Source organism: Salmo salar, chromosome ssa19, assembly GCF_905237065.1.
Source record: "Salmo salar chromosome ssa19, Ssal_v3.1, whole genome shotgun sequence".
Lineage (NCBI taxonomy): Eukaryota > Metazoa > Chordata > Actinopteri > Salmoniformes > Salmonidae > Salmo > Salmo salar.
The window spans coordinates 56858487-56960112 of NC_059460.1; the positions used below are offsets into that span (position 1 = coordinate 56858487).

Below are 101626 nucleotides of genomic sequence, written 5' to 3' on the forward strand. Positions count from 1 at the left end.
ATATCTCAGATAGGGGGGAGTGAGGCCTAAGTGGGTTTTATAAATACGCATCAACCAGTGGGTCTTGCGACGGGTATACAGAGATGACCAGTTTACAGAGGAGTATAGAGTACAGTGATGTGTCCTATAAGGAGCATTGGTGGCAAATATGATGGCCGAATGGTAAAGAACTTCTAGCCGCTCGAGAGCACCCTTACCTGCCAATCTATAAATCGTGTCTCCGTAATCTAGCCAGGGTAGGATAGTCATCTGAATCAGGGTTAGTTTGGCAGCTGGGGTGAAAGAGGAAGGATTACGATAGAGGAAACCAAGTCTAGATTTAACTTTAGCCTTCAGCTTTGATATGTGCTGAGAGAAGGACAGTGCACCGTCTAGCCATATTCCCAAGTACTTGTATGAGGTGACTACCTCAAGCTCTAAACCCTCAGAGATAGTAATAACACCTGTGGGAGGAGGGGCATTCTTCTTACCAAACCACATTACATTTGTTTTGAAGGTGTTGAGAACAAGATTAAGGGTAGAGAAAGCTTGTTGGACACTAAGAAATCTTTGTTGTAGCGCATTTAACATAAAATCCAGGGAGGGGCCAGCTGAGTATAAGACTGTATCATCAGCATATAAATGGATGAGAGAGCTTCCTACTGCCTGAGCTATGTTGTTGATGCAAATTGAGAAAAGCGTGGGGCCTAGGATCGAGCCTTGGGGTACTCCCTTGGTTACAGGCGGTGGCTGACAGCAGATTTTCTGACTTTATACACTGCACTCTTTGAGAGAGGTAGTTAGCAAACCAGCCCAAAGATACCTCAGAGACACCAATACTCCTTAGCCGGCCCACAAGAATGGAATGGTCTACCGTATCAAAGTTTTGGCCAAGTCAACAAAAATAGCAGAACAACATTGCTTAGAATCAAGGGCAATGGTGACATCATTGAGGACCTTTAAGGTTGCAGTGACACATCCATAACCTGAGCGGAAACCAGATTGCATACCCGAGAGAATACTATAGACATCAAGAAAGCCAGTCAGTTGATTATTGACAGGGTTTTCCAACACCTTTGATAAAAGGGGCAAAATAGAAATAGGCCTATAACAGTTAGAATCAGCTTGATCTCCCCCTTTAAATAAAGGACGAACCGTCGCTGCCTTCCAAGCAATGGGAACCTACCCAGAAAGAAGAAACAGGTTAAAAAGGTTGGAGATAGGCTTGGCGATGATAGGGGCAGCAACCTTAAAGAAGAAAAGGTCTAAACCGTCTGACCCAGATGTTTTTTGGGGGTCTAGTTTAAGCAGCTCCTTTAGCACCTCAGACTCAGTGACTGCCTGCAGGGACAAACTTTGTAGCGGGGCAGGGGATAAAGAGGGAGAAGCATCGGGGATAGTCGCATTAGAAGGGGTGGGAGATGAGGAAATGTTGGACGGCTGAATCAAATAGGAATCCTGACTTAATGAAGTGGTGATTAAAGAGCTCAGCCATGTGCTTCTTGTCAGTAACAACCACATCATCAACATTAACGGACATGGGTAGCTGTGAGGAGGAGGATTTATTCTCCAGGTCTTTAACCGTTTTCCAGTACTTCTTGGGGTTAGACCCACAGAGCGAGAACTGCTCCTTAAAGTAACTAACTTTGGCCTTCCAGATAGCCTGAGTGCACTTATTTCTTATTTTCCTGAATGAAAGCCAGTCAGCCTGAGTATGCATGTGCCGAGCCTTTCGCCAAATGCAATTCTTGAGGTGGAGTAACTCTGCAAGATCATGGTTGAACCAGGGGCTGAACCTGTTTTTAATTCTCATTTTCTTTATGGGGGCGTTTTTGTTAACAATACCACTGAAAATATCAAAAAAGAAGGTCCAAGCGTCTTCGACATAGGGGATCAAGCTGATTCTATACCATTTTCCAGAGGCCAGTTCATGAAGGAAGGCTTGCTCATTAAAGTTTTTAGCAAGCGTCTATGACAAATCAGGACAGGTCGTTTCACTGAGCAGCCATTACAAACACAGGCTGTAATACAGGGATCACTTAGGTCATTATAGAAAACACCAGACTGATACCTATCAGGATTATTTGTGAGGATAACATCGAGGAGAGTAGCCTTTTCTGGGTGTTTGCAGTCATACCTAGGATTGGTAATAATCTGAGAAGGATTTAGGGAGTCCCATTGCTTTAGTACTTGGCCAGGTGGTTTAAGCATGTCACAGTTTTTGTCACCAAGCAGGACAAATTCAGACTTAGTGTAAGGGGCCAGGAGAGAGCTAAGGGCAGGTAGGGTACAGGCCGGTGCTGATGGAGGACGATAGTACCCAGCAACTATCAACAAAGAGCTATTTGAAAGTTTAATGCTTAAAACCAGCGAATCAAATTGTTTGGGGACAGACTTGATGGAGACAGCCAAGCACTGAAGGTGATCCTTGGTAAAGATTGCCACTCCCCCACCTTTGGAAGATCTGTCTTGCCGAAAAAGGTTATAACCAGAAAGGTTAACATCAGCATTCAAAACACTCTTCCTTAATCACGTCTCAGTAATGACCAACACATCTGGATTGGAGTTGTGAACCCACACTTTCAATTGATCCATTTTAGGTAATAAGCTTCTAGTGTTAACGTGCAGAAAACCCAGGCTTTTACGAGAACAGAAATCAGTGAAGCAGATATCAGAGTACAAGTCAGAATTGGGGCTAGCACAGTAGATGGGCCAGGGTGTACATGCACATTTCCAGATATCATCAACAGTAATACAATCAAGGCACGGCAGAGGACAGGGAGAGCTCTACAGTGCTGATTTATGACATCTGAATGTGCATCAGATGGCAACAAGATCATATTGTACAGCAATTTCATCAGGTAACATGAATACAAAAAAAGTCTGTGTAACCAATAGAGAGTCAGAGTCCCGAGTGTGGGAACAAACATAGTCTGTCCCACGGTTGGGTAAAGAATGTTTGTAGTCAACAAAGTATGCAGGAGTCATGAGGCAAATAGCAACATAGCAAAATGCACAAGAAAAAAATAAGTGTTCTCCTGGCATCCGCCAAACTCAGATTTGTCTGTCGGATTGCCAGATGGGGAAGCGTGATTCATCATTCTAGAGAACAAGATTCCTCTGCTCCAGAGTCCAATGGAGGCGAGCTTTACACCACTCCAGCCAACGCTTGGCATTGCGCATGGTGATCTTAGGCTTGTGTGCAGCTGCTCGGCCATGGAAACCCATTTCATGAAGCTCCCGACGAACAGTTATTGTACTGACGTTGCTTCCAGAGGCAGTTTGGAACTTGGTAGTGAGCAGTGCTTAATTTGAGCCGAATCCTGCCGGAACAGGATCCGGTACCTCTCCGTTTTGGACTGTTTTGTTCCGGAACCTATTTGGCCGGATCCGGTACCTCTCGTTGCATGCAAAATAATTGTCACTTTTTGCTATGTAAAAATTCGAACAAAACCGATCAAAGTTCATTCCAGTTGCCTTTTCGTTAATTATCCTGCCCCAACAAAAAAGTGTAATGTGAAAAAGTTGATGTTATTGGTGTCCTTTAGTACTGGTTTCTTTGCAGCAATTTGACCACGAAGGCTGGATTCACGCAGTCTCCTCTGACCAGTTGATGTTGAGATGTGTCAGTTACTTATTTGGGCTGCAATTTCTGAGGCTGGTAACTCTAATGAACTTATCTTCTGCAGCAGAGGTATAACTCTGGGTCTTCCTTTCCTGTGGCAGTCCTCATGAGAGCCAGTTTCATTATAGCGCTTGATGGTTTTTGCGACTGCACTTGAAGAAACTTTCTAAAATTCTTGACATGTTCTGTATTGACTGACCTTCATGTCTTAAAGTAACGATGGACTGTTGTTTCTCTTTGCTTATTTGAGCTGTTCTTGCCATAATATGGACTTGGTCTTTTACCAAATAGGGCTATCTTCTGTATATAACCCCTACCTTGTCACAACACAACTGATTGGCTCAAACACATTAAGAAGGAAATAAATTCCACAAATGAACTTTTAACAAGGCACACCTGTTCATTGAAATGCATTCCAGGTGACTACCTTGTGAAGCTGGTTGAGTGAATGCCAAGATTGTGCAAAGCTGTAATCAAGGCGGCTACTTTGAAGAATCTCAAATATAAAATATATTTTTAACACTTTTTTGGTTACTACATGATTCCATATGTGTTTTTTCATAGTTTTGATGTCTTCATTATTATTCTACAATGGAGAAAATACAAAAAATTAAGAAAAACCCTGGAATGAGGTGTCCAAACTTTTGATTGGTGCTGTATGTGTTGTGTCAATGTTCAAACCTGTCTGATCTGTGCTGATTCCCTCCCTGAACATAAACTTTTACAAACATGAATATTCACAAGGTGGAACAACACAATGTCCACTGCAATCTCTACACTGACTGTGCACAGTGCTGTGTGTGTGTTTGTTTCCATTCCATGTTACATTATGTATACACTCCATTGGACAAACTTGTTAAACAGGTTTTTTTTACATTATAATAGAGAATGAGTGATGTCATCACTCACTCACTCCTAACACTTCAGACTGGGATTAACTCAAGTTTGAACCGTCACTGTTCACAAGGCTTTGCATACGTAAGTAAGACTCATTTGTATGACGGAGTAAGCTCTCATTGAATGCAATGTCAATGTATCTTATCCTGTACTTGACCATTCTTTCCACAGAGCTGTGTTAACATTAGTTACTGTGTTACACAGTAATTACCAATATATCTTCTGGAGCTTGACTGGTACTACTACATGGACAGTGATAGCATTGTCAGGGACTGAAGTCCATAATCCTATGGGTGTGTTTGCATCAGTGTTGTAATCTAATTGTAAATTGTTTGCACCGGATGCAATAAATTAAGACTTATTCAAGATCACAATGACATACAAAGGCTTAGAAATAAGAGTTTGACAATGTGATAGAAGTGTCTACATCCTGGTGACTGGTTTGATGTGTTTTAATGTCCATGTTCTTACCTTAGGTTAGGAACCCCAACTGGCGGCCCGGTGGCCAAATTTGGCCCGCTATGATTTTATTTGGCACCCCAAGTTTTCTGTATATATAGTACCTTCAGAAAGTATTAACACCTTTTCACTTTTCCCACATTTTGTTGTGTTACAGCCTGAATTTAAAATGGATTAAATTGAGATATTTTGTCACTGGCTTACACACAATACACCATAATGTTAAAGCGGAATTATGTTTTTCAAGAGTTTTACAAATTAATAAAAAAAATGAAAAGCTGAAAGATCTTGAGTCAATAAGTATTCAACCACTTTGTTATGGCAAGCCTAAATAAGTTCAGGAGTAAAAAATTGATTAACAAGTCATATAATAAGTTGCATGGACTCATTCTGTGTGCATTAAGAGTAAAAACGTTTTTTTTACTTTTACCCCTTTTTCTCCTCAATTTCATGACATCCAATTGGTAGTTACAGTCTTGTCCCATCGCTGCAACTCCCCTACGGACTCGGGAGAGACAAAGGTCAAGGGCCATGCGTCCTCCGAAACTCGACCCTGCCACTCCTTCTTGACACACTGCTCACTTAACCTGGAAACCAGCCACACCAATGTGTCAGAGGAAACACCATCCAGCTGGTGACCGGATTCAGCTTGCAGGCGCCCGGTCTGCCACAAGGATTTGCTAGAGCGCAATGGGACGAAGAAATCCTGGCCGTCCAAACCCTCCCCTTGTGCGACACTTCATGGGTCTCCCGGTCATGGCCTGCTGTGACACACCCTGGGATCGAACCCGGGTCTGTAGTGACACCTCTGCAATGCACTGCAATGCAGTGCCTTAGACCGCTGCGTCACTCGGGAGGCAATAATAGAGTTCAACATGATTTTTTAATGACTACCTCATCCCTGTACCCCACACATACAATTATCTGTAAGGTCCGTCAGTCGAGCATTGAACTTCAAACACAGATTCAACAACAAAAACCAAGGCATGGTAAAGTTATTCATTACACTTTGGATGGTGTATCAATAAAACCAGTCGCTATAAAGATACAGGCGTCCTTCCTAACTCAGTTGCCAGAGAGGAAGGAAACCGCCAATGGTGACTTTAAAACAGTTACACAGTTTAATGGCTGTGATAGGAGAAATCTGAGGATGGATCAACATTGTAGTTACTCCACAATAGTAACCTAATTGACAGAGTGAAAAAAAGGAAGCCTGTACTGAATAAAAAATATTCCAAAATGTGCATCCTGTTTGCAATTAGGCGCTAAAGTAAAACTACAAAATATGTGGCAAAGAAATTAACTTTATGTCCTGAATACAAAGCATTATGTTTGGGACAAATCCAACACAACACATCACTGAGTACCACTCTTCATATTTTCTAGCATGGCCGTGGCTGCATCATTTTAAGAGTATGCTTGTCATTGGCAAGGACTAGGGAGTTTTTGGGATAAAAATAAACGGAATAGAGCTAAGCACAGGAAAAATCCTAGAGGAAAACCTGGTTCAGTCTGCTTTCCAACAGACACAGGGAGACAAATTCACCTTTCAGCAGGACAATAACCTAAAACACAAGGCCAAATATATACTGGAGTTTCATACCAAGATGACATTGAATGTTCTTGAGTGGCCGAGTTATAGTTTTGACTTAAATCGTCTCAAAATCTTTGGCAAGACTTGAAAAGAGTTGTCTAGCAACGATCGATAATCAACTCGACAGAACATGAATAATTTTTTTAATAACATTGTGCAAATATTGTGCAATCCAGGTGTGCAGAGCTCTTAGAGACTTACCCAGAAATACTTACAGCTGTAATTGCTGCCAAAGACATCAAAACTATGAAATAACACATATGGAATCATGATATTACCAAATAAGTGTTGAACAAATCAAAATGTATTTTATATTTGAGATTCTTCAAAGTAGCCACCCTTTGCCTTGATGACAGCTTTGCACACTCTTGGCATTCTCTCAACCAGCTTCATAAGGAATGCTTTTCCAACAGTCTTGAAGGAGTTCCCACATAGGCTGAGCACTTACTGGCTGCTTTTCCTTCACTCTGTGGTCCAACTCATCTGAATTCAGTTGATGTCAGGTGATTGTGCAGGCCAGATCATCTGATGCAGCACTCCATCGCTCTCCTTCTTGGTCAAATAGCCCTTACACAGCCTGGAGGTGTGTTTTGGGTCATTGTCCTGTTGAAAAACAAGTTATAGTCCCACTAATCGCAAACCAGATGGGATGGTGTATCGCTACAGAATGATGTGGTAGCCATGCTGGTTAAGTGTCCCTTGAATTCTAAATAAATCCCAACATTGTCACCAGCAAAGCACCCACACACCATCACACCTCCTCCTCCATGCTTCATTGTGGGAACCACACATGCGCAGATCATCCGTTCACCTAGTTAACTCTAATGAACTTATCCTCTGCAGCAGAAGTAACTCTGGGTGTTCCTTTCCTGTGGCAGTCCTCATGAGAGCCAGTTTCATCATAGTGCTTGATAATTTTTGCAACTGCACTTGAAGAAACTGACTGACCTACATGTCTTGAAGTAATGACGGACTGTCGTTTCTCTTTGCTTATTTGAGCTGTTCTTGCCATAATAGGGACTTAACAAATAGTGCTGTATACCACCCCATACCTTGTCACAACACAACTGATTGGCTCAAATGCATTAAGAAGGAAATAAATTACACAAATGAACTTTTAACAAGGCACACCTGTTAATTGAAATGCATTCCAGGTGACTACCTTATGAAACTGGTTGAGAGAATGCCAAGAGTGTGCAAAGTAGGGGGGAAAAGTGAAGTGAAAGTGTTTTTTGTGTGTTTTGGTTTGTTTTTTATTGATGGCTATATTTTGATTTGTTTTAGACTTTTTTGATTACTACATGATTCCATATGTGTTATTTTATAGTTTTGATGTCTTCACTATTATTCTACAATGGAGAAAAACCCTTGAATGACTAGGTGTGTCCAAAGTTTTGACTGGTACTGTATATATGTATATCTCAGTGAAGGCTGCTGAGGGGATTTTTGTTATTGTTGGACATAAAAGACTGTAAAAACACCAGCAAATCAGCTCCAAGTTCCAAAGTTTTTACACGCATAATAGAGATGTATGTGATCATATACAAATGTAAGTAAGGTTTGAAATTATTATGTTTTAGTCAAATATCATATCTGTTTGGTCTTCTTGCAGTCAATTTACAGTGTACAAATTATTTGTAATTATGTTCCTGCATCCTGATCATTGGCCTGTGGCTGAATCTAGTTGATTATCCCTGCTTAGGTGGTAGGACCACCAATGGAGTTTGCCTGTGGGTTTGTTTATGTCCCTCCATCAACCTATCAGAAGGAAGTCCAAACGAAACCCCCAATTGCAGTTAAACGTTCAGGTGAGTTATAATTTTTCAGACACACTTCAAATGAAATCTTGCTAACATTGTCCGAATGCCCGTTCTGCTCAAACACCGTCCTGTCAGTGAATGTCCTGTTAGTGAATGTCCTGTCAGTGAATGTCCTGTCAGTGAATGTCCTGTCAGTGAATGCCCTGTCAGTGAATGCCCTGTCAGTGAATGCCCTGTCAGTGAATGTCCTGTCAGTGAATGCCCTGTCAGTGAATGTCCTGTCAGTGAATGCCCTGTCAGTGAATGTCCCGTCCTGTCCGAATGCCCGTTGCTGCCCAAACACTGTCCTGCCAGTTCATTAATGAATCTTGTGTAGTAGACATTAACATTAACAATGTTCTGTCTCTCATCTCTCCCAGCTCTCCTTCCTCCCCCAAACAGAATCCGTCCCCGCAGTCCTCCCCCTCCCCCTCCAGCACCCTCCCCAGAACTACAAAAACAACACCACTCTCCAGAACAGAGAATCACTGAGAAATGTTTTAAAAATGGTGAGGTGAAGACAGCTCCCAACCCCTTGCCATTGTATGAGAATTCAGCCTTCCATCTTAGACAAGGAGGGGATGTTCCAGGCTTGCCCCAACAGCTCACATCTCAAACAGCTCAATGGACAGGTTTGCCTAGCATCAGTGTACTGGGGAATTCAATGTATAATGTCATTTTTAGGATATACAGTTCAATTTCAGTGTCTCAAAAGTCACGAATGAACTCTTGAGATTGTGGCTAACATTGTGTCCATTTCCACCTTCCCCAGCTCTGCTCCCCCCATTCATGCGATCTCAATCGCCTGCTTGCCTCCAGCCAATCCCAGGCCCACCTTCCCTTCTCCCTTCCAATAGCCAGAGGCTGACCTATGACATTCCAAAGGAGGAACCAGACATTGGGAGTTATCCATGGGATCCAGACTACTCATACAATATCCCAGAAGGCAGTGGGGAAGAGATGAAGCATCCAAACACCACCAGCAGCAGTGGATCTGCACAGAAGTCAGGTGACTGGTTAATGTCCTGTCAAGAGACATTCATTGTTAGGCTCAAAGCTAGTATTGTCAGACCATACCACCATTCATGCAATTCACATCTTAAGATGCCAACAAAACAAGCAGTCTTGCATGTGATGATAAAGATGTGATGAAGATTATGACTACAACCAGAGTTGAAAAACATGATTCTCTCTACTTCTAGCTCCAGCCTTGCCACCAAGACCTTCCTTTATGAGGTCCTGTCCAGAATACCTAGTTCTGTTGCCTGATTCTTTCTCCTCCTCGAAGTCTTCCTTTTCATCCTCCAGTAAATCCTGTTTCATTATGGACATCCATTAGTATACAGTATCTTCACAGTTCATCAGATAATTCTTCATTGAAAAGCAAAAATGAGGCGTCATAAATAAAGATACAAAACACAATTGCAACTACTAATGACCATTTACTACACAGGATCAAGGGAACCATTGGTGGGGAATCCAAATGTGATCCTAGTCAGTTTGGGGAAGCTGATATCAGAGGAAAACGGTTAGTGGACTATTCCTGCTATCGTTCTGAGATAATGTTTGGTATATGATACTCAATGTCTTTGACCTGACTTTTCACTGTCTCTCTGTGTGATACTCCTGACTTTTATACTGTCTCTCGGTATGTCACAGTCTAACTCGCTTGTCTGTGTTGACCAACGTGTGTCCAATCACAGTGTTCACCATAGAGGGAGAGCCCACCTGCTGCTCCCAGTGTGGCTCTGTGCTGGACTCCTTGTATGACAATGTGGTAGTTTGACCTTTTACACTCTCTTGAACATGAATCCTACGCAATATGATAAAAAATAATCACAGTAGTCAAGCGGTAATCACTATTATGATTCTAACTTCATGCCTTCCAAATGATTCAACAATAGTGGTAGCCCTACACTCAATCTCAATGAAGCTATACCTACTACTTATTGTAATTAATGACTACTGAAGGTACAATTTCTTTCAAACAACTGCATTTCCATCATCCCTCTGTTGCTCTACAGGTGAATGTCTGTTATTTTTGCCAGTCATCATTGGAACCACCTACCTCCTCATCTGCCACCTGTCTCGGTTGCCAGGACAGTGTCTTTCTGTTGACCCCTGGTGACAAGGCCCTGACCCTTACAGACACACTGCTCCTGTTCTGTATCGACATCTCAGCGTCCATGAGTATCACCTCCCAGGTTTGAACACAAGACCATTAGTGTTATTTGTTAGTGTTTTCCCCAGGCTCTGTACGGTTAGATTAGAATAAATGTGATAGGGATACCTCTACAATCAATTTTGTTCCGTAAAATCCATATTTTTCTGTTTTAAGTAGTTTCACATTCAGTGCTGGTTGAAGCTGTATTTCTGACCATTATACTGGCCACAGTATATACTGACTACAACCCTCTTTGGGAGATTGAGATGAGCAGTGAAATTCTCTCTTTTTCGTTGTGCCAGGTGTTGGAAGGAAAACAGCCAATCTACAGGTCACGTCTTCAGGTCAACCATCTTTGATTATTTAAATGAGCATAAGTGGCTACATTTGTGAGATATTGTGATGATCGTAGTAACTACCAGTTAATGAAATATGCAGTGGCAGATTCACAATCATTTGCTTTGCTAGAATTGATCGTGGTTTGTGGTTGTGTACATGCTGGTAATGATAACACCAATGCGGATTTTAAACCAGTTTGTTCAGGAAGCAATGTTACAGAGTGTTCGGAAGCTGAGTGAAACACAACCACACATGCGAGTAGGACTCATCACGTTCAACAATCAGGTTCAATATTACACCCATTTCTCATATCTAATGAAAGTGTGTTTTCATGCTCTTTTCCCTAAACTTTTTTTTTGGGGGGGGCGCTGTAGGTATCAAATCTATGTTTTGTGTGTGACATTCCAAATTCACTGATTTGGATTCAATATTTGGATGCATTCGTCCAATAGTTGGGTGTAAATCTGAAGTTGTTTTGATCTGCATCTTAAGATCATCCACTGATGTTTGTCTTGACAGGTGACTCTGCATGGATATGACGAGTTCACCTCACGTTTTTTGCTGGGTGCGGAGTTGATTGACGGTGAATACCTTAAGGAAGCAGCATTCAGCTTTCCCAGCCCACCACCCCTCTCCAGGACCAGGGACTGTCTACAGAGAGAGATTCTAGGGTGATGTTGAAAGGGGCAATAAAAACAAACTCTACATTTTAATTCAAGGGCCCATGTGGTCCAAGAGCAAATAAGCCATGGACTCATTCAAACTGGTCCAATGAAGTAATAATTTAATTAAATAACGGTATGTTGTCACTTCCTCTTTTCATTAAAAGATTGTCTGAGAGTGGTGCCACGGCTTTAGGTCCGGCTTCTCTTGTAGCCATAGCGATGGCTTCTCGGCAACCAGGGTCAAAGGTCAGTCAGTCCCATACTTCCAGTGCTCTGAATACATACTGTATCTGTTTTGTTTATGATGTAGTACCAATAGAATGTATTGCCCTCTTCCCAGGTGATCATCTGCACAGATGGAAAGGCCAACACAGACCTGGGGAATCTGGAGGTGGAGGGCACTGATGCTCGACCTTGCCTCTCCTCCACTATCTTCTACCACGACCTGGGGGAGTACGCTGCTAGCCAGGGGTCGGTGCAACTCTGTACTGTCTTCACTAGCTACATGTTCACTTCTATTTGAGCATCACAGTGGAGAACCTATTTTACCTTGAAATAGCTCATTTTCCTACAGACCATGTTGATAGCCTTTTAGGTGTTAACATAAGTGATTTTCAGTTATTGAATATTATAAGCAAGCGCTTACAGTATGTAACCCTTTCTCTCCTAGGGTGACAGTATCAGTGTTGGCTATCGAGGGGACAGACTGCAGACTCGATGAGCTGGGGAGACTAGCAGACCGCACAAGAGGAAAGGTATATGATACAATAAATAATATTGCATTACTCTCCTTTGTGCTGTGTGTGTCATTGAGCTACAATCCTATTTGGCCCGTATGTGATCATAGTCCATTGTTCAATATGTGTCTTTTAATATGGTACTGTACGTGTCATCCTTTCCCCCTAGGTGGTGATAGCAAGTCCACATGAACTATACACTGAATTTGAGGAGATTATAGAGAACACGACGATAGCGACACACTGTAGTGTCACTTTGCTGCTCCCCCCAACTCTGTAAGTATTGAATTAAACATCTGTATATTCATGTGTATTTTCAAATATAGTATATGTGTGTGGGTAGATGTTTGTATATGTATAATGCATTCATAATGTGTATGTACGTCACCATCAGTATTTAACATTAAGTGGTGTAAATGCTTAGGAACCCCAGTTGCATGCTCATCCTCAATCATTTTTTGGGGTGAATTGACAATCCTGAATTGTAAATGGCAAATCTAGCACTGTCACACCAGCGACACATTTGAACAGAGATCCCTGATTTGACTGGAAAAGGGCTTCATCTCTCGCCTTCATTCGCTCTTCCACCAGGTGTGTGAAAGGAGAGAGAGAGGCTGGGAACAGGGTGACCAGAGAGGTGGGCAATGTGGCATCAGACACAGAAATCACCTTTCAGTTTGGAGCGAGGCAACACGGCTCACAGGGAGAGGGTGAGAACAGAGGCATGAGGACCAGTCAAAGATTTAAGGATTGGGGACCAAGTTCACAGAGGAATACATTTGTAATCTTTTTTTCTTTCCCTGACGTTTAGTGTCAGCCCCAGTGGCAGGTGGCCGTGTGTCTGTTCAGCTGCAGCTGAGATACAGACAGAAGGATGGACACAGTATGCTCAGAGTACTGACTGCTGATAAAGAGGTGACGGATGACAGGTAATGGGACACGTCCAAAACTCACTCAAGCGGTTTCCAGCATTCATGACATGTGAATTCAGAAATGCCTTTTGTTAACAGTTTATCTACCAGAAAGACTAGTTAAAGTAAAAAAATTATAGAAATGTGTTTAGACATCACAATCCACTCCATTTGCAAAACAATTTGATAGGAGAATAATGATGATGACAACCATGTTAGGAGTCATGATAGTAACCTAACACTGTAACCCTCTCTCCTCTCTCTCTCTCAGCTCAGTGGTTCTCTCCTCTCTGTTTCTAGCCATCATTCAGCTCAACTCATCCCAGGCCAGCGCCGCTCTAGCTGTCAGGGGCCGCTTCCAAGACGCAAAGAGTGAGGGGGAGACACAGAGGGAACTGATGGAGAGAGCCCTGTGAGTGAATGATTTAGTGAGAAGGTTGACGGACAGCAAAACGTGTGTGTGTGTGTGTGTGTGTGAGGCAGAGCCTCAGAATGGGCGCTAATTAGTGAGTGAGACTGACAGCCGGATTCACATGAGTGAACAAGGCCTGTTTTTGTGTGTGTGGGTGAGCGAGCGTGCGAATGTGTGTATGAGCATGCGCACGTTTGTGCTTGTGTGTTGGCTGGTCAATTCTGCTGTTCATAGGCATTTGTCAACTTGTATTCATGTATACGTGACAACATGCTTGTCTTTTGTTACCTTTTCAGAGAGTATGATAGAAGTGCAGAAGACAAAATGATTTATTCAAAATGGCTTAAAACCATGGACCCTATACACAACAGCCTACAAAACTACACAAGGGTAGGTCTGTGTGTGCAGTATTGAGACGATTGTGAAAGAGAAACTGTGTAAGATGCTGGTGCAAACCTCTATGGGCTAGGTGGGACGCTAGCGTGCCACCTGTGGTGCACTCCATCAACAACAGGTGCATTTCAAGAGCGGCAAATTTGAATCCAAATAAATGTCAAAATTCACATTTTTCAAACATACAACTATTTTACACCCTTTGAAAGATAAACATCTCCTTAATCTAACCACGTTTTACGATTTCAAAAAGGTTTTACGGCGAAAGCATACATTTAGAGTATGTTAGGACAGTACATTTACAAGAGTTGTGTGTAATGTTTTGTCAATTCAAAGACAGGGTCACCAAAACCATAAAACCAGCTAAAATGATGCACTAACCTTTTACAATCTCCATCAGATGACACTCCTAGGACATTATGTTAGACAATGCATGCATTTTTAGTTCTATCAAGTTCATATTTATATCCAAAAACAGCGTTTTACTATGGCATTGATGTTGAGGAAATCGTTTCCCTCCAATAACCGGCAGTCAAGTCAGCGTCACAAATTAAATAATTAAAGTTAGAAAACATTGGTAAAATATTATATTGTCATTTAAAGAATTATAGATTTACATCTCTTGAACGCAATCAACTTGCCAGATTTAAAAATAACCTTACTGGGAAATCACACTTGGCAATAATCTGAGCACTGCGCCCAGAAAAATACGCGTTGCGATACAGACTAGACGTCATGTTGGGGAGATCTAAAATCGAAAATACTATGTAAATAATCCATTACCTTTGATTCTCTTCATCAGATGTCACTTCCAGGTATCACAGGTCCATAACGAATGTAGTTTTGTTCAAAAAAGCTCATCATTTATGTCCAAAAATCTCCGTCTTGTTAGCACATGATCTAAGCCAGCCGGACTTCTCGTCATGAACGAGGGGAAAAATATATTTCCGTTCGTTCAAACATGTCAAACGTTGTATAGCATAAATCATTAGGGCCTTTTTTAACCAGAACATGAATAATATTCAAGGTGGACGAATGCATACTCTTTTATAACGTATTGGAACGAGGGTACCCAACATGAACTCGCGCCAGGTGTCTAATGGGCCATCATCGTTCCATGGCTCTTGTTCGGTCAGATCTCCCTCCAGAAGACTCAAAACACTTTGTAAAGGCTGGTGACATCTAGTGGAAGCAATAGGAAGTGCCAAAATATTCCTCAGCCCCTGTGTTTTTCAATGGGATAGGTTTAAAGGTAATACAACACATCAGGTATCCACTTCCTGTCAGAAAATGTCTCAGGGTTTTGCCTGCCAAATGAGTTCTGTTATACTCACAGACACCATTCAAACAGTTTTAGAAAATTTAGGGTGTTTTCTATCCACATGTAATAAGTATATGCATATTCTAGTTACTGGGTAGGAGTGGTAACCAGATTAAATCGGGTATGTTTTTTTATCCAGCCGTGTCAATACTGCCCCCTAGCCCTAACAGGTTAATGCATTCTGTTTAGTAATTGAAGACTAATTGTCAATGTTTTTTTTTCCATCTTAGAGACAATCCATATGTTCTGATACACTGCAGGTAATGTAAAACATATCCATCGATATAGAACCCTGATATGAACATTACAACATATTTTCACCCAGACTACAATTGCCTCTATGGTAATATCTAGCGTACAATTCAGATACACAAATCATGCTATTTTACCTTCGCAATCTCAAGCTCCTATCCAAATATGCCCCCTAACTTCCACTGGTCTCCCCTGCTAATCTCCCTCCTTCATATCTCTCTTCGCTTCAGTCTCTAACGGACATGGGTGCTGCACTGCTGTACAGCATGAAGAACAGCAACAGGAGGCCTATTTCACTGAAGGAAAAGCACCAACACTGATTGGTAGCTACTGGCTATGCCTGATATCCTTGGAAGTTGTTCAAGTTCTACTGACTTCTGGGGAGGCCTATTTATGCACAAGTCTGACTAATTAATGTATCTAACAAAAATGCTACATCTGGAGATATATTATTTAAAATAGCATTAACTGTCAATATTGTACTTGTTCATTCTATTTGTAAAAACAACTTTTCCAAATAAATAATAAAAGCTTGCTCCTGTTCTTATCTATGCACACTGTCAGAACGTCATGTCAGAACTGCGATGGCACGTAGCAAGTGAAATGGGTTTGTACCAACAGTGCCTTCAGAATGTAGTTGACTTATCCCCTTGACTTATCCCACAATTTGTTGTGTTACACTCAAAATGTATTCATTCGATATTACCCATCTACGCACAATACCCCATAATGACAAACTGAAAACATGTTCTTAGAAAATGTTGCAGATGTCTTGAAAATGAAACAAATACATATCTAATTTACATAAGTATTCACACCCCTGAGTCAATACTTTGCCGAAGCTCCTTTGGCAGCGATTACAGCTGTGAATCTTTCTGGGTAACTCTAAGAGCTTTCCATACCTGGATTGTGCAACATTTGCCCATTATTCTTTTCAAAATTCTTCAAGCTCTGTCAAATTGGTCGTTGATGATTGTTAGACAACCATTTTCAGGTCTTGTCATAGAAGGAACATTCACTTTCTTCTTGGTAAACAACTCCAGTGTAGATTTGGTGTTGTGTTTCAGGTTATTGTCCTGCTGAAAGGTGAATTCATCTCCCAGTGTCTGGTGGAAAGCAGACCCTTTACTTAGTACTTTGTTGAAGCACCTTTTGCAGCAATTACAGCCTTGAGTCTTCTTGTGTAGGACGCTACAAGCTTGGCACACCTGTATTTAGGGAGTTTCTCCCATTCTTCTCTACAGATCCTCTCAAGCTATCAGGTTGGATGGGGAGCGTTGCTGCACAGCTATTTTCAGGTCTTTCCAGAGATGTTTGATCGGGTTCCAAGTCCAGGCTCTGGCTGGGCCACTCAAGGACATTCAGAGACTTGTCCCGAAGCCACTCCTACGTTGTCTTGGCTGTGTGCTTAGGGTCGTTGTCCTGTTGGAAGGTGAACCTTCGCCCCAGTCTGAGTTCCTGAGCGCTCGGGAACAGGTTTTCATCAAGGATCTCTCTGTACTTTGCTCCGTTCATCTTTCCCTCAAGCCTGACTAGTCTTCCAGTTCCTGCCCCTGAAAAACATCCCCACAGCATGATGCTGCCACCACCATGCTTCACTGTAGGGATGGTGGCAGGTTTCCTCCAGACATGACAATTGGCATTTAGGCGAAAGAGTTCAATCTTGGTTTCATCAGACCAGAGAATCTCGTTTCTCATGGTCAGAGAGTCATTTAGGTGCCTTTTGGCAAACTCTAAGCGGGCTGTCATCTGCCTTTTACAGAGGAATGGTTTCTGCCTGGCCTCTCTAACATAAAGGCCTGATTGGTGGAGTGCTGCAGAGATGGTTGTCCTTCTGGAAAGTTCTCCTATCTCCACAAAGGAACTCTGGAGCTCTGTCAGAGTGACCATCAGGTTCTTGGTCACCTCCCTGACCAAGGCCCTCCTCCCTCTTCTTCCATTTAAGAATGATGGAAGCCATTGTGTTCTTGGGGACCTTCAATGCTAGAGAAATGTTTTGGTACCCTTCCCCAGATCTGTGCCTCAACACAATCTTGTCTCGGAGCTCTACGGACAATTCCTTCAACCTTATGGCTTGTTTTTTGCTCTGACATGCACTGTCAACTGTGAGACCTTGTATAGACAGGTGTGTGCCTTTCCAAATCATGTTCAATCAATTGAATTTACCACAGGTGGACTCCAATCAAGTTGTAGAAACAGCTCAAGGATGATCAATGGAAACAGGATGCACCTGAGTTCAATGTTGAGTGGGTCTAAATACTTATGAAATAAGGTATTTCTGTTTTTTGTTTTTTTACATTTGTTAAATATTCAAAAAGCCTGTTTTCGCTTTGTCATTATGGGGTATTGTGTGTAGATTGATGAGAAAATGTTTTATTTAATCAATTTCAGAATAAGGCTGTAAGGAAACAAAATATAGAGAAAGTCAAGGGGTCTGAATATGAATGCACTCTAACACTTTGTATTTAGGACAAAAAGTGAATGGCTTTGCCAATCTCTTTTGCTGTATTACGTTAGTGCCTTGTTGCAAACAGGATGCATGTTTTTGAATATTTGTACTCTGTACAGGCTTCCTTCCTTCTTCCTTATTTTCCCTCTGTCAATTAGGGTAGTATTGTGGAGTAACTACAACGTTGTTGATCCATCCTCAGTTTTCTCCGATCACAGCAATTCAATCTGTAACTGTTTTAAAGTCACCTTTGGCCTCATGGTGATATCCCTGAGCGGTTTCCTTCCTCTCCGGCAACTGAGTTAGGAAGGATGCCTGGATCTTTGTAGTGACTGGGTGTATTGACACCATCCAAAGTGTAATTAATAACTTCATGCTCAAAGAGATATTCATTGTCTGCTTTTTTTATTTTGACCCATCTACCAATAAGTGCCCTTCTTTGCGAGGCATTGGAAAACATCCCTGGTCTTTGTGGTTGAATCTGTGTTTGAAATTCACTGCTCGACTGAGGGACATTACAGATAATTGAATGTGTGGGGTACAGAGATGAGGTGGTCATTGAAAAATTATGTTAAACACTATTATTGCACACAAAGTGAGTCCATGCAACTTATGTGACTTGCCAATCAAAATTTTACGCCTGCACATATTTAGACTTGCCCTAACAAGGGGGTTGAGTACAAATTGACTCAAGACATTTCAGCTTTTAATATTTAATTCATTTGTCAAATTTTAAAAACATAATTTCACTTCGATATTATGAGGTATTGTGTTTAGGCCAGTGACAAAAAAAATCTAAATTTAATCCATTTCAAATTCAGGCTGTAACACAACAAAACGTGGAAAAAGTCAAGTGGTGTGAATACTTTCTGAAGGCACTGTAACACTCCCTCTCTAGCTTAGCATGTATTTTCACCCTGACCAGAAAGCACTACAAATGCCTGACTCAGACACACCATCAGATAGGTGTTTCTACACCCATAAGCATCGTTTGAACAGTAAAAACTGAGGACAGATTATTTAGCATTATTAGCCTTTTAAGCTGGCACAAACATGACCCATGATTAAAAAAAAGAAAACCGTAAATCCAATGTTACACCTACACATTAGACATTTATAGTTAAAAAGGTCCAGTGTGGGTTCCCTGCAGTCTCAAAATTTACAGAGGTAGTGGAAAATAGAGTACAAACAGAACAAGACGGAAGTTACAATGACCAGGCCTGAAACAGAGGCTAAAGCATAGATAGACATACGTTTCTCTGGTGCCGCCCTCACCAAGCAAATATGTATCTCTGGGCAGATAGCTGACTTACACTTGAATGGTCCTTCATCTACTTTAGGTAGGTTCCAGGACAGAAGCACATAGACAAACCAGACCTCCACCATAATACGCAGCACGGTGCTGAGCAGGTAGAAGCCCACAGTGCCACTGTCTTTGTGGAGGTCAATCACCATCTTCCCTGGGGGTTCAGATTCACCCACACTGACACTCTTCCCCTGGGCCTCCAACTCCCCCGTAGTATTCCTCTGCCGGGAGCTCCTCTTCTGGGCAGCGGAGCGGAGGTGGGAGGCAAAGAGCTCCATGAGGAGAACAGACATGACGAGGAGGATGAAGAAGAAGTTCCAGGCCACCATGACAGGCTTGTCAAAGTGTTGATTGAAGCAGCCTCGGGTGCACAAGTCCTGGGTGGTGTTACAGCTGAAGTCCGCGTCCAGCTTGAACCAGGGCATCTCGGCCACAAACAGAACCACCAAGCGCATGCAGAGGAAGCCAAACCACAGCGAGCGGCACTTATAGGTGGTAGTGGTGTCCACTGCCGTGCGGAGGATTGGGATGAGCCCTGTTACGATGGCTGCCATTATTTCTGCTCGTCTTTGTTATGAAACTACTGTAGCAGTGATCTAGCAAGAGAAGAAAGGTACCACATCGGGCAATGTGGATACATGTTCACATATTTGCATTGCAGAGCAATAAACATTTGTTTTGTCAACAATAATATTCAACGTTATAAGAAATGTTGTAAGATTACCGTAAATATTAAAATATGCTTACAACTATAATTTAATTTCAACACTTTTCCCTGGTGTATTTGACATAACACTGCTGTAATAATAGGAGATGCCAACTTACCGTTAAGTCATTTCCATGAACTTCATAGTATGTCTGTTGAAAACCTTTTATTAGGTTGTAAAATGGCATTGTCATCAACATCAGTGTTACCATGTCTCACCTTTTATTCTGCTGACTCAACCCAATGGTAGTTCTCTTTTTCCCTCAGTGACCCTCCCTTTTTAAACTATTGTTTGTATAAGTCTGTACGTAAGGTGTTTTGGTTGAAAATATGGTTCTCTGTTATCATCATGCTTTTGATGATACAATAGGCAACTATTATATGTATTTGAGTCTAACTGTAATATGATGTTATCATATACCCTGAACCTATGTCATATGTAATTGCATATTATTAGGCATAAGGCATGATGATTCTTCTCCGACAGGTCAATTTAGGCATTCAGGTTTTTCTTAAAAACAGCCATTTCACAAGAAAGCAACTTCAGTCCATGAATGCTATTAAGTAAATTGTTTACTTACATATTCCATCGCAATAATTATGAGAACTGAATAGAAATCAAAATACCCAACAGTCCATGGAGAAAAAAAAAACATGACTTAATATCATGAGTCGAACAATGTTATAGCCTGTTTAGACATAAATGACCTAACCGTGGAATTAAGATTAGTAGCTTAGCCTACACACTAATCAATATACACTGAGTTCACAAAACATTAAGAACACCTGCACTTTCCATGACAGACTGACCAAGTGGATCTAGGTGAAACCTATGATCCCTTATTGATGTCACTTGCTAAATCCACTTTAAATCAGTGAAGATGAAGGGGAGGAGACATGTTAAAGAATGATTTTTAAGCCTTGAGACATGGATTGTGTATGTGTGCCATTCAGAGGGTGAATGGGCAAGACAAAATATTTAAGTTGCCTTTGAACAGAGTAGTAGGTGTGAGGTGTACCGGTTTGTCAACTGAAAAAACTGCTGGGTTTTTCACTCTCCACAGTTTCTCGTTTCTATCAAGAATGGTCCACCACCCAAAGTTCATCCAGCCAACTTGACACAACTGTGGAAAGCATTGGAGTCATCATGGACCAGCATACCCTGTGAAACGCTTTCGACACCTTGTAGAGTCCATGGCTGACAAATTGAGACTGTTCTGAGGGCAAACGGGGTGGTGCAACTCAATATTAGGAAGGTGTTCCTAATATTTGGTATACTCAGTGTATAGCCTATGACACAAAACAATACATTCTTATGAACAAATCATGATAATGAAATTTGAAATAAGTTGATGACAGATGTCAGGTTTTGTATAGTATAAAACATAATGTACATTATATAGCATAAATAGCACATTTTAAATCACAAATACATGTCATCCTACACACAAGACAGTTGAGGGCAATTTAAAGTGAAAAGTCTCATTATTTCAAATTGTTATCAATAAGCTATCAATAACCTTTGTTTAAGGATGGGAATTAAGCCATTTTTTAACCATACTATTGTTAAAAATATTCAAGGCATCTGGCTGTTGAGTCATAATTCATTCAACACAAACAGTTATGGTCTTTTCAGAGTCGGTCTTCCTTATCGATATACATGGGCGTGGTCTGAAAGGTCACAGGAACAGTCACTGGAATCGTCACCGGTATAGTCAGACAAATTGCACCAGGTTCAAGAGTAGACGAGGAAACTTCAATGGGTGGAGGTGGCGAGGGAAGAGGCTCTGTGTGTGCAATGTGTGTGTCAGAGAGGGGGAAGGTGGGCAGTGGGTCGCGGTGGGTGCGTAAGTGCTTGCGGAGGTAGGCGGCAAACAGAAAGGCTTTGCTACAGTGGGGGCAGACGTGGTTGCGGTTGGTCGAGTGGATCCGCTGGTGTTTCCGCAACCCGGCTTTGTTGAGGAAACCTTTGCCGCAGCTGTCGCAGACGTGGGGTCGCGGTTTGGGGTGCATCTTCTCGTGGGCTTGCAGGTCAGACAGCAGTACAAACTCCTCCCGGCAGGTGGCGCATACGTGTGGGCCCATGGGTAGGGGGGCCACGGTGGTGGAAAGAGGGGAGACAGTGTGAAGAGCCTCATGGGCCTGAACCTCCTCCCAGGTCCCAAAGGTGACGTCACAGTGTGAACAGGAGAACTGGGGGAGGGAGGTGTGAGCGAGGAAGACTGCTGCAACTGTCTCAGGTACCGCCTGCTGCGGTAGCAGCGCAGGCCTCTCAGCCAGGTGAGTGCGCTCGTGCTTCCGTAGGCTGGAGGAGACCACGAACGACTTGAAGCACAGGTCACATTTGAATGGGCGCTCGCCGGAGTGCACCCTGCGGTGCTTGTTGAGACTGGAGCGCTCGGCAAAGGACTTGCCGCACTCCGTGCAGGAGAAGGGCCGCAGCCCTGTGTGCACCAGCATGTGACGCCGCAGGTCCCAGGATGCCACAAACGCCTTGTCGCAGCTCTGACACTTGTAGGGCCGCTGCCCGGAGTGCACCCGCTGATGCACGGCCAGGTCAGCAGGCTGCCGGAATCTCTTGGCACACTTGTCACAGGGGTAGGGCTTGAACCCTGAATGGGCCCTCTGGTGCCGGCGGAAACTGGAAGGGTCTGAAAACATCTTCCCACACTGCGGGCAGAGGAATGGCTTCTCACCCGAGTGAGTGCGCAGGTGAGACTGATAGGAGGAGAGCTGAGTGAAGCCTTTGCCACACTGCTCACACTGGTAGGGTTTGCTCTGGGAGTGAATGCGGAGGTGACAAGCCAGGGAGGAGGAACGGGAGAAAGCCTTGCCGCAGTCTGAACACAGGTAGGGCTTCTCTCCTGTGTGAGACCGTTCATGGTTCTTCAGGTCTTTCAGCTCAGTGTACGTCTTCCCACACTTATCACAGGAGTAGGGCCGGTGGCCCTGGTGGTTGCGCCTGTGCTTCCGGTAAACAGAGGGGTCGGCAAAGCTCTTCCCGCACTCGGCACAAAAATAGGGCTTCTCCCCCGTGTGAGAGCGCAGGTGCACCTTCAGCTTGGACAGAGTGGGGTAGCTCTTGGAGCAATGGGGGCAGGAATATGGCCGCTCGCCGCTGTGCTGCGTCATGTGAATACGCAGGCATATGGCCTGCATGAAGGTCTTGCCGCATTCGGTGCAGACAAAAGGCTTCTCCCCTGTATGGGAGCGGCTGTGGTTGCGTAGCTCCGTTGGGGTCTTGTAAGCCTTGTGACACTGATCGCACTGAAAGGGGCGCTGAGCAGAGTGAGAGACCTGATGCTTGGAGAGCTGGGCTCTGCTGTGGAACGTTTTGCTGCACTGAGAGCATGTGTGCTGCTTTTGCTCCTGCTGCTCCTTACTGTGGGCAGACAGCTTATGGCTCCGGAGAGCCAAGGGGCTACTGAAAGCCTCCTGGCAGGCAGAGCACTTGAAAGAATGCTTGGATTTCTTTGGAGGTCTGCCTTTGCCTCTCTTTTTTACAGGGGGCTCCTCTACCTCCAGCTCTTTGCTCTCCTCACTCGGTTCAGCAAGGAGGGTGTCTTGCTCTGTAGGTGGTGGGCTGCCAGGCTGTGGAGAGGCCATCCTTTAAGTTATATGCTTGTGATGCTAAGGAAATTAGAATATAAGAAAAAGACATAAGTAAATCTGAAGATGACACATTCAGTCATGCATTTCTTAATCAAGCTTGGGAAATGTTCAGTAGGCAGTAATGATTTTACAATCATATAAAATAGTGAGCAGATTGAAAACTCGATCCAAGATCATTTATATCATGTTTTCAAATATAATTTGTACTGGCTGAGAGGACATGACAAAGACACTTAGGTAGCAGAGGGAAACTAGTGAAGCAACGTTTCATTAATAATGTGGAGGGGTAAATCTCAAAATGGCTGGCATTAGGACCTCAGGGACAATTCAACTAAACGCTTGTTATAAAGGAAGTTGGCATGAAAAACACGAATCTCAAATAAATCTAATTTCTTTGAAAAAATAACGTGCGTTTTCCATGTTAAATTATTACTGGGGTGCATATATCATGAGACAATAATTCAACAAAAATTGGCAATTGAAGCGATTTTAGCGTACTTGTGCTAAACTCAAAATGGCTGGCTTTAGGACCGGCTGAACAAGCTCATTCGCCCTCTGGGGTCATCCTCGCATAAGATGGCTCCGCATCTGTATTTGGAATAAATGTGTATTATAATATTAAAACGATTGCTTACCTTTTTATCTTCGTTCGGGCATTAAGGATCAGTTAAAGTGTCCAGATATGAAGCCCCAATAACTGCGTTTACAGTGAAGCCCTATGATTGGTGCTGGTGGAGGAGGACGGCTTTAGGACCATGACGAGAGTGCTATTCTCGAGCGTGCAACAGTGCAGCACTTGCGTGGGTCACAATTTCTTGTAAATATTAAACGTTGGCTTTATGGATTTTCTCATATTTGACCAACGGTAGTGTATTTTACACTTAGCAAGATGTCGGAGAACCGCATGAATGGCTTTATTTTGAAGAACTGCAGGTAAGAGGTGTTCTATTGAGAGGGGAAGTAATTAAATAGCACGCTCCTGTTTTGCCAAATGTTTCCATCGTTTGCATGGATGGTTGATGTCGCGCAGATGGGTTAATTTTTGAATGAGCTAGTGCCTAATTGGGATGGAAAACGTTTTAGTCACCTAAGAAGGGTTTTAAATTTCAGTTTACGTACCAGTCCATCATATAATTTTACATGACAAATCCACAAATAGTTTTGTAGACAACGCACAGTTATGTGCGTATGACAGAACGACGAAGGGGGACTTATTTTAGTGGTACACATATCCTGTTTCCTAGCAACAAGAGTAGGAAGAATGTGTAATGGAACGGAATGAAGGAGGAAAAAAAGACAATTGAAGAAGACTTGTCCATTATCAATAACATTTTAGCTTTGTGGTGAGGAAAAACATTGACCTGGATTAAAATGCCATAGGTTACATCAGAAACTACAGAATATATTTGACAGGACGCACGAATCAAATGGATGGTAAAACAGAGAATCGCTTTTTGCTGCAATGTTTGTTTAGCTAGCTAAGCATGATGATGCTACTTGCTAACGTTACCTAGCAGCTATTGTATCCAGCATTGGATTGCTCGCAAAACAACAACTTTTCCATAGCAGTGCGTGTGTTGACCTAACACATGAAATGTAGCTACTGGAATTCAACCATTTGACATTTTAAGTTGTTTTGACCAAGGTGGTGTTTTCCCACATTATTGACATAGCTATGCGGCTGGCTGTCGCGCTAGTCAGGGTATTGCTGTATGTGCTAGCTAGCTAGCCACTTTCAACTTGAATCGGACAAAATCTTTTTGGGATAGTTTGAGACCGAGCTAGCCAACAAGTAACAAACTAGTTAAATTCCTAAATTTAGTCAATTCTGATATATACATTTAAATTGCATGTCAATAAGTAAGACAATTGGTAATTCGGTTCACGGTAACGTTAACGACATTTTATGTCGCTAGGCCAAACAGGAAAAGTATTGCTACTGTACACTGTATGAAGCTGCATATGATGAATGGAGAGTTTATTAACACGATATTTGAGCGGAGTTAAATATATTAGGCCTTGTTTATTAGCCATATTTCAATCTGTGATAAACTACCCTATGGTTCTTCAAAATTCGTAATAATTTGAAGTGTTTGTTTCAAACCACAACTGTCCAGTTTACAGCAATATGGTCTACTTCATCTCTAATGTATCATTGCCTGCTTGAATTGTATACTTCCAGATGAGACAACCCTTGTTTCAATAGTAAGTCTCACACCAAGCCTTTAACATTTTAGTCATTTAGCAGATGCTCTTGTCCAGAGCGACTTACAGGAGCAATTAGAGTTAAGTTCCTTGCTCAAAGGGCACATCGACAGATGTTTCACCTAATCGGCACAAGGTTTCGTACCGCTCTTAACCGCTAAGCTACCCGCTGACCCCTATAACATGTTCATGAAAAATAATACAGGTGTTGCATCAGTAAAGTACATTTTGAATAAAAGTTTGTGCCAATTGCATTAGTAGGCCATGATTATCCCATAGTTAAATAAATAATACATTGACTGCAAATTATGCCAAATGACCAGATCTGTTTTACATTTTTCCCACAGCCCTCATGATGTACCTGCAGCCTTTCTACCCCAGAAATTAAATTCATATTCAATGGAGTGGTACTAAATTATCCAATCGCATTCTTGTGTTGCCTTCCTATTTGGACAATACAATAGATACGCTCTTGTTATACAGAGGAGCTGGGAATCTGATGTATTTTCCCCTCAATTATCTTGCTCAAATATGTGCAGTACTATCCTGTAATGGCTATGCAAGAGCCTGGCAGGACCAAAGGCTTCCCTTGCAAACACTGTGGCATAGTGTGTTCCAACATGCCAAGCCTTCTGGAACACATGGATAGTCACTCCCAGCAAGAGGAAGATCGCAAGTTCAAGTGCGATGAATGTGGGCGGGGTTACAGGCATGCAGGTAGCCTCGCTAACCATAAGAAAACACACGAGTTGGGTTCTTTTCAATGTCCAGTATGTGCTAGGAAGCTCTCAAACCCTCTGGCCCTGAAGAGCCATCTGCGAATCCACACATCGCAGAAGAAGTACTCCTGCATGGATTGTGGGAAGGCCTTTAGGTTAGCTACTCAGCTGGCCACCCATCAAAAGGTCCATCTATCCAGGCAGTCAAAGAGGAGAGCCGGTAGGAGGGCAGCTGCAGAATATTCTCCAATTGAGAATAGAGATGAAATTGATGATAATGAAGACCTTCATGAGCAGTTGGTCTTGGTGGCTGACCAGCAAGACACAAGGATGGAAATTATATCTGATGATGGCCTTAGTCAGGAGGAGGCAGAGATTATCCCCATCTCAGCAAATTACAGTGAAAACCTAGGCTCTGACGAAGCAGGGGATCGACCTTTCAAATGTGATCAGTGTGAAAAGTCATATAGACACCATGGAAGCCTGATCAATCATAAAAAGTCTCACCAAGTAGGGATGTTTGAGTGCCCTATCTGTTTCAAACAGTTCAATAATCTTGCTGCCCTCCATAGTCACCAGAGAACCCATAACAAGTCCAGAAGTGGGCCAGACACCCGTTCCACGGAAGTCACTTACGCAGGCACAGCACAAGAGCAGTTTTCCCCCTCAAACAGGGAGGCTGCTGTACATTTCTGCCACCTGTGTCAAGTGATGTTTCCTAATGATGATGAGTTCCAGGAACACATCCAAATGCATAATTCTTCCTCTATGTCATTTGGGCACATTCAAGGTTCATCTGAGGGTTATCATGGCACTTATGACCATAGTGTCACTCATTCTCCTGACTCAAACTTTCATTCACCCCCTCTAAACAATACTCCATCGATGGATAATCAGGGGGAGCAGATCAACGATGTTCAAATATACTCTGACCACTCCAGTAACGAATCCACCTTGAACACTCAGCAAGAGCCCACAATCTTGGATTCAGAGATTTCTGCTGACGCTCTAGGGAAGGCAGAACAGTCCTCAGTTACAGAAAATGTTGAGCGCCGCTTCAAGTGCCAGGTCTGTGGCAAAAGCTACCGGCACGCAGGGAGCCTCATCAACCACAAGCGGTCTCATCAGACTGGCATTTACCAGTGTTCCATCTGCCGCAAGACTTACCCACACATGGCTGCCCTCCGCAGCCACATCCGCATCCACAGGGCCCATCCGTCCTCCTTCAACCTCAGCTCTGAAGGAGACTGGCTGTCTCCCGAGCCCCTGACACTGGAGAACCAGCAGGCCTGCTTTTCCTCTCAGGATGGTGATGCTAGCAGTATGATGGCGCTCGCTCAGGAGAACAAGGGTGAACACGACAATGGAGGATCATCCCACGAGAAGTTTGACTCCACCTTTCCTCAGGAAAGAACTGTGCACCTACCTCACGACGAACACCTGATGGAGAGGCACATGTGCGCCGACTGTGGCGAAACATTTGCGGACATCGCAGGGATCAAGTCGCACATATGCCCCCAGCTACAACAGCAGCAGGAGGCCATGTCAAATGACAGTAACCTAACCTTCCAGGACACTAATGGCCAATGCTCCATGGGAAATCCAGGGGATCATATAAAATTCCAGGGACTGAATGGCAGCCCTGGGCAAAGGTACTTTGGTGAACACAACTTCCATGAAGTCATGAATGGGGAGCAGTTAAATGGTGGTGATGGCGAGGAGGAGGATGATGACGGAGAGCTCTATCAATGCTCAGTGTGTGGGAACCGCTACACAAGCATGAGGGCTCTGAGGAGTCATCTTCGTGGCCACACTCAATCCCACGATACTCCTACAAGCTCTGGCCCTTCCTCCATGTCCTCCCTCGAGGCTGAAAAAGAAGAGGACCCCGGAGAGAGACAGCAAGTGGATGGGGGTCTGATGATCTGCAGTACTTGCGGAGAGAGTTTTGCCAAGAAGCAGGACATGCTTGCTCATCAGCTCTCGCACCATAAAGCACAAGCAGATGACGCTAAACACGTACATATGGACAATAGTAATGGAGCTAGACACAAAGAGGAAGTTGACAGCATCATCTGTGGAAATTGTGGTACATTTTGCACCAGTTACCATCATCTTGAGACTCATCAATGTACAGCAAATGGGCAAAGTGAATCTGGTGATGAGAGAACTGAAATGGGCAACTCTGCCAACGGTAAAGAATTAGGACCAATGAAAGCAGATTTGGACAATGGTGATCGCCAGTACAAGTGTGATCAGTGTGGAAGAGCATACAGACATGCTGGCTCCCTTCTCAACCATAAAAAGTCCCACAAAATGGGAGTATTCCGCTGCATGGTTTGCCAGAAGCGCTTCTACAATCTACTGGCCCTTAAGAACCATCAAAGGACCCACTTTGACGTTAAGAGGTAATTGCTCAACGTAATTGCTAACGCAGAAAAAAGTTGTCTTCTACTGATATGTCCATGTTATTTGACATCATGTATGTAACCAGAGAAGCTACATTGTAGACATGCGGTAGACCCAATTAATTTGTACTGCTACATACCAAGGTTTAGTTATTACATTGTTATAGTTGAATTTGCTGTTGATTGGACCCTGCCCTAACAGCAAGCATTTTTTACAAGTACTTATGTACTTGTAAAAGAATCCAAGGATATATTGCCTATAAAATTGCTATTGCCATAGATGTATTTTGTGTCTTGTCATAACTTCATTCATGCTCAAATGTTCTGTGCTTTGTAAACAGGATTATCCTCTCTCTTTGTCCCCTCGTCTAGGCATACATGCAATGAATGTGGGAAGGCATTCAAGATACAGAAGCAGCTATTGAACCACCTAAGAATTCACAAGGAGAACAAGGCCAAAATACAGGAGCTCAACAATCAGATTCAGGCCCTCATGCAAATGAATGGGACCGGGTCAGAGGGAGGAATGCACTCGTTAAATGCACCTGCCAATCAAGCCGCCACCACCACCCGCAGAAGGCGTAGGCCAACCCTCAACCTAAAGAAACCCAGTGTGGGGGAAGGGGCTCTGACAGCGTCTCAGACTGAGGTCAAATCAGAGGGGGCAGGCGACCCTCGCCCCTACTCCTGTGACCAATGTGGGCGAACGTATCGGCACGCAGGAAGTCTGGTCAACCACAAGAACTCTCACAAGACGGGTGAATACTACTGCTCTGTTTGTAACAACACCTACTCCAACCAACTGGCTATGAAGAACCACCTGCGCATCCACTTCTCAGTTAAAAAGCACAGTTGCCAACACTGTGGTAAGGCCTTTAGGGGAAAGAAGCAGTTGTCTAACCATATTTGCGCACACCTCCGAAAGGATATGCCTGGAGGGGTCAGGGGAAGTGGTCGCAGACGCGCTAGAAACATTAAATGTAAGCAGTGCAGACTGACATTTGTATCTGCAGACCAGCTCACAGCCCATACCTGCGGGTCACTGGCAAACTCATCAGAGGGCAGTGATGGACAAACGAGCACGTCCTTGAAAAAAGAGGAGCGACCGTTCACCTGCAACATCTGCAATCGCAGCTACCGCCACGCAGGCAGTCTCCTGAATCATAAAAACACCCATAAGTCCGGCCACTTCAGCTGCACGTTCTGCTCCAAGCCCTTCTCTAACCCCATGGCGTTACGCAACCACACACGAATTCACACACAGAAGAAGAAGCATGTCTGCCTGACCTGCGGGAAGGCGTTTCGGCTGGCCAGTATTCTCCATAACCACCAGAAGGTCCACACCAGGGTGGCCAGCCACTTCAGCTGCCCAGAATGTGGCAAGAGCTTCCAGGGCAAGTCTGGGCTTAAGAGGCACCGCTGCCAGAGCAGGGGTCAGGATGACTCGGCTAAAGCTGGTGACAGCTATCACAGAGATGGTGGTGGAGACAAGTGCTTCATGTGAGTTACTGTCTCATAATCAACTCCTTATGTAAGTCCTAATTCTTCCTGGATGTTATTAGAATGATTCTCCCTTCTGTTTTCATGGTTTTAATGGCTATTTTTTTAATGTTTAGTTTTAGGGTAAATCTGTCATTATTTCCTCAGTTTATATTCTATTAGTAAAAGCATGGTTTTCTTTGCCAATTAATGCCCAACGTAAATTATTTTCATGAACAGGGATTTTAATGTCTCTACTGCAGGTGTGACCTGTGTGGACGCTCGTACCGCCACTCTGGCTCCCTGCTCAACCATAAAAAGACACACTCCGAAAACCTCCACCACTGTACCTTGTGCCTCCAGACTTTCCCAGATCCCATCGCCCTCCAGGTCCACTCCCAGATGAAGCGCCACTGCTGCCCAGACTGTGGCAAGACCTTCTGTCTCGTCTCCCACCTGCAGAGCCACATGGAGGTGCACTCCAAGGAACGCACCCTGGTCTGCAGCCCCTGCCATCAGAGCTTCCCCAACCCGGCCAGCTACCAGCAACATCAGGACCTGCACCACCGGGCCCAGGGGCATTACCAACAACACAGCATGCAATTAAAGGACAACCTAGGCTGGGGCTCGGGACTGGACCAACCCGTGGGGATCCAGGGCATGCCCAAGCTGGTACCGGCGTTTGCCCACATGCACGGCGGCATGCCCGACTCTCAGGACCAGCAGGAGAGCAACGAGGCTCACTGCACAGGGTTGAAGAGCCACGTGTGCGAGCACTGCGGCCGCACCTACCGTCACGCCGGCTCCCTCCTCAACCACAAGAACAGCCACAAAACGGGCTCCTTCTTCTGCTCCGTGTGCCAGAAGGAGTTCACTAACCTGATGGCCCTGAAGAACCACAGGCGCATCCACACGGAGCCCAAGCGCTACCAGTGCCTGGAGTGCGGCAAGGCCTTCCGCGTGTCCACCCAGCTCATCTGCCACCGGAGGATGCACACCAAAGAGAAGCCTTTCTCCTGCCTGCTGTGCGACAAGAGCTTCTCCAGCAAGTCAAATCTGCGCCACCACCAAAAGATGCACCAGAGCGGTGCCCAGGTTTATGAGTCCTCCTTCAACATGGATGCTAACAGTTTCATGGACTTGGACATGGGCTCTTTTCTCTGAGTCGAGTCGGGATTCAAAAGGTGAGGGTTTTGTTCAACCCCTCAGACCATTGTAGAGTCGAATACTTCTTATATTAGTCTCCCATGGGCCCCTATCAGTAATTGTAAAGTGACGGGTGTTCCTCAAATCCCCAGTAGAGACAGCGTTTAGTCTTGATGCTGAGCTCTTCAAAGCTGCCTCACAAACATTTTGTTTTGTTTTGGTCGTACACTTTTGGACTCGTGGAAGGAATTCCGATCTTACCTCTAGTAGGGATTGTGACACAAAGTCCCAGATTGGATTGAATGTTTGCACAAAGCCATTGAATCGTTTAGTGCTATAGGAGTGAAGACTATAGGTCATGATTTATTTCCTCTTGCTATCTATTACTGTGTTTTGTGCCTCCGTAGGTTAATTTCTCTGCTGTGCTCATCAAAAGTGTGGGCTGTATATATGCCCTTGAATCCTGTTCAGTGTTGCCATAGGTTAGAGAGAAGTGGTCAATTGACCTTTTGTGATGTGGTTTCAATAAGGACAACCCTGTCGCTGTAAGGGAGATGACCTCTAGTCCTACCCAGAGGATGATATCAAAGGTATTTACTGAAATCATGAAATCAAGTAAATGGTTTTAATAATGCTAATAGTATTTGGGTTCATGTTTGAGGCATTGTATGCTAAATGGACGTATTTAATAATTTATTCCTGTTCTTTTGATTTATTTTTCTGTGTATACTTTGATAGATCGCAGTTTTCAATGAATGTTAACATGTGAAGAGAACCTCCTTTTTTTTAAAGAAATATCCTATGTAGCGTCTATGGAAATTCCTCAATCTATAATTCCATTATTCTCAATTGGTGCAACTCCAATACAGGTAGGAATGCGTAAGCCCAGGATAATGGTCTTGCTAGCACTCAGGTTTTTCATCTTTAAAAGGAAAATATCTGATGTGCAAAGCATTGTAGATAATCATCGGTGTCTGGGTTGTTTCTTTTTTACATGTCATTTCTCACCCATGTCTTGTTGAAATAAGAATTGTAGCCTTTTGTCCATAATCCCCCCCCCCCTTTTAAAAATTGCATGAATGTTGCAATACCATACGCATGCTTTTGACTTCTCAAACTTCTAAAAACACGTTTGAGTGCTAGTCCTTAAAATAAGTCAAAAGTGTAGAATTATCGTGCCGTGAAATCCTAGTCTCCTATTTCTCTCATTTTAATGGTTATTTTATTTATGTTGAAATGTATTATGGATTCTTTTAGAACTTTGAAAAGGTGGAGATGAATCTACGAAATCTTGTTCTAAATACTCAACCTAACACGAGCTTCAGTGTTAGAAAAGTCAATATCGTTGGTTGCTGACCTTAACCATGTTGACCGCTACGTTTATCAAGAAGCAGGTGTTGATCACCACTATTTGTGAAATGGTTTGGTGTCTGGTCATAACTTAACCTTTACATAATTACACGTTTATCTTTGGTTTACTATTCCTACCAGAAAGTGTAGAAAACAATAAGGTGCCTATCATACACAAAACAGTTATTTTTCAGTCACACTGTAATGTCAAATGTTTTGGAAAACACAAGTAGGAAGCAGAGGCCCTTTTTAGGTTTAAAACAGCAGAGGGCCTTTGTTTGAGGGTGTTGTATCAGTACACCACAAGGTGTTTTTCTTTGCTTTCTTTATGCCTTTGTATTTCATATATTATGAATTGTAAATATTTCTGGGACCGGTAAGATGTATAAAATACCTCATCAAAGAGCCTTGCCAATTCCTGAAACTGATATTTAAAGCTTTCACAGTTTATTTAAGAGAAATTATAGCATATAGCTACAATACACTGTAATAATTACAACTTTTATAGTTCTCTAGGCCTGTATCATGAGCACATTGTTAATAAGGCGTCAGCTTCAAACACCTCAAATTCTAATTGCATGTGAGCAGTCGAGATGCATGCAAGTTGTTCTCCCCATTCTACCAATATTGTAAGCAATAGGTTGCCATTTTAGAAACGTTTAGTGCTCATTTTGCCAATACATGTTATTTTAGTAAGTTCCCATTTTGTGGATAACATTTTTTCTCATTATTGTATCCGACATGCTTGTCCACTGGGTTAAATTGTATTACTTGATTCAGAAGACAAACCACATGGCCATCCTGACAGAGATTCTACAACTCACACAAAAGGTTACTGCAGAAGTCAGAACTACTGTACACTTAGAATAGCTTGCATGGTGATGGCAGACTTACCAACATCTAAACGGAGACAGTCTTTTTTTATTTGTTTTTGGATTGGCAATAAATGCATTATGGTTCATTTCTGTAATTCGGCTCTCGTACCCCAATTACATGAAATTGCAACATGTATTTTAAGCCATGAACGTTTTAAATGGTCCGCGTGTAGAGAATGTTACCAGTTGATCTCCGTTTAAACCTTGCAAGTGGGAAGGTGTCAGATTTACTATGATCTCTTCTGGCACTTGTTAATATACGCCTCATTGTTTTGACATGACTACCCCGGTTCTGTACATGTGTCATGTGCATCTCCCACAGTTATGTCAATATTTTAAATAAAACATTAGCTGGGTTCTCTACATTCATAGCAAGAATTTCCTTTACATGAAGTTACTGTTAAATTGGCTATAGTATAATAAAAAGCATATGCCACATTTGATTTGAATTTAGTGTTTGAAAACTCAAGTCTGAAATATTTTATTTATATAACCTTGTATATATTTTGTCACTTTGAAATGTAGATTTTTACTTGTTAGTACTATGAACTTAGCTAATTAGAAACTTAACAAATCAGTTATTAAAATTAAATGACTTAAAATACATTGTGTTGGTAATTTGAGTTCATGTCCTTTTCAAACTTGGTTTAAATTATTAATTTTTTTAAACATGAAGAACCTGGTTCCAAACCAACACCTGTCTCCTACACACAATAGTACCTGGTTCCAAACCAACACCTGTCTCCTACACACAATAGTACCTGGTTCCAAACCAACACCTGTCTCCTACACACAATAGTACCTGGTTCCAAACCAACACCTGTCTCCTACACACAATAGTACCTGGTTCCAAACCAACACCTGTCTCCTACACACAATAGTACCTGGTTCCAAAACGTACTGCTTCCTACACACAATAGTACCTGGTTCCAAACCAAAGCCTGTATCCATGCAACACAGTACATGGTTGTAGTGAGTGCAAAATGTGTGCATTTGGACAGTTGTTGAACAACTTTGCTAGATTCAATCCGTAGAGCGGAAGGTTTGTGTTGTAGCACAAACGACCGCGGGATTATTGCCTTCAAATTTCAATCGTGCTATAGCATGGCTCTGTGCTACGAATTGAATCTAGGCCATAAAGTTTATACATCAATAAATCTACGGGATTCATAATTTTATTCTATATAACACACAAAAGTCAGTTCATTTGTAACAATGCTTATTACTACACTAACCCATGTACATAACCCAAACAGACGACAAAAGTACATTCACTAGGGCAATATTCAATCCAAATATGGAAGTTTAGCGTTACGGCGTCATTGAAATTTAAAGGCTATGTTTCCGCGTTAGCGGAGACTGCATTCGTGGTAAATGCTGCTTATGACGGCTCAATCTGAAATTACTTTTACACTGCTATTGCACAATCTGTACCACTTCACCGATACAGATTGAATAGAGCCCTAAATGATTTCTCAGTAACAAATCTAATTGGTCAGCTGGTGTCAGAGGTTTTACAAACAACTTTACAGGGGTCCCTTCGTCAGTATTTATTCATACATTTAGCTGTTACCACATGTAACTATAAACATTAGAAAATATATCATTCAAAATAAATAGATATGAAAACAGTATCTGTATAAAAATTGTCCAATTACCCTTTTCTTGCTGCTGGTATACATATCCACTTAATATTGATAAGAAAGTAATATTGTCAGTAATATGAATTAAGTCATATTCAGCCACCCACATTATCCTGACACACAAGCCCTAAAATTGTGCTCTGAGTTAGTTTGAAGATGAGTACACAGTTATACCATGGTTATACATTTCAATAGGGTTCAGTTTGTTTTTCCCTAAACTGCAATGTTCCTTCCTGGGTTGGCAGTCAGTGTCTAATAGTGTTTAAAAACAAAAATGTCCCACAAGCATTGACTCATCTCCATTGTTTCAACTGTGGAGAGCAGAACGCTAAGGTTTCCCTATGTGTCCATCGGGGATGGATTTAATTGTAAAAAGAAGAAAGAAACGATATAAACTATACCAGGGATTGGCAACTGGCGGAAGGGCTTAGTCAGGGCCTCAATTTACTGTTGCGAGTTAGAATAGTAGAATACACAAGGTGCGATTTAGAAATTTGGTTGTGCATCAGCAGTTTTTCTTGTTCCTCAACTAGCCCATGTCAGCTAACAACTTTTAGATTGGTAAATTAGCCTAGCGCCCAGCTATCTAAACTTGTAGTAATCGTGGTCAAATTTCCACCCGGGGGGCCCCCATTGATTTTGTTAGTCAGTCTCAGTAAGATATCATAATTAAAATTGCAAACATTTTTCTCCACCATATTGCGAAATGTGTAGAATTGGGTGGCGGCACAACTGCGGCCCCTCATGATGTGTTCAGATTTTTTGTGGCCCCCACCCCCATCAAAGTTGCCCATCCCTGAACTATACAAACACATTCCCACGGAATTCTGGACCACCTTGAACTTTTCCATCACGACAGTTTGCCTGTGTTATGCTACTTATCCTGCATACACACATATTACAGTATAATGGTAAAATGACCTGTGTAAGAATGTCCAATGCCCAGTTTCATAATCAGTTAACTTATTTTCCCCTTTGCCTCTTTTGATTGGAAGATCCTAGAGAGTACAGTGCACAATACTGTTAAAAGAATTCTACTCCTTTAAAAATGATGAGTTAAAAACAACAAGCTCTAAGTGCATATAGTTCCTACATGGAAACACAGACTGGATTAATTGCCCTCAAAGTACATTCAAATTGCCAAAATGTGCCCAACATGAATTTATAATCTAACATTTCCCTTTTACTTTTCATTACCATGAGGATGTTAAATAGAAACCTTTTACTGTTATAGAAGTACAGTATGTGAAACCTGGCCCAGGAAGCACAATTGTGCTGTATTCACTTTTATCCTGCTGATGATGGCAAGTCAAGGCAGTTCGGTAGTTGGTATTCATCCTAATAAGCTACAATAAAACAATAGGTGTTCAAGCACTGACAGTAATGGTTAGACATCCACATCATTCAAGATGTCTCATGTTCACTACTGTTTTTTAAACTACTTATTGATTGAACAACTTACTTATCGATAGATAGATTATTGAATATCTACACAAGCTCAACCTGGCATCACTACTCAAAGGCCATCATTTCAAAAAGAGCTGTGAGAGGTACTCTTTACTAACTACATTGTCTTCCTCAGAGTACAGTCTGACTGCAGACAAGATAGGGGATTGACAGCGCTAGTTAACACAGTTCTATGTGAGAGCTTCGTTCCGTAACACACTGAGTGTATGTGAACACATCTTTACTAACAGTATAATAAATTAAATGGTCAAACTCCACTCAAATAATACCCTGTGGTCAGAGTACAATCCATTGTACAAAAATGATTCTTTTTCGGTTGGTCATCCAAAGATGTTCCCTTGGTTCTGTCACATCAATGTCAGAAGGAAGATGAGGCTGAGGCAGAGAGATTTGTTAAGTTAATTCCCTCTTAACATCCCCGTTATTTCAAAACATAATTACAACTCGTACAGAAATATTTACGTATACTTATGTAGGCTACTTACATATGTAATTGTGTATAATAATTGACAGCCGTTATCATCAACTGGTCACACATCAACAAATGTGAGGAACGCACACTTACTGAAATGTTTACGCTTGGTAAAGAGGTCCCGTTGTCTCTTCAATGGGTTCTGCAGAACAAGAAGATGATGCCGATTTTCTTTTATGTATTTTCACCAGAACCCAAAGAGGTCAATGTGTCTTAATGCTACAAACATATGTGTGCCTCTATCATCGTGCAACAATACGTTTCATGACTGACAATGTTAGTTTATCATGAGATGGTAGCCTTGAGCCCTACCACGAAGGGGCCTCTTCTGTGCCTTGCGTCGATGCACCATGACTCCAATGATCAATACTGCAGCGACCAGAATAACTGCCAGCACAGAGAAGCTGGAAATGGCTGCCAGTCTCCAGACATCAGATCTTTCCTTGGTAAATGTGCCTGAAAGGGGACATATTGGTCGAAGGCATACAATTAAGCATTGGTTATTTCCATGATTTAGTTGGAAGATATAAAGGTTGAATGTTCCTTAGCTAAGGATTTGACTTACAAGTGTTACACGAAGGGGTCTTTGGATACTGCTTGCATGATGAGCAGGATACGCATTGGTCTATGTCCGAACTCCAGAACTCTGAACTACTGCATTGGTCTGTGAGAAAAACATAAAATGGAGAGACAATGCTTAATTCTCTTACAGCTTTTACCCATCTGAATGACAACAATTTGTGACTCAATTTGCTCATTGGGTAATGTTCTTCTACCTCACCAAAACAGATGAACTATTGGAAGAGAGAGAGTATATATTATTTTCCTTCAACATTGGTCAATGAGAACAACAGATCTGCCTGAATAGTCTTTAGACAGCAACCGACAGTGGGGGAAAAAAAGTATTTGATCCCCTGCTGATTTTGTACGTTTGCCCACTGACAAAGAAATTATCAGTCTATAATTTTAATGGTAGGTTTATTTGAACAGTGAGAGACAGAATAACAACAACAAAAATCCAGAAAAACGCATGTCAAAAATGTTATAAAATGATTAGCATTTTAATGAGGGAAATAAGTATTTGACCCCCTCTCAATCGGAAAGATTTCTGGCTCCCAGGTGTCTTTTATACAGGTAACGAGCTGAGATTAGGAGCATACTCTTAAAGGGAGTGCTCCTAACCACAGCTTGTTACCTGTAAAAAAGACACCTGTCCACAGAAGCAATCAATCAATCAGATTCCAAACTCTCCACCATGGCCAAGACCAAAGGATGTCAGGGACAAGATTGTAGACCTACACAAGGCTGGAATGGGCTATAAGACCATCGCCAAGCAGCTTGGTGAGAAGGTGACAACATTTGGTGCGATTATTCGCAAATGGAAGAAACACAAAAGAACTGTCAATATCCCTCGGCCTGGGGCTCCATGCAAGATCTCACCTCGTGGGGTTGCAATGATCATGAGAACGGTGAGGAATCAGCCCAGAACTACACGGGAGGATCTTGTCAATGATCTCAAGGCAGCTGGGACCATAGTCACCAAGAAAACAATTGGTAACACATTACGCCGTGAAGGACTGAAATCCTGCAGCACCCGCAAGGTCCCCCTGCTCAAGAATACATATACATGCCCATCTAAAGTTTGCCAATGAACATCTGAATGATTCAGAGGACAACTGGTGAAAGTGTTGTGGTCAGATGAGACCAAAATGGAGCTCTTTGGCATCAACTCAACTCGCCGTGTTTGGAGGAGGAGGAATGCTGCCTATGACCCCAAGAACACCATCTCCACAGTCAAACATGGAGGTGGAAACATTATGCTTTGGGGGTGTTTTTCTGCTAAGGGGACAGGACAACTTCACCGCATCATTTGACGGGGCCATGTACTGTCAAATCTTGGGTGAGAACCTCCTTCCCTCAGCCAGGGCATTGAAAATGGGTCGTGGATGGGTATTCCAGCATGACAATGGCCCAAAACACACGGCCAAGGCAACAAAGGAGTGGCTCAAGAAGAAGCACATTAAGGTCCTGGAGTGGCCTAGCCAGTCTCCAGACCTTAATCCCATAGAAAATCTGTGGAGGGAGCTGAAGGTTTGAGTTGCCAAACGTCAGCCTCGAAACCTTAATGACTTGGAGAAGATCTGTAAAGAGGAGTGGGACAAAATCCCTCCTGAGATGTGTGCAAACCTGGTGGCCCACTACAAGAAACGTCTGACCTCTGTGATTGCCAACAAGGGTTTTGCCACCAAGTACTAAGTCATGTTTTGCAGAGGGGTCAAATAATTATTTCCCTCATTAAAATGCAAATCATTTTATAACATTTTTGACATGCGTTTTTCTGGATTTTTTTGTTGTTATTCTGTCTCTCACTGTTCAAATAAACCTACCGTTAAAATTATAGACTGATCATTTCTTTGTAAGTGGGCAAATGTACAAAATCAGCAGGGGATCAAAAACTTTTTTCCCCCACTGTAAGTATGATTTATCTTATTGTAGATGTTTTTAAAACCTGCCAATAAAAAGGTATGCACTTAGTCCGCGGTCTGAGAAAGGAATTGTTTTGCCCAATGATAAAGAAATCGTATGACATCAAGTCCAAAGAAATAGAGAAGATCCGAGAAACTGTGTGTTTCCTCTTCTTATGAAATGAGTTGGGGAATTCCTTTGATTTTCTCGTACTGATGCACTTAATATGCAAATGAACATTACTCATTGGCTTTGCGTGCACAAGCATGGTGAGACGCTGTGTGTGAATGGCAGGATGTGTCAAGATGAGGTTCTGAAATTGTTTTGGTGTGTTTGACTTCTAGAGAAGGTGTGGTGAGACTGGGAGTAAACATTACCATAACAGCAGTGAACTGACATGACATAGACTAGATAGAAAATGTCTACAGTATGTCCCTTGAGAGACACTACACCGGAAACCTCATATCCTTTTAGAGAACCCACAGACAGCAGTACCAGACTCATTTCGAAGAGGCATGTGTCAATTTATATCTAAGATGATTAAGTATGGAAGAAAGGGTCTGCAATGTTAATTCAACCCGGTAAAGAATAAAGCCTGATGGTAAATTCAATGTAGTGATCACAGCACGTAGCATAGATAATGTGATGAAAAACCTGTTACTTTACAGAGTTAGGGTTACTCTGACACTGCTTGTCAGGTTTGACATTTCCACGTCAATAGCTTCACTCATTGAAGGGATGTAAAGTATCAATGAGATAAAGCCTACAGTTTCCTCTTCCTTGAGCTCGAAGGCCACACAAGTGGTTAGAGGTCTAGCCAGTGATTTGTGACTTTGTAATTCAGCATATAAACCACATGGACAATGTACTTTGAGAAAATGGTTTGTTACCAGACCAAATCTGAACCAATCATAGATGTTTATGTTTCACAAGTTTGGACAGTACAGTACAGTACAATAGAGTACAGAGAAGTACAGTACAGTACAGCAAAGATAAGTAGAGTATAGTTAAGCACAGTAGATTACAGTACAGTAAAGAGAAGTAGAGTAAAGCACAGTGGATTACAGTAAAGAGAAGTATAGTACAGTAGAGCACACTAGAGTAGAGGACAGTATAATGTACTGTACTGAACTATACTTTACTGTACTGTATTCTACTGTACTTTACTGTGCTGTGATGTCCAAACTTGTGAAACATGAACGTCTATGATTGGTTCAGATTTGGTCTGGTCCGGACCAACCAAATTGGGTCTTGTTTGGGGGCGGATCTTTTTAGAATAATAGCTAGTGTGTAGAATATTACCCATATATGCAAAGGATGATATTGCGTATTTCTACCTTTGTGTTCCTTTTTCAGGATACATCAACATGAACAGAATGCAGAATTCTGCATTTCTGTGTAGTATAGACCCATGATATAATACCATTACCATAATTCTGTTAACTGGTGTAAATCCACTTCACTTACTAAAGTATAATAACCAAAATAGTTTTTTTCTAACTTAAGGTGTCATGTAATAGCTGATACCCCATTCGTTCTGAAGACATCTTTGAATCTTAATTCAGAGCAGATATTTAACAGTTTTTTGAAAATTAGGTCGCATAAAAAATGGAAGGAAAGTTTGCCGTAATTCTGTTACCAAACTTTGCATCTGCACAGTTCTTCCAGTAAATGTGTTTTTGTGAAATGTTGTATGTAAATTGTTCAATGTAGTCCTTGTGCATCAATGGCTTTTGTTTGGCATACATTTTAAAGTGAAAAATCAGAGTCTGAGTGGTGTTCCGTGGAATTGCCCATCAGCTGCTTCTAAATGAAACAATACCATAAAGGTCAGAACTGAGTGACACAATGATGTAAGACAAAGGTGTGCAGGAAATTGGAGACAAGTCAACGCTTGCATTAAATCTGCTGTATCAAACAATCAGTTGGAGTTTCCATGGTAAGATACTATTCATGAAGAAGCAGATTATGCATGTTATCAGGAAGTGTTGTGGATTCTCATCTGTGTCTGACTTCCAGGACTGGTAATGTTAAAATTGATGTGTGAACATAAGCAATCAACACATTTTGGGTAGTGACAGCATCACCACCTGCAAAATCCTAAATTCACCCTTGGGGCCTGGATGAAACAACATTTCAGCATTAGCTATATTGTTGCCCTGGTCAATAATGAAACAGTCTCACATGCATTTAAGACATAATACAGTTTTGTCTGATGTCCACTCAGCAATAAGAGCCACCCTAGAAAATAACCCCAATAAATGAATTCTTCTTGTGCTGGGAATGGGAAGAATTATATTGTCAAGTTCAAAGTCACCATAAAAAATATACATATTTTTGGAGTCCACAATTTTAGTTTACTTTTACCTCTCAAGAAAGGAAAGAAATTATAATGATTTGCCAACTATAAGTGTCCCATCAATCAGGTCTGTCCTTTTCACCCATGGGCATGGATGGAGTGAAATAAGGCGATTGGAATGCGGAACCGGTGAGAAGGCAGCTGGTAGAGGAAGCAACTCCATAAGCAACCCTTTCTTTTATCAGACTCCATTTGAGTAGCCATGCGATGATTCCATGATGGTCAATGAAACACGAATTCCCATGCGATTAAAAGTTTGATAAAATAACGTTTCTTCGCATTTAAAATATAGTATTGAGATCGAAAATTATATAAACATGTGTCTTTGCCTTACATAGATCAAAGGATAATATTTAATATGATTCAAGTTTATCTATATCCATACAAGTTCAATTAAAATGATTGTACTTACGTTGTTGCCCGTTCACGCCGTTTAAGTTCGCTACAGTCGCAATGACAAGTCCACAAAGCGCACAGATAATGTTTGAAGCCATGGTTCTTGTTTAAACGAAATTCCCGAAAGTTCATCTGATGAAAAGCCCGTTTTGTTTTTCACCATGGAAAAGCTAGCCTCACAATGAGTCACCCGGAGTAGTCTGAGCCTTGTTTTAATAGAGTACACACCCACGCTAACAGTTCAACTCCTATGAGTCATTTCCTATGTACTGTACTCACATTCTGAGTACTGCGCGCAGAGCACAGCCGTCCGGACAGGCAGAAAACTTTAGAATGATAGAACATTTTACTTTCGTTTATTGTAGTAAAGCGAAAAATGTCAATGATCATTCACAATATGTATATTTGAACCAGCAGAACTAAAATACCATGACCGCACCCTTTTTGATTTTCCCTTAGACAACTTCGGAGTGCAAAGTCTGTAAAGATCTGGAATTAATTGTGTTCTCATTGTTATTACCACGCCTGTCACGTCATTCACTGAGCACTGCCAAAAAATACAAGTATCTGGCCGTAGCATATGGATCCCATAAGCAGTGAAGAAAAGCACTTTACACTGGGGTTGAATACGTTCAGGGTTGTTTAAAACTTCACAGAAGAGGAACTTTTGTGATGCAAAGTTGTATTTTTCTGAGAAAGACTACAGGGAAATTAATACAATTACAGAAGAGGATCCTCATCTTGGTTCACATGAGTTCTGTAACTGTTGCAGTTGTTTCTTCTTTTTTCTCGCTCTCTCATATTTGTTGTATACATGTATGGTATATATTATTTTGTATGGTCATATGGTTGTATGCATATGTAACACTTTGACTGTCAAAGGAGCTTGTTTTTTTTACCATCCTCAGGAAGGAGCAACATCTGTAAAAACACAACGCAAAACCCCTCCTCCTATATACAGTATTGGGCAACCAAATATTAGGTGCACAAGTGGGAACTGCAACACTCACAGACTCGTGTACATTTGATACTTCTGCTTATTTTTTTAGCAAGATCAAATGCTTTCCCATTCATTATTGACCCCCAAAATGTTTAGAAGAGGTCAGAAAACCCTAAGATGAGGACATGTATTCAACTCAACTCATGATGCACAAGTTCAAGTTTTTACTAGGAAAACACTAGACTGTGAAATACAAAATGATCACTAGTATGATCCAAATGACATGTATGCTCATAACATCACACAATCAGAGCCCACACTCTCTACTCATTTATACCAATCCAAATACCCAGACACAACATTACATCAAAATATTATAGAGGTCTTATTTTGAACCGATACATAACATGTTTTTTTGCCATTGACTTTAGATCACCAGAGTCTCACTGTGTTTTTTTGAGGCCAGTTATGATTTTAGTTCTCACAGGAGCTAACTTCAAACGCATTACCAAGCTCTCATTATACTGTTAAAATCATCAGAACAGAGGAAAATGGTGTTCAGAGGTTCCATTAAAAGGCAGAGTAACAGATGTTTTGAGACTAATGTGCGAGTAACATTTAAACAAAGTAGTCATGGAGGACTTGGATGGGACAGCCCACTTAGTATGACACTCATGAGCTGACTATTCCACTGAAATGTCATCAGTAATGAGGCACTAAAACCTGCAGATGTTGTGTGTGACTGAGTCACTAAGTGGTAGCAACAGGATTGGTCATAACTGGCTTAACGCACGAAGATCTAGCCCAAGGTGATCCTTAACACTCCTTTTTGCGCTGATTCTGAGACAAACTAAAAACTGCCAACTTTGTGTCGAATGATTCCTATTGACAATCATAATGCTCGACTTTCAGATTGTCCGGGGCAAGTAAACAAATAAGTGTCAGACAAGCAGAAGATGAATCTATGTTAAAAAATAAATGTAAAAATAATAATCACAATATCAAAAAAGTTATTTGAATGTGCTTTTGAGCAGATCTATCTGTAGCCACATGTGCACATTTGTTGATATTGCTTGCTGGTTAGTGAGTTATTTGCCCAGTTATAGCTAATTGTTGGTCAGCAAACAGGGTTCATACGGTCATGAAAATCCTGGAAATGTAATGTTGTGCGCATCAATCACCTGCATGTGGGCCAATGTGCTTGGGCCGGAGGAGAGAAAGAAAAACATTGAAGCGTTTGTAATTAACTACGCTTAACCAAAAAGCAGCATTTTCTAATCATCCTACAGGTTCATGCAGGACATTTTTTATCTATATTATCTATCAGAATGTCCTTTATTTGCCAAATAACTGAGATGAGCTCTATTTCAAAATATAACTTTTCCCAACCAAAGACGCTGTTCCATGCACTCCACACAGAGTACTGGCGGCAGCATAGCCGAGGCTACAAAGCAACAACTTCTAGTAAAAAAAAATAAAACAGAAAATATCTTACTCTGTTCTTTTGAAATACATTTTTTTTAGTCACATTTTTTCTTAAAAAGGTCCAGTGCAGCAATTTTTATATCAATATCAAATCATTTCTGGGTAACAAGTACCTCACTGTAATACTTTTCCATTAAAAAATGAACAAAAATATTTTTTGGAAGAAACTTTCTCAAGCAAGATTTTTTGTTAAGACTGTCTGGGAGTGGTCTAAGTGGGGAGGGAAAAAACGTGCTGTTATTAGCAGAGAGGTTTGGAACTCTTTGTTATTGGTTTATTAACCAATTTCCCACCTGGTGATGTCACCAGGCAAGCAGAAACTCCAACTCATGCAAACAGGCTGATTTGAAGGTCTTGTGTATATTGTATTTTCAACCAGGAACTATCAGAAAATAACACTTATCAATTTTGTTCACACTTTCACAGTGTTTGTTTCATCAGCTGTTGTACAATCATACAAAACACAGGAAAAACACAATTTGGACTGCACCGGGCCGTATAAGACCTGCCAAAACGTAATTATAATGGATTTCTGTGTGATGAAGTAACACTTCAATTGTGGTGCTTTGTGTTTTTTCCCCTCATTTTTACAGATAGCCTACAGCAAAATAAATGAATGAAAATGCTACTGTGTTCTTAGAAGAAAAAAAAATCTCAGTCTAATGTTAGCCAAGACCTTCATAAACACAACCTAATGATTATTTTGGGGATAGCATATCTGAAATGTATTTATTATTGGAAGTTGAGGAATAAATCTAACACCATTGGAAAGCTGGTATTCCCCTCTATTCAACATTGGCCATGTCATTCTGACGTTAAAATCTTAGAATAGCTTCACAGTAGCCTCCGCTGAACCCCCAACAACCGGATGTTCGGGTTTCAGGTGAAATGGAAAGAGCCTGGGAAGTGACTTGCGCTTTTGGACGTTAACAAGGTGACATTCCATCTTAACTCTTCCTACACATTTATTGGATTGGTTGAACAGTGCGGTCAATAAATCTCCACTGAAACGTGAATATTTCAGCCTTACAACGTTATAAACACGCCTTCGTTAGTTACCGTTCTTTTAAGAAACCTACTGTAGCCATTTGATCCCTGATTCATTACATTTGTCAATTATTTAAAGACAAAAAGTATTTGGTTGGAATTGTAACTAATATTTTTGGGGGATATTTAAGAATTGCCAATCATCCTCCAGGTGCATCTAAAAGGGGCAGTGTTCTATTTTGAGACAGGCTTGAATATGCAAAGAAGCCTATAGGCGGAGGGTAGCCTACATTTGTCTGATTCTCTATACGGTAGCAATAATGGTCATTTTTATATTGTAAAGTGGTTCCTTGAATCATACAACAATTTTAAGTATCACCCTTTGGTGACTTGAGCTTTCTGACCAAAAAAACAAATCTGTCCTACTTGTCTGAAGGACAAGTGGCAAAAAAAGTTCATGTCAAGCCCTGCAGTATTATCTGGTGAAATCTCTGCACAGGAACATAACGTGATCGTTCCGATAATGAAAGAAAGTAAATTTTTACTGAATTGAGTCGCATTTGTACACAACTCAACTAGATTTGCATCCAGCGATTGAATCTCAGTTGAGTGGTCTTTTCTTAGAATACCTGAAACAAGCACATACAGGTGTTCTCAAGGAGGATTCTGGGGAAGTCAATGTACACTACCGTTCAAAAGTTTGGGGTCACTTTGAAATGTTCTTGTTGTTTTAAGGAAAATCACATTTTTTGTCCATTAAAATAACATCAAATTGATCAGAAATACAGTATAGACATTGTTAATTACTATTGTAGCTGGACGCATTAGAGTGTCTTGTTTGAGAAACAGACTTCTTTAAATAGTACCAGCAAAACACTAGTCTCAACGTCAACAGTGAAGAGGCGACTCCGGGATGCTGGCCTTCTAGGCAGATTCTCTGTCCAGTGTGTGTTCTTTTGCCATCTTAATATTTTATTGGCCAGTCTGAGATATGGCTTTTTCTTTGCAACTCTGCCTAGAAGGCCAGCATTCCGGAGTCGCCTCGTCACTGTTGACATTGAGACTGGTGTTTTGCAGGTACTATTTAATGAAGCTGCCAGTTGAGGACTTGTGAGGCATCTGTTTCTCAAACTAGACACTCTAATGTACTTGTCCTCTTGCTCAGTTGTGCACCGGGGCCTCCCACTCTTTCTATTCTTGTTAGAGCCAGTTTGCGCTGCTCTGTGAAGGGAGTAGTACACAGCGTTGTACGAGATCTTCAGTTTCTTGGCAATTTCTCGCATGGAATAGCCTTCATTTCTCAGAACTATAGACTGATGAGTTTCAGAAGAAAGTGCTTTGTTTCTGGCCAGTTTGAGCCTGTAATCGAACCCACAAATGCTGTTGCTCCAGATACTCAACTAGTCTAAAGAAGGCCAGTTTTATTGCTTCTTTAAGCAGACAGTTTTCAGCTGTGCTAACATAATTGCAAAAGGGTTTTCTAATGATCAATTAGCATTTTAAAAATTATAAACTTGGATTAGCTAACACAACATGCCATTGGAGCACAGGAGTGATGGTTGCTGATAATGGGCCTCTGTATGCCTATGTAGATATTCCATAATAATATATATATTTTTTAAGTCAGCCGTTTCCAGCTACAATAGTTATTTACAACATTAACAATATGTACACTATTTCTGATCAATTTGATGTTATTTTAAAAATGGAAGGAAAAAAAATGCTTTTCTTTCAAAAACAAAGACATTTCTAAGTGACCCCCAACTTTTAACGGTAGTGTATACAAATCATACAGCGCCACGACAACATCCTAGTTAAAAGTGAATTACCACATGGGCAAAACCTGATCAAAAACAAAAATGTGACAGAAACACAAAACAGAGTATCCAGATGAAAGAATACCTTGGTATGTGCACTTCGGTTTTTAGACTCTCACTCAGTCACAACTATCTGTTTGGTCACTAGCACCAACCGGCAATGATGCAATATAAGAAAGTCTTTCGAAAAGCAAAGACAAAACTAAACTCTCCAACCACACTCACTTCCATCCATTTATTTTTTTCCTCCCCTCCCTTATCCCGGTTCTCTTCTTTTCCTCAGCAGTTAGGTGATGTAGATGCGGTGGAAGTCGTTGGCACCGAAGGCACAGTTGCACTTGGGGCACTTCCTTTGTCGGGTGTCGTAGCGCGTCTTCAGACACTCGTAGCAGAAAACGTGGAAACACTTGGTGAGCACCGTCTCCTTGTCGCGGGTGTTGCAGCACGGACAACGCAGCTTCGCCTGCCAGGTGTGGAGTACAGAAAATGTACAGTTAACGCTGTAAAATAAAGTGTCACCCATGTACCGCAACATGTGAACCTTCTCACATGTAATTGATCGAACAAAAGCAAGGCCATTCCACCAGGATGTGTGTATTTTTTTTATTACCTTGTACTGGTTGATCTCCTCCTGCAGGATCTCATCAGCATCAGTGTACACCTCCACTTTCTTCTGTTTCTCCAGCTTTCGTCGTAGCCTGGACAGGTCCTCCTATAAGTCAGCCAGACACAGTCGAATACTTTAGTAGCCTAGATTAAACCTACAGTTAACATTCACACTCAAAATGACCCTTCCCACTGTATTCCCCCAAGGCTTTTAGGGGTTTGACAAATTAACATCAGGGCTCCCTCGGGGGAAAAATATATATTCACGTTTAAAAATGAGACTCACCTGGTTAAATAAAGGATACATATCTAGGAAGGACAGACTTGTCAGTAGTTGTGTGTACCTGCGCTCTTTTGAGGTTGCCCAACTCCCTCTCTCTGGCGTTGCGGTTCTCAGACACAGATACCTGGATCTCCCTCAGCTTGGACTGTGTGTGTTCCAGCTGCACCTTAAGGTCCTCAGCCAGCTGGGCTGCCTCCACCGCCTGAGATGGAGGGGCAAGAGACACTCAGATACTATTGTCCTTAATATCAGTGGTATTGTTATTCCTTTTTGTGTTATTATTACAATATCAATAGTAAAAGTAGTAGTACTATGAGTAGTAGTACTGGTAAGGTAACTGTGGAAGAAGGAGAGTTTAAAATTGTAAGTAGTATTGTTTTGCTACCTTCCTCTTGTTGAGTTCTAGTGCTTGTATGCGAACTCCTAACTCTTTCTCCAGATTGGTCAGTGAGCTCTGGAGGATGCCCTCTTTCTCCTCCAGCTTCTGTACAACCAATAACTGGGCTTCCACCTGTGACAGACAGCAAGGGGAACCAATCAATCAGACCTGTTTCCTCATTAGCTCAGAAACACAAGCATTATCAGGACTACTATCAAATGTTTTTTTTATTTCAATAGCCATCAGGGATGCACAACATGCAGCCCAAGATATGCTATTTTTTGACCCACGGGTCTCTTAATAAATAAAACAGTCTCCCTTGCCAAATGAGTTATGCACCTGTTTTACATCCACTGCTTTGTAAGATAAAATAAACACACACGATGGTGACAGTTCATCCTCCACAGTCTCTCTCACCTGGGTCTTGAAGGTGAGCACCTGGTCGGCCAGCTCCTCCTTCTCCTCCCTCAGCAGCTTGTAGATCTGGTTGGACTTGATGCGTTCCGACATCAGCTTGAAGTTGGCGTCGTCCTTCTCCCTCAGCTGCTGCATCAGCCGGCTGTTCTGCTCCTGCATGTCCTCAAAGGCCTGGCCCGTCACGTCCATCTCACTCAGTAGGGCCTCCTCCTCCTGGACACAATGGAGCGGTACGGAGGGGGGGAAGAGGTTGGAATAGAGTTGGATATTTTCTTTTTACTGTTAGTTATGTAGTTTCATTTAATTGAGGTCAAATCTCAGAGAGAGAACTGGTACAATATGGCAGATGAAAACACATTAGGTCACACAGTGTTACCTTGCAATGTATCCCGAATGGATCGCACAATGTAATTGTAACTAACGTGTATCAACTGACTTCACAATGACATCTAATGTAATTCAAATACCCCTGAATCGTAACACCTCACTTATCGGCGTCGAGATTCCTTAAGAAAAATCAAATTCCATTGAAATCCCTGGTCAAAAAAAAAAGCAATGGCAAAGCCAAGGAAAACCCACTGCAATTGTGATATTTAACATATTCAACACCTCTGCAACAGTTTTGAATGTGTAGTGGATATACAGTACCTGTTTGGTGGCAGTGAGCTTCTTCTGTAGGTGGTCGATCGTCTCCTCTGCCACACGGATCTTCCTGAGAGCGTCCTCATCAGCCAGCTTCTTGCTCTCCTTTCTCTCTCTCTCCTCCAGCTCTCGAACGCGCACCCGCAACTCATCCACCTGGGACGCGGGAGGATTTAGATGTAACACATGGACTGAAACATAGGCACATGAATTGACTTCTTTTTATGACCAAGATTTTATAGGCAATTCCAATTTTTTTATACAGAATACAAGAAATACAAAGTAACAGGACCCAACAAATACCATTTAACTTTACATGTGAGATTTTAGATTTTTTTAATATAACCTCAGCTTTAGACTTGCGCTCTGCTGCCATAAGCTGCACTTTGTCCCTCTGCTCTTTGGGGGCTGATTTGTACATGTCCAAAAGTAGTTTCATCTCCTTCTGAGACTCCTGGGCTTTCCTGAGGGGAAAGGAGAATGAACAGTAGAAGAGTTAGCACTACCTAACTTTAGAATAAGACAATGTGTTAAGGTCTTCTACTATATGAGAGTATATTTTATTCTAGGGGTGTGCCGAGTAATCGGACAAAACGAGTATCTTAACAGATATGGTGAATTTTCTGAATATGATGAGTATTTTTTGTAATTATCAGTGATTGGGGAAAAAGTCATTGTCAGCTGCCAGCACACAACTCTCAAACAGTGTGAATGAAGCATTGTGTACTATAAATAGTACTACTCAATTGGCTAGTTTGGCTGTCTGTCAAGAAACAGGCGGGGTGTGGGTTGCGCCTGCTGCCATAACTGGATGAGAACAAGTCGCCGCTCCCGCTGTCTGTGTCGTTATGTCGCGAGCTAAGCCCATGCTTGCTTTTATAATTTTTTCCTCGCCCAGACATTTCCACATTTGAAAATGACAAATGCAGATAGTTCATTTTCATTGTACAAATGTTATGGCATAAGTGTAGGGAGAGAACATTTTTGCTCCTTTTGAATTTTTTTATTTATTTTTTTAAATTTACATTTACATTTTAGTCATTTAGCAGACGCTCTTATCCAGAGCGACTTACAGTAGTGAATGCATACATTTCATAGATTATTTTTTTCTGTGCTGGCCCCCCTGGGAATCGAACCCACAACCCTGGTGTTGCAAACACCATGCTCTACCAACTGAGCTACAGGGAAGGCTATATTTTAAAAATTTAAAATATGAGGCAAACAAATGACCGTTAACTAAATCTGGGTCTGGAATAAATGCAGGCAGCAGTAGCCAGCCATGCATTATATATTAGCCTATTTTGTTGATAATTGAATAGGACTAAGTCAGTCAATCATATGCATTTTCAGCTGTCAGGATAATTTCTTAACTTTGAACAATGTGTGAAGGAACATAACGATGTGCTCTGAGATGCACTCTGAGTGATAGTGCAGTGATGCGCACTTCCGGTATAGGCTTTACCGGCATTTAAAGGTCACTTCCAGGTTTTCCGATCACAAGTAAATCTGATAACGAGTATCAAGTGTGATAAAACGGATCGAATTACAAATACGAGTATGAACAGATCTGCACACCCCTACTTTATTCAGTATAATAAGAAAAGGGGAGTTGTGGGTTCTATAACCAAAAACAAAACATACTTAAGTTCCGCCCTCAGCATCTTCAGGGTGTCCGAATCTTTCCTCTTCAACTCCTCGCTGCGCTGTCGCTCTCTTTCTCGCTCCCTCTCTCGTTCCCTCTCAGTCTCCCTCTCTCTCTCCCGGGCACGCTGTCTCTCCAGCTCCCTCCTCCTCTCCTCCTCCTCCTCTTGGTCTTCATCCTCCTCTTTCTTCACCTCCAGGCTGTCGCTCACCGGCTCCTCCAATGACAGAAGCCCGGTGTCACCACTCTGACACCGCAGCTGACAAAGGGACAGGGATAGAAAATGGTTTTGGGACATCAATCGCGTTGATCACTGATTTTCATAGCAAATATCATGATTCAAATAAGTCACGTTGATACTCATCTATTAACCAAGTATTGTGCAACTCAAGTTTTGTTGAACCACATGACCGAACCGCCTCACCAGGGCAAACTCAAGGTTCTAGTTAGCCTATAATAAGGATCCAGAGTAGAGCCCCGCAGGGGGATTAATTTTAAGCGAGCACTACCCATGCCCACGACATTCAGGCCCTACCCAGGTCGATTGGGTCTGGCAAATTCAAGGCCCTGGCCGAAACCAGAAATAACTTCCTCCATTAGTAAATCCATTAGCTGCTCCTCTCCATCGGTCACTTGCTCCCTGCACTCAGCTCACTCTGTTCATTGAAGCTCTGAGTCTAAGTATCCATAACAACGGATCCGCTTGGGTTGCTCTGCTCAACGAAGAGACACGAGAGAGCAGTTAGCGGTATGCTACTTTTCGTCACTCTAAACTCCGACACAACTCAAGGACCATTAGTTCCTGTGAAATAATCTCTCCCATCTTATATTTGACGAGGTTGAAGTACTTCTGACGCCATGTTATTATCTTAGTCAGATATGACTATACTGCGCTGCAGAGCACACGCAAGTGGCTCAGCTTCAAAATGTTAGTGATAGCCAAGCGCCATCCGTACCCTAGTTACTGATGAAAACAAACTGGCCCTACCCGGCCCTAACCCGATGTATAATGTCGGGGCCTGTCGGGCTCAGGTCGGGTAGCAGCACTCTTGTCCAGAGTTTATCCTGACCTGGTCATATATTGATTAAATATGCAGAATTTAATTTAATATAAAAATAAATATATATTCAGAAGAAAGTCTATTGGTCTCAAGTAGAGGATCCGCCGCCCTACCTTGTTGATCTCCATCTGGGTTTCTCGGAGCTTCCGCTTGTAACGCTGCACGTCACCTTTCAGCTGGTGGTTGTGGTTCTGGAGGCTGCTGATGAGGTGGCGCATCTCTCTGTTGATTGGGCCTGTGGGAAAGATCAAAAGGTGGACAGAAGGGTTGATAAGGAAACAATGACCGTGCGTTTCAGTCAGAGCCGCTGTCTTGTCTGACTGTAGTCTGCGTGTGCTAAACTTGTGAAGTATCGCCAAACTAGTGAGCAATATGATAGTGATAACAGGATAGGACATTCATCCCAAACACAATCAACATCCTTGGTTAGAGGGGAGGGGAAAAAGGATTAAGACTGACAATCATCCATTCAAGATTCTCACGGAGAAACTTTTGCTTTCTATGGGAAACTTAATGATAGAAACAAGCCTCGGAAGTGAGAGGTGTTGTGGAGATGAGACGTTACCTGCTTGCTCGTTGGCCGCCAGGTTCTGCTCAAACTCGATGCGCAGCATCTCGTACTCCTTGCGCACCTGGGCCAGCGTGTCTTCCAGCTGGATGACCTCTGTGCGGAGCTTCTTCTGTAGGGACAGCTCGTCACTCTGAACAGATGACAAACGCCACAGCTTTTGTTGGCGGCAGTCCAACGGCAACGTCACACCAATCCTCTGACGTCCTAACTAGTTTTGGCCAGTTTTTACTGAGTGTGACACAATCCACTTTCCAAGCATATAAAGAGAGCCTGTCTGTTTCTGCTTACGCCAAATTGGTCATGTTTTGCCCAAACACAAGGCACTGTAGCCATGGCAATGACATACCCTTGTGGAATGCAGAGCTAGTCAGCTCCCCGGGCCGCTGTAATCCGGGCTGTACAAAATACCTTTCTAACCACATATATTCCTAGTGTATTCATGATATACATGCCAGACCTGGGTTCAAATAGTATTTGTTTTCTTTCAAATACTTTAGCTGCACTTGATTGAGTTTCCCTGGCATACTGGAAACAATGGAATAGTCCCAAAATTGCGAAACATCTGGTACCCCAAGCAGGGGTGGGGGGATACTATTTGAACCCAGATCTGATATGCTGAAATGTTTGTTACTTTAAAATCAGTGGCTCCCTCCTACACTTTAGTAATTTGTCAGATTATTTTATGCAGAGCGACAATCAGTCCATTCAACTAAGGGAGGTAAATTAACCATGGATCATAATCATTGCAAGTAAAACCTAAATAGCCGCTCTCTGCAAAATCAGTGCTCCTGACCTCCATGTGCTCTATCTGTCTGAGGTGGGCGTTCTTTGCGGTGAGGAGCAGGGCCCGGGCCTCATCCAGCTGGGTCTTCACCCCCAAAGACTCATTGTAGAGCAGGGAGAACTGGGACTGCAAGCACTTGTAGTCCGCGGTCTCCTTCACCACATCCTCCGGAATATTTTTCAGGTCCAACTGAAAAGGGAGTTAAGTGAGTGAATTACCCCCCCCATACACTGTAAGACACCTTGGGACATAGTGAAAAACTAAATGACTGCAATTCATTTGGGATAGAGCAAACAGACAAAGGAACATTGGCCAAGAAATTACATACAGAGTATACATTCAGTGATCATAACATAAAATCTTAGTGTTTATAATTGTTTTAAGTGTTTAGTGCCTTATGAAAGTATTCATACCCCATGACTTATTCCCCATTGTTGTGTTACAACCCAAATTCAAAATGGATTACATTTATATTTTTTCTCACCGATCTACACACAATACCCCATAATGACAAAGTAAAAACACATTTTTCAAAAATGTTGCTAATTTCTTGAGAATGAAATAAAGAAATCTGTAATTTACACCGGAGTCAATGATTTGTAGAACCACCTTTGGCAGCGATTACAGCTTTGAGTCATCTGTATGTCTGTATCAGCTTTGCACATCTGGATTTGGGGATTTCCTCCCATTGTTCCTTGCAAATTTTCACAAGATCTGTTAAGTTAGATGGGGAGCGGCGGTGAACAGCAATCTTCAAGTCTTTCCACAAATGTTCAATGGGATTCAAGTCTGGGCTTAAGCTGTTCCACCTGTTAGATTCTGGGTTAAACTTGGAACATTGTTTAGAACCAAACACACCCAACAATTTCCACATTTTGTTCTGAAGCCATTGCAGCATTGCTTTGGCTTTATGCTTGGGGTCATTGTCCTGTTGGAACATAAATCTTCGCCCCAGTCTAAGGTCGTTTGCACTCTGAAGCAGGTTGTCATCAAGGATTTGCCAGTATTTGGCTCAATTCATTGTTCCCTCTATCCTTACCAGTCTCCCAGTCCCTGCCAATGAAAAGCATCCCCATAGCATGATGCTGCCACCACCATGCTTCACGGTAGGGATGGTGTTAGACGGGTGATGAGTTGTGCTTGGTTTTCTCCAGACATAGCGCTTTGCATTCAGGCCAAAGAGTTCCATTTTTGTCTTATCAGACCAAAGAATAGTTTGCCTTATGTTCTCAGAGTCTTTCACATGCCTTTTTGCAAATTCCAGGCGTGCTGTCATGTGCCTTTTTATCAAAGCCCAGATTGGTGAAGCGCTGTAGAGTCTGTTGTCCTTCTGACAAGAAAGGAACGCGGTAGTTCTGTCAGAGTGGTCACTGGGTTCTTGGTCGCCTCCATTGCGGTTGCGCAGTTTGATCGAACGATCATATATTCCCAATGATGGAGACCACAGCGCTTTTGGAAACTTTCAACACTGTCGAAATTGTTTTAAACCCTTCCCCAGATATATGCCTCATCACAATTCTCTCAGAGATCTATGGGCAGTTCCTTGGACTTCATGGTATAGCTTCTGCTCTGACATGCTTTGTCAACTGTGAGACCTTATATAGACAGGTGTGTTTCTTACTAAATCATGTCCAAACAATTGAATTTGCCACAGGTGAAATCCAATCAAGGTGTAGTGACAGCTAAAGGATGATCAAAGGAAATTGGATGCACCGTAGCTTAATTTGGAGTGTCAATGAATTTTGAATAAATTTGAAAACATGTTTTCACTTTGTCATTATGGGATAGTGTGTAGATAGATGGGTGATATTTATGTTTTAATCAATGTTGAATTTAGGCTGTAACAACATCATTTGGAAAAAGTCAAGGGGTATGAATATTTTCTGAAGCCACTGTGTCTATTCTACAATTATAATCATCCTTGACATGACATCTGACTCATGACTGTCTGAATAGTGAGCATCTCCTTTGTTAAGCTGACATAACAGAATGCACAGCGTATTGTCTTGTATTCCCTCAGAGGGGGATGCTGTTGTACCTTGAGTTTCTCGCTCTCCCTGACAGCCTCCTGGAGCTCCTGCTGTAGTTTCTCCAGGTCTGCCATGCGGTTGTTGGCCAGCTCCTGGTTCTGCTCCAACTCTGCATTCAGGCTCTCAAACTAACAGATATAATAATTACAATATGGAGTTCATTTGTATCACTTTGGGCACTAGGTCGTCATTGTAAATAAGAATTAGTTCTTAACTGACTTGCCTAGTTAAATAAAGGTTAATAAATAAAATAAAAATGACAGGGTTGGAAACAACAATGTATCAAAACAAGATGGAAGGGAAGCTCAAGGATGGTTGGACAATAGGATGGTCGGACAATAGTCTGCACTCACCTTCTGTATATTGAGGGTGATCTGGCCACCGGGTAGCCCCCCTGAGCTGCCAGTGGTGTAGTAGCCCGAGGTCAACTGGACAGAACAATCAGAAATGGTTTAGCGAACTTGGCCCATACATTAGTACACTAACCCAGACATATTACAATAGCTATATAGATGTGGTTACATTATTTTAGCCATGTACATACAGCAGGACATCAATAAACACCCCCCCCCCCCCCCACAGCTGCAATTCAATGGACAGCATGCTCTGCTGCTTCAGCCTTATCGCTGGCCATCAATGCATAACGGAGTGACATCAGCGATGACAAGACACTAGAACTACACACACACCTGCTCCATTGCCTCAGCCAGATGCTTGTTGAGCTTCTGTTCCCTCTTACGAAGCTTCTCGATGTCCCACTGCAGATCCTCCACAGCAGTCTCCATCTCAGACACCTTGGTCTCCGAGCTTGTCACCTTATCCACAAGCTCGTTGTACTGTTAAAGAGGAGTAGAGATGAGAGCAAAAATGTGATTCTGAAATTGGCTGGATGAGAACTAGCAGACATTCACATTGAGGAGGATACAAAAGCTTGAAAGACGACACTATGGAGATGTGGGCATTCCCAATATGTACCTCCATAGACATCTTGTGGTGTCTACCCTGCAGGGAGGAGGCCAGGTCTTGCAGTCTGCCATTCTCCTCTAGCAGAGTACGATTCAGATGGAGCATCTCTTCCTGGCTGTCATCCTCACACGCTGACAAAAGACAACACAGTCACTATGGTTACTCAACTAGTGATTACATATGCCACGTAGCAGATGCTTCCATCCAAAGCAACTTACAGGAATTTAACACAAGATCAAAGTGAATGTCACACTAGGCACCAGAGTGAATGTCACACTAGGCACCAGAGTGAATGTCATAGTTGGGAACCCCTCTACATAATTATGCCAAATGAAGAACCCACATGTTGCTACAAACAGAAAGTGAAAAACTCCCGAGTCATGATAAGCGTGTCTGAGTAGTTACCTGCGGACAGGATCTGGGCGCATAGGCCGTCGATGCGGCTGTGCAGCCTGTCGAAGACGCAGACCATGCAGGCAGCGGCCTCCTTGCTGAACTGCATCCTGTCCCGCAACTGCAGGCTGAGCTCCTCCTCACTGCTGTTGTCCAAAGTGGAGAGGAAGGCTTTGGTACTCTCACTGAGGGTAGTAGTGGGTGGCGGGGCTACACAGTCAGGATGAGAAGACTTAGGATGTGGGGTTTTTATTTAACTAGACAAGTCAGTTGAGAACAAATTCTTATTTACAAAGACGGCCTACAACGCATTGACAATATAAATGTGGCGTAAGTGATAGAAAGGTTAAGTGCTTGATGTTGCCATACCTCACACCAGTTATTATCGGCGGCAACGCAATGGACTCAGAGGTATCATTACTTCTGAGCAGAGGCTAGATATGCGTAGATAAAAAAGGTTGAGAGAGAGCAGGAATCATCTTTACCGGTTGTCGAGTCCTGCTGTGGTTCACGAGCTATCTCCATACCGTCGGGTGGTGGAGGCTGTTGCTCCACGTGTTCTGGCGCTGGGAGTGGGGCTGAAGGAGGGGGTGGTGGGATCACCATGCTATCCGCGTCCATTGGGGTAGGGGCAGAAACAGGAGTAGCGGGCGGTGCGTCGACCACCGTGGGGTCAATGCGTTGGCGCAGGACGTGAACATTTTCTTCCAACTGGAAGTTAGAGAAAGAGGGTAATTGAGTATATGTGCGGGTGGGTTTACACTTTAAGTTAAGAATATGTCTATGTTCCTTCACGGCAGCAAATGATTGTAGGACGTACGTACCTGGGACCAGTAGCGATTCACAATGAGCAGTGTGGTATCGTCAGTAGCTTGTCGCTTTTCCAGCTTCTCGATCTTCTCCCGCAGCTCATCCTCCATGGTCTGCCTCTGCTCCAGACGCTCACTCAGCTTTTTGTTCTTAAACTGGATCACCTTCATGTCCATCTCCTCCTGCAGATGTCACGTGATAATGAATTAGATCAATTAAATCATCCCTCCTGTATGGTTAAGCACAGACAAGACCCAGTTGTGGGGGACAAAAAGATGACGACTAACCGTAGAGGACACTCCCCCAATGCGTATGGGCTCAATGAGAGTGGTGGTGGTCTTTTCCTCTTTTTTACACTTCTTCTCAGGTGGACCAGGGGAGCTGTCCCCACCTGAGGCTCGCTTCCCTCCCCCGGTGCCAGACATGGTTGTTGCTTCTGCAACAAAAGCGTGACAGCTGTTTCAGGACACAAAGCCGATGAAAAGGAGGCATTTCGTTTGGACAACTTCATTTGTCAGCTGCCTATGGACTCTACGAAGAGATATTTATGATGACAAGACTAATAATTTTTTTACATTTACATTTTAGTCATTTAGCAGACTCTCTTATCCAGAGCGACTTACAGTAGTGAATGCATACATTTCATTAAAAAAATTAAAAAATCCCCCCGTACTGGTCCCCCGTGGGAATCGAACCCACAACCCTGGCGTTGCAAACACCATGCTCTACCAACTGAGCCACATCATCTCCCTGTGTCAACACCAGGGTTTTGTCATTGTGTCACCAACTTGTGAAGTTAAATTTAGAAAATGTTACTGAAGCTAACTACTATCTGGTATACAACTACAAATAATTGATGTGGATTGTTTACAATTGCTTAAGTTGGCAAATTAATTCAGATTTGTATATGCCAATTCAATGAAGGCCAGAATGTCCCGCTAGCTAACTTGCTAGCTATTCCATTTCTGAAGTGTGGAATATGTAAACTTGCAAAGTGGGCATTGAAAACTTGGCAGAGTAGCTATCCATGTTAGCTACCTAAATAGCGATAGTTGCATACTTAACGTACACTACATGACCAAAAGTATGTGGACACATGCTCATCGAACATCTCATTCCAAAAGCATGTGCATTAGTATGGAGTTGATCCCCCCCGTTTGCTGCCATAACAGCCTCCATTCCTCTGGGAAGGCTTTCCACTAGATATTGGAACATTGCGGCTGGGACTTGCTTCCATTCAGCCACAAGAGCATTAGTGAGGTCGGGCAATTAGGCCTGGCTCGCAGTCTGCGTTCCAATTCATCCCAAAGGTGTTCGATGGGGTTGAGGTCAGGGCTCTGTGCAGACCAGTCAAGTTCTTCCACACCGATCTCAACAAACCATTTCTGAAAGGAACTCGATTTGTGCACGGGGCCATTGTCATGCTGAAACAGGAAAGGGCCTTCCCCAAACTGTTGCCACAAAGTTGGAAGCACAGAATCATCTAGAATGTCATTGTATGCTGTAGAGTAGATTTCCCGTCACTGGAACTAAGGGGCCTAGCCCGAACCATGAAAAACAGCCCCAGACCATTATTCATCCTCCACCAGACTTTACAGTTAGCATTCTTCTGGCATCCGCCAAACCCAGATGGTGAAGCATGATTCATCACTCCAGAGAACGTTTCCACTGCTCCAGAGTCCAATGGCTGCAAGCTTTACACCACTCCAGCCGACGCATTGAGCATGGTGATCTTAGGATTGGGTGCAGCTTCTCAGCCATGGAAACCCATTCCATGAAGCTCCCGAGGAACAGTTCTTGTGCTGACATTGCTTCCAGAGGCAATGATTTTTACGCACTACAGCATTCGGCGGTCCTGTTCTGTGAGCTTGTGTGGCCTACCAATTCAAGGCTGAACCACTGTTTCCCTTAAGTCATTATCATTTTACAGTAACAGCACTTACAGTTGACCAGGGTAGTTCTAGCAGTGCAGAAATGTTGACTAACGGACTTGAAGGAAAGGTGGGATCCTATGACGGTGCCACATCGAAAGTCACTGAGCTCTTCAGTAAGGCCATTCTACTGCCAATGTTTATCTATGAAGATTGCATGGCTATGTGCTCGATTTTATACACCGGTGTGGCTGAATTAGCCGAATTAGCAACGGGTGTGGCTGAAATATCCAAACCCACTAATTTGAAGGGGTGTCCTCATACGTTTTTATACAGTGTATATTGTACTAGCTAGTATAGCTAACGTTTGAAAGAATCTAGCTAGCTAATGCTAATTGTAATGAATGCTAACGTTAGCCGGCAAGCAAATTAGAGTTATACGGCCTATGTACTCGAATCACCTTGAAATGTTTACTACATGCAATCACACGTTTTTATTTCAAGATCACTACGAAATATCACAAACCTTCACCAGATAAAAAAATAATTTGTAAAACATAGTCACTAACCGGAGATGACGACAGCAATCATTTAAGCAGCTTCCTGTACGGCACGGTAAGTGTACCGATGAGATAGTCGTTTAATCCAAATCAAAGGTCCTGTAGTCAGTTTCTCGCCGGTTTTTTTTTTACTGTATAGTTACCTAAATGCTTAAAAGAATGCATGCTGTACACATTTTGCCATTATTCAATAAATATCCAAACGTTGTGTTATACGATTAATTATGTGAACTACGGTTTAGTCCATGCCACGCCTCACTCCGTCTTCATAATGGCACTACGGTCTACAGCCCCTTCATATGCATTGTTGTATATAAATAATTGTTCGCGGAGAAGAAGTCTAAGAAAAGTTTAATCATTGTGAATGCAGCTGGACGTTTTTTGATAGTTGGCGTGCCTAATTTGGTATTTTGTATGATGTCGTTTTCCCGCAATGTTTTTGTATTTTCTCATTCAATATTCCGTCCAAGTGGTGGCGGTAATGCACCATTAACATTGGATGCCAACAGTGGTTAAACCCCATTGAAGAAGAACCATTTTTGTTCATGTGTTAAGGTAAGGAGGTAAGAATGTAAACAATCAAGATGGTAGCTTAACGTTAGAAACCCTGGAAATATTTGCAATGACATAGTTGCCCTTCAGTTTGGTATTATTGTCAGTCGGATGCTCGACACTATTTGTCTTCTATCAATCGTGTAGTTTGATCGCATTTGGTAAGTAACGTTACCGCGTGAACCAATTTAAACGTGTGCAGCTAGTTAGACATGTCTAGTTAAGCTAACGTTAGCTGTTAGTTAACCTTGCTGTGATCAAATCGGTCAACATGAAAAGGTGTTGTCTTCTTATGTGTAGCTAGCTACAGTGGGTAGCTATGTCAATTGCTGGTGGTGCATTGCCATACATGTTTTGCCAGGTTTCTGCACTCGCCGGCTAGCTACATCATCCGGCTTGAGGTAACTACAGTAAGTGGCAACCTAGCTGAGTTTACCAAACTCTACATACGATAGAGTTGTGTGGGCTGGCTGGAGTCCGACAACATCGAGTCGCTGTCAGTCGATACTTGTAAAAATGTCCATTCTTTAATGCTTTCCTTGTACCTATGTTTGTCTTTTTGTAAATGCAAACTTTTCTTTGGGTGTTGTAGCCGACTAAACACAACTCCACGATTTATGATGAGGTTGAACTGCGACTAGTAGTGTGGACGGACAGGATCTCCGGCATCACATTAAAACCAGCTTCACCTTGAATGCTTTTCCAACAGTCTTGGAGTTCCCACATATGCTGAGCACTTGTTGGCTGCTTTTCTTTCACTCTGCGGTCCAACTCATCCCAAACCTTCTCAATTTGGTTGAGGTCGGGTGATTGTGGAGGCCAGGTCATCTGATGCAGCACTCCATCACTCTCCTTCTTGGTCTTACACAGCCTGGATGTATGTTGGGTCATTGTCTTGTTGGGGGAAAAAATGATATTCCCACTAAGCGCAAACCAGATGGGATGGCGTATCGGTGCAGAATGCTGTGGTAGGCATGCTGGTTAAGTATGCCTTGAATTCTAAATAAATCACTGACTGTCACCAGAAAAACACATCCTCCATGCTTTACAGTGAGAACCACACATGCAGAGATCATGCATTCACCTACTCTGCGTCTCACAAAGACACGGCGGTTAGAACCAAAAATCACAAATTTGTACTAATCATACCAAAGGACAGATTTCCACCGGTCTAATGTCCATTGCTTGTGTTTTTTGGCCCAAGCAAGTCTCTTCTTCTTATTGGTGTCCTTTAGTAGTGTTTTTTTGCAGCAATTTGACCATGAAGGCCTGATTCACGCAGTCCTCTGAACAGTTGATATTGAGATGTGTCAGTTACTTGAACTCTGTGAAGCATTTATTTGGGCTGCAATCTGAGGCTGGTAACTCTAATGAACGTACCCTCTGCAGCAGAGGTAACTCCGGGTCTTCCTTTCCTATGGCGGTCCTCATGAGAGCCAGTTTCATCATAGCACTTGATTGTTTTTGCGACTGCACTTCAAGAAACAAAGTTCTTGAAATTTTCCACATTGACTGACCATCATGTCTTAAAGTAATGATGGACTGTCGTTTCTCTTTGCTTATTTGATCTGTTCTTGCCATAATATAAACTTGGTCTTTTACCAAATAGGGCTATCTACTGTATACCACCCCTACCTTGTCACAAGACAACTGATTGGCTCAAACGCATTAAGATGGAAAGAAATTGCACAAATTAACTTTTTAACAAAGCACACCTGTTAATTGAAAACCATTCCAGGTGACTACTTCTTGAAGCTGGTTGAGAGAATACCAAGAGTGTGCAAAGCTGTCATCAAGGCAAAGGGTAGCTACTTTGAAGAATCTGAAATATAAAATATATTTTCAGTTGTTTAACACCTTTTTTTGGTTACTAGATGATTCCACATGTGTTATTTCATAGTTTTTATGTCTTCACTATTATTCTACAATGGAGAAAATAGTAACATTAAAGAAAAACCCTGGAATGATTAGGTGTGTCCAAACTTTTGACTGGTACGTTATATAGCCTGATACATTTTGTGTGCAAAATCATGTAAATGTTCTTTACAAGCCAAACTTACTCTACCGGTTGTTTGTCCTTCTGCTGCTTGAAATTTGAGACAAAATATCCACAGGAAAGTATGGTTACCCAACTTTCTATAGCGCCAGTAGGTATATGTGTTAGGCAGCTAGGTAAAATGTGTTTTATATTGGATATTCAGATTTAAATCTTGAAACGTGTGGATTGTTCTCCATTCCCACCTGATTCATAATATAAAATGTTCATTGTCATGGCATGCTTGGTTCAATAGCTATTGATGAGAGAACTGAATATCCAATATAAAACTAACTTTACCTGGGTGCCAAAAGAACCATATACTTACCTGCTCTCTAAAAAGTTGGGTAAACCATACTTTCCTGTGAATATTTTGTCTCAAATTTTAAGTAGCAGAAGGCCAAACAGCACAGACAACCGGTAGAGTACGTTTAAATGTAATTTTATTCAACATTCTGGTTTGTAAGGAACATTTACACGAGTTTGCACACAATTGTCTTAGGCAGTATAAAATATACCAATTCGTTGAGTATTAGATCAATTCAAGCTAAATGTAGCCTGTCACCCTTGATACATTTGATTATCTTGTCAAAGCTCTCAGAGCATCCTGTCCAAGTAGCAATACTACAGTAATGTTCTTATCATGTTATAGATTAAGCTGTCACCATGACTCGAGATATAGTGATTGGAGATGAACTACCTGACTGGGTGGGAGCCAAGGAGTTCTACCAGAAGTATGACCCGAAAGAGGTGATTGGCAGGTAAGTTACTAAGTCACACTTCACACAAGAATAGATCCTAAGCACATTATAGTCCAGCGGCTAAGTGTCACATTTTAGGGGGACACGACCTAAGACGTGTTCTTGGCTATAGTGCCATCGCAGATTTTTTTTATTTGACCCCCTGGGGGTCAACCAGCTCCATGGGGCCAGGAGTCACATGGCCATATCTCCATAAGTTTAAAAAAAAATTATTTTAATTTTATTTCACCTTTATTTAACCAGGTAAGCTAGTTGAGAACAAGTTCTCATCTACAACTGCGACCTGGCCAAGATAAAGCAAAGCAGTGCGACACAAACAACAACACAGAGTTACACATGGAATAAACAAGCGTACAGTCAATAACACAATAGAAAAAAAAGAAAGTCTATATACAGTGTGTGCAAATGGCGTGAGGAGGTAAGGCAATAAATAGGCCATAGTAGCGAAGTAATTACAATTTAGCAGCAGTAATAGGTAGACACAGCTCAGTGATGGCTTAAAATGTTTGAGATGGTGTTGAGAACACAATAAAAGCCTTGCGGTTCTTGAAGCACGCAAACGGATGTGCCTGGCACCTACTACCATACACTATTTTAAAGGCATTTATATATTTTGTCTTGCCCATGCACCCTTTGAATGGCACACACATACAATCCATGTTTTAATTGTCTCAATGTTTAAAAATTATTCTTTAACCTGTCTCCTCCCCTTCATCTACACTGATTGAAGTGGATTTAACAAGTTACATTAATAAGGGATCATAGCTTTCACTTGGATTCACCTGGTCAGTCTGTCATGGGAAGAGCAGGTGTTGTGTAACCAATGATTATGGATGAGGACTGTGAATAAAATAACCACAACAATTGTAATGCATACATTTTAGAAAATATTACATAAATATACCCAATAGCAGTAGTGTAAATTAATTATTAACAATTGCGTTTCTACCTTAATCCGTAGTATGCACAGTGCTCTGGCTCAGTGACATCATTTCAGATAAGCCTAGGGTATGGCAAAGTGACACCCTGCAAGGAATTTGTATAAAATTGATGCTTATTTACTGCACTGCAAAAACAAGCAGAATTGACTCCAGCCATTATCACCTTGCTGTAGCTTAATTCACCTCATTCTACAAATACGTCATACAAGAATTAGCTGCTATGCACTAGCTCAGCACTGGGATTAACACTCTAGTTTGGTTTAATGTCAAGTCAAACAGCCGTCTACTATAGCCATCTCTGCACTGTTTTGAGAAAAATTTGCGCTGATCCCTGCAGTTGCGTAGATGCGCTCCCATAATGCCAGCCAGCCATACAAACAGCCTTCCCTTCCACTCCCAGGCGTCCACATGGTCCTAAAGTCAGCTTTACTGCATTTGCCCTTTAATTGGGATAGGAATGATTTTAGTAGCCTGTTTTAAAGTGTTGGTGTTGAGCTAGGGTATGGCGATGCTCTGGCTATACATTTTATCCGGTTTGTAAAGATGAAAAAACGATGCTAAAAGCCACCATCTCTGCTGAAATCAACAACCAAATTCTTGATGAGTGTGGACATCTAAAGTGAATGTGAAATCGAGACAAAGTGATGGAAAGCGAATTTGAGATCCATGCTAGGCTTGCGAACTCAAGCATGTGTAGATGCATTGCAACAGCATGACCACTGCATTATAGTTGTTCCCTGCGGTTGCTAGGCAACAGAACACAATGTGCTACTACTGCTGCAAAGCAAGCGCAGCAGCAGAGAGAGTAGAGGATAAAATCGGCACAACTTAATTTTGTTATTTGAACGGTTATTTGTCTTGCCTAGTTAAATAAAAAAAACTGTGAAGGGGAAATTTGCCTGACAAATAACCATTAACCCAAATTCCATAACCGTCACCCCCCCCCCACTCTATTTTGACATCTCACATCGTGCTTTTCATTCGCTGAAGCCTTATTCAATTACACCTAACATGCCAATCAGAGCTTTGTGGGTGTAAGCACCACATGCAGTGCATTCGTAAAGTATTGAGCCCCCTTGACTTTTTCCACATTTTGTTACATCACAGCCTTATTTCAAAATGTATTAAATATAATTGTTTTCTCATCAATCTACACTAAGTACCACATAATAACAAAGCAAAAACAGGTTTTTATAAATTTTAGCAAATTGATAAATATGTTTATCAGATGTTTATAAAGATGTTTCTACAATTTGATTGGAGACCACCTGTAGTAAATTCAATGAATTGGACATGATTTGGAAAGGCACACACCTGTCTATATAAATTCCCACAGTTGACGGTGCATGTCAGAGCAAAAACCAAGCCATGAGGTCGAAGGAATTGTCCGTAGAACTCAGAGACAGGATTGTGTCGAGGCAGAGATCTGGGGAAGGGTACCACAACATTTCTGCAGCATTGAAAGTCCCCAAGAACACGGTGGCCTCCATCATTCTTATACAGAAAAGGTTTGGAACCACCAAGACTTCCTAGAGCTGGCCGACCGGCCAAACGGCAATCGGCGGATCAGGCCTTTATGGTAGAGTGGCCAGACGGAAGCCACTCTTCAGTAAAAGGCACATGACAGCCTGCTTGGAGTTTGTCAAAAGGCACCTAAAGGACTCTGACCATGAGAAACAAGATTCTCTGGTCTGATGAACTCAAGATTGAACGCTTTCGCCTGAATGCCAAGTGTCACGTCTGGAGGAAACCTGGCACCAACCCTACGGTGAAGCATGGCGGTCGCTGCATCATGCTGTGGGGATGTTTTTCAGCGGCAGGGACTGGGAGACTAGTCAGGATCGATGGAAAGATGAACAGAGTAAAGTACAGAGAGATCCTTGATGAAAACCTACTCCAGGGCACTCAGGACCTCCGACTGGGGCGAAGGTTCACCTTCCAACAGGACAACAACCCTAAGCACACAGCCAAGACAACGCAGGACTGGCTTTGGGACAAGTCTCTGAATGTCCTTGAGTGGCCCGGACTTGAGCCCGATTTAAATCATCAGAGACATTTGTATGTGTTCTGGAAAACAACCTGGTTTTACCTGCATTCAATACTAATTTCAGTTCAATTAAGGTTTTCTGTAAAACATGAAGACAGACTGCAGTTCAGAAAGAGCCTGGTCAACCATGGGGGCAATAGCATACACGACACTATCGTCAGCATACAAGCGTAGGTTATTTTTTTACAGACATACCAATATTGTTAATGTAAATAGTACTGGACCAAGAATCGCCCCTGTGGGACACCTCTTTGTTATGTCCAGAAAACCTGATTTAACACCCTCAGTAGATACACACTGAGTTCAATTTGTTACACACAGCCAAGTTACATGCAGCCTGGTCTAGGCCAATTGATGAAAGCCTCTAAATTTGCAGTGAGAGATCAACAGTAACGATGGCCTTCGGCAGGTCAAAGAAGAGGGCAGCACAATGTTGCCTTTTATCCATACAATTAAGCACATAATGTATGACCATGGATACAGCAGAGATTGTGCTATGACCTGGTCTCAAACCTGACTGATGTACATTTATAATACGTTTCATAGATAATAAAGATCTTAGTTGAGATTGAATCAAGTATTCTAATATTTCAGCTTGGCAAGAATGTTTTTAATAGGGTGAGTTATTAAGGTCACAAGGGTCACCACCTTTTATATGAGCTGCCTTCCAGACCCTGGGGATAGCACCAGATATAATCATCAGATAAAAATGTGTCAATGATTCCGCAATCGAGGGCCCAAAAACTGCAGCAAAAAAGGATTAAGCATGTCCGCCTCAGTGGAATAAAAAAAAAAAAAGATTTATGTCAATAAAGCCTTGTGACATTTGAACACACAATGTCTCACAGAATTGACTTATCAAGCATACATTAAAATGTTAATGTGTATTTTTGTGTAAACACAAAATTACAATGTTCTAAGTAATACTACTTTGAAGTAACGGAACAACAAAACTTGCAATGGACAGGCATTTTTGGAAGAACAGACACATTGGCAAGTCTGTGAATCTGAAAGTCTTAGGGTAAAATATTAACAGACAAAGGAAGGCTTGGCTACTCACAAAAACAATAATGAAAATATTAACATTTTCATATATACTTTAGAAAATGTACCTTTATGGCTGTGACGCTCTGCGAAATGAGTAGTTATATATTAAAGATTTCTTCGCCAAACTTCATCATAATACTTTTGTATTCATCTGAAAATGCATTGTACCTCAAAGAGCCAAGAAATCACCATTTTCTTAAAGTTATTGATTAGGCTATCAAAGTGCACTCGTGGGTCCCGTGTTAACCAACCAAAAATGCACAAATGTGATGGACCGTCTCGATTCGGTCTTATGTAGCAAAATTTGAAATTGTGTTTTTTACATTTAGATAAAAGTAGAGACTCAGAGCTAGAAAATTGTATATCATACACTACAGTTGAGGAACAATGGGAAAGTAATTCTGCGTTGAAAGTTGATAAACTTGTAACTGCACTTTTGAGAAAATGGTCCTTGAATGTTTTGGTACACCTTCAGGAGAGCTCTTCAATGTCTATACCCATTCAACATTGTTCACACCCCCTTAAGCCTTAGCCCCACCCATCTCTTTAAGGATTCACATATGAGGCCATGTACTAAACAACCAAAGATTTTAAAGACTAAATGCTGGTTTATACTATGAGTGTGTTTGTAAATTCAATCTGCGCTTTGGGAGTTCGTAAACTCAGAGCGTTGTCAGACTGTCTGTAAATTCAGAGCGCACACTGGACACTCTGGTTGAGGAGTAGGGTTGATCCGAGCATTCTGATCTAACAGCAGTCAAGCACCCAAGCTAAGTGTCTAACGTTGGCTAGCTTGCTAACTACTTCCAGACACAAATGAGAGAACAGCTCACTCTGACCATTTTACTCGCCCTAGCAGAGCTGGTTACGCTATTTTTATGTTATCCAGAGCGTTGGTGACTGTAACTGTGCTGCTGGCAACAATTTAATTACGCTTTTTTGCCAACGTTTACTGACAGGTATTGATTGTTTGTAAATTTGTCCGTTATTCTGCGCTCTGAATCTGAAATTGGAGTAGATAGCCAGAGTGAATTTACCAGCTATGTCTATCGACAGTTGTCGCAGTGACATCGTGAACATTCTATTGAAATGGTTACTTGCGTAGTGGAGTCTTTTCTTTAGACATGTAGCTAGCTAGTTAGTTAAACAATGAACCATAGTCCCAACTCATAAGGTCACTACCCTGCATGAATCTGCAGGTAACTAGGTACAGTGCCTTGCGAAAGTATTCGGCCCCCTTGAACTTTTCGACCTTTTGCCACATTTCAGGCTTCAAACATAAAGATATAAAACTGTAATTTTTTGTGAAGAATCAACAACAACTGGGACAAAATCATGAAGTGGAACGAAATTTATTGGATATTTCAAACTTTCAAAAAAATTGGGCGTGCTAAATTATTCTTGGTGGACTTCAAGTTGTAGAAACATGTCAAGGATGATCAATGGAAACAGGATGCACCTGAGGTCAATTTCGAGTCTCATAACAAAGGGTCTGAATACTTATGTAAATAAGGTATCTTTTTATATATATATATATATATATATATATATATATATATGCAAACACTTCTAAAAACCTGTTTTCGCTTTGTCGTTATGGGGTATTGTGTGTAGATTGAGGATTTATTATTGTTTTAATCTATTTTGGAATAAGGTTGTAACGTAACAAAATGTGGGAAAAGGGAAGGGGTCTGAATACTTTCCGAATGCACTGTATATACTCCACAGGAGCGGAATAAGTGGAATGGTATTAAATACATCAAACACGTTTCTGTGATATACTCCTAACCCTAAATTTGGCAATTGATACTTTCATTTCCATGCTTATTTGAGCTATCTGCACTTATTCCTCACTCATCTCTACTATATCTTGACATTTCTCATTATGTTGATGTCTTTCGTATGAAGTGTTAAACTATTTTTAATTATGTGAAAGGGTAAAAAAAAGTTTTATAATCTACCAATGGCACAGGGTTCGCACTTTCGTAAATTTCTTGTCAGATCGTAAATCACCACAGGCTTGACAGCTGCAGTTCTAAAGTGCCACACAGATACAGACCAATATTGTCACTGGGAGGTACCCGTATTTACTCAGGAAGTAAATAAACTCAGAGACCTGAAAATAGCTCTGCACCAATGCTCCCCATCCAACCTGACAGAGCTTGAGGGGATCTGCAGAGAAGAATTAGAGAAATTCCACAAATACAGGTAGCTTGTAGCGTCATACCCAAGAAGACTCGAGGCTGTATTCGTTGCCAAAGGTGCTTCCGCAAAGTACTGAGTAAAGGTTCTGAATACTTATGTAAATGTGATATTTCCATTCAATTTGTTTTATACATTTGCAAAAATTTCACTCAGGTGATGATAGCCAGCTAATTAGCTAGTACCCCTGTTAACGCTACTTTCATTAACCTGTAAGTATAAAGACTGTCTTTATTCCCTACTCCCCTAGCAAATAAAGCTTTCTGTTTCTGCTTACTTGGCTTCCAGCTATCGATACCTCGTGTCTTGCCCGACTTCCCCATCGAGTTAGCATCGTGTTCCATCCGCTTTTGTCCGTCCGAATGCACAGAACAATGGGGAGAGAAAGAAGCACAAGCCTAGCAAAGCTTTTCCTGGCAATTACAGCCATTATATGTCCCAGAATGATTCCCATCAGTTCTGTGCTACCTGCCTCTGTATGGACCAAGCTTTGGCGGCTCTCGTTAACCTCATTAGCTGTACGCATTGTGCTAGAGCAAAGTACGTGGATAGCATTGCCCAGGCCTCGTTCTTGCTCAAATCCCAGAGGAAGGTGAAGCTGTCCAGGCTTCCCCTCTGCTCGAGCTCCAGGCAAATTTGGAAGTCGCCCATCTTTCCCAGGGGGTGGACCTTTCTGACAAATCCGTAAATGAGGATGACTGCATGTCTCTTGCTGCATTAGGCAGCTCCCTCTTTGACCAGGAGTTGGATTACGCCCCTGAGGAAGAAAAAAGTTTAAGTAGGGCAGAACTCTATGGCTGACCTCCCCTTCTTCGAGGCAATCGGACGTGCTGCCACGAAACTTGATGTCGAGTATCCTATGCCTCCCCCACCTTGCAAGAATACTAGGATGGATTAATGGAGTCTCCTCTCTGGGTAATTCCACATCAGCCTGACAATGCAGACTGTGTTGTCAGCCTACCTAGACTGTGTGAAATTGTTGGAGTCTTCCTAGGCGAATCCATTTAAGTCACCTTCTCCGGTGACTGTCTACCCCCACTTGGATATGCATAGCATGGAGTCATCGGGATGTTTCAGCCCGCCTCCAGTGGAGCCTTCCCTGGCTGAGCACCTGCTTCATGCTCCTCTTCCTTTTCCCACAAGCTCACTCAATGCAATTAAAAAAAAAAAAAAAAGTTTTTGCACTCAAATTACAAAAAGTTAGCTCGAGTTAACTGATTCTCTGATGGCACACACACACACAAGTATGTGGACACCCCTTAAAATTATTTCAGCCACACCCGTAGCTGACAGGTGTATAAAATCGAGCACTCAGTCATGCAATCTCCATAGACAAACATTGGCAGTAGAATGGCCCATACTGAAGAGCACAGTGACTTTCAATGTGGCACCGTCATAGGATCCCACCTTTCCAACAAGTCTGTTCGTAAAATTTCTGCACTGCTAGAACTGCCCTGGTCAACTGTAAGTGCTGTTATTGTGAAGTGGAGATTACTAAGAGCAACAACGGCTCAGCCGCGAAGTGGTAGGCAACACAAGCTTACAGAACGCAACCGCCGAGTGCTGAAGCGCGTAAAAATTGTCTGTCCTCGGTCGCATCACTCATTACTGAGTTCCAAACTGCCTCTGGAAGCAGTGTCAGCACAAGAACTGTTTGTTGGGAGCTTTATGAAATCGGTTTCCATGGCCGAGCAGCTGCACACAAGCCTAAGATCACCATGCACAATGCCAAGTGTCGGCTGGAGTGGTGTAAAGTTCGCCGCCATTGGACTCTGGAGCAGTGAAAACGTGTTTTCTGGAGTGATGAGTCATGCTTCACCATCTGGCAGTCAGACGGACGATTCTGGGTTTGGCGGATGCCAGGAGAACGCTACCTGTCTGAATGCATAGTGCCAACTGTAAAGTTTGGTGGAGGAGGAATAATGGTCTGGGGCTGTTTTTCATGGTTCGGGCTAGGCCCCTTAGTTCCAGTGAAGGGAAATCTTAGTGCTACAGCATACAATGACATTCTAGACAATTCTGTGCCTCAAACTTTGTGGCAAGTTTGGGGAAGGCCCTTTCCTGTTTCAGCATGATAATGCCCATGTGCACAAAGCGAGATCCATACAGAAATTTTGTTGAGATCGGCGTGGAAGAATTAATGCCATATTAATGCCCATGATTTTGGAATTCATTTTCAACGAGCAGGTGTCCACATACTTTTGTAGTATGTAATCCTTCCACAACCATAAGACTCACTAATAAATATATTATTTTATAAAACTAGTTTAACCTGCTTTTTTGCAATAATTACTGATCTGGCTTTTAAGTCTGTCTATGAAAATGCCCTTTTTGTTACAAATTTAACCAGAGCCATGCAAAATGCACATTCACTAATAATGACTAACATCTTGTAGCAGGCATTATAGAAAATGTACACAGGTCTCATAAACAATCTCTCAAGCAGAAGGATGTTGAAATCAAGTGGCCTACATTATTTCTCAGAATGAGAATGAGTTGCCAATTCCTTATATAATTGTGTATTATGCTTATTGCACATTTATAAAACACAGACTAGACAGCTTGTATAACAGTCTTTGTGGGCCTCCCGAGTGGTGCAGTGGTCTAAGGCACTGCATCAAACATTGTTGTGGCTGGCTTCTGGGTTAAGTGGGCATTGTGTCAAGAAGCAGTGCGGCTTGGTTGGGGTGTGTTTCTGAGGATGCATGACTCTCGACCTTCGCCTCTCCCGAGTCCATACGGGAGTTGCAGCGATGAGACAAGACTGTAACTACCAATTTGGATACCACGAAATTTGAGATAAAAAATAAAAATAACAGTCTGCTACCGGTACGTGGTACTGCAATGCCATGCCAAAAAAACTGAGTTTTAATTTTCTGTTTTACTAGTGTCTGCTCTGTGTTTTGGTGGCCATATGACCGATTCTGTTAGACCAAACTTCAAATGCAAATAACGAGTTAAAATCTCTTGTCAGAGAGGAAGAAGGGATCATTCTGTGTGTGTGTGTGTGTGTGTGTGTGTGTGTGTGTGTGTGTGTGTGTGTGTGTGTGTGTGTGTGTGTGTGTGTGTGTGTGTGGAAGAGGAAAAGCGAGAGGTTTCACTCTCGCCAAAATCTGTCCAAAATAAGCCCAATACGTTTCTATTGGCTTATTAAGCTTGTCGCCTGCCTTCATGCCTTTGGGACAACAACTCCCATTGTTAGGGTGGATACATGAGAATCTCATCATTATATACAGGTCTCTGGAAATTGTATTGTGTGTATATTTATTTATTTTTAGGATATTACATTTGAATGAAATATATGTTTAATGCACGAATTGAATTCATGAACTTGTATTTCATGATTTGAAACTGAGATGAATATTGTATTCAATTTATACATTAAAATGTCAATTTCATATTCAAATTCTATATTTATACAGTACCAGTCAAAAGTTTGGACACACCAACTCATTCAAGGGTTTTTAATTATTTTTACTATTTTCTACATTGTAGAATAATTGTTAAGACATTAAAATTATGAAATGACACATGGAATCATGTAGTAACCAATAAAGTCTTTAAAAAATCAAAATATATTTGAGATTCTTCAAAGTAGCCACCCTTTGCCTTGATGACAGCTTTGCACAGGAAAAGAAGACCCAGAGTTACCTCTGCTGCAGAGGATAAGTTCATTACAGTTACCAGCCTCAGAAATTGCAGCCCAAAAAAATGCTTCACAGAGTTTAAGTGACAGACACATCTCAACATCAACTGTTCAGAGGAGACTGCATGAATCAGGCCTTCGTGGTTGAATTGCTGCAAAGAAACAACTACTAAAGGACATCAATGAGAAGAAGAGACTTGCTTGGGCCAAGAAACACAAGCAATGGACATTAGACCTGTGGAAATGTGTCCTTTGGTCTGATGAGTCCACATTTTTGGTTCCAACCGCCATGTCTTTGTGAGATGCAGAGTAGGTGAAGCATGATCTCCATATGTGTGGTTCCAACCGTGAAGCATGGAGGAGGAGATGTGATGGTGTTGGGGTGCTTTGCTGGTGACCATGTCAGTGATTTATTTAGAATTCAAAGCACACTTAACCAGCATGGCTACCACAGCACTCTGCAGCAATACGCCATCCCATTTGTTTTGGGTTATGTGGGACTATCATTTGTTTTTCAACAGGACAATGACCCAACACGTCTCCAGGCTGTGCAAGAGCTATTTGACCAAGAAGGAGAGTGATGGAGTGCTGCATCACATGACCTGGCCTCCACAATTACCTGAACTCAACCCAATTTGGGATGAGTTGGGCCGCAGAGTGAAGGAAAAGCAGCCAACAAGTGCTCAGCATATGTGGGAACTCCTTCAAGACTGTTGGAAAAGCATTCCAGGTGAAGCTGGTTGAGAGAATGCCAAGAGTGTGCAAAGCTGTCAAGGCTTTTGTTACTACATGATTTCATATGTGTTATTTCATAGTTTTGATGGCTTCACTATTATTTTACAATGTCAAAAATAGTCAAAAATAAAGTAAACCCCTTGAATGAGTAGGTATGTCCAAACCTTGGACCGGTACTGTATATTCAGTTTCAATATGGTAGATATTGCATTTATTGTCTGTGTATCAAGTTTACAAATCATAATTTCAGGTGATTCAAAGTTTCACATATTCAACTTCTCAGATGCATTCAGATTCAGTTTTCAACATCCTGATACTTTGCCAGCCAGGAAAGGTAGAGGAGAACGGATATAATCAAATGCTTTCTGTGGTAAACAGAAGCTTCTGGCGGTTTCTGAAGCCAATGTGGCATGAAGCTATTATTTTATTCAACCTTATATATACAGGTTTTTCTCATTTGAGATAAAATCTATTTTTAAGAGGGACCTGGTCCAAGAGCAGCAGGGCGAACAAAGTTTTAGACAAAACAACTTACATACATTGAACAAAATTATAGACACACATACAGTACAACAATTACATATTATGTAAAAAATAATAATAATAATTGAAAAATTGAAACACGTCATAAATAAAATAAAACAGCGGTCCTAAAGACAATTAATTTCCCAGCGGTGTCCCCCTTGTGTGGCCTTAATGCACCCTAAAAAAATCCATGCCTTTTGCGGTTAAAGTGGTCGTTGATCAGAACGTTTAGCTAAAAATGATAAACTATTAGGCTATTTTTTTCATATTAGCGCAGCAATGCGCACATGACCGTAGACTAAGTGCGAATGTTACAAAATGCAATCAATTAGCGGGGAAAACGCCATTCTCCAAACGGACCGCAAATGAAATTATGCATTTAATGTTTTATTATAAAGATGCATTTTTATGATAAAATTATCTTCCCCAAACTTGAAACTCGCGCACAACCTATGTATGCCAGTTAGGCTCTACACCGGTTGTAAAGTACTCCATTTTAAGAAGTTATTTGGCCACTTTAGTTGTGATACAAACCGTATCAACATATAGGCCTATGGGCTAGGCTACATGAGGTGTGTTACTATGATTTGAAAAAGTTGTAAATAGATAAATATACTAGGCCTAGTCTATAGAAAGCTGATGGGATCCTGCTCTTTTTAGTAGAGGACAACTTTTTTTCTCACGCAATTGCATAGCCTATAGAAATGTTGCGCAACATGAGCTGATGGGCTCTCATGAAGTGTTTGATTAGATTTTCGAAAACATTTGCATTGACGTCAGAGTGATTAGACGGACAATAGAGTGCTGAGTACCAGGCAGTTAGCACGTTTGGTAGGCTACTAATGACCATGAGCAGCAGCATCAGAACTTAGAGAAGCCTAGTTAGCGTGACTAAACGGTCAGGTGGAATTTGACTGCGGTCATGACTTGTGACTGCCGGTGTGGCGGTACTAAGGTCACCATAACAGCCCTAGGTATGATTGAATAAGGCTTCAGCGAATGACACGCAGAATGGCGTGTCCCAAAGTCAGATGTCTCCTTCAGACAACGGGTTACAAACTGTAACCCATAGTTACATATCTCACTGCTGGATATAATGCATTCCTATGGGATTTTACCTGGTGATGTGTACAGGACCGTTTTCCTGTCACATTTCTTAAAAATGTAAAACCGTACATAAAATCATATGTATTATTGTAATCAGCAGACTTCAGGAAACACTTATACAATTTTTAGACTGTTTTACATGTATAATATTGGAACTAGGCATGAAAACATTACAAAAAAACAGTAAATCGTGGCACCTTTTCTATTTCAAAGTAATTTTTTTACTGAAATTTTAAGAATGCATATATTGCACATTTGAAACCATCATTGGGCTGTAGGTACCTATTATTTATGGAGATGCGCCATATGACTCCTGTCCAATATGGAAATATAGATGTGTATTTATGGAGATGCGCCATATGACTCCTGTCCAATATGGAAAAACAATGTGTACGCTTCAATGGGGCATAAGTCTGTGAGTTGTGATTCTGGATGGCCAGATGGCTAGTAACAATGACAAGAAACTGCCATGTGGGGAATCATAAGTGGCTCGTTTCAGCTACAGTGCCTTCAGAAAGTATTCACACCCCTTGACTTTTTCCACATTTTGTTGTATTACAGCCTTAATTTAAAATGGATTCAATTTCGATTTTTTTTTGTCACTGGCCTACATGCAATACCCCATAATGTCAAAGTGAAATTCCGTTTTTCTTATTTTTACAAATTAATAAAAAATGAAAAGCTGAAATGTCTTGAGTCAATAATTATTCAACCCCTTTGTTATGGCAAGGCTAAATAATAGTGTATAATGTGATTTTTTTTAAAAGGACTAACACCCCACAAATACAATTATCTGTAAGGACCCTCAGTCGAGCAGTGAATTTCAAACACAGTTTCAACCACAAAGACCAGGGAGTTTTTCCAATGGCTCGCAAAGAAGGGCACCTATTGGTAAAAAGAAAAGCAGACATTGAATATCCCTTTGAGCATGGTGAAGTTTACAATTACATTTCGGATGGTGTATCAATCAATCACTAGAAAGTCACAGGCGTCCTTCCTAACTCAGTTGCCAGAGAGGAAGGAAACCACTCTGGGATTTCACCATGAGGCCAATGGTGACTAAAACAGTTACAGAGTTGGATGGCTGTGATGGGAGAAAGCTGAGGCTGGATCAACAACATTGTAGTTACTCCACAATACTAATCTACAGTGGCAAGAAAAAATATGTGAACCCTTTGGAATTACTTGGATTTCTGCATAAAATGTAATCTGATCTTCATCTAAGTCACAACAATAGACAAACACAGTCTGCTTAAACTAATAACACACAAATTGTTGTATTTTTGTTGTCTGTATTGAATACATAATTTAAACAATCACAGTGTAGGTTGGAAAAAGTATGTGAACCCCTAGGCTAATGACTTCTCCAAAAACGAATTGGAGTCAGATAACCTGGAGTCCAATCAATGAGACGAGATTGTAGATGTTGGTTAGAGCTGCCTTGCCCTATAAATAACACTCACAAAATTTGAGTTTGCTATTCACAAGAAGCATTGCCTGATGTGAACCATGCCTCGAACAAAAGAGATCTCAGAAGACGTAAGATTAAGAATTGTTGACTTGCATATAGCAGGAAAGGGTTACAAAAGTATCTCTAAAAGCGTTGATGTTCATCAGTCCACGGTAAGACAAATTGTCTATAAATGGAGAAAGTTCAGCACTGTTGCTACTCTCCCTAGGAGTGGCCGTAAGGGAAAGATGACTGCAAGAATAGAGCGCAGAATGCCCAATGAGGTTAAGAAGAATCCTAGAGTGTCAGCTAAAGACTTACAGAAATCTCTGGAACATGTTAACATCTCTGACGAGTTCACGATATGTAAAACACTAAACAAGAATGGTGTTCATGGGAGGACACCACGGAATAAGCCACTGCTGTACAAAAAAAAATTGCTGCACGTCTGAAGTTCACAAAAGTGCACCTGGATTTTCCACAGCGCTACTGGCAAAATATTCTGTGGACAGATGAAACTACAGTTGAGTTCTTTGCAAGGAACACACAACACTATGTGTGGAGAAAAAAAGGCACAGCACACCAACATCAAAAACTTATCCCACTGTAAAGTATGGTGGAGGGAGCATCATGGTTTAGGGCTGCTTTGCTGCCTCAGGACCTGGACAACTTGCTATCATCGACGGAAAAACGAATTCCCAAGTTTATCAAGATATTTTGCAGGAGAATGTAAGGCTGTCTGCCAATTGAAGCTCAACAGAAGTTGGGTGACGCAACAGGACAACGACCCAAAACACAGAAGTAAATCAACAACAGAACGGCTTCAACAGAAGAAAATACGCCTTCTGGAGTGGCCCAGTCAGAGTCCTGACCTCAACCCAATTTAAGATGCTGTGGCATGACCTCAAGAGAACAGATCATACCAGACATCCCAAGAATATTGCTGAACTGAATCAGTTTTGTAAAGAGGAATGGTCCAAAATTCTTCCTGACCGTTGTGCAGGTCTGATCCGAAACTACAGAAAACGTTTGGTTGAGGTTATTGCTGCCAAAGGAGGGTCAACCCGTTATTAAATCCAAGGGTTCACATACTTTTCCCACCCTGCACTGTGAATGTTTACACGGTGTGTTCAATAAAGACATGAAAACGTATAATTGTTTGTGTCTTATTAGTTTAAACAGACTGTTTGTCTATTGTTCTGACTTAAAATTTGATCTGATCTTAATCTATGACCAATTATATGCAGAAATCCAGGTAATTCCAAAGGGTTCACATACTTTTTCTTGCCACTGTAATTGACAGAGTGAAAAGAAGGAAGCTTGTACTGAATAAAAAACATGCATCCTGTTTGCAACAAGGCACTAAGCCATCCCTGTGGCTCAGTTGGTAGAGCATGGTGTTTGCAACGCCAGCATGGTGTGTGCAACGCCAGGGTTGTGGGTTCAATTCCCACAGGGGGCCAGTACAATTGTTTTTTTTTTTTAAAAATGCATTAAGTGAAATGTATGTATTCACTACTGTAAGTCGCTCTGGATAAGAGCGTCTGCTAAATGACAAAAAATAAATAAAGAATAACAAAGCAATTCACTTTTTGTTCTGAATACAAAGTGTTATGTTTGGGGAAAATCCAACACATTACTGAGTACCACTCTCCATATTTTGAAGCATAGTGGTAGCTGCATCATGTTATGGCTATTCTTGTAATCATTAGACTACTGAGCCCTAAGGCACTGCATCTCAGTGCAAGAGGCGTCACTACAGTCCCTGGTTCAAATCCAGGCTGTTTAACATCCGGCCGTGATTGAGAGTCCCATAGGGTGGCGCACAATTGGCCCAGCGTTGTCCGTGTTTGTCCGGGTTAGGCCGTCATTGTAAATAAGAATTTGTTTTTAACTGACTTGCCTAGTTAAATAAATAAAAAAGGGACTGGGGAGTTTTTCAGGATTTAAAAAAACTAATGGCTAAGCACAGTCAAAATCCTAGAGAAAAACCTGGTTCGGTCTGCTTTCCACCAGACACTGGGAGATGAATTCACCTTTCAGCAGAACAATAACCTAAAACACAACACCAAATCTACACTGGAGTTGCTTACCAAGAAGACAGTTGTTGTTTCTGAGTGGCCGAGTTACACTTTTGACATAAATCTACTTGAAAATCTATGGCAAGACCTGAAAATGGTTGTCTTGCAACCAATTTGACAGAGCTTGAAGAATTTTGAAAAGAATAATGGTCAAATGTTGCACAATCCAGGTGTGGAAAGCTCTTAGAGACGTACCCAGAAAGACTCACAGCTGTAAACGCTGCCAAAGGTGCTTCTACAAAGTGTTGACTCAGGGGTGTGAATATTTATGTATATTAGATATTTCTGTATTTCATTTTCAATAAATGAACAACAATTTCTAAAAACATGTTTTCACTTTGTCATTATGGGCTATTGTGTGTAGATGGGGGGGGGGGGAATATATTTAATACATTTTGATTTCAGGCTGTAACACAACAAAATGTGAAGTAGTGGAGTAAGTCAGGGGGTATGAATACTTTCTGAAGGCACTGTAGTTTAATCTTGTTCATGATACCATGTCTTGTTTTTAGGTGTTGACTGATTTCATGTCAATGCTAAGGTGACTAAAATTCACTAACTAGCTAACCTGTTAAGATGTATTTGATAGACAACAAATGCTCGTTGTGCAAATGTATTTATGTTTTCAATAAACATTGGAGACTAAATATTGTTTACATGTTGTCAACATTCTAAGCCAACCCTATCTGTTTTGCCCCGTAGTTGTGCATGCGTCGGTTCTGTTGCTAAACAATCAACCCGTCTATGGAGCTGGTTTGCAGCCATTTTGGAAATGGCTGCTAGGGAGGAATGGACAAAATCTGTGATGGGACTATAGCCAAAAATACTTATTTAGACATGCCCTAGCTGTGTGAAATTTGGTGCCTCTATCACAAAAGCCAATTTCCCCCCTCCCCCTTTAGTCAGGAGTACTTTTTGGTTACCCGAAGATTATGATCACTCGCCCAGAAAATGTAGCTGTTTACATACAGCAATGCCACTTGTCTGTCTTTTACTTGAAAATACAGCATTTGTTGTGCAATTTGGTTGTTTTCAGTAAAAAATTATGATAATAATTGCCCCATGGGGCAACCACAGATCAGGCTCAACTGGCCTGACTACTCAGCCAATTTGAATTTATACTTTACCATACCTATTTCTTTGTCCTTGCAGAGGTGTGAGTAGTGTGGTGCGCAGGTGTGTGCACAAACACACAGGGCAGGAGTTGGCAGTGAAGATTATAGAGATCACAGCTGAGAAGATGACCGCACAGCAGCTGGAAGAGGTGAAGAGCTCCACACTGAAGGAGATCCAGGTTCTCAACATGGTCAAAGGACACTCCTCTATCAGTGAGTTTGTACTACCATCACCAATGTACCGAAGGGCATTAAAATAGCTTACTCATGTCTCTTGAAATGCAATATGCTAATGATAAACTTTTATTTATCTTTCTCCAAGTCACTCTCATTGATTCCTATGAGTCAACAACCTTCATATTTTTGGTATTTGACCTGTAAGTATGCATTTATATAGCCTAATTTATTATTAAATGTGTGACTGTGTTTTGTGATACGTTTTAACTATCCTGTCTTTTCGTAGTCTTCGCCTACTCAAGAGTTTTCTATCGTTATTGTTCCTTTTGCAGCATGAGGAGTGGAGAGCTTTTCGACTACCTGACAGAGAAGGTCACTCTCAGTGAGAAGGAAACTAGGTGAGTGTCTAGGTTTTGGTCTGTTATAACCCAAGCCAGAAATGCACTCCAGATCTTCTCAATTCTCTCTCTCTCTCTCTCAGGTGTATGATGCGATGTCTTCTGGAAGCTGTCCAGTACCTCCATTCCCTCAACATAGTTCACCGGGACCTGAAACCTGAAAACATTCTGCTGGATGACCAGGGACACATCAAACTCTCTGACTTTGGCTTCTCTGTCCAGCTTCAGCCAGGCAAGAATCTGAGAGGTGAGAGGGAAGAATGAAATGAACTCGCTGTATTTTGGATTTACACTCTCATCAACAAAATAAAAAGTTGAAGACATAATCCATTAATTGCTCACATAGCTCAAATGTGTAATTGCTTTCTTTGTTCTCTCCAAACGACTAGAGCTTTGTGGGACGCCAGGTTATTTGGCACCTGAAATCCTGAAATGCTCCATGGATGAGACGCATCAGGGATATGGGAAGGAAGTTGACCTGTAAGTCTTAAAATGATCACTATCAGTAATCAGATAGTCCTAAGAACATTTTGTTATTTATAATATAAGAGCACCAAACTATTTTATGAATCAGTGAAGATTCTGTTCCTGAAAGTGCATCTGGTTTTCTGTGTGTTAGCTGGGCGTGTGGGGTGATTCTGTTCACCCTGCTGGCTGGCTCTCCACCCTTCTGGCACCGCAAACAGCTGCTGATGCTCAGAATGATCATGGAGGGCCGTTACCAGTTCAGCTCCCCAGAGTGGGATGACAGGTCTGACACCGTCAAAGATCTGGTGAGACCTCATCCTGTCTCTAGTTCCTATCTATGACTCATGGACTGATTTGTATATTTCAAGGTCGATTTTAATACCATGTCATCAAAGAATATGTTGAATATGAACATTGATACACTTTCTCCGACTGGCATTGTTTTAGGACTTCTCTCTTGTTCTCTCTTTCACAACTGTTAGATTACCAGGTTGCTGGTGGTGGACCCAATTGTCCGTCTCAACGCTGAACAAGCCCTGGCTCATTCCTTCTTTAGGCAGTACCAAAGGGACGAGGTGCGTCACTTCAGTCCCCGGAAGACATTCAGGGTAAGTTTCGATGTATTTTGTGTTATTTGGCTCCAGTGACCGTAAAATGAACCGCTGAGACAGAATTAGATTTCTGTCGCATCCAATTGGATTCGTGCTTTGACTGGAAGATGGGGGCTCTTCTGGGATGTTGTGAAGTATTAATGTGTGTGTGTTTTAATACACATCCCTTTCCCTGTTCCTGTAGGTACTGATCCTGAGTGTGCTGGCCTGTATCCGCATGTATTGTCGCTACCGCAGAGCCAGGCCACTGACGCGGGAGGTCCTGGCCAGAGACCCCTACTCCTTGAAGGGAGTGCGCAAACTAATCGACGGCTGCGCCTTCAGGATCTATGGACACTGGGTTAAGAAAGGGGAGCAGCAAAACAGGGCTGCCCTCTTCCAGAATACGGCTAAAATAATGCTTCTTGGTTTAGAGGACTTTGAAACTTAAAAAGGTCATACTTGTTCTAATAACTGCCTTAGCTTTATGTAGTTTAACAGGTTTGACATTTTGGTGTGCATATTTTGTCCTTGTGAATGCTATGTCTCGTTACATAGGATGATGAATTCATGATCCAGTGACATGTTAGCCTTAATGCGAATAATGGCTCATTATTATTTATGGTTAAGTGGATTTGAGATCGATGTGGATCCAGAGATGAGAATTTTATGTTAATTCTAGGGTCCAAGCGAATGCTTTTTGAGAGTACTCAAATCAGCTGGCAATGGTTTTAGGAAGCAAAAGTGACAAAGCCACTTTAATGCACTATATTGTGTACATAGGGCAAAAAAGGTGAACATATATCCATACCGATGGTGCAGTTAATGCTTGAAAAAGTTACTTTTTTTATTGCTATGACATTCTCTATTGAGTTGACATAACATTATTTTTTCATTGTTTACTTCTATTTGCTACCTAAACCTGTATTTTAGCAATCATGTATTCTTACTGAATCTAAAATAACATAGCGGAAAGTTAGTGATTGCAGAAGAAACATTAAACATTCCAAATATAGTTTTCGAATTTCCACTGATAGTTTGAGTTAAGGGTATAGGAAATGACGAAATAACTGTTACCCCAGTCAGATTAGTTTCCTTTCTGTGTTTAGTGCAATACGACAATTATTGTAACCAATAGCATTCCTTTTCAGTCCATTTAGAGATTTACTCAAGTAAGTGTTCCTTTGCCTGAATTAAAATGGCATTCCTCAATAAGTGGTGTACAATAATTGTACAACTGTGAAAGACCAATGTTTTATTGATAATAAAAGTAACCTATTTACTTTGTCATATTTGTGTGTTGATTTTGTGTTAAAAGAGTTAACAAAAGCATGGTTACGCAATCAACCTCTTTACTGACAGACACCCACCCACAAATAACCTAGATCTCAAATTTGACTAACGTGTTTTAGTGCAAAAGAACAGAATGAAATGCATAGATAAAAATCAGGCTTTGATGTTTACTTTTTGCCTTGGAGATTGGTCTCCAGTGATGTCAGAGCGCTATTTAGCCGATCTGCACTTTCCTTCAATCGTTGCTCTAGTTGCCTTGACATATGTATCATCTCCTCTCTCATTTCCTGTTGTATTATCGTCCTCAACTCTGACTTGGGCGATGGATCTAATAGAGAAGAGACACACTTTACAAACAGGAAATTTCACAAGTTGCAACTGAAGTGTCCATATTTAGAACCAGGCGTGTTACAACACAATTTCTCTAGTCTATACGGGTGTCTTGCATGAGCAACCTTGTAATACCTGTATTAGCCACCTCTGGCCCTGTGTTCATTGCTTCAATGGGCTGCTCCCCTTCTGCAGTCTCTGGCTTGTTTTCCTTACAGTATCCATCTGGTGCACGCAGATAAAACATGAATTCATACTGTTCCCCTGATCACATGGGTGCGGTGGATATTTCAGAGCTTGCGCAATAACACTGACCTGATGATACTGCGTCAGGCTCAGTGACAGGGTCTTCATCTGGCATGCCAGAGTAGGAAAAAGACAGATCCAATCTAACCTAAGAGACAAGGAGCAAAACACTAACTTCAAGTCACAGTTTATCAATGTGTGTGTTATTTAGAAAAATATATGCCTCCCAGATATCTAATGTGTGGAGATTACCTGAGGGGTGAATATGTACTTGTACAGATTGTAATGTCTAAAATAGGTGTTAAGGAGATACTTCAAGATCTGGGTCACTTCCTCAGAGCTGAACAGGCTGATACTGAAGGGAGGTCTCTGTGGCAGGTAGAAAACATTAGAATAATGGTGAAATTTAAGAGTTTGTCCATGAAAATGTCCAAAACACAAGACTGAATTACAATCCATACATTGGTGAGATTGTGAAGTAAATAGAACATGTGGGAATAAACAGTATTGCCTCTTCGGATACACAAACTCACCCTGACAGAGTGACAGAGCAGAAGTTCACTGCAGTATGCATAGCAATGGCCCATGTTGTTGAGTGGAGTTTCTGAACAAAGAAATGCAATGTTATTAACATTGCAGAGTCAATGCTGCTGACATAAAATTGTCTTCCTCTTACTAAAACAGCACAAGACCAAACTATGAGCAGTAACCCATTACCAGTGTTAGCCTGATGCATGCTCTTGACGATGGAGAGGAGGACAGACGTCTGCTCCCTGTTGAAGTTGCTCTCTCTACAGAACAGCACTGTGTGGACATAGAGCTCCAGCAGGACTCCCCTCCTCGGCTCAGGAATGTTTACTCCCAGCACACAGCATAGAGTTCTGAGTAAAAAGTAACCAGTTAACCACAATGTCAGGGATTTTGTGTGTGTGTGTGTGGCCACAAACAAGGATAGAGACCTCTCTAGCTCTGGTATGTCCTTGGTGTTTTCAATTTCCTCCATGTTACTGTAACTTACATCTGCCCTGTGAACACACATAAATAGAGGATTTCAATCCAAGTGTAAGCCTATAACGTTAGTTTGCAGAAAAATCTTGAATACGGCTGTATGTGCCCCCCTACCATAGCAAGACTTTGGGGTTCAGGGGGTCAGGTTCCTATAAAAGAAAGTACTCAATTAATTAAAATGTATCTACAAGATAGCAATGAAATAAAAATGCCCCCAATTGAATAGCAATGAATTCGGGGCATACAGCTACATTAACAGTTAGCTAGCTTGCTACTGTACCTAGAAAGCTAAATGTCCAAGCTCTTTCAGGTGACAGCTAGCTAGCTAGCAAAGCTAACATTAGTTGGTCAGACACTCTCTTACCTTTCTTTTCCCAGCCAATTTCATTTCTCCGGTTAAATATAACTGCAATTAGCTAAATTGTAGATGAATGAATCGATTTGAAACCAATTTGCATCAGCAAAGAAACGCTAGATGACACTTTTTTGTTTACTCGAACGTGTCCTAGCAACAGCGTTTTTTTATTTTTCTGGTGGCGCACCAACAGTAAAGATTTCCCAATGCATTGCGCGCACGGTATAATGAGCCCCCTTATAATACATTCAAGCACAAAAGCTTTGAAATAAATACTTTTCGCTGCATCTGTGCTGTATCAATTTGTTTGACAATTCGTTTCTCAATTATAAAATGTAATTTGTTTGAAGTCTCATAGAAATAGAAGACCAATAGCCTACAGGGATGTCTTTGCTTCATTATAGCAAATTAATAATAGGCTACAATCAATTAATATGCCTACTTTTCGTGCAGATGTATGTGAAATAAATAATATATCAAATGCATGACACATTATAAAAGTTTTTTTATGCATATATGTTTCTTCTTACACATTAAACATGACTCTTTCAAAGACTCAATGTTATTTGTCACTGGTCAGCTCTGTCACCACTCACCAGTCCATACTGCATGTGCTATGCCATGGAGTTTAAGAACATTATCCCTCTTAATCCACTTTACCTTCTGTTGCATGCAGGTGCATATGCTTATGTCAGACGGAGAGAGATAGAGATAGAATGAAACACGTTTCATGTTTTTACGTTGAGAATCTGTCTGTGCGTATTAGTTGTATTATTTGTCTGCAGGCTGCACATTTGTCCAGGTAAATCTATTTAGATAGTGTGGTATCTTCTCCTCAGCAGACGGCCATTAGCGGTCTTATTGGAGTCTTATTTACAGTACAATTACTTTAGCCATGGAGGACCCAGAATTGCGTCAACTAAAGCTGGACAATCAGGTAAGGAAATCAAAATGATACTATAATTCAGATGACTTCCTCTAAACTGACATTCATGACAATATTGTGTAATATAGACAAATGGCAAAAAAAAGTGTGGTGTACAGATCCAGTGTATATGCCAAATAAAAGCAACAGGTCTCTCTAGATACTAGTCTATATAAACCTCAATTTAACCTATTCGAAAGAAAATCATGTGTAGTTTAAATTGTGAATATTGAAACAATGTAATATGTTACATTTAGCAGTATAGATGAAACATGACAATCTTACAATAAGAATTAACTGTTAGTTAACCCTTTCATATAGGCTAATCAAAGAAATGGGTCAACTTCTTTTAAAAGTGATGCAAGTGGTTGTTGTGTTTTTGAACCCGATGGAGAGGTAGAACATTGATGCAATCTTGGAATTAAGATTAAGCCCAGAATCTCCCTCAGCGTTCCCTTTTGATGAAGAAGCAGCAGAGAAGGAGGGCCGATACCCAAATGGTCACAGCCAATAGGGATGTTCGACCCAAGAAAAGCAAGCAGAAGACTGGAGCAGATGACACAGACCTGTTGATTACTCAATCCCAGAGCAACAACTCATTAAATGGTTGGTGATATGAACACTCAATGTATAGTACTCTCACAATACAGTATACTGAACCACAGAACAGTCATACAACTGTGTTGGCTACATTATCAGCCTTCCAAATACATGCCCCCATATTGACACCATTCTAATCAAGAATAAAATATTGTTGAATGGTTACAACCTCTGTCAAGATGTAGGCGAGAACTATTAGTTGTACATAATTTACCAATAACCATCTAGTACTGTATGTCTGACTTGTAATGGCCATGTTATACTCTTCAGCTGAAGAGGCCCATGATAACCCACTGGAGGAAATTACTCTGGGAGAGCTCAGCCTAAAAAACACTGATGCTACAGATGAGATGCCCCCCGAGAAACCCATCATCACCAAAACTATGGACGTGGAAATTGACAGCCAGCCAAAGCCTAAACTTAGTACAGAAAATGAAGGCCCAGCAGAAGTGAAAAAGCAAGAGAAGGAGAAGAAAGAGAAAGGTGTGAAAAAGGAGAAGGCACAAGCAAAACGTGAGATCATTTTATCCTATGAGATACGACACACACACAGACACACACACACACACCCACACAGCAAAAACACACAACACACACACATGGCACACACACGCACACACACACACAGGATATCGTGTGTGTGTGTGTGTGTGTGTGTGTGTGTGTGTGTGTGTGTGTGTGTGTGTGTGTGTGTGTGTGTGTGTGTGTGTGTGTGTGTGTGTGTGTGTGTGTGTGTGTGCGCACGTGTGTGTGTGTGTGCGCGCACGTGTGTGTGTGTGTGTGTGCGCACGTGTGTGTGTGTGTGTGTGTGTTGTGTACTTTTGCTGTGTGTTTGCTGTGTGTGTGTGTTTGTGTGTGTCTGTGAGTGTTTGTCAGAGGAGGCTTCCTCAAGGAGGAAGAGGAAGATGGTCCTCCTCAAAATGTAGTAAAAAAATATATTCTGTCTATAATCTTTTAGAGTTGGAACAGAATGAGGATAAGGGAGAGGAGAAAGAGAAGGAGAAAGAGAAGGAGAAGCGAGAGAAAAAAACAAAGAAGGACAAATTGAAAGGACCCACCCCAAGTAAAGAGAGAAAAAACAAGACTGATGAACAAGAGGGTAAGACATACAAATGTCATACACCATGCTGAATGTGTGATGGATAACCTCTGCCACCGTATCTGAGATTTGCACAGACATGGTTACAAATGATTGCTCAGAAGGCTTGATTTTAAAGGCTTTATCATTGGTTTGTGTTTTATAGAAGAATATGAGTTACTGCTAAAGGCATCTGTAGGCCTTGCCCATTGAGACGTAACTTTGGCTCCAATACCACTGTTGTGCTATGAAAGGGCAAACAGTAAATGGCTCACGATAGCCTGACTGCCCTGTTCAGTGGGCATCGGGTATGGAACCGAGCCAGATAGACCCAGGTATTCTGATCCTCTTCAGGAGGGCAAGGTGTATGCCTATAACCCATTGATCAAGCACGTTTGTTGTCGTCCTATCAAACTGATGTACTCTAGAACTAGCAGCAATGCACTTGGACTAACCTTAAAAAGTACCCACAGTCATGTACTGTATAACTCATTCTCTTCATGTTTTGTAAATGCTTAGGAGATCTGGCTGCTTTTATCTGTTTCCTGTGAATAACTAGTAGACATGAGAGCAACACAAAATATTTTATAACACATTTCATTACTACCTTTCAGCATTACCATATTTTTATATTTCTCTCAATTTCCAGCAAACACTATCACTAAGTCTCCAGCCATTCAGATAGATTCAGTAGTAGAGTTTGAGACACCAGAATGGGACAGTGATGGCGAGAGAAAGGATTGGTCAAAAAGCCCCATCCCAGGAACACCCAAGAAAAAACAACACCTCAACACATGTGAGTCATACGTTTGCAAGGTATACTGAACAAAAATATAAACGCAACATGTAAAGGTTTGGTCCCGTGTTTCATGAGCTGAAATAAAAGATCCCAGAAATGTTCCATACGCACAAAAAGCTTATTTCTCTCAAATTTTGTTTACATCCCTGTTAGTGAGCATTTCTCCTTTGCCAAGATAATCCATCCACCTGACAGGTGTGGCATATTAAGAAGCTGATTAAATAGCATGATCATTACACAGGTGCACCTTGTGTTGTGGACAATAAAAAGCCACTATAAAATGTGCAGTTTTTTCACACAACACAATGCCACAGATGTCTTAAGTTTTGAGAGAGAGTACAATTGGCATGCTGACTGCAGGAATGTCCACAACAGCTGTTGCCAGAGAATTGAATGTTCATTTCTCTACCATAAGCCGCCTCCAACGTCATTTTAGAGAATTTGGCAGTACGTCCAACCAGCCTCACAACCGCAGACTACATGTAACCACGCCAGACCAGAACCTCCACATCCAGCTTCTTCACCTGCCGGATCGGCTGAGACCAGCCACCCGGACAGCTGATGAAACTGTGGGTTTGCACAACCGAGACTTTCTGCACAAACTGTCAGCAACCGTCTCAGGGAAGCTCATCTGCGTGATCGTCATCCTCACCAGAGTCTTGACCTGATTGCAGTTCGGGGTCGTAACCGACTTCAGTGGGCAAACGCTCACCTTCGATGGCCACTGGCACGCTGGAGAAGTGTGTTCTTCACGGATAAATCCTGGTTTCAACTGTACCGGGCAGATGGCAGACAGTGTGCAAGGCATTGTGTGGGCGAGCAGTTTGCTGATGTCAATGTTGTGAACAGAGTGCCCCATGGTGGCGGTGGGGTTATGGTATGAGCAGCAATAAACTACATACAACGAACACAATTACATTTTATCGATGGCAATTTGAATGCGCAGAGATATCGTGACGAGATTCTGAGGCCCATTGTCGTGCCATTCATCCTCCGCCATCACCTCATGTTTCAGCATGATAATGCACGGCCCCATGTCTCAAGGATCTGTACACGATTCCTGTAAGCTGAATATTTCCCAGTTCTTCCATGGCCTGCATACTCACTAGACATGTAACCGATTGAGCATGTTTGGGATGCTCTGGATTGAAGTGTACGACAGCGTGTTCCAGTTCCTGCCGATATCCAGAATTTTCCCACAGCCATTGAAGAGGAGTGGGACAACATTCCACAGGCCACGATCAACAGCCTGATCAACTCTATGCAAAGGAGATGTGTCGTGCTGCATGAAGCAAATGTTGTGTTTATATTTTTGTTCTGTGTGCAATTACCGGTATAAACTAAACTAACCTACCGGTATACTACAAAGAGTTTCGTTTTTGTTTACATTAAATAACTTTGACTATGTTGTTTCCACTGCTACAGCAAGGTGCCAAATAAGTGACAATGAGAGGGAGGAAGATGAAATTCTTGAAAGAGAGAAAAAAGAGAAAACTCCAAAAAAGACAAAAAAAGCTGAGAAAGCCAATCTCGCACTGCTTAACTCCAACTACAGGCAGCAGGACACCTCAGACAGTGATGACAACATTGAAAGAGTAAGAGTGTGATAAAAACAGCACTCTAAAAGACCAGTGTTTGTCCCTTTTAGAAATGAAACATTTTCCCTTTAATCTAGATATGGTAGCCATTACCTTATGAATGTCTCTTTCATTCAGACAATTTATGTCTGAAAAAAATAATTGATCAACATCTTTCCTCCTATCTCTTCCTCTTTCTTCTCTCTCCTTTCCTCTCCCTACCCTTCCCATTTCGTTCCTGTCTCTGTCTCTCAGGTGACAACTCCTGTCTCAGTTGAAGATCTTGAAAAATTTGCCCTGCATCCAGCCCCTAGAGATACAACAATCCAGTGCAGAATCACTCGGGACAGGCGGGGCGTGGAGAAAGGAATGTACCCCACTTATTATCTCCATATGGAGAAGGAGGATGGGAAGAGGGTAAGGGTACTAAAGAAAATGTTAAATGGAATATATGGCTGGCCAATGTGAATGCTCTTGTTGCAAGTCTTTCCTTGTGCTGTATATGATTGGCCAGCCTTTATAGCAGTTTGATCATCAGACTAATTGCACTCATGTAACTGCTGTTTTCTCATTGTCCATTCTTGATTCCTCCCTCCATCCTCCCTTTATACCCCTCTTTCTCTCTACCTCTCTCAGGTGTTTTTAATGGCAGGCAGGAAGAGGAAGAAGTGCAAAACCTCCAATTATCTCATTTCCATTGATCCAACAGAACTTTCCAGAGACACAGACAGTTATATAGGCAAACTAAGGTAACTAACCCCCAACCGATCTATGTTCAACCATACTTAAAAAAAGAACAATTGTGACCAACTTTTAATTTAGTTTAGTATTTTTTTCCATTCTGTCTGTCTGTTTATTTATTGTGTCCATCTGTCCCGTTCTTCTGCTTAACTTCACAGTACTATGTAAATCGTATGATCAATCTCTTTCAGATCAAATGTGCTAGGCACCAAATTCACAGTGTTTGACGGCGGGGATAACCCAGATAAGAAGCCTTTCGTCAAAGAGTGTGAGTCAGTTCGGCAAGAGCTTGCCGCAATCTGTTATGTGAGTCAAACTTAATTTTACATCTTTACAATGACTTCCTTAATTTACTGTAGGCCTTTGCCTCCTGAGAAAAATAAATCCGTCCAATAACGATGACCTTCTCTTCTGTATTTTTGTCTTTCAGGAGAAGAATGTTCTAGGTTTCAAAGGCCCCAGGAAAATGACGGTGGTTATTCCTGGCATGATGGAGAATGATGAGAGAGTGTGCATTCGCCCAAAAAGTGTATGTTTATGGAGACCTAAGACTCCTGAGATTGAGACCTAAGGCTAAATTCATCAGGCCACTAAACCAATAAATATGATGCAGAATAGAATAAGAGAATAGAATGAGTAACTATATAAATAAAGATATGGTACGGACAGTCTGTTTACCACTCTCTCCTTCATCTACTGTTATCTCTCAGGATATAGAGTCTCTGCTCTCCCGCTATGAGAATGGTAACACTGACAACCTAGTGTGCCTCATGAACAAGTCCCCCAGCTGGAACGAACAGACACAGTCCTACGTGCTCAATTTCCACGGCCGCGTCACACAGGCCTCCGTCAAAAACTTCCAAATCGTTCACCCTGACAACGGTAAGATAGGGCCATTGTTTGCTGAGAAATAGAGGTGCTTTAGGCCGCCTGATTGGCTATAAACTGTCTTAGAATACCCTTTTTATATTTCTGCATGTAGTGGCTTAAAAATGCCTTAATTTGAATAAAGTTAGAAGTTGCATAGTGTAGCTATGATATCATAGCTATGATAGCTCATCATTCACTTCATTCACCCGCCCCCAATGCCTTTTATAATGTACTGCTATCCAATCCCCACCACCCTGCTGACTATGGGACAATTACACTCCCTTCCAGAGGACTACATTGTGATGCAGTTTGGTCGGGTGGCAGAGGACGTATTCTCCATGGACTATAGCTTCCCTATGTGTCCCCTGCAGGCCTTCGCCATCACGCTCTCCTCCTTCGATGGCAAACTGGCTTGTGAGTGATACCATGTGGACAACTCAATCAAGCAGAAGCAGAGCCTTAACGGCTTACCATTACAGTTCTATCACAGTATTAATTGTCAATGTGCATTCCAGGTAGCATTGGTTAAGTGTTTGATATTTTTCCAACACCTGAGATCACAAAAAGTATTTTTTAGATTTTGGGAAATAAATGTAACAACTAATCAACGTCATTGAGTATAGGTTATGATTCAGCCTCAGTAAGGAACACATATTCCTAAATGTTATCCGAAAAACAGCAACTAGCTCCTCTGAATTATATATTGTGCTTAGATGTCTGGTAGATGTAACTTCACTAGAGAATGACAGTGTTGCACAGCATACCTGTTTTGTGCAGGCTGTTTGATCATATTTGAACTGAAACATTTTTATAAGAAATATGTATCAGAAATATGTCCAATTCATGTATTTAATATTGATTGCAGTCTTAAGGCTCCGCTCCACATTATCAAAAGTGTAACGTATTCAATTTTATTTCATTTTCTTCTACATTCCACAAAATCTCATATGTGCAATATACACTGAGTATACCAAACATTAGGAACACCAACCCTTTTGCCCTCAGAACAGCCTCAATTCGTTGGGGCATGGACTCTACAAGGTGTAGAAAGCATTCAACAGGGATGCTGGCCCATGTTGACTCCAGTGCTTCCCACAGTTGTGTCAAGTTGGCTGAATGGCCTTTGGGTGGTGGACCATTCTTGATACACACAGGAATCATCTACACTGATTGAAGTGGATTTAACAAGTGACATTAATAAGGAATTATAGTTTTCACCTGGATTCAAATGGTTAGTCTATGTCATGAAAAGAGCAGGTGTCCTAAATGTTTTGTACACTCAGTGTATCATGGCAGCAGTAGGGCTCTAGACTGCAACCATTTAGTCGCATTTTGAGATCTTCCCAGCGAACGTTTCCATAACGTTCCCTAAAGGTTCTCCTTTGGTTCTTAGAATAATAACCTTCCCAAAACGTTCCCAGAAACAACATTTGTTATCTGGGTTTTGACTTGGCTTTGCGAGTTACATTTTAATTGGTTGCATCAGTGCGAGCTGCCATTTCTAGCTGGTCACTTCACTTCTCTCAAAAAGTTATATTTGGGGCGGCAAAAACCATGATTTGGTCAAATCTAAAGTGCACTATTTTTCTGATCCCTGAATGAAATTGTCTGCTCTGCCCTGTGCTTGTTTCTCCCTTGCTGCTCCCAAGTAGGTTCGTTGGAGAGCAAAATGCATTCTGTTTGTAACATTTCAGAATTCAATTGCGGGAAAATAAAAGTTTAGAAGCTGTTGGGACTGTTGGAGAGAGGAGGGTCTAAGCTTTCTGAAAGGTATTACATTTATTTCTCAACTCTCAGTATCGACTGTTTAAACACATTTTTTAACCAAACTATCTGGTAGGCTATATCTTTGAGATATACGGAGTGGAGTGCGGGAAGCACGCATCTGCCATTTGCGGTGATTGAATAGGCCTATATATAAATTATTGGGTATGCTGCAAAGTTTTTAGGAAATTACAATTACTGTTAGATTAATCAATTACACAACTAACTACCAGCATATTATATTTAGCTATCTAACTAATGCATTTTGAGTTTACTAATTAATTAGCCTATGTGATATTTGTACACACAATAGATGTAAGCAAATGTATATCTATTTAACAAAAGAAATCTGCAGTTCTGGAACCCTATTTTGAGAGTAAAATATAGCAACAATAGACGAATTGTCAACCCATTCATGACAATCACTGGTTTAGGGTGCACATCAAAATATCTTGATCATGTTCCATTTTCCGTTGACATTTTAGTAATTTAGCAGACGCTCTTATCCAGAGCGACTTACAGATAGTGTGCATTCATCTTAAAACAGCTAGGTGGGACAACCACATACTGTATCACAGTCATAGTAAGTAAATACATTTTTCCTCAATAAAGTAGCTATCAGCAAAGTCAGAGCTAGTATGAGGGACAAGAGTCAAGTGCGAGCGTTAGTTCACAAAAGGCTTTTTAAATGATTTATGTTAGATGGAATAACTTATTTTCTGAATCATATCATCTCAGTAGCACTGTGAACGTCTTTTTAAAATGGCTGGTCATTTTTTCCTATTGCGTGATGCTGCAACAAAAGTTTGGTACGACCAAATTATGGGCTGGTGCCAGCAACTGAAAATGTAAGTAGCACCGGTGCCACCAGGGGGAAATTAGTCTGGATTCCTGAAGCTGCAAAGAGCCTATATTTAAGATAATGATGTGAAATTTGCCATAAATTGTTATTGATAGAATGTTTACTGATGTATAAAACTGTCATGTTGATTAATAATTTTTATACTATGGCATTGTTGAATACTTGTTTCTAATTGGCTTGAAGAACAATTTAGAGCGTGCATTATTTTCCTGTAATGCATGGTATATCAGCACGGTAGAGTTCAATGGCTATAGTTAACCCTTACATGTTCTATGTTTGAGCAGCTTTTGAAAGCAAAAGTCGAATTGAAAACATTATTGGCATTGATGAATTCGATTTTCACGCCACGTCTATTTCTATGGGCACAAGCACTGTTCATGACACAAACTATTCACACCCCTCTTGTTGTTGGAGAGAACATTTTGCAAGTTTGAAGTCTATTTCCTGAAATTATAAAAATGTTCTCATGGGATTCAGAGAACATTTAGCAGTTTTAAAGCTAATTTTCATGCAATTCTATACATTTTGCCATGTCTAATGTGCATTCATGTGATATTTGACTGACTCAAACATTACAACAAAATGTATGGTCTAAAAAAACCTAGCTAAAAAACGTTAGCTGACATGGGCTAGTTGATCTGGACATTTCTGACACATTATAGCTCTCTAAGGTATGCAATGACTGGTTTGACAAGAGGAAAACTTCTGGAAAACACCTTCTGCATTCTACTATTACAACTTTCAAGAGTAAATTTAAAGCCAGACTGAGTTCCGTTAAAAAAAGGTAGGGCGCGCCCCACAGTTTGGGAACCAATGAGCTAAACAAGCAGGTCTGTTTGTTTGGTTACCAAGGCAACTACTGTAGCTATCTAGTAAACTTGCTAGCTACTTCAGTGGATGTTGAATGCATTTCTACCTGTAAATGAACACATTTCTAGGGACAAATGTGTTAAATGTGTTAAATTATAGCCATGGTATAAAACGTCTTGTAAACCCATTACTCTGTGTTGATGTTTTTTGTACAGCAAGTTAGTATCTTCTCTCCCCACTATCTCCTTTTGGTCTCTTTATCGCAGTCAAGGATGGAAATACCTTTAGTCAAAGAACTTAATGATTATACCAATCTTCACTGCTGATATGAAAACACTATATCCAACAGATTCAGATGTAGATAAAACCAATGACTCATGATTTCTCCTCTTGCACAACAGTTACAAAAGTAATTTCGATACTGATTACAGTCAAGCTTTCAGCACTTACTGTATTGCTGAATGCAGAGAGCAATTGAGTTTCACAGATATAAGAATAGGCCACAGTTAAGCCCTGTGGTAAATTCATTTGACCACAAAACACGTTTTCTGATGTAGCCTATCTATTCTGTTTCTGAGTGAAACCTTATACCAAAACTAACTTTAGATGTTGTCTGCGGAGTAAAAAGATGCCTTTCCTCTCAATAAAGAAACACACTTCCTGTGTCAATGATGTTCAGTCTGAACTGACAATAATATTGGCAATGATGACTGAAGACATTTATAGGCATCTTCTTGAGAGATAGAAGTGTTTCCTAATAACCTCTACTGTTCTTCTGCCACAAACTTGTCACATGATTAGTGAAAGTTGCTCACAAACTTAGGTTAACATGATTTAGGCCCAAGTGATATTAGTTATCCCAGTTTGCTTGCTGTATAGTGAGGATATTAGTTTATTTTTCTTGCCTCCCTGTAAGTAAATATAAAAATGTGTATGACCTATTATTGCCAATTACTAATCTCTCACACTTTAGGACAGGAGTTTTTCCTGGTGAGGTCACATGGTCAGGAAAAACTCTTATCCCTAAAAATAAGGAGTCAATTCACATGTTTAGATCACAGCCATATATGGGGAGAGTTCGGCCAGGTTTTAAAATGGCTGCCATGTTAATGTCTTTATTCTCAAAATGTTGGTGACGTAACAATACGAGAGCGTGTCTGATAATTTCATATGAAATGACCTGCTGTAAACAAGCAAAACCGAGCAGCGAATTTAGCAGACGTTGTTATTGATTAGCATTCAGGATAATGTGTATCTAAGTCTGTACTATGTTGTGGTGTCAACAAATCTGTCTTTACTGGACATCTTCATAGGTTTTGAAAACGATCAGAAATAAACAGCACAAAGCGGAAGCATCAATTATCAGTTAGTAACATCTACGTAAGAGAAAGTTGCTCGCTCGCAACTCTCAGACAGAAACCACATTGGCCCAACTCTATATATACACAGTATGACTCTTTAGATAGCTCAGTGATGTAACAGGTGAACTAGCACAACACTGTCATTATATGTTCACTATGTGTGTCAATATGTATATACAAACTCGATGATAGTCAGATATGACCAACTTTGACACAGAAGAAAGGTCACTCAGTCACATGACCAGGAGCTCTGTATCTGCACTTATCTTCTATATACACTGAACTAAATAAATGATGCAACATGCAACTATTTCAAAGATTTGACTGAGTTCATATAAGGAAATAAATTCATTAGGCCCTAATCTATTGATTTCACATGACTGGGAAAACAGATATGCATCTGTTGGTCACCGATACCGTAAAAAAAAAAGTAGGGGCATGAATCAGAAAACCAGTCAGTGTCTGGTATGACTACCATTTTCCTCATGCAGCACGACACATCTCCTTTGCATAGAGTTGATCAGGCTGTTGATTGTGGCCTGTGGAATGTTGTCCCACTACTCCTCAATGGCTGTGCGAAGTTGCTGGATATTGGCGGGAACGGGAACTTACATGTTGATCCAGAGCACCCCAAACATGCTCAATGGGTGACATGTCTGGTGAGTATGCAGGTCATGGAAGAACTGGGTCATTTTACATTTTTTACATTTGAATCATTTAGAAGCGCTCTAATCCTGAATGTAACGGAGACGCTGAGAGTCGAGAAGCAGGTGCAGGTGAAACATTTAATAAAACAACAAACATGGAACAAGACAGTATAACAGTAGAGTCTACGCATAAACACAGGAACAATACTAACTGGGGAAAGAACCTAAGAGAGTGCCAGAAATAATCAAATCAAATGTTATTAGTCACATGGGCCACAGGTGTAGACCTTACAGTGAAATGCTTCCTTACGAGCCCCTAACCAGTAATGCAGTTTAAAAAAAATACAGATAAGAAAAATAAATCAAAGTATCAATTAATTACGATAGTCTGGGTAGCCATTTGATTAGGTGTTCAGGAGTCTTATGGCTTGAGGGTAGAAGCTGTTTAGAAGCCTCCTGGACCTAGACTTGGCCCTCCGGTACCGTTTCCGTGCTGTAGCAGAGAGAACTAGGTTGGCTGGAGTCTTCGAACATTTTTAGGGCCTTCCTCTGACACTGCCTGGTATAGAGGTCCTGGATGGCAGGAAGCTTGGCCCCAGTGATGTACTGGGCCGTTCACACTACACTCTGTAGTGCCTTGCGGTCGAAGGCTGAGCAGTTGCCATACCAGGCAGTGATGCAACCAGTCAGGATACTCTCAATGTTACAGCTGTAGAACCTTTTGAAGATCTGAGGACCGATGCCAAATCTTTTCAGTCTCCTGAGGGGGAATATCTTTTGTCGTGCCCTCTTCATGACTGTCTTAGTGTGCTTGGACCATGACAGTTTGTTGGTGATGTGGACACCAAGGAACCTGAAGCTCTCAACCTGCTCCACTGCAGCCCTGTCGATGAGAATGGGGGCGTGCTAGGTCCTCTTTTTCTTGTAGTCCACAATCATCTCCTTTGTCTTAATCACGTTGAGGAAGTGGTTTTGTTCTGGCACCACACGGCCAGGTCTCTGACCTCCTCCCTATAGGCTATCTCGTCGTTGTTGTTGATCAGGCCTACCACTGTTGTGTCATCGGCAAACTTAATGATGGTGTTGGAGTCGTGCCTGGCCATGCAGTGATGAGTGAACATGGAGTACAGGAGGGGACTGAGCATGCACCCCTGAGGGGCCCCTGTGTTGAGGGTCAGTGTGGCGGATGTGTTATTACCTACCCTTACCACCTGGGGGCCACCTGTCAGGAAGTTCAGGATCCAGTTGCAGAGGGAGGTGTTTAGTCCCAGGATCCTTAGCTTATTGATGAACTTTGAGGGCACAATGGTGTTGAACACTGAGCTGTAGTCAATGAATAGCATTCTCACATAGGTGTTCCTTTTGTCCAGGGGGGAAAGGGCAGTGTGGAGTGCAATAGAGATTGCATCATCTGTGGATCTGTTGGAGCGGTATGCAAATTGGAGTGGGTCTCGGGTTTCTGGGATAATGGTGTTGATGTGAGCCGTGACCAGCCTTTCAAAGCACTTCATGGCTACAGACGTGAGTGCTACGGGTTGGTAGTCGTTTAGGCAGGTTACTTTAGTGTTCTTTGGCACATGCACTATGGTGGTCTGCTTAAAACATGTTGGTATTACAGACTTGGACAGGGAGAGGTTCAAAATGTCAGTGAAGACACTTGCCATTTGGCCAGCGCATGCTCGCAGTGCACGTCCTGGTAATCCGTCTGGCCCTGCGGCATTGTGAATGTTGACCTGTTTAAAGTTCTTACTCACATCGGCTGCGGAGAGCGTGATCACACAGTCTTCCAGAACAGCTGGTGCTCTCATGCATGTTTCAGTGTTATTTGCCTTGAAGTGAGCATAGAAGTTGTTTAGCTTGTCTGGTAGGCTTGTGTCACTGGGCAGCTCTCGGCTGTGCTTCCCTTTGCAGTTTGTAATGGTTTGCAAGCCCTGCCACATAAGACGAGCGTCAGAGCCGGTGTAGTACGATTCGATCTTAGTCTTGTATTGACGCTTTTCCTGTTTGATGGTTCGGCGGAGGGCATAGCGGGATTTCTTATAAGCTTCAGGTTTAGAGTCCCGCTCCTTGAAAGCAGTAGCTCTAGCCTTTAGCTCAGTGCGGATGTTGCCTGTAACCCATGGCTTCTGGTTGGGGTATGTATTGTGGGGACGACGTCCTCGATGCACTTATTGATGAAGCCAATGACTGATGTGGTTTACTCCTCAATGCCATCGGAGGAATCCCGGAACATATTCCAGTCTGTGCTAGCAAAACAGTCCTGTAGCTTAGCATCTGCTTCATCTGACCACTTTTTTTTTATTGATCTAGTCACTGGTGCATCCTGCTTTAATTTTTGCTTGTAAGCAGGAATCAGGAGCATAGAATTATGGACAGATTTGCCAACTGGAGGGCGAGGGAGATCTTTTTTTTATATTGTGTTATTGACTGTACGTTTGTTTATTCCATGTGTAACTCTGTGTTGTTGTTTGTGTCGCATTGCTTTGCTATACCTTGGCCAGGTCGCAGTTGTAAATGAGAACTTGTTCTCAACTGGCCTACCTGGTTAAATTAAGGTGAAATAAAAATATGTTTTTATTTTTTTATTTCAGCTCATGAAACGTGGGACCAACACTTTACATGTTGGGTTCATATTTTTGTTCAGTGTAGAATCATGCACCACCTCAAAAACACATTTACTCACGCTATTTCACTCACACATCCCTGCTCTCTACAGAGCGCAAACATCTCCTTCTTATTCTATAGCTTTCTTTCTACTACAATATGTGCTCGTTCCTCTTATCCAGTGCCATATACATATGAAAATATATAAATACACAATTATGAGTTTTTGGCTGAAACCTTGATGATTATATTAATGACTATGTCCTCATTAGTACAATGTAACTGATGTCAGATGTCCGATGATACCGTCATGCATGCCATCATTGTACACTTATTAAGAAGGCACATCGGGTTTGTGAAGCTTTTTTTATCCAATATCATCTTTGTATCTTCACAAACAAGCAGCCTTGGCGTGGCACGATGGCTGAGATAGTGAAGCGGCAAGAAGAGACTGAATATACTGTGGTGACAAGAATAGATTAAAGATACAGATCACAGTCATTCGAACAGGAACACTCCCCTCACTGCAATTACCATGGATAGTTACAGAAGTTTGTTTATTGGTAAGAGACTGAATTTAAGTATATAGTAGTACAGACAGTATGACCAATGTTATTATTGCTTACGTAATTCCCACAAAGAGTAGAGGAATATCAGGCTTGTCTACAAAAAAGATCACACAGTTAATTATCATTATAACCAAACTAAATGTCAAAGGTCAACAGAACAATTTTTAATTAATTAAATATGGATATTATTTAATAAACAAAGTGGATGATAAACTCTTAATTAAAGCAGGCAACTGTCAATCATCTGACAACTTAATAGCTTTTTGCTCTACACATTTTACACTGTATGTTAGTGTTGAATCTATTTAAAGTTGAATGACGGTTACACAGCACACCACCCACTTAATCAACTCTTCAAGTCCCCCACAAACTGCTCTTATATAAAAAACCTCCTCCACCTCATATGACAGCGGAGGGTGATAGCTATCAGAATAACGTCACAATCTGGATCCTCCTCCCAC

The 101626-nt window shown here is 41.6% G+C and overlaps 8 protein-coding genes and 1 long non-coding RNA gene across 17 annotated transcripts; 4 read left to right on the plus strand and 5 right to left on the minus strand.

Moving 5' to 3' along the window:
* The first annotated feature begins 4523 nt into the window (after window positions 1-4523).
* Window positions 4524-16081, plus strand: LOC106579237 (circularly permutated Ras protein 1). Its single transcript, XM_014158955.2, has 21 exons — window positions 4524-4582; window positions 8257-8362; window positions 8734-8862; window positions 9126-9362; window positions 9556-9660; window positions 9807-9881; window positions 10057-10130; window positions 10378-10557; window positions 10820-10861; window positions 11052-11141; window positions 11376-11527; window positions 11686-11767; window positions 11862-11992; window positions 12192-12276; window positions 12428-12534; window positions 12850-12968; window positions 13070-13187; window positions 13441-13581; window positions 13878-13971; window positions 15526-15555; window positions 15778-16081. The coding sequence occupies exons 2-21, from the start codon at window positions 8272-8274 to the stop codon at window positions 15865-15867; spliced, it is 2172 nt and encodes a 723-aa protein (XP_014014430.1). The 5' UTR covers window positions 4524-4582; window positions 8257-8271; the 3' UTR covers window positions 15868-16081.
* Window positions 16082-18696: 2615 nt separating this feature from the next.
* gjz1 (gap junction protein zeta 1) lies at window positions 18697-20151 on the minus strand. The gene is given in 2 exon segments (NM_001146638.2): window positions 18697-19898; window positions 20128-20151. A coding segment is annotated over 1 exon segment (708 nt). The 5' UTR covers window positions 19857-19898; window positions 20128-20151; the 3' UTR covers window positions 18697-19148.
* A 412-nt stretch (window positions 20152-20563) lies between these two features.
* On the minus strand, window positions 20564-24357 carry znf668 (zinc finger protein 668). The gene is made up of 2 exons (XM_014158954.2): window positions 24256-24357; window positions 20564-23638 (listed from the first exon to the last, which is right to left on the minus strand). Exon 2 carries the CDS (start codon window positions 23612-23614, stop codon window positions 21641-21643), a length of 1974 nt encoding a protein of 657 aa, XP_014014429.1. The 5' UTR covers window positions 23615-23638; window positions 24256-24357; the 3' UTR covers window positions 20564-21640.
* znf646 (zinc finger protein 646) lies at window positions 24258-34404 on the plus strand. 5 transcript variants are annotated; one of them, XM_014158951.2, is made up of 4 exons: window positions 24258-24553; window positions 26173-28952; window positions 29325-30452; window positions 30695-34404. In XM_014158951.2, the coding sequence occupies exons 2-4, from the start codon at window positions 26377-26379 to the stop codon at window positions 31593-31595; spliced, it is 4605 nt and encodes a 1534-aa protein (XP_014014426.1). In that variant the 5' UTR covers window positions 24258-24553; window positions 26173-26376; the 3' UTR covers window positions 31596-34404. The 5 variants fall into 5 exon arrangements, with proteins under 5 accessions (XP_014014426.1, XP_014014425.1, XP_014014428.1 ...); XM_014158950.2 differs by lacking the exon at window positions 24258-24553 and adding an exon at window positions 24847-24963; XM_014158953.2 differs by lacking the exon at window positions 24258-24553 and adding an exon at window positions 24849-25054 and having other exon boundaries at window positions 29325-30483; window positions 30695-30833.
* Window positions 34405-35337: 933 nt separating this feature from the next.
* Window positions 35338-46913, minus strand: LOC106579236 (uncharacterized). The gene is made up of 5 exons (XR_001322611.2): window positions 42622-46913; window positions 37950-38048; window positions 37697-37840; window positions 37478-37526; window positions 35338-37287 (listed from the first exon to the last, which is right to left on the minus strand). It is a non-coding gene; the product is annotated as an uncharacterized lncRNA (long non-coding RNA).
* Window positions 46914-48055: 1142 nt separating this feature from the next.
* Window positions 48056-60947, minus strand: rnf40 (ring finger protein 40). 3 transcript variants are annotated; one of them, XM_014158945.2, is made up of 20 exons: window positions 60859-60947; window positions 58706-58854; window positions 58433-58600; window positions 58094-58319; window positions 57621-57818; window positions 57225-57346; window positions 56939-57085; window positions 56603-56677; window positions 56258-56377; window positions 54229-54408; window positions 53430-53565; window positions 52978-53099; window positions 51803-52062; window positions 50508-50625; window positions 50168-50317; window positions 49520-49732; window positions 49109-49234; window positions 48785-48925; window positions 48445-48546; window positions 48056-48297 (listed from the first exon to the last, which is right to left on the minus strand). In XM_014158945.2, the coding sequence occupies exons 1-20, from the start codon at window positions 60878-60880 to the stop codon at window positions 48121-48123; spliced, it is 2952 nt and encodes a 983-aa protein (XP_014014420.1). In that variant the 5' UTR covers window positions 60881-60947; the 3' UTR covers window positions 48056-48120. The 3 variants fall into 3 exon arrangements, with proteins under 3 accessions (XP_014014420.1, XP_014014422.1, XP_014014421.1); XM_014158947.2 differs by lacking the exon at window positions 60859-60947 and adding an exon at window positions 60816-60855; XM_014158946.2 differs by lacking the exon at window positions 60859-60947 and adding an exon at window positions 60362-60809.
* A 160-nt stretch (window positions 60948-61107) lies between these two features.
* Window positions 61108-84016, plus strand: phkg2 (phosphorylase kinase, gamma 2 (testis)). Of its 3 annotated transcripts, none has more exons than XM_014158491.2 (10): window positions 61108-61404; window positions 64089-64197; window positions 81131-81306; window positions 81416-81470; window positions 81603-81668; window positions 81752-81915; window positions 82058-82148; window positions 82288-82441; window positions 82619-82744; window positions 82932-84016. In XM_014158491.2, exons 2-10 carry the CDS (start codon window positions 64103-64105, stop codon window positions 83175-83177), a joined length of 1173 nt encoding a protein of 390 aa, XP_014013966.1. In that variant the 5' UTR covers window positions 61108-61404; window positions 64089-64102; the 3' UTR covers window positions 83178-84016.
* On the minus strand, window positions 83967-86183 carry cfap119 (cilia and flagella associated protein 119). The gene is made up of 9 exons (XM_014158948.2): window positions 85968-86183; window positions 85718-85752; window positions 85555-85620; window positions 85313-85476; window positions 85129-85199; window positions 84848-84964; window positions 84665-84743; window positions 84485-84574; window positions 83967-84347 (listed from the first exon to the last, which is right to left on the minus strand). The coding sequence occupies exons 1-9, from the start codon at window positions 85989-85991 to the stop codon at window positions 84187-84189; spliced, it is 807 nt and encodes a 268-aa protein (XP_014014423.1). The 5' UTR covers window positions 85992-86183; the 3' UTR covers window positions 83967-84186.
* Window positions 86184-86629: 446 nt separating this feature from the next.
* Window positions 86630-96023, plus strand: si:dkey-220f10.4 (tubby protein homolog). The gene is made up of 12 exons (XM_014159220.2): window positions 86630-86895; window positions 87333-87489; window positions 87754-87996; window positions 88442-88582; window positions 89211-89357; window positions 90786-90955; window positions 91193-91354; window positions 91574-91686; window positions 91870-91984; window positions 92109-92207; window positions 92389-92560; window positions 92837-96023. The coding sequence occupies exons 1-12, from the start codon at window positions 86854-86856 to the stop codon at window positions 92968-92970; spliced, it is 1695 nt and encodes a 564-aa protein (XP_014014695.1). The 5' UTR covers window positions 86630-86853; the 3' UTR covers window positions 92971-96023.
* The last annotated feature ends 5603 nt before the right edge of the window (window positions 96024-101626 follow it).

What these genes read in the sequence shown, in the direction of transcription:
- si:dkey-220f10.4 (XM_014159220.2), top strand. Translation starts at nt 86,854, where the DNA reads ATGGAGGACCCAGAATTGCGTCAACTAAAGCTGGACAATCAG. An exon ending in AACTAAAGCTGGACAATCAG is followed by an intron (nt 86,896 to 87,332) that starts GTAAGGAAATCA and finishes AATCTCCCTCAG; the next exon opens with CGTTCCCTTTTGATGAAGAA. An exon ending in AAAACAACACCTCAACACAT is followed by an intron (nt 89,358 to 90,785) that starts GTGAGTCATACG and finishes CCACTGCTACAG; the next exon opens with CAAGGTGCCAAATAAGTGAC.
- znf646 (XM_014158951.2), top strand. Translation starts at nt 26,377, where the DNA reads ATGGCTATGCAAGAGCCTGGCAGGACCAAAGGCTTCCCTTGCAAACAC. An exon ending in ACCCACTTTGACGTTAAGAG is followed by an intron (nt 28,953 to 29,324) that starts GTAATTGCTCAA and finishes CCCCTCGTCTAG; the next exon opens with GCATACATGCAATGAATGTG. An exon ending in GGTGGAGACAAGTGCTTCAT is followed by an intron (nt 30,453 to 30,694) that starts GTGAGTTACTGT and finishes TCTCTACTGCAG; the next exon opens with GTGTGACCTGTGTGGACGCT.
- rnf40 (XM_014158945.2), bottom strand. Translation starts at nt 60,880, where the DNA reads ATGATTGCTGTCGTCATCTCCG. An exon ending in ACAGCAGGACTCGACAACCG is followed by an intron (nt 57,819 to 58,093) that starts GTAAAGATGATT and finishes CTGACTGTGTAG; the next exon opens with CCCCGCCACCCACTACTACC. An exon ending in TAGAACTCAACAAGAGGAAG is followed by an intron (nt 48,926 to 49,108) that starts GTAGCAAAACAA and finishes CCTCCATCTCAG; the next exon opens with GCGGTGGAGGCAGCCCAGCT.
- cfap119 (XM_014158948.2), bottom strand. Translation starts at nt 85,991, where the DNA reads ATGAAATTGGCTGGGAAAAGAAAG. An exon ending in CATGCATCAGGCTAACACTG is followed by an intron (nt 85,200 to 85,312) that starts GTAATGGGTTAC and finishes TTCTTTGTTCAG; the next exon opens with AAACTCCACTCAACAACATG. An exon ending in TGCTCTGTCACTCTGTCAGG is followed by an intron (nt 84,965 to 85,128) that starts GTGAGTTTGTGT and finishes TACCTGCCACAG; the next exon opens with AGACCTCCCTTCAGTATCAG.
- phkg2 (XM_014158491.2), top strand. Translation starts at nt 64,103, where the DNA reads ATGACTCGAGATATAGTGATTGGAGATGAACTACCTGACTGGGTGGGA. An exon ending in ATATTTTTGGTATTTGACCT is followed by an intron (nt 81,471 to 81,602) that starts GTAAGTATGCAT and finishes TTCCTTTTGCAG; the next exon opens with CATGAGGAGTGGAGAGCTTT. An exon ending in GCCAGGCAAGAATCTGAGAG is followed by an intron (nt 81,916 to 82,057) that starts GTGAGAGGGAAG and finishes CCAAACGACTAG; the next exon opens with AGCTTTGTGGGACGCCAGGT.
- znf668 (XM_014158954.2), bottom strand. Translation starts at nt 23,614, where the DNA reads ATGGCCTCTCCACAGCCTGGCAGCCCACCACCTACAGAGCAAGACACC.
- LOC106579237 (XM_014158955.2), top strand. Translation starts at nt 8,272, where the DNA reads ATGGAGTTTGCCTGTGGGTTTGTTTATGTCCCTCCATCAACCTATCAG. An exon ending in CCATGAGTATCACCTCCCAG is followed by an intron (nt 10,558 to 10,819) that starts GTTTGAACACAA and finishes TCGTTGTGCCAG; the next exon opens with GTGTTGGAAGGAAAACAGCC. An exon ending in CAGACCGCACAAGAGGAAAG is followed by an intron (nt 12,277 to 12,427) that starts GTATATGATACA and finishes CTTTCCCCCTAG; the next exon opens with GTGGTGATAGCAAGTCCACA.